This window comes from Danio aesculapii, chromosome 21 (genome assembly GCF_903798145.1).
Source record: "Danio aesculapii chromosome 21, fDanAes4.1, whole genome shotgun sequence".
In the NCBI taxonomy this organism is placed as follows: Eukaryota; Metazoa; Chordata; class Actinopteri; order Cypriniformes; family Danionidae; genus Danio; species Danio aesculapii.
The window spans coordinates 25,949,742-26,093,920 of NC_079455.1; the positions used below are offsets into that span (position 1 = coordinate 25,949,742).

General features: G+C 35.2%; 4 protein-coding genes and 1 long non-coding RNA gene across 6 annotated transcripts; 1 reads left to right on the top strand and 4 right to left on the bottom strand.

Annotated features, from left to right (window-relative positions):
• The first annotated feature begins 13,429 nt into the window (after positions 1-13,429).
• On the top strand, positions 13,430-14,897 carry rxfp3 (relaxin family peptide receptor 3). The gene has a single exon (XM_056446637.1). The coding sequence runs from the start codon at positions 13,635-13,637 to the stop codon at positions 14,859-14,861; it is 1,227 nt and encodes a 408-aa protein (XP_056302612.1). The 5' UTR covers positions 13,430-13,634; the 3' UTR covers positions 14,862-14,897.
• Positions 14,898-20,815: 5,918 nt separating this feature from the next.
• slc45a2 (solute carrier family 45 member 2) lies at positions 20,816-58,856 on the bottom strand. The gene is made up of 7 exons (XM_056447098.1): positions 58,163-58,856; positions 55,711-55,887; positions 38,083-38,429; positions 30,669-30,812; positions 26,441-26,564; positions 25,833-26,038; positions 20,816-21,073 (listed from the first exon to the last, which is right to left on the bottom strand). Exons 1-7 carry the CDS (start codon positions 58,611-58,613, stop codon positions 20,858-20,860), a joined length of 1,665 nt encoding a protein of 554 aa, XP_056303073.1. The 5' UTR covers positions 58,614-58,856; the 3' UTR covers positions 20,816-20,857.
• A 3,143-nt stretch (positions 58,857-61,999) lies between these two features.
• amacr (alpha-methylacyl-CoA racemase) lies at positions 62,000-88,235 on the bottom strand. The gene is made up of 6 exons (XM_056446728.1): positions 88,190-88,235; positions 87,613-87,867; positions 82,746-82,889; positions 79,592-79,752; positions 66,634-66,820; positions 62,000-62,983 (listed from the first exon to the last, which is right to left on the bottom strand). Exons 2-6 carry the CDS (start codon positions 87,857-87,859, stop codon positions 62,574-62,576), a joined length of 1,149 nt encoding a protein of 382 aa, XP_056302703.1. The 5' UTR covers positions 87,860-87,867; positions 88,190-88,235; the 3' UTR covers positions 62,000-62,573.
• Positions 88,236-109,182: 20,947 nt separating this feature from the next.
• On the bottom strand, positions 109,183-113,585 carry LOC130214208 (uncharacterized). The gene is made up of 3 exons (XR_008835610.1): positions 113,480-113,585; positions 110,359-110,499; positions 109,183-109,342 (listed from the first exon to the last, which is right to left on the bottom strand). It is a non-coding gene; the product is annotated as an uncharacterized LOC130214208 (long non-coding RNA).
• A 10,685-nt stretch (positions 113,586-124,270) lies between these two features.
• On the bottom strand, positions 124,271-139,609 carry btc (betacellulin, epidermal growth factor family member). Of its 2 annotated transcripts, none has more exons than XM_056446970.1 (6): positions 139,395-139,609; positions 138,627-138,731; positions 135,149-135,266; positions 134,919-135,065; positions 134,709-134,836; positions 124,271-124,322 (listed from the first exon to the last, which is right to left on the bottom strand). In XM_056446970.1, exons 1-5 carry the CDS (start codon positions 139,432-139,434, stop codon positions 134,710-134,712), a joined length of 537 nt encoding a protein of 178 aa, XP_056302945.1. In that variant the 5' UTR covers positions 139,435-139,609; the 3' UTR covers positions 124,271-124,322; position 134,709. The 2 variants fall into 2 exon arrangements, with proteins under 2 accessions (XP_056302945.1, XP_056302944.1); XM_056446969.1 differs by lacking the exon at positions 124,271-124,322 and adding an exon at positions 130,292-131,056.
• Between the last annotated feature and the right edge of the window lie 4,570 nt (positions 139,610-144,179).

A 144,179-nucleotide genomic window follows, 5' to 3' on the forward strand; every position in this document is an offset into this window, starting at 1 on the left:
TTAAAAAAGTAAGTAAAGCCATTTTAACTGGGGACTGTTGATTTAACTTATTCTTTATAATTATGCACATTTTTTAATAATTATGTACAAAAATTAAGGCAACCTGTTTATTCACTTTTTAATTAAAGCCAGTTAATCATTTTAAAAGCAACAGGTTTACTCAATTATATTAAGTAACGGTCAACTAATCAGTTTTTTTATAGGGTGTATATCTACTGTATTGTATGTCTGCAATAGGTTTAAGCAGATGATTTTGCATAAGTGTTAGCTAACAAGAAAGTTATTGTAGCTTAAAAACTTGTAATATTTAGTTAATACACATACAAACATATCATAATATGTGATTATAACATTCATTCATTTTCCTTCAGCTTAGTCCCTTTATTCATCAGGGGTTGCCACAGCGGAATGAACCGCCAACTAATCCAGCATGTGTTTTACACAGTAGATGCCCTTCCAGCTGCAACCCAGTACTGGGAAACATCCATAAACACTCATACACTACAGCCAATTAAGTTTATTCCTTTCACCTATACCGCATGACTTTGGACGCCAACACGAACATGCAAACTCCACATGACTCGAACCAGCAACCTTCTTGCTGTTGTATAGCACTTTTCTGGACACTCAAAGCACTTTACACATTTTTGTGAGGAATCTTCTCATCCACCACCAGTGTGCAGCATCCAACTGGATGACACAACGGCAGCAAGACCGCACACACACACACACACACACACCAGCTGATTGGTGCAGATGAGACAGTGTGATGAAGCCAATTATGATATGGGGATGGTTAGAAGGCCATGATGGAAAGAGGCCAGTGAGCAAATTTGCCGGTGTCATGAGAAATCGAGTCCCCGCTGACAACTGGGTGATCCTATTGGTTCACTGGAGCTGTAATAGGTATAGTTTGTAGTGCCTGATTAAAAAAAAAAATTATATATATATATATATATATATATATATATATATATATATATATATATATATATATATATATATATATATATACACACACACAGTTGAAGTCAGAATTATTAGCCCCCCTTTGATTTTTTTTTTCTTTTTTAAATGCCTCCCAAATAATTTAACAGAGCAAGGAAATTTTCACAGTATGTCTGATAATATTTTTTCTTCTGGAGAAAGTCTTATTTGTTTTATTTTGGCTAGAAAAAAGCTTTATTTTTTTTAAAAACATTTTAAGGTCAAAACTATTAGCCCCTTTAGTCTATATATTTTTTTCGATAGAAAAAAACATCATTATACAATAACTTGCCTAATTACACTAACCTGCCTAGTTAACCTAATTAACCTAGTTAAGCTTTTAAATGTAACTTTAAGCTGTTCAGAAGTGTCATGAAAAAAATATCTAGTCAAATATTATATATATATATATATATATATATAAACGAGAAATCGCTGCATATATATATATATATATATATATATATATATATATATATATATATATATATATATATATATATATATATATATATATATATATATATATATATATATATATATATATATATATATATATATATATATGTGACATAAAACATGGAGAATTTTTCTTTCGTGCTTTTACCACAACTATTCCAACATATGCTTTACACAGCGAATACCCTTCCAGCCGCAACCCAGTGCTGGAAACACGCAAACGCTCACACATTCACACACACATTCGTACACTATGGCCAGTTTAGTTTATTCAATTCACCTGTAGCACATATCTTTGGACTGTGAGGACAACCAGAGCACCTGGATGAAACCCACGCTAAAACACAGAAATGCCAACTGGCCCAGCTGGGACTCCAATCAGCGACCTTCTTGCTGTGAGGCATCAGTACTAACCACTGAGCCACCATGCAAATAATTACATCTGTAATTAATACCTGCAATTACATCTTTAATTACACTGTTGATCATCCCTTACACCTTAACCCACCCATACCTGTACCTCCAAACCTGTCTCTATTCTGACTTGTACCCCAGCTCAAATGTTCTGCAATACATTACGAACACAATAATTCCATTGCATTTATTTTTTTGATCCAAGCACATAATAGTTAAGGGCACATGATATAAGGTGAGACCTAATCTTTTGTAACATTATAAATGTCTTTTTCAGTCACTTTTGATGAATGTAATGTGTCCTTGATGAATAAAATGAAAGGAAAAGAAACTGAATGGTACTTTTGAATAACAGTGTATCACGATGTGTCCTAAAAATGTCTCAGCATAGACAATCAGACATTCTAAGAAGTCACAAAGCAATTCTTCAGAACGCGAAATCCATTGTTAGCATACTTCTAGTTTAGATGTACCTGATCGGCCACATGTCTACAGTTCACTTTAGCTCATCTATGGTGGCGGTTTGTGTTTTTTTATTCAGCTGATTAAACTGTGCTCACGCTTTGGCAGAGTAATTCTGAATAAATAGGCAGCTTCAAATAAATGCCCTTGATGCAAACCGTGTGGCGTCTTTTTCATCAAGGAATTCTTGTGCTCGAAGGCATAATTACAGAGCTCAAGCACCTTCAGCGTGTTTATTCATGGACATCTGAGAGATCTGAGAGGCTTTATCTAATTCACGCCTTTGGCATGCGAGTCATTACTAAAGGCAATTCCATGACATATTTTAGAACGCCCCGACAAATTTATTTATGTTTTTTTTATTTATTGATCCTAAAGTGATTTATTTAATGGAGGCTGTTGGAAAGGCCTTTGAGACATCCATTTTATATGACTCAGGAGACTTTTAGTTCACCCAAAAATTTGGGCGAAAAATAATAAAACCATTTACTCACCCTCATGTCCTTCCAAACCTCTTTGACTTTCTTTCTGTGAAACACATAGGAAAACATTTTAATGAATGGTTCATCTGCTGCTGTTTATACCAAGCAAGTCAAAGGCAGAGAGTTGTTTTTGTATAAGTATTTCAAATGTTTTATATAACAAACAACACATTTAAAAAGTATTTCTGTCTACAAATGATGTATATTGTCATTATCACAGCCAATCACATGGTAGCAACTTAATGCATTTAGGCATGGTCAAGACGATTTGTTGCAGTTCAAATTCTGCAGATCATCAGAATGGGGAAGAAAGGTGATTTAAGTGACTTTGAACATGCCATGGTTGTTGGTGCCAGACGGGCTGGTCTGAGTATTTCAAAAACTGCTGATCTACTGGGATTTTCACGCACAACCATCTCTAGGGTTTACAGAGAATGGTCTGAAAAAGAGAAAACATATCCAGTGAGGGTCAGTTCTGTGGGCGCAAATGCCTTGTTGATGCCAGAGGAGAATGGCCAGACTGGTGGTATAATGGTGTGGGGGATACTTTCTTGGCACAGTTTGGGCCCATTAGTAATAACTGAGCATCGTGTCAACACCACAACCGACCTGAGTATTGCCCATCTTCTGATGGCTACTTCCAGCAGGATAACACGCCACGTCATAAAGCGTAAATCATCTCAGATACCTAATAAAGTGGCCGGCGGTGAGTGTATACTGTATGAATGTGTGTGTTGCGGCCTGATCTCGAGGAAACATAACTATGTTACATTTTGTCAGTTTATTGGCTAATTCATATGAATTCATACCAGTTCAGTCATATGAAAATGTACAGTTTTAAAAAGGAGGCATGGCACACAACCCCGCCACTAAACCCAATCGTCGGGGGGAGCAAATCGTACTAAATTGTACGAATGAGATCGTACGAATTTCTATGAATTAGGCACTAAATCAAAAAGTTACGAATTGCCATGAGATTGTGATCACACCATAGATCCACAAACGTCTCCTATTTCCAGATAATTACACAAATGCAACAATCAATAACAAATACAGAAGAAAATGAGGCATATTTTGAGAGAGAACTCCAGTCTGATATTAAAAGCAGCAAAGTGATTAGCCTGTCATAAACACAGTCACCCAGTGGACAAAACTAGTTAGAAACATTATTACAAACCATCTGAATGACTCTTATGATTTAATAATAATGTTTTTTCTCTCTTTCGTTGTCGTTTTCATCCTCATATTAGTCTTTTTTCTTATTTGTCTGTACATTTATCAATATTATAATTCCAGTATTTTAAATTTTATATTTCTATATGAATATATGTGTTATATAATCACTTTTGTCATGCAATTAAAGCTCTTTTGAATTGTATTTCATTGAATTGAGAAAGAGAGAGAGAGAGCGGGAGAGAGAGAGAGAGAGAGAGAGAGAGAGAGAGAGAGAGAGAGAGAGAGAGAGAGAATAAATGAATGGAATGATGAATAGAATAGATGACTCAGTGACTCACTTATTAGATATGTACCTCCACCTACTGGAAGCTTTAAGTTTCTTATTAAGAGGCTTATTGAATTGGACAAAGTAATTTCATATTTGCATGTGCTTAAAATAGAATAAAACAAGACCATTGTGTCATTGCAAACGTGTGTGAATGAATTACTTTTGAAGAGCAAGATAAAAATTGTGAAGCAGTTTTGGCGACACAGTGGCTTAGTGGTTAGCACTGTCGCCTCACAGCAAGAATGTCACTGGTTCGAGTCCTGGATAGGTCAGTTGGCGTATCTGCTTGGAGTCGCATGTTCTCCCCATGTTCGCATGGGTTTCCTCCAGGTGCTTCGGTTCCAAAGACATGCGGTATAGGTGAATTGAATAAGCTAAATTGGCCGTAGTGTATGAGTATGAATGAGTGTGTGTGAGTGTTTCCTAGTACTGGGTTGCAGCTGGAAGGGCATCCACTGTGTAAAACATATGCTGGATAAGTTGGTGGTTCATTCCACTGTGGCAACCTCTGATGAATAAAGGGACTAAGCAGAAGGAAAATGAATGAATGAAAGAAGCAGTTATTGGAGCTTCAATAAATATCTAGAATATATACACTTATTTTTTTAGATCTTTCATTTAACAATTTATTTGCAATTTACAGCCTAACAGTTCGTGTGTACTGTAATACATTCTGTGAATCAAAGAATATCTTAAGCTACTTACGTATGATGTGCACTGTAGGTTATTTAATCAATAAATTGTGCAATTAATTACATTTAGAATAACTGAACTGTTCCCAGTACTGGGTAGCGGCTGGAAGGGCATCTGCTGCGTAAAACAGATGCTGGATAAGTTGGCGGTTCATTCCACTGTGGCGACCCCTGATTAATAATTAATAAAGGGACTAAGCTGAAAAGAAAATGAATGAATAAATGAATAACTAGATTGTTCCCAGTACAGGCTTGGGGCTGGAAGGGCATCCACCGCGTAAAACATATGCTGGATAAGTTGGCGATTCATTCCACTGTGGTGACCCCTGATTAATAAAGGGACTAAGCCGAAAAGAAAATTAATGAATACATGAATAACTAGATTGTTCCCAGTACAGGCTTGGGGTTGGAAGGGCATCCGTCGCGTAAAACATATGCCTGAATAGTTGGCGGTTCATTCCGCTGTAGTGACCCCTGATAAATAAGGGACTAAGCCGAAGGAAAATGAATGAATGAATGAATGAATAACTGAATGACTCAACACAGCTAGTTCAAATCAGTGAACATTTTAAATACAGAAAATGTGCAAAGAACAAGAGCCAATTAATAATTTTTGTACGAAAAAATGCAAGATAGAACTTCTAAGTATATACAGAATGTCGCAACAACTTAATTTCCACAGTTTTTATAACAGTATGTCATTACTGCTTACTAAAGTTCTGTCAATCATGTTTATATTCAACCAAAGTGATTCAGACACGTCCCAGTGAGCCTCACATCAGATTTGCTCATTTGCTGAACAAGTACAGTTGAGAGCAGGTGTTAATCTGTGACCTCCCAGTGTACTGTAGATCCAGCAAAACCTTTGCTTGCTTCACCTGGCATAAGAATTGGTTTCCCTGAGGAAATACAACGGCATGACAGTGTATCAATTGCCTAAATGAAAAAAAAATAGACACAGTGGAAGCAAGTACCTGTGACAAGTTTCTGACTCATCCATCAGTCAGCCTGCAGCAAACAACAAGGCCAATTATTCCTCACGACAACGCATGAAATCAAACCTAATTTCAACTAACAACTGCAAAGCTTTTTGTTTTGGGAATATTCGGATGACTGAACAATTGCATGTGACAAAAAGATCTAAGTATTGTCTAAAAGACTCAAGTTACAATGAAACTTACATGACCTTTTCACACTTTTAATTTTGTTTCCACTTTCTCTATTTCCATTTTTCCACTTTCATTTTGGTCTTGTCTTAACTTGACTTGAGAAAAACAAATCTGTGAATCTCTACTTAAAACTAAAATTAATTAATTATTGAATAATAATAAAACTAATAACAATAATGTTCACACTTTGCAATAAGGATTCATTCATTTATTTTCCAACGTGAACTAATAACAACCAGTACCTGTACAGCATTATTAATCATAGTTTAACATTTACAAATGCATTACTAAAATCTGTTCATGTTTTTTAACATTAGTTAATGCACCGTGAGATTTTATTTACACAAATATATTTCCATTAACAAACAAGAACAAATATGAATAAATACTGTAGTAAATGTATTGTTAATTGTTTTTTCCTATTAGTAATAACTAAAACAGATTTATTGTAAAGTGTTACCATAATAAAAAAAAGAAAATAAAAAAAGATTAATGAAGTTCTATGTTTAAAGTACAAAAAGTACTTCTGAAAAAACTGCCTGTGCAAAATTCAATATTGGGCCCAAACATTTCTTTCTAAAGCTACTTTTTGCTACGTCTATGCTTTTATGCTTAAATTTTTTTAGGGTAATTTATCAACCAAATTTAATATGCATGGTGCATAGATTAATTAATCGTTGTATCTCTATTTTAATTTTAATTTATTGAATTGCTTGACAATTCTGTGTGACAAAAATAGAGCATGCATATTTAGAAAATGTTGAAGATGCTCATGTTACACAAAACATGTAAGACGATTGAATTCTAGCACAAACTGTCAATATTAGAACTATTTTAACAAACTGTGCAATATTTATTTAAGTATTTATTTATTTCCTTCTGTGATTCTTTTTTAAATTGGGTTATATTTTATACATAACTATATTTTTATATATTTATAAAATTACAAAAGCTTATTATGTTAGGTTTTTAGAGTGTCTGATGTTTTTATGTTCCTGCTGGGTCTGATGTAACGTTATTATGTTCTGCATTACAATTTATTGTGATGTTTCGAATGACAAAAATAAAGGAAACTGAACTGAAACTGAACTGATTGAATAGGCATTATCAGTGGTTATCAGCTGATAGATATGGGCCAGTAGGGGCCTTCTGCGTATACAAGTAGGCTCTGAATGCTGCTATCATCCATTCACATGGTTAATCAGCTATACTTATAGTGAAGACTCCAGATTCAGATCTGTTTTTACATTACTGTGATGGTTGGGTTTAGGGTTGGGGTAGGGGTAGATGTTATTAAAATACAATTAATGGGAAATTAAATAATATAAATATTCTCTGGGCGTCATGGTGGCCTAGTGGGTAGCACGATCGCCTCACAGCAAGAAGGTCGCTGATTCGAGTCCCAGCTGGTTTAGCTGGCATTTATGTGTGGAGTTTGCATGTTCACGTGGATTTCTTCACTGCTCTAGTTTCCTCACAGTCCAAAGACATGTTCTATGGGTTAATTGAATAAGCTAAATTGGCCATAGTGTACCGGTGCTTCCCAGTGCTGGGTTGCAGCTGGATAAGTTGGTGGTTCATTCCGCGGTGGCTGGTATGACCTTATCATACATTTAAACATTTCATTTGGGTCTTGTCGTACCTTGACTTAAGTTCACAGAGGATTATGAAAACAAATCCATGAATCTCTTCAAAATAAATAAATAAATATTGTATTAAATATTGTATAAATTGACTACCTACAAAGCCCTGAACGGCTTAGCTCCCAAGTATTTGAGGGAGCTCCTGGTGTATTATAGCCCTTCACGTCCACCACACTCAATTAATTCTAGACAATTGATTATTCCCAGAATATCAAAATCAACCGTAGGCGGTAGAGCTTTCTCTCAGGGTTTTTTCCTTCACTTTCGTCAATTGGTAAAGTTTGTTCCTCGCTGCTGTCGCCACTGGCTTGCTTGGTTTGGGACTTGTGGAGCTGCGCATCGATGGATTTGCTCTTCAGTGTTTGAATTTCCAGCAATAAAAATTAAACCACACTGAACTGAACTGAACTGAACTTAAACTCTGAAAACTGGACTGACATAGTTTCAGTTCACTAGAATCTTCTATGTTAAGCTGCTTTGACATAATCTACATTGTAAAAGCGCTATAGAAATAAAGATTAATTGAATAAATAAATAAATAAATAAATAAATAAATAAATAAATAAAGGACATTTTACTCAAAAATCACCTACAAATTTCTCAAAATACCAATTTAGATGCAACTTTTGGGGAAAAAGTATAGCGGTTGTATCTTAAAATCTTGTTTGTCATAAATTCAATGCTGATCAATATATTTCTTTCTAAAGCTATATTTAGTAATGCTTTTTATACTTAAACTGTTAATAAGTTTACATTTAATTTATAATTTATCACAATTTATCAACCAAATTTAAAATGCATGGTGTGTAGATTAATTAACCATTAAGTAATTACTTGAATCACTTGACGAATCGATGTGACAAAAACATAACGTGAATATTTAGAAAACATAGAACTTCCTTGACCTTTTCATGCATTTAAATAATTAATTTTGCTTTCATCTTACCTTTCCTAGAGCCCAAAAGAGGATGTTAAACAAATGCATGGATCTTCATGGATCTTCCTTGAAACCAGCTGCTTTCACATATGGTCTCTGAAATCACATGCATAAATTAACCCAATTTATGCATTAAACAGCTATTTCACACATACAGTGTACTGTACATTCTGCACACATTTAAAAAGTAAACAAGATAATGCTTTCTTGAGCACAACAAAGGCTTATATTAATTCAGGATGCTCCGTTGTGCAGAATGACATTTGGGTTTCGTTCTCACTCCATTTGAGCTTGTCGTGTTTAATGAAATATTCAGCAGTCGATGTTCATTTTGGTTTTCTTGTATCGAGTGACGTCAAGACTGACACCTGAACTTCGTGACCTGTGTTTCAACTCCACGCAACAGAAACAATCTCGTGAGATGTGACAGTGTGAATGTACAGTAGTGTTAAAAAAGCGGGACAGAGGGAATGATCTGACGGAGCGAGGATGTTGTTCATGTCCCCCTGTCTGAATCCCGTAGGGAAATCTGTTGATGAATAATGCATATGAGCATGAAATACAAACAAACATAAAAAACAAGCTGCTGTGGAGACTTAATTAATGATTGATCGCCGGACGTGTTCATATGCACTCAGATTAATAGAAGTCTTGCCAAGAGCAATGTTTGAGAAGCGCTTGAGTCAATTACTTCAAAATAATGAGCATTTGTTCCAATTTTAAGTTGATTTAAGAACATCACAAGTAGATTGGTCAGGGTTTATTTCCAACGTCACTTAATGTGAATGAGGAATGCGTCCAGATTGAGGGTAGAAAAGAAAATGCTTACCTGATCTAATACAGTTATTGAATGGTAATTGCTCAAACAAACTAATTATGACGTTAAGCCTAATAATAGGTTACATTGGTTACAATAGCTTTTATTGGTTTGTCGGTTGACCTGTATCCAGATGGATGGATGGATGGATAGATGGACATTCATTCATTTTCCTTCGGCTTAATCTCTATTTTAGAGGTCGCCAGAACAAATTGAACCGCCAACTATTCCAGCATACATTTAAGCAGCAGATGGGTTTCCTCTGGGTGCTCTGGTTTCCCCCACAGTCCAAAGGCATGCTGTACAGATGAATTGAATAAACTAAATTGGTCGTAGTGTGTGTGTGTGTGTGTGTGTGTGAGAAAATGTGAGAGTGTATGGAAGTTTCCCAGTACTGGGTTGCAGCAGGAAGGGCATCCGCTGCGTAAAACATATGCTGGATAAGTTGGCGGTTCATTCCGCTGTGGTGACCCCTGATGAATTAAGGGACTAAGTCGAAGAAAAATGAACGAATAATATAATATAATATAATATAATATAATATAATATAATATAATATAATATAATATAATATAATATAATATAATATAATATAATATAATTGGCGCAGTGGGTAGCACGTTCACCTCACAGCAAGAAGGTCGCTGGTTCGAACCTTGGCTGGGTCAGTCGGCATTTCTGTGTGGAGTTTGCATGTTCTCCCCATGTTTGCGTGGGTTTCCTCCGGGTGCTCCGGTTTCCCCCACAAGGTCAAAGACATGCGGTATAGGTGAATTGGGTAAGCTAAATTGTCCATAGTGTATGTGTGTGAATGAGTGTGTATGGATGTTTCCCAGTGATGGGTTGCAGCTGGAAGGGCATCCGCTGTGTAAAACATATGCTGGATAAGTTGGTGGTTCATTCTGCTGTGGCGACCCCAGATTAATAAAGGGACTAAGCCGAAAAGAAAATAAATGAATAACAATATAATATAATCCAAAAATCATTTGATTATTAAGCAAACTTCATGTTTCACAAAGAAATTTTATACATTTCCTATCATCATTTAAATTATTCGCTTAATTTTTGATTATTAGTGTGCATTTATAAGCACTTTATTTACACTGTAAAACGTGATATGACAAGACAACAAATGTTTTATGTTACTTTAACTTATTTAAATTTAAATGATTTAAATTTAAGTTAATCAGGTTTTAACAAAATTGTTTTAGTTACATGAGGTTTAACTTTATTTATATATTTATATTTATTTATTTATTTATATATATTTTTTTTTACACAAAATAGTATTTTAAATTAAAATTTAAAATACTTAAATTATTGCAGTAATCACAATTTATATGTATATACAGTACATACATGATGTACAATTTTAATTGACTTATAGGTTAGCTGAAATTTGCTTTCTATAGATATTTTAAAATGTATTTATAGACATTTTTATGAAAAAATAACACCCAATAGTGTACATCATGTACAGTTGAAGTCAGAATTATTAGCTCCCCTGTTTATTTTTTTCCACGTTATTTGTTTAACGAAGAGAAGATTTTTTTTTAAACATTTCTAAACATAATTGAATAACTCATTTCTAATAACTGATTTATTTTATCTCTGCCATGATGACAGTAAATAATATTTTACTAGATATTTTTCAAGACACTTCTATACAGCTTTGACATTCAAAGGCATAACTAGGTTAATTAGGTTAACTAGGCCGGTTAGGGTAATTTGGCAAGTTATTGTATAATGATGATTTGTTCTGTAGACTATCAAAAATATATAGCTTAAAGGGGCTAATAATTTTGACCTTAAATTATTATTTTTTTAATTAAAAGCTTTTATTCTAGCTGAAATAAAACAAGACTTTCTCCAGAGGAAAAAATAATTATCAGACATACTGTGAAAATATTCTTGCTCTGTTAAACATCATTTGGGAAATATTTTAAAAAGAAAAGAAAATTCAAAGGGGGCTAATATTTCTGACTTCAACTGTTTATATGTTAACAAAATTATCTCAGTCTGATATTTTGAATCAGTTTGACTAATGTAAGTTGAGATGACTAGCAAATTTCATTTGATTCAACTAAACAACTTAAGGTAGTAAGATTATTTTTTACACTGTAGACAGCTTTATTGGAGACTTTCTCAATATTTTGATTTTTTGAACCCCTCAGAGTCAACATTTTCAAATAGTTGGATCTCTGCCAAATATTGTGCTATCATACATTACTGAAAAGAATGTTTATTCTGATTTCAGATGACGTATGAATCTCAATTTCATTTCATTTTATTATTGATTTTATGGTACAGGGTCACACACATATACAGTATAGGGTGGTATATTCCAATTCAATTTCTTTTATCCAATTTCTGGAGCTTACACTCCTCATTTCTCTCAGTTGAAGTTGAGATCTGCCAATGGCACAGAAGCCAGAAATTGAGCTCTTATATGTTATGAACAGTCTGATTTCAGCTGACCTTTGAAGTTGTGACAATACTTGACGTAACATGGTTGCCAAGAAACTGTTTTGCCAGGTGGGCTGCTGTTTGAAGCGCATTCCCATTACTTGAGGATGGACAAGAGCACGAGACAGAAACCATGCAGTGGAATGGCTCTGATCAGCATAAATTATCTAGATTATTGGTCTGTAATTTGGTTATTATTGTTATTAAAAAACAAAAACTAACTATTTACACCGTAATAACACAATTATAGCATATATTTCCCCCCACTTAACCAGAACCGAACGATTAATCCCACAGGCACCCCAGAGCTTCATTAAAGAGTTTCTGTGCACCATCACAGGCCGATGAGAAGGATTTGCAGAGGGGCAGAGATCACTTCATTAAATCTGACCCGATACTGCAGCTTATGCACTAATCAACCCTCAGTCACTTTCTAGAAGGCAACATGATCAAACTTTTAAAGGTGCATGCTGCTAATAAACTGTCAGCAACTTATGTTTAAGGAAATATAGTTTTGCTAGTGTGATCGTGCATCTGTCATACGTAAGATGCTATTAAGTAAAAACATATACTGTAGACATTCTGTTTAATCAAATAAATACTGAACTCGATGTGAGAATCATATATTTCAGCCTGTCAATCAAGACAAAAGAGATTTCACAAACAACCCAAAGCAAGATTTCACAAACAACCCACTTTATATGCTAATCTGTATCATCTTTTCTACCCTAGGGACACAGTTTTGAAACAAAAGTTAGCTTTTTTCCCTCCAATACATTTATCTGGGTTTCTAGTTTATTTTCTAATTTATTTTTGTCTGCTTCTGTATACTTAAAGTCTTAGCTTCCAAAACAAACTGTAAAAAAATTATTCATTTTCACTGTTGTACAGGGAAAAGAACTTACAGCTTGAACACACGTTGACTTTTTTTCAGAATGGGGACCTGCCATATTATAATATTTTAAATAAATTTATTAATATATAAAATACATTGTTTTTCTCTCAGATGTTTATACAGTGATTAAAGCAAAACCCTGCAGGCAAAAACTGTTTTTCTGAAGCTGTCAATGTTTAGATTTTGGTCTTTTTGACTATTTACATACAGTTTTTTCAGCTGTTTGTTAAAAGGAAAACATCCACATTAATTTATTAATATTTTTGCTTAAATATGTCCTAAAAACTACACCCATTAAACTTTCCTGAAAGCAATAACGCATGCACATCTGCACTCCACTCAAGCATTCAGAGCAGCACATCACAAGGAACGCCACTGTCTTGTGCTGCGTAAAAGCGCACGCCATCCAATCCATTGACACTTGGCTGTATAAAAAACGCAGCGAGCTGTCAGTGTGCGTGAAGTTATGGACGGACAACAGATTTGTCAGATAAATATCATTATAACGCAAGGTGAAAGTACCCTTGTTTAGATTTGAGATACATTTGGTGACTATCACGGCTGCAATGCGCGCGCAAAGAGCGACGATTTCATCCAAGGAGGACTATGATGACAGTGACATACAGTGAAGATGGGAGAAGTTGGAATATTGAGCCTCCTGAGTGATTAACTAAACCAGAATGGACAATCTACATTAAACAGCAGCAATGGAAAAGACTTCTGACATCGAGCGCGCCGAATACGCGTCTGGAAGTCTCCCGTTAACTGAATACAACGCAAGCTTCGCGGCGAACCGGACTAATCTTTCGTGGACTGACTTTCAGGATCTCGGGGATAAACCCGACTTCATAGGAGACGGATCTGCAGTGCTGAGAATAATCATCTCTATCATTTACTCGGTGGTGTGCGCGCTGGGTTTAATCGGAAACATCCTCGTCCTGTATCTCATGAAGTCCAAACAGGCATGGAAGAAGTCCTCCATCAACCTGTTTGTGACCAGTTTGGCGGTCACGGACTTTCAGTTTGTTTTGACGCTTCCCTTTTGGGCTGTGGAGAACGCTATGGATTTCACATGGCTGTTTGGAAAGGCGATGTGTAAGATAGTTTCTTATGTCACGGCCACGAACATGTATGCCAGCGTGTTTTTCCTCACGGCGATGAGCGTCGCGAGATACTGCTCCGTGGCTTCGGCGTTGAAAAGTAAGAGACGTCGGCTGCGTTTCTCTGCGCAGTGGATGACTGTCATCATCTGGATAGCCGCGGTCGGTGCCGCTCTGCCGAACGCGATTTTCTCAACCACAGCCACGGTTTCTAACGAGGAACTGTGTCTGGTGAAATTCCCCGACCGGAGCGGAGACGCGCAGTTCTGGTTGGGTTTATATCACGCGCAAAAAGTACTTCTGGGTTTCCTCATTCCGTTCGGAATAATCAGCATCTGCTACCTGCTACTCCTGCGCTTCATAACTAACAAAAACATCAACACCTCCAGCGCTAAAAGGCGCTCCAAAGTGACCAGGTCTGTGACAATCGTGGTTCTGTCTTTTTTCCTGTGCTGGCTGCCGAATCAGGCGTTAACAGCGTGGGGTATTTTGATAAAACTCAACGTGGTGCACTTCAGTTATGAGTATTATACCACACAGGTGTATATATTCCCTGTCACGGTGTGTTTGGCACATTCAAACAGTTGTCTCAATCCCATTCTGTACTGTTTGATGAGGAGAGAATTCAGAAAGGCGTTGAAAAAGCTGTTTTGGCAAATCACATCACCTTCTGTGACGAACATGAGACCTTTTACCGCCTCCACGAAGCCCGAGCAGGACGAGCAGGCGCCCGCGCTGATTCCTCTCAGTGCCGCGGAGCCCGCGCTCGTCTTTTATCCTCCAGGGGTTGTCATTTATAACGGAAGAAACGACCTTCTGCCTAACAGCACATAATGGGAGGTTAATGAGGAGGATTCAGACTCCCGACAAAACGGCTAACTTTGTTTCATTTCTAATTAACTAAAGTTGCTGTCAAAGAAATCGCCGTGCAGAGTAAAATCCGGTCTGGACAACCGTGTTGATATGGACAGGTGCTTCTGTCACTCGAAACACTCCTTAATTATGCAGAACTCTGTGGTTCATATGAGTAAGTTATGATCTGAACTATAGTGTGCAGTGCACCAAACAAGCAGACCTGAAAACTGAAGTTAAGCTGTGTTCAAACCACACCAAAGCTGGTTTGGAAGTGGAATAAAAACTAATGCAACTTGGACAAATGACATATAATGATGAACAATAACAAAAAATATTATATAAATGATATAATGTTAAAGCACACCTTTTTCATTATTCCAAATCCTCCATTACTGTTCAGTAAAGACTTTGGAAAATGCCATACCATTACACTGGATCTTTGTTTGTGTGTGCAATGAATATGCAATTGTGTATGCAATTTACTTATATTACGAAGTCTTGAGTTCTCAGCTGATATAAATATATAATTTGCACATACAAGTGCATCGGCACACATCAACATTTGGAATGTGTGTGGTACTGGTAGCTTAAACTAGTTTTCTAAATTTTACAGGGCATATTAGGTAAGGGTTTGATTTAAATGTTATTATTTTATTATAAACATTTTATTTATAAACATCCGCTAAAATTTCCTTCAAATTCCAAATAGAAATATAATCATGTTGAGCATTAAAAAAATGTATTTTCAGAAAGGACCAGTTTATCAAAGAAAAAAAATCAGGGTTACCAAATACTGATATTTTAAAGGGCACCTATGATGCAAATCAATGTTATGCGAGATCTGCTTCCTTCATGTCTGTCAATGTGCTGTTTATATGACGCAGCCAAGGTGGAGATTGAGGCACATTCTGACTGGCACGTGGAAAGCAGGAGAGAACTAGCATTTGAGGCACAGGCAACAGAAACAGCTTCATTGTGTTCAGAGCAGAAAATCCAATCTTCAGAAAGGTGTAATAAATAATCTGATGAGTGTTTTGAGCTGAAACTTAACAGACACTTTCTGGAGACACAAAAGTCTTATATTAAATCTTGAAAAATGGGTAAAATAGGCGCCCTTTAATCTGTTCAGAAGTAAAAACACTGGTATTGTGTTTTTAAACACTGATAGAAAAGTCTGACAACATGGCCCTTTTAGTCATTTATTTGATGCCAATATAGCTATAAATATCATTTTTTTATTTGACATTTTAGAAGAAAAAAAAACTTTTGCTTAATAACATAACTGCAAATCACAAATCCAGAGAAACTGAGAATGTTCTTGTACTCTACAATTATTATTTTTCTCCAAAGCTGTATTTGTTTTAAAGGTGCTGTGTGTAAGTTTTCGACTATTCTAATGCATATCAATACCATAACATGTTTACAGATATTTAAGAAACATGCTAAGTTAACATATCTGAAAAAACAATACTAAAATGTCAGTTACTCTACTCTAAAATGTGCGCTCCTTGCCGAAGTGTCTATTTTTGTTTTAGTCTGAATACCTTAACCTATTGCCAGTTTACCCAATTATATTTCAACACCCTGGGTTGCCTTGATGGAAAACACAGCCTATTTCATGGCTAAAAACGTGACCTCCAGAGGACAGTAGCAGACTCTGAAATGAGACGCAGTTTGTTACAAAAATCCAGTCAACTCTCAAACAATACAAATAATACAAATCTAAGCTTTAGCTGACCAGACACAATTATTCCTGTTGGTGTCATCAAGTCTGAAGCCTCATTCACACTACACAACAAGTATCCGTTCATTTCAACGGAGAGTGAGCGACTTCCGGCGACCTCCGTCTTTGTGAACGACATCGACCGTTGGCAACCAGGTGGGCATGTTGAGCGACACAACAAAGTTGAGAATCCTTCAATTTTATGCAAGTGAAGAGTTACTTTCTTGAGCGACAGCCAATAGGAGCACCAGTAGAGCTCATGTGATCCTCTCTCAGCTCGCCCAGAGGCTGGTTGTATTCTCTGTGATGTAGACCGACACACCCCTGCATTTGCAACAGGTCACCACCTAGAGCGACAAACAGCTACAATGTCGCTGATAGTGTGAATGAGGCATCAGAGTGTCTGTCTTTGTTTTGTTCTCTATAACTCACCCACTGCCAGTTTTCTCAATTGCATTTCTACACCCTGGGCTGCCTTGATGGAAAACACAGCCTATTTTATTTAAATCTAAAAGGTGCCCTCAACGTGTGCAAGCACGGCCAAAAATGTGACCTCTGGAGGACAGTAGCAGACTCCGAAATGAGACGCAGTTTAAGAGTTGTAACGATCCACATGATGTGGCTTTGAATTCACAAGCAATATAAGAATACAAACATGAAGATTAGCTGATTAGCTTACTGTGAAAGGTTCGATTTTCAGGTTGTCCTTCTGGTAACCTGCAAATGTCCAGTTTTAGGAGGAAAAAAATCCTGAAAACAAATTGAATTTGGACTGCAATACCTAGTTGAACCACTGTGTGTCAATCCTTCATACAGCACCTTTAAAAAGAACACTGTGAACAAATCAAGATAACCAATCTACAAGTGTGAACACACGTCAACTCAATCCACTCCAGGTTTTCTCACTACCCCTAGTGAGAGAAACCCTTTCCAATCAATCACCGAGCAAGAAGACAAAGATCAAAATCACACTCAAACGCATTATTTAACCTCCACTAGCATTTCTCACACACTCTAATCTGGAACTGTGAAACAATCAAATTACAAAGCGAGAGTGTTGTGTAGCGTTTCTGAGAGTAGCATCTGATCCACAATGCATGGATGCATATATTTTCTTAGTTGGTTTAAAAAAAAAATTAATTTGCAGTGGTTATAACCATGAATGTGTCAATAATCCTTGATTTAGGTTTACCTACTAATTCACAGTAAGGTCCAAATGTCTATTTTTGTATCACACAACAGATAAACATTTTATATCTGCCAGTGATGTGTTGCTGGGTAAGATTAAAAACATAAACAAATCCTCCAAAACCTGTCCAATTGTTACTCAGATAAGGTTGTATGTAACAAGTAGAAGTAAACCATCTTGGGCGGATTTAATGTCTTTTAAACAGGCTAAAGATCAAGTGCGCTTCCCACACTTTACCTGTGGTGGCCTTCCAAGTATATTAACAGCCGCTCAATTTAGTGGCATTTATTTATTTTTTGTTATTATTATCATCCTTTTCGCTATGGATTAACTAGTGGAAAATGTCCTCTCGCCCTACACGTTTCCTACTTACCTTTGTGTGCGCAAGAATTGTCAATCTCAAGTGCTCTGCAGAGACCCACAGAGACGCGCCATTTTGGGACTTAAAAATGCGTCCGTCCGAGGTTTCTCAATTCCAAGAACGCAGAGAATGGACTTGCGTTCTTGGGAAGACCGGTCTTGCCAGGTCACCTCGGAAGAACGAACGCGAGAGACCCGAGAACACAGAACGCGTCCTAGCTATGAGAAATATAATGCTGCTTTCTTCCTGATGGTCACATGACCTTCGTGCATTTTTAACCGAAAATTTACACATTACACTATTTATACAACGATTTATTGTTTTTCACAATATACACTAAGCATAAAGACTTTACAAATATACTTTGCACTATACAAATAAAACTGATTTTAATACAAATTTCATTAAATAAACACCCTTATTGAGTTTATGTCTTTATTAAGATATTCATGGTAATGTTTACTTTCACGGTCTCATTTAGGGAAAGTTCTAACTCGTAAATAAGTTATATTTCTGAACTTTAATACTTTTTTGCATTCTACATTGGACTGGAAAGAAAGCAATAGATAGAAAATAGAAAACATTTTGTGAGGAACTTGTAATTCTTCATGACCATATGTTCAAGTCAGATACTGGGCTAAATATGGACCAAGTCCGAAAGGGCAAAACAAAGACCACGTCGATATTTGGTCTATGTTTGGACCAAATCCGACAGACAAAACAAAGACCACGTCGATATTTGGTCTATGTTTGGACCAAATCTGACGGGCAAAACAACCACGTCGATATTTGGTCTATGTTTGGACCAAATCCGACAGACAAAACAAAGACCACGTTGATATTTGGTCTATGTTTGACCAAATCCGATGGACCCTATACAAACCAATTTTTGACGTCGATATTTGGGCTAAATGAAGTCCACGACGGGCCGACTTGATTTAGTCCAAAAAACAACGTCGAAATGACGTCTCGTGCTGGGTGGGAAATCTCAATAAAAATGCTGTGCTTCCCACCTCCTGTCGCAAAGACTCCTGCGACTTCTAAAGTCTGCATTGGTGTGTCCTGCCAATTCAAGAACACATTCGGCAACTTTCACGCGTCCTCCGATCTTGCAGTCTTGAGTTTTGGAACTGAACTTTGGCGGATCATGAGGACGTTACACGAGAACATGAGAACTCAAGATCGCTGAAGAACGCATATTGAGAAACAGCCTAAATCTCCTCAAATGTCCGGGATTCGGCTTTTGGTTTCGCTTTCTAAGCAGAGCTTAGCAGAGCAGAGCAAGAGAAACATTAAATAATTAATTCTTTGATCTAAACGACTTCTCTATTCACTCAGACAGGACAAATTAAACTGGCCACAAAATATATGTACACTGTTAGAAATGGTTAATTAACTCAGTTGCCCCATTTAAATAACCTATATTTTTCATTCTTGTATTTGTTATACTTTTTAATGATTTGTAATCCATAGATGTTTTTAGTTCTCATTTGCTGTATATATTTCTTTAATTTGATGATGTTGATAATACATATTTTATACATATCTAACATGCTTTGGCAAAACTGTACAAAATGTCAGCAGAAGATTTGACCTGTGCACAAATACAAAAAGTAATTTTTTTTGTCTTTAGAAAAAAAAGTAAAAAAAATAAATAAATAAATTCAAGCCATTGAAAAGAAACAGTGAATAATCAATAAAATTATTGTTAAAAATCACTTTTTGTCGCATGTAGGTAATCATGTGCCATGGATAAAAGGTGTGTTTCAATCTGGCTACCACTGGAAGTATATTTCAAACCTGTGGAAAGCACTGGAGTTGATCACAAAGATTGCGTGTCATCATTATAGCACACTAAAAAGGGATTAGTTACTTCCCTAAAAGGGAGTAAACCCATTGCAATCTGTTAATTAGACTCAACTTATTTAATCATTTTAAGGCAATGGGTTTACTTTGTTAATTTTTTAAGTAAAGTGAACTAATCACTTTTTTTTTTACCAGTACTGCTTTGCAGCTGGAAGCGTATCCGCTGTGTAAAACTTATGCTGGAAAAGTTGGCGGTTCATTACGCTGTGGCAACCTCTGATAAATAAGGGAGTAAGCTGAAGGAAAATGAATTAACTAATTACTTTTACAGTGTAATACTGAATTGTGACTATGTACATTTGTTAAATTACTATGCATTTGACTTATCTGTCCGACTTCATCGTCAGATTAAAAAATACTCAACACCACCTACATAAAGATGATTTGTCCTGAATATAAAAAAGGCATAAATAAAACAAGTATAAGCTAAAACACTTTTCATCCAAAGCCACAATTCATTGATATTACTAAAATAAAAGTACGAGAAGAATCTGAAATGCTTGTATTTCTTAATCCAGTCATTGTTTTGTTCAAAGTAAATATTTAAATAAAGGTTTGACAGTGCTATTCACTTAAAAAAGTAACAAAACTTCATAAACCATCCATGCAAACATTTCATTTCTAGTCAACTCTTCCTTGAATGCATGTAATCTTTCTTTCAACGTCACAGACTATTATTTATGAATGTGGCAGGCGAATAGCAGTACATTGAAAAAAAAAAAATTTATGGAATCAGCAAACGTTCAGGCTGATGCATCCCAAAATGTCTCAGTGAATAAAGGAGAGGAACCAAGTGAAATAGAGAAAGGGTATTTATTTGAGGCTTAATCTGTACATCACATGAAGATAGCAATAAAGAGGCAGCCGATTAGGGACACTGTTGAGGCAGAAAGCACTACTACAATCACGCTGCCCGCTAGATTGACCAGTGCTCCCAGTCCAGCTCCAACAATGACCTGAGCCAACTGAACCATACAGGTAAGAGCGGCGCAGTCCATCCCTGTCCCGCGACCCTCAGAAGCCACTCCATCTCCGCCTAATTTCCTTTGCTCCTGTGGCAGAAAGAGAGGCATTGCTTAAAATACAGCCTGCAATCTGATCAAATCTTGCACTCGCTTTTCTGAGATATCAGAAAGCGTCTATGCCGTGTTGCTAAAAGTTGTTTCTGAAGGTGTGGAGTGACTTTATAATGAGCCGAAAACTGTGGATCTACAGATCTGGAAGTTTTGCTGTAAAAAAAAAGTCAAACGCATGAAGTAACATTCCAAGTTGAACTCCAGCAGGCTTTAATGAATACATCAATTATAATTCAGCCTGAGTTGCGGTGAGGGATTTCGATTTGTAATTCGATTTTGTGGTGTGTAAATGTTTTAATGTCACTGGGATTTAAGATGGAAGCTAAACTAATCAATTTCTGAGATACTGTATCTTAAATTACCAAATGGTCTTGGGTAAACAGCTTGTTATTTTCTACAGTCAGTACAAAACTCTCAGTTTGTTATGTAGCAGTGGCGGATAAATTGTTATATTTATTCAACATTCCATTCATCTGTGCTAATCTGATATAAATTGAGTTGGACATTGTTTCTCACCATTCAATTAATTTCAAGTTTATTTGTATGGATCTTTACACTATGTTTATAGCTTTTGAGAAAATGGATGTTTCCACATTATAATTAAGAGTACTTTGATTAAAGGGGACCACTTAAAAATCTCATTATAATTGTTATTATACATTTTAAACAGTGTTAACCCTTTATCAGGCAGTATGGTAAATTCATTCACATTGACTACAATATCATTTTTAAGTCTTGTAACAAACCACAGCATTTTTCAATGAGTAGTTGTTGCTCAATTGTTTTCTATTAGGTCATCATTAGCAAGGTGTGGATTTACTTAGCATTACAACCAAAAGCAGAAATGCAAATAAACACACACCACAACATTTACATACTCACCAGTCACAAACAGCTAGCCTGATCTCACGAGGAAACGTAACTTTTTTACATTTTGTCAGTGGCTAATTCGTAATTCAGTCGTGCGAAAATATATGATTTTTAAAAAGGAGGCATAGCACCAAACACCGCAGCTAAGCCACACCGTCATTGGGGATGAGCAAATCATACTAATGGCCCGTTTCCACTGAGTGGTACGGTACGGTTCGGTTCGGTACGCTTTTATGGCCGTTTCCACTGTCAAAAAGCGTACCGAACCGAACCGTACCGTACCACTTTTTCGGCACCCTTCGAAAGGGTACCAAACACGAGAAAGGGTATCAAAAGGCGGAGCCACACGCGCAGCTGAACGCTATTGGTTTACAGAGATACGTCATTCGCTTACGCAACAAGCCAGAATGAAAACAAAAACCCCTCATGTTTGAAATACACAGCCAACGAGCCGAGAGATTACAGCGGAAATATAAATACATATAATAACAAGCCATGGTTGACCCGGGCTCAAACAAACCTTGTCGTCGTCTTGATAAACAGCCACAAAGCCAGTAAGAAAAGCAGATTTACCCTGTACCCCGTAGTTTCTTACGAGCCAGTCTGAGGCGAGAGCGGTTTCGCTTTCTTGCTTACGCTCGCGCGTGGCTAACATTATATCTGAAATAACAAACATCTTGAGATGATGATAATAACGTGCGCTTGATTATTGACATGCTTTTGAAACCCGATCCTGTCAGACACTGGCAAACGCGAGAGTGAAGCGTGAAGAAACAAAGGAGAAGCCGGAAAAAAAGGAGCACATTATTTTTCAGCAAACATGAACAAAATGCCATGATTAACTAACTTATTATCTTCACCTTTTGGACTATTATGAACTATTATAAATTGTAGAGGTGTTCAGTTTCGGGTTTTTTGGAGTAAGCTCCTAATTTTGGAGTTGGTGGAATCGACTCCGGAATCGACTCCATTTACATTCACTTAAAATACTGCAAGGATTAAACTGTATCATATCGCGCTTTACACAATGCTACTGCGTCAATTGCAGCCTTACATTGTGCAGTTCTCCTCTGGTCAGACAAAACCAGCAGTAAATCATCTGCAGTCAAAAAAATAGTTATAAGCCTACACTTTTTACAGCATTTTTTAATTGTCTAGTTTAGATAAGCCTAATTTAGAAAATTACATTGCAATCTTGGAGACAGAAAGTTAAAACATCAATTTATAATAGAAATGTTTAATGGAAAGACGTGTAACAGTTCATTAACAAACAGAAAAAAACACCTCAATTGGGCCCAGTTTAAAAAGTATATATAAAATAGTCCAAATAATATCTTCTTAATATAAATGTTTGATACTTGAATACTGTACTGAATAAATCTGCGGTTGTTCATTTCTTTCTCTTTTTTTCTTTTTTTTTTTTTGATGCTCCAACCGATCAAAAACAAAATAGCTGATTGATTTAATGACCAATTAAATATTGAACCTCGTACACAAAATATTTTACTTAAATAATTCATACATTAACAAACCTAAAATAAAAAAGTAGGTGACAAACTGTGCTTTAAAGCATATCATATTGCTCTCTTTCGTAAATGTGATTTTCTTTAAAGTGTACTTTTAAATACTTAATTACTTTACTTTAAATATGATTGTTTGTTTTGTGCAATTTGTTCATTATTGTAATTCAATAAAGGTGTGTTAACGGGACGGTATATGTCGGAAGAAAAGTAGTGAGTCAGACCTAGTTTTTGAACACGTAGCCTTGGCTATATTTTATTTAAAAATCCTCTTTTAAAACGAATTTTGTTTGGCATCATTTTTATGTATTTTTGTAGTTATTTACAAAATAAAGGAAAGAATGAATTAGAGGTGAAATTATGTGCGATCAGGGCCAAAACAAAACCACAACCACATGTATTGTCAGATTTTGTGACAATAAACAAACATATAATAAAAAACATATAATAAAATAAACAAATCTTGGCTACTTTTGTCATTATGATTAGTGTTTTATTTATTTATTTATTTATTCATGAAATAGGCATGAAAATATTTTAATTAAGCATATAGCAGCAGTGCTAATTTAAGACGTTGATCCAATTAAATTCACACACATATGCTATATTTAATTTATAACACAGTAAGCTTGATATTGCAGGCAGATCCAAACCACAATGCTTTAAAACCAAAATGCAAAAGGTGTAAGTGCTTTATAGGAATTTGAAAATGAAAGCAAACTTCATCCCGCAGCACTATTTAATAGTCTAGAATGCTCATGGTCACGAAATTCAAAAGCCAAAGCGTAAAACCTGTGAGCACGTATTCAAAGCGGGCGCATTCAGTGTTCATCGCGTTCGAGAATGAGCATTATAACTAGAATGTAACTGCTACATTCAGGAGGATTTATAAAAACAGACTCGACCCTGAGAGTCGATTCCTGTCCTGGTACTTGGTCCATTGAAATTCGAGGAATCGAGAATTCGGAATCGAGAAGTCAGGGAAATGAATTAGCCACTATAAGGTATGAATTGCCACAAGATTGTGTTCTAATCACTTCCTTACAGATACTGTTTACTGTGACAGTGCCAAATACTGGCCTGACATACAGCAGTTTTGGCTGTTTTTGCAGATGCGTAACACAGATGGTTTTGAAAACTTTGTCATGTAAATGTGAGATTTTTTTTAAAACAAAGGGAAAAACTTTTGCTTTCTTGGCTACATTGTTGTCATGTACACATAGCCCAAGAACAATGTTCAATTTCCAGCTGAATTTACACTCGCATGAACTGATAATAAAAGTTTGTCACTGACATACATAGCACAGCTTTGGATAGTAAGATCTGCCACATGCAGAAATGTAAATAAAAATACAAACACTTTCTGCTTGTTTGTTTTGTTTGTTCTTTCTGTGCATCTGCCTTCAACCATAAAATCAACAGTATCAACACAAACATCACTAAAGTCATATAAATTTTGTAACCCATTTCACAAAAAAAATAAGAGCACCAAGACTTTATATGCACATGCATGATTGATGTTAATGAAAAAATAAATAATCATACACTAGCTAGCCTTTCCAGCAAAAGTGTAATTTTTGTATTTTTAATTGTTTACAAATTATTAGTTATTTTTCTAAAAGTGAGTAAACCCATTGTAACTTGAATCTGTTCATTAGACTAGACATAAACTTAATTAATAAATTTAAGGCAATGGATCTACCCTGTTAAATTTTGAAGTAAAGTGAACTAACCGCTTTTTTTCCCAGTACTGGTTTGCAGGAAGGTTAAAACGAAGGTTAATTATTAGCATCTTATTATATTGTTGGCACTAGGAGTCGCTGTGAAAATATTGAGATAGAGAGTTTTGTAGGAAGTAAAGATGTGTATGATGGTGACAGTTGCACGTGGATTAAAAAGAGTTCATTTGAGTTATATCTGCCTCCTGTTAATTATTCAGTTAGTGGACATAACAAAAGTATGGTTCAATTAAAAAAGTTTTCATTTCACAAAAGGTTTTTCATACTGGAAGTTTCTTTAGATCAGGGGTGCCCAAACTCAGTCCAGGAGAGGGCCGGTGTCCTGCATAGTTTAACTCCAAATTTCTTCCACACACCTGCCTGGAGCTTTCTAGTATACCTAGAAATAGCTTGATTAGCTGGTTTAGCTGTGTTTAATTGGGGTTGTAACTAAAATATGCAGGAAACCAACCCTGCAGAACCGAGTTTGGGCACCCCTGCCTTAGATCATTAAAATGTTCCTCACAAGAGACTTTTCAGTGGGGAAAGTTCTTTAATGGTATCACTAAAAAGAGAGCATAATCTGTTTTAAATGACTTGATTTTTCCCATTGACTCGAAAACTGACCTCTTCTGCCTTGTGGTACTCCGAGATGAGGTTGAATGGGATGGTGTAGAGAGTGCTGGACATGACACCAAACACACAGCACAGCGTCAGCGTGGCCACAATGTTTGGAAACAAGCCAATCAGACCGGTTCCCAAACCAAACATGAAGTAGCCTAGGAAGTACAGTCCCTTCAGGCCAATATATGGCAGGAGCAGCCTTTGCACATCTGGAGGGACACATTTGGAAATCATTTAAGCAGGTTGTAACTATGGCCTTTAATGCAGAACAAAGGGATGAATAGCAACACAGATTAACTGATCATTGGCATTCATATCACTGATAAAACATCTGGACTCCCAAAGCTCTCTAAAATGGCTTTTATACTGACACACATCTTCCAGTCCTAATTAGAATGACGGTCCATAGAAATTGACTGTGATTTTCTCATCAAAACAAATTAATAACTCTGGGAAAAAAGTGTATTATCTAATTTCCACCCCAGACTGACTTGGACGGGCCATGGCAGTAATTGAACAGTCTTCTTTTGTCTGGATGCATTAGAGAGAGTGTGCAGATCTAATAAAGCCAGAAAGAATGAGTAGTTGAGTCATGGCTCAGTATTACTTACATGAATAGAGCGCAGAGGAAACGGCGTTGATGCATAGACCCCAACAGCCCACTTCAACCCCTCTCTCATAGGTGGTATATGCGGTGGAATTGTGTTCGGCATATGGATTCCCCTTATATACAATCTGCAAGAGTATACAGATATCCCATAAGATTAAACCATCACATTCTGAGGTGATTCATTGGGCAAACGGGATAAAAAAACACTTGAAAACCTCTCAACAGGCATCTCAGCCTCCATTATGCTACTTAATTGAACTTGCTGGAAAATCACATGACAAATAAAAGGAACTCAAAGAAAGCAACATCTATGCTCTGCTATAATCTCTGTGGGTTGTTTTGGAGGCCACTGAGAGTTTTATAAGTTTCACCTCAAACTAGCCTTTGATAAAGTTCATGTGCTCTTTCATTCAGGTGAGAAGGTTCAAAGTGTTCTTGCGATGACCGCTAGCTTTCGAGGAAAGGCATGTGCTTTTCTGTTAATGCAAAGAAACAGCAGGGATCTAATGATTGTCTCTTGAAGCCTGTTAGGAGTGTGTCTATTTTGGGCATCAGCTGTGAAATGGTCAGTTGTCGCACTGAATGTTTTTCTACTTTGTTGAGGTCAGCAGTACAACTTTCTTTACACTTTGGCCGCCCACAAGGAGACACACTCATTAATCTCAATTCAGTACAGCGAGGGGAAGGAAGATAAAGAAAACGCTACCTTTTAACCACAACTCAAAGCCTCTATTGATCTATTTTATAGTGCGAGGATTGAAATGCTATTCTTTCAGGAGCGCCAAATTGAAATCTATTGACATCATGAATAAATTAAAGCCATTGTTCACCTGAAAATGAAAATTTGCTGTTTATTTGCTCACTCTCAGAACATTCAAGGTGAGGCTGACTTTTTTCTTCAGCAGAACATGGAGGAAGGGGTCTTGCACCTTTTCCAAAATCAAATTTTAGAACTTTACAGGTGCATTTTTAAACTTTTTCAGCACAAATGTGGTAAATTACATAATAACATACATACATTTACATATCTATGTATATATACATAGTTGATTGTATTGATTATCAGCAATCTAGCAGCTGCAGATCGCTAACGAACTACAAATCTGCCTGTTTATGGACTACAGATCCAGTCATGCAACACACACAAAATCACCTGCTCCGAGTCACCACTGATTAGACACTCACAGCTGAAGCTGCTTTTGGACTGATTAGTGCACGATAAATACAGCACACTAACACACAGCTGTTGCTGAGTCTTGTTAAACGGTATAGTGAACATTACAATGCGTTTTCCTTGCCTTGCCTTCCGTGTTTTTGAACCTTGCTTTGTTTGTTTGTTTTATCCTGTCTGCTTCCTGCCTTTTGACCATCCGTTTATATTGACCACGACTCTGGATTGCCCGTGTACATCTGTTTGCTCCTGTGTTGACTGTTGCTTGCCTGACCATTCTGCTAATAAACCCTGTGTTTGGATCTTCAACTCCTGTTGTCACTTTACATTTCATTGCTAGTTCGAGTCTCCCCGTGTTTGCATGGGTTTCCCAGTACTGGGTTGCAGCAGGAAGGACATCCACTGTGTAAAACATATCCTGTATAAGTTGGCAGTTCATTACGATGGGGTGACCCCTGATGAATAAAGGGACTTAGCTAAAGGAAAATGAATAAATGAATATTTACATATTTCATCACATTATACAAGATGCTATTTCACTTAAAAAAAAATCAAATTAACCTTATGAGTTCAGTAACCTTATATTATGTTAAACTGACTTAAAACAGTTTGTGTAACTTATAAAATTAAGTTTAAAAATGATTAACTTAGTTTAATCAGTTACAATAAGCGAACCTAGGGCTGGACGATTTGGCGATCCCGATTAATTGAACATTTTAACTCAATTATGATTAATGAACGACTATTTTATTTATTTATTTAGTTTTTTTGCCCTCAAAGTTTACTGACAAGTTTTACATGCCGTCTAAAAGGCATCTCTGGTGCAGCTTCCGATCTTCGCCAATGCAGTGCAAAGTAAGGCTCAAGAATGAGTCCATCGTACTACTTGACCAGAGATCAGATGTGGCTGCACAGTGGCCACAGAAGTAGAAATGAGCCACAGCCTTTAACAGAGCAGGCTCACGTGACACGTAGGGAAAGTAATCGAAAAAATCATCCTGGAAAAATTTTTGCGATTATAGGTTCTGAATGTTGATTATGATTACTTTTTGATTAATCGCCCAACCCTTAAGCTAAAACATATGCTGCCATGACTAATTGATCATATAATTTCTAGGGGCCAATCACGAAGGTGTGTAGACACCTATTGTATCCATTCCGGTTCTTATTATTAATATTCTTCCAGCTTCTTCTTCGTCCTCTTTTTCTTCTTCTTCCACTCTGGGTGTCTATCAAACTTGATGTAATGCTACCAGATGACATTACAGGCTGAATCACTGTAATAGTTTGAAGTATTGAAACCAAACTTAATGTGTGTGATTTAGACCTGACATTGACCAAACTACACAGTTTGAGCCACCTTCTGAGTAAAATTGACAAACAATTAAACTATATCAATAGAAATCATACAAAACTGATCAAAAAACTTTTGAATAGTTTTGTATATTGTCATGAGACTGGTCTTGCAAATTTCTTGGATCATACAGAGGACATTTATATAATTTTTTCCCTAATTGACACAACTTCCTGTCCGCCATCTTGAATTAGTTTGAAAATCTGTTGTTTTGAACTCTGCATAGATCATTAGCCCAATTTCCACCAAATTTGGCTCAGACCATGCTGCCAAAAAGTCATAGAATTTTCCAGTTGCTCTGTAGCTTGTTGCCTTGCTGGTTTATATTGTGGCCGCTGGGCTGCTTGGCCCGAAAATGCTGCTTGCAGCTATATTTTAGTGTTGTTATAGTATTTTATAGTATATTATTCTAAGGATAATTTTTGATGGCATGATTAACCCTAGCCAAACATTGAATTACAGTCATTTACTCTCTCATGTTTAGTTTATTTTCAAATGTGTCTTTCATTTATTTTTTCCTCTTAAAATTATACTTATTTTGATTTCAAAGAGCACAGATAAAAAAAGACCATGCTACATAGACACGAGCAGACTCCAGAGGTTTTTTTATGCAAAAGCATAAGAACTTATTTAATGCAAATAGTTAATAACTATTTAGTAAGATTATTATGAAACCAAAAAAAAAAAAGTTGAGAGTGAGTTTTTTTTTTTTTTTTTGGTAAATTTTTCTGAACGGTGAAGAGTTTTAATCCTGCACAAAAAATATGTATGATCACGAAAAATCATACCAGTTGTTACGGTTTAACTTCCATGTGTGAGGACAGGTGCTTATTAAAATACACACTGTGAGTCTAATTTTACTTTACTTTTATGATAAATGTAGATGCAAATAGCTATTTTGCAAGAAAAGATTCTGTTGGACCATTAAGATGACTATTATTAGGCTAGATCTGCCAGTGTTCAGACTTGTACACAATGAAACGAACGATTATAGTGATACTGTTATGTTATCTGTCATTTTTATTACTCATATTATTATTTAATATACAGACCAGCATGAAATAGTATCCACTATATAAAGAACAGGCTTCCTAACACATCTTGTTTTGACATCCTTCAAGAGAGAGGTCAAACCCCACATAACAACTTTGTTATCTGATCTTGTCAGTAGATGAAGATTGCATTTTATGAATCATTTATGACCACGGTTTCAGCTGAAAATCTACTTTAATGCTCTACTGAAGAAATCAAGTTTTGTGAATGACCTTATGCATGTTCAAATGATCAGATGTACTCCATCTTAGGCATATTGAAATCAAGACTTAAAACACATCTGTTTAGCTGTGCTTTACTGATTGAGCACTGTGCTATGTCTGATAGATTGCACTATTTTGTCTTTCTCTCCTTTTTGATTTCTTTAAAACCTGTTTTAACCCATTGTAATCTGTATTTAATTATTCTATTTTTTTAGAATGTATAAATAAACTTGCCTTGCCTTGAATATCAAATCAAAACCAACATTTATGACTTTACATCCAAGGTGTATCAAGTGATGAAATCGACAAGTCATATAATAACTTTAGGAGAGTCAGTATGTGTATTTACAGATGGAAATGTGCAATCCAAGCACCACTGAAAGAGTTGAATTCATCCATTCATTAAATAAATAAAAATAAAGAAATCAAAAATACAGAATTTGCTCACCTGCCCCATGAAGTCAGTGAAGAAGAGCATGTTGCAGAGGAAGGCTGTCCAGCCCAACAGATGAGTCACACAGAGACAACGGTAATGGCTAGGCATGCTAACCATAGCTGACAGGAGAGATTTCAGGGTCATCCGCTTCTGTACCTGAAACACAGTTGCACACACAGGTTAATAATGCCTTCTGACAGGTTCACAAGCTCAAAACTCAAAAGCCTACATTCTCAAGTGCCACACTGAACAATCATCCACCTTGAATGGCCATAAGGGTCAAACTGGCCACATGCATTTGAGCATCGGCTACTTTTTACTGTGCCTTTGATTATGCGTGCATCTGTAGCCTAGTAACATTTTGTTAACAAAACCGCAAATTTCAGATAGCAAAACCTTTACTGTAGCTCAGGCAAGCCTTCCAAACATATAATAAAAACAAAATTGTTCTTTTGGCGAAAAAACATTGCTCTCCTGCTTGCTGAACAAAGCTAGTAACAAACATTCAAAGGGTGTCTAAAATCTCATACACAATTATAGGCTATATAACAATTGGGTTATTGGCATTTTGGGGGGATTTACTTCATAAAATGTGACAACAGACATTTAAAGGTTAATTCTAAAATCTTAATAAAAGCTTCTAATGTAAATAAATATGGCATAATAATTTTTTTATTTTGTAGTCATATATGAGGGTCAGAATGAAAGCTGCGGCTATTCTAGTAGTTAAAAAATTCAGTTCCATTATTAAGCAAGCGATGACATAAAACTAAACAGAGATAGCACAAAAAATTAAGTTAGCTTAAGAATGTTGGGACTACATGAATAATTTTGTTGGTATAACTAAATAGGTTATGTAGTTGTATTGAGAGCTAAAAGTGTTGACATGAAGTGTCATATTAAGTCAAGATGGAGACTTGTTCTTTTAATTGCCACTTATTTTGTAGATTTAGAAGTTTTTCAGTCCCCAAGAGGCACAGAACATCAACATGACGTCAGATTGACTTTGTACCCCAATGTCGTGGGTATGTTGCATTTTGTTTGGATATTAAAATAGGGTTTATGTCAGAACCCAACCTCAGGCCAATGTCAATGTCCAACATCCAACCAAAAATCAACCAAATATCAACGTCTATTGATGTTAAAGCTTGACGTTGTGTGGACGTTACCACTATAACATCTATCAGATGTTGCATTTTGGTTGCCATACCCGAGGAATAAATGTCAGTATTTTACATCAATATGACGTTGGTTTAAGATGTTGACTCGATGTTGGATTTTGGTCACTTTCCAACACAACCTAAAATCAACCAAATATCAACATCATTTGATGTCGTTATTAGACATCAAAATACCATTGTCCTTAGACGGTGGCTAGAAATAGATTTTTGGTCACCTGATGTCATGACCTAAATCTAACCTAATATTAACGTCTTATGACGTTGTTTGCCTGCTGGGTCAAGGTCTTGAGGTGATCAATGTGCTGAAGAGTAGCGTTCATGCTTTATTGAAAACAATGTTTGTTGCTTCAATGAGCAATATCTGCTAATACCAGTTCTGAGGTCAGTCCCTTTTTAATTGCCAAACACATGGTACATATGAAAATAGCTAATGTTATTAAATGAGTTGTTAGATATGCAGTTACATGATTGGTTGAATAAGAGTTGAATTGACAAGACTATTCAAATTAAAGTGATTTGATCTTGTTAGTTAAAAATTTTGCTCTTGTTCCATTAAAATAACAATTAAAATGTGTGTCTTAAATTATTATTATTATTTTGAGTGCACAAATCATTTGTAAACTGCACATTATCCTGGGGTGAGTGAACGGTAAGAGTACAGACACAGTTTGAAGCTAGTTATTTGATAATGGGAAAACTTTTGTGGTTGTGACAGGATTATTGATGCTAGACATTATGAAAAAAATATTAATGCTTGCCAGATCCACAAAGGGTTGTTCATTACTGTAATATCTTTAGTGATGACAATCTCCGATCTTGATTTCCTTCTGTTGCCAAAATTTAATCAGACATGGAAATAATATATTGGCTGGGCAGAGGTTTGAAATGACTGAATGCTTCCTCTTATGAACCGAGCTGTGATTTGTTAAAGGTCTTGTAATGAATATGGAGATTAAAAGCTTAAAATGAGCTAATATCAGCAATTTATCACTGAAACTTTTTTCCCTGAGGAACAAGAACATATTATGCATCTAACACTAATAATAATGTGAAAATATGCAAGACATGTAAATAGTGCCATTTTACTGAGATTCTGTGTACTAACGCTTTTATTAATTTGTATTTGTTTTAAATTAGTTTTACTTCTATATTTTAAACATTTTACATAAAAGATGTTAAGTCCTGTTTTGGTGCTCACATTACACAATTATATTTTAAAAAAGCATTTTTTATGAATAGAAAGCATTTAAAAAGCAAAAAAAGGGTTAACTGTAATGTTTTAAATATATTTTAAAATTTTAAATACATTTTTTTTTACTAATAATTAAAAAAATTATTAAAAAGAAATTTAAATTGTTATTCACTATAAATGATCACGTAAAAATGAAAAAACATACTTATTAACAAGTACTTATTAATATAAATGACAGAATAAGTTATCATTCAAATTTGAATTATATTTTAAATTATTAAATTTACATGATATATCTTGAGATGCACATTTTAAAAAATGCATTATAATCTCATTTAAAATCATTATAACCAAAACCCCAACCTCATTTTCCTTGTTTTGCATTTCCTTTAGCCTCTTGTCCTGATTTACCTTTAAAATGCATGAAATGAAGCTCATCCACAATTTGAATAAAATTATCCCTGAGGTATTTACATTACATTTGACTACATTCGAGACCTTTATCAGTCTAATTAAGCATGAGTTATTACTGTCAGCCCGTGAAACATTTCTAGCATTGCTCCTGTATGTTAACAAGAACTATATACACTCATCGGCCACTTTATTAGGTACACCTGTCCAACTGCGCGTTAACGCAAATTTCTAATCAGAAAATCACATGACAGCAACTCAAAGCATTTAGGCATGTAGACATGGTCAAGACGATCTGCTGCAGTTCAAATCGAGAATCAGAATGGGGAAGAAAGGTGATTTAAGTGACTTTGAATGTGTCAGCACCAAAGCCTACCTGAGTATTGGTGCTGACCATGTCCATCCCTTTATGACCACAGCGTACTAATCTTCTGATTGCTATTCCCGCAGGATAACGCACCATGTCATAAAGCGCGAATCCTCTCAGACTGGTTTCATGAACATGATAATGAGTTCACTATACTCAAATGGCCTCCACGGGCACCAGTTCTCAATGCAATAGAGCACCTTTGGGATGTGGTGGAATGGGAGATTTGCATCATGGATGTGCAGCTGACAAATCTGCAGCAACTGCGAGATGCTATAGCCCAGTGTGCTGACATTAAGCGCTGCAGTGCTTTCCCGATACAGTCCCCTGCTTTCTCTCTCCTACTTAATTTCCTGTTATTCTACTTTCCTATCAAATAAAGGCTAAAAATAAATCTTATGTTTAATGTTTGTGCTGGGGTCTGTTGCTTTAGCAAACCGCAAGATAAAATGTAGCCTAGATGCGACGCAAGTTACAACTTACGCACTAATAAATTGTTTTGTGTTGCATTACTGAACTTAGTTTAAACAATCCTACTAAATATTTACAGCAGCCTCTGCTCATAAATAATGGTATAAAAGTGTTTACAGCAAAACTGGATTACACTCCTGAGCTTGTGATAGATAATGAACAACCTCAAGTTCTCACTTCCTTCGCTTCCCTCTGTTTACAGCCCTTTGATTTTTTTTTTTTTTATGTCCTGCCAAATCTCACTTTTTTGGGCCAGTTTGTGACAGATGAGTTTACTTTTACATTTTTTTATGTTTAATTAGTCTCAGTAAATGTATAGAGTTTGTATCTTAATGGCAGTTTCAGAGGTTATGGCTGCATGAGCTTGACTTGTTTTGCTGTTTCTGTCAGAATAGCTTGTAAAAGACTTCATTTGCATTTAAAGAGGCATGCACAAAAAGGCTTGATTTTGCTTACAGTCAAATAGAGGTAAATTTGACAAGCTGTAATAAATGATCTGTGGGGTATTTTGAGCTGAAACTTCACAGATGGGGGAAATAATGTCATTTTTTTTTCCTGGGAATAATATTTCTAAAGAAGCTGTTGACAGATTTTAGTAAAAACTCAAACATAAAATAAAACAAATTTTTATGTGTGTTATATGACACAAGAATAACACAAGAAGAAAGTACTGAACTTTTTAATTTGTATTTTATATTGGATTCAAGTCAGGTGATTGGCTTGGCCATTCTACAGCTTGACTTTCTTTCTCTGAAACCATTTGGGAGTATCCTTAGCTGTGTTATGTAATGTAGATGTTGCACTGAAGCAGCTAATATACATTTACAATGATGAAGGGCAGAGGTTTGCTGAAGAACTACTGAGAGATTTCAGCTGTTGTCTGGGCTTTCACTGCCTTTCTACACCTTCCTTTCTTCATATGTTCAATACCTTTTTCCTGTATTATTTCATTGTATTACACATAACTTACTTTGTAAAATTGTTAGTTGTGTTTTCATTGCATATATGGATTTCTTTGGTTGTTACTGACATCCGGTCAACAGCACTATTAGAAATATTAGAAATATGTTTTCTGAGGAAAATGGTGACGTGTTTAATACTTATTTCCCCCATTGTATATTATGGGTACGGGTATATTATGGGTAATTTGAAAAAGTTACATTTTTACAAGTTATACTGAGAAACAATATTAGTAACTATAACATCTGCATACCTGGGTTAATTTATTTGTATTCTATACCTAATACATTATGAATACATAATCTACATATCAAACAATCTTATTTTGATGGAAGAAATAAATGTTTTCTGTCGATCTGTTGAAGTTTCCTGTTGAAGTTTCAGCACAAATAAAAGGTCTTGCTATGATTAAACAGGCTGCAGAGGAGTTCTGGTGCTTTAGTGTGTCTGGAAAATCATTTTACAGGTCTAGAAATGAGCATCTCTTGGTGTGATTCACTGGCATGACAGATTGCAGTCTGGGTTAAGGACCACAGCAGAGCATGGCCAATCCTTATGATTCAGAAGGAGCGTTTTAATGATGAAACAGGATTTGAGACACTCTAATGATGAGCCGACACATACTCTAGGGTCCAAATAAAAAATGCATGATGAAATCAAGTTTACAGATTTTGAGAAAAAAAAAACATATATTAAAGATATTTTACTATAGACGAGATGTTCCAATGAGTCACACAAGAAAATGCATCCCAAAGAACATGTTTTTTCTTCAATTAAAAAAACAAGGTGATTAATTGGATTGAAATGGTAATTCCTAAATTATTCTGGGAAATATGACCATCATTATAACTAATTGCAAGCTTGAGCACTGCTATCATTAAAACAAATATTAAGTACTCCAAAAAGTGAAACAGTATTATTATGTTTATATAAAATGTATTCATTTTATGAATTAAAAATATTATTAGTAATATGAATAACAACAATAGCAATAATTATTTTCAATCATATTATTATTATATTTAATAATATATTAAAAAATATTTTGATGTGGGCGCCAATAGCCTAGTGGTTAAGTGTGCCGACATATAGCACCATGGTGCTCACGGCGACCCGAGTTCGATTCCCAGCTTGAGGTCCTTTGCCGACCTTTCCCCTCTCTCTGCTCCCAACTTTTTCCAGTCAATTCTCTGCACTATTCTATCCATTAAAGGTTAAAAACCCCTAAAAAATATTTATTACAAATAAAAAGGTTATATATAAAACATTATTATTATTATTATTATTATTATTATTATTATTATTATTATTATTATTATTACTATTATTATTATTATTATTATAAATCATATACCAGCATATTAATTATACATCAAATTACTATGCTATATATAGAATAATAAAGTAATGTTCACTAAACATTAATAATATAATAATATTACATTTTATTTATTATTTTTATTATTATTATTATTATTATTATTATTATTATTATTATTGTTAAATAATTTGAATAATAATTTTAGCAACATTAATTTTATCAATAAAAATAATAATAATAATAATTACAACAACAACAAATCATATAACCAAAATCTGAATTATTAAATTATTAGAAATAGTATGCTATATATAAAATAATAAACTAATGTTCACTAAATAATAATAATCATATAATTATAATTAACATGTATTATTATTATTATTATTATTATTAAATCATTTGAATAATAATTTTGACAACATAGTTTATCAACAACAACAACAACAACTACAATAATAATAATAATAATAATAATCACAAAAACAACAACAAATTACATTACCAAAATATGAATTATTAAATTATTAAAATTATTATGCTATATGAATAATATTAAAGTAATGTTCACTAAATAATATTAATTATACAATAATCTAATTATAATTAATATTTTTATTATGATTATTATTTAAAAAATTAATTATTAAATAGTTTGAATAATAATGTTGGCAACATAGTTTTTTTAATCAATAATAATAATAATAATAATAATAATAAAAATAATAATAATAATAATAATAATAACAACAAATCATATTACAAAACTATGAATGATTAAATTATTAAAATTATTTTGCTATATATAGAATAATAAGGTAATTTTCACTAAATAATAATTACATAATTATAATTCATGTTTATTATTATTGTTGTTATTATTATTTTTATTATTATTATTATTATTATTAGTAGTAGTAGTAGTAGTAGTAGTAGTAGTAGTAGTAGTTGTTGTTGTAGTAGTATTTAATCATTTGATTAATAATATTACCAAAATATGAATTGTTAAATTAATAAAATTATTATGCTATTAGTAGAATAATAAAAGTAATGTTCACTATATTATAGTAATAATAATAAAACACCCACTGTATATTAAAATCCCCAGCTATAAATAGCAAATGCTAAACCTAATTCTGGTTTAACTTAATTAACTAGTAATACACAGTATGAACTTTGAAAACCATGTAGATTGTTTTGTTTACCCATGAGAATCTGTGACCTTCACAGTCCCCTCACAAACAATACGCCCATGATGAATAATTACACCATCAAACCATAAACAAAACTAGACGTTACGCTTTAATATTAATAAACCTCAAAAAACAACAACTCAGAACTCATTTTGATTCATCCAGCAAATGCGAGATTCAGAGAGAGGCATGATGAGCAACATCCAGCCTAATTAGAGCTCACAAAGCCTGCCGCTATACCAGGTCTGAAATGGGTCATTAAAATGTGCAGAACTGAAGCCAAGAATAAGAAACGCATGAAAAGGATTGCGAGTAACACAAATGACCGACCTCGCTGTTGGGCTGTTTGGCGCTGGGCGTAACAGCATTGGCTTCACTCAGGACAGAGAAGGTGCGCTCCCTCACGTCAGAAAGAGCCACTGGTTCTTTACACACGGAGCCGTAGCCATTATGAAGCGGGCCTTCCGGGAGCAGCGAGGTGGAGGGACAGGAATCTGAGCTGGGCTCTTTCATCAGTGGCTTCTCTGGGATGCTGAAAAGGTGCGTGGTGAGAAAAATGCCCCAGGTCAGAGATGAGAAGAAATAGATGACTTGGTACTCAGAGCCCAGAATGAAGCCAAGAGCGGAGTGACCCCAGTCCATGGCTCCAATCAGGTAACCACACGCTCCACCCAGACCTGAGGGAAAGCACAGAGGACTGCTTTCAAAATATATTCCATTTATTCATTACATTATACATCTATGATACCTGTAGGTCTGCCTATAAAGTATTGCAAGGTTAATGTTCATGTTTCAGCAGCAAGAGTTCTCACTACCAGGCATTCTGCTCACATTATTTCTCTACAATATGATCTTCACTATACACTTTGATGTAATACACATTTTAAATAATACTCCAAACGTTTACGCCATTCAATGGTCTTGTGTCTGCATATCTTTCTGACCTACTTAAAATTTCCTCCTTAACTAAGTCTCAACTCTTTCTCTCCCTCAGTTGCAGTCATTTACATTACTCAGAAATCCCTCAGAAAAGGGTTTGGCGGAAAAATGTTCAATGGTATGGCTGATGGATGATTTTGATTGTACCTGGTGTTTTAGCCAATCTCTTTTCTCCACTTTGAAGACACAAGCATCTATAGACAGGTACATGGATGATCATTTTAAAGTTTTGATTTAATATTGAGAAATAAACTCATGGAATTTAAAGGACACCTATTTTACCTCCTTTTCAAGGTTTAAGTTAAGTCTTTTGTGTGTCCAGAATGTGTGTGTAAAGATTCAGCTCAAAATACTCATCAGATTATTTATTAGACCTTTCAGAACATTGGATTTTCTGCTCTGAACACAATGTAGCTGTTTTTGTTGCCTGTGCCTTTAATGCTAGTTCTCCCCACCCATAGTATCCACGTTCCTGTCAAAGGCCCCGTTTACACTGTCGGGTCTTGATGCCCAATTTCGATTTGTTGCCTATATCTGATTTTTTGCTTATCTGTTTACACGTTCTTTTTATTGTGACCCATATACGATCCATGCGTTTACACTTGCCATACAATTTACGACGTCACACATGTGTAAAGACGGGTTCTAGCACCTGCGCCACACTATGCGAAATATGCGAAGTTCACCCAACTTTAAAATGATTTTGGGGCGGAGGGAAAGGGCCGTCATCGCAGCTTGCGGCTATGGTTAACATATGGTGTCTTCCACCATTCAGAGGAATTTGTGGGTACGAGAGAGATCTCAGTCTGGTCGAGGCAAATTGTGATGACTGACCACTTTCCTCCTCCATGTTTCCTCTGTTGTTGTTGTTGTTTACCGCATCGGCGTCTCCACACACGCTCTTCTTTCTACGTCATTAAACTGCGGAGAAGTACCACATTGTTAATGCAGCCTCAAAAAATCCAATCTGCCCTTTTACATGATAGTCACATTGTCACACATCCGATTTATATCTCATTTATTTCCACATATGAAGGAGGCCAGAAACCGATCTCTAAATATCCGAATGCACGCATTTTTTTTCTTCGTGTTTACACCATCCGATATGCGTCACATATAAGCAAGAAATCGGAATTGGGTCACATTTAACTGGCAGTGTAAACGGGGCCAGAGTGTGCCTCAATCTCCACTTCAGCTGCATCTGTCATGGATTGGTCAGGCTCTCACGACCCCCACTCACGAAGATCACCATCACCTGACTTCTAATGAGCACACAGCTGCATCACATTCACGAGCACCAGATAAAAGCACAGCACTCCAGTCGCTCATTGTCCGGGCTCGTCTCGACGAAAGCGGACAACTGAGCGACCACTCAGCGTAGTCATCCTCAGCTAAACAAACGATTTACTTACCTGTTCTCTTTGTATTCCTCCTAGTCTTCCTGGTCCTCCCGAATCGTCCTGTCTTCCAGTCCTTCCAAGTCTGTGTCATCCTCTGTCAGCTGTATCTGGTGTGTGCTGTCCATCCTCGTGTATTCCTGTTACCCAGCCACGGAGGAAAAGACCCCAACATCATTCCTGATCCTCCTGGCTATCCTTCATGTGCTCCTTGTTGTCATTCAATAAACACCCTAACGTTTCCTTACCTCTGTCTCCCGTCCGCTTCATAACAGAAGCCCGGACCTATAACGACGACAACATGAGCACCCTCGATCACTTTCAAGAGCTGGTGGACCAGTTGAAGAGGATTCTACAGCCACCAGCTCCACTTTCCAACGCACCACCAGCACCGAGCACTTCCGCCTCCACAGTTTCTTCTTCGGCCCTTCCTTCCAGTCCCATGGCCCGACCAGCGCCCTACTCAGGCGGAGCGGGGGAGTGCAATGGTTTTCTGTTACAATGTTCCCTCATATTCGAAATGCAACCTTCTCTATATCCCACAGATAAGTCAAAGATCGCCTACATCGTATCACTACTCTCTGGACCTGCACTTAAATGGGCTGAGACGATCTGGAACCAAGCCGGGCCGGTCATGAATTCCATCACTACCTTCACGGAGTATTTCAAAGAGGTGTTTGGACGTTCTGATGGGGAAGTAGCCGCTGGAGAGCAGCTGTATCATCTAAAGCAAGGTACTCTATCTACACAGGAATATGCTCTCCGGTTTCGCACTCTAGCAGCTGCAAGTGGATGGAATGAGAGATCGTTGTTGACCACGTACCGGCTCGGCTTGGAACCCACTCTCCGAATCCAGCTGGCCACATTAGATGATACAATGGGTCTGGAGAGATTCATCCAACATTCTCTCCGATGTTCCGATCGTCTCCGTTCCTATCAACAGGACACCATCACCCCCTCGTCTGCACTCCTCCAATCGCCTGAGTCAACAGCCTCTCCAGAACCAGAACCCATGATAATAGAGTCTGGAAGACTGACATCAGCGGAACGACAGAGGAGGCTGACCCGGGGTCTGTGTCGATACTGCGGTGTCAGTGGACACACCCGTATGGAGTGTCCCCTTCGTCCCATTCGGACTTCAGTGAGTGTATTCAGTACGAATATTGAACAATGTAAACCACTTACTACCACCGTACAAATAACTACTGCCTCTATTTCTCTCCTTGTCACAGCCCTCATCGACTCCGGGTCAGCAGGGAACTTCATCTCCCAATCCCTCTGTCGTCAACTCCACCTCCGTACTGAGGCGTCCTCGCATATATACCAGATACAACCGATAACCCAGTGCACTCGATCTTCGACCCGTATCCATCGACAATGCGAAGACATCCTTCTTCAAGTGGGGCTGTTACATCAAGAGAGGATTCAATTTCTGGTTCTGGAGGGTGCAAATATGGACATCATTCTAGGGCGCCCGTGGCTGGTGAAGCACGATCCCATCATCTCTTGGGGCACAGGAGAGATAAAGAAATGGGGATCTGGATGTACACCTACCTGTTTTCCAAATCTCCCTCTTCAAGGTCGGAACCCCATTTCTTTGTTTGCAACATCGGTCGAGAGCCCTCCTGAGAAGCAGTCTATCCACATTCCTAAGGAGTACAGCTCCTTTCATGATGTCTTCTGCCCCAAGAGAGCTTCCCAGCTACCGCCGCATCGGCCATGGGACTGCGCGATCGACCTAGTTCCAGATGCCCAGTTGCCAAGAGGTAGGATCTACCCGCTCTCGCTTCCAGAGAATCAGGCAATGGAAGATTACATAAGGGAGGCTCTGAGTCAGGGGTACATACGTCACTCAAAATCACCAGCCGCCTCAAGCTTCTTCTTTGTGGCCAAGAAGGACGGAGGGCTGCGTCCATGCATCGACTACAGGGTCCTAAATAACGGTACAGTAAAATACCGATATCCCCTTCCTCTGGTACCAGCCGCTTTGGAACAGCTCCGAGAAGCTAAAGTCTTCACTAAATTGGACCTCCGCAGCGCGTATAATCTGATAAGAATACGTGAGGGGGACCAATGGAAGACAGCATTCGTGACCCCTACTGGCCACTATGAATATGAGGTCATGCCTTACGGTCTGGTCAACGCCCCCTCCGTATTCCAAAACTTCATTCATGAAGTCCTCCGGGAGTTTCTTCACCACTTTGTAATAGTGTACATAGATGACATCCTCATTTACTCCCGGAGTGAGGCCGAACATCGCCAACACGTTGCGGAGGTCCTACACACATTGAGAGAACATCACCTCTACCTCAAAGCGGAGAAATGCTCATTCCACCAGAAGTCGATTCATTTCTTGGGATACATCATTGATCAAACCGGTATACGTATGGATGGGAAGAAAATTGAGGCTGTTCTATCCTGGTCAGAACCCACTTCCATTAAGGAGCTCCAGAGGTTTCTTGGGTTTGCTAACTTTTATAGACGGTTTATCAAGGACTACAGCAGGATTACATCACCTCTCACTAATCTCCTCAAGGGTAAACCCAAAGGACTGGAGTGGACCAAAGAAGCAGCCGCAGCCTTCCGCCTTCTTAAGAAGGAGTTCACAAGGGCCCCACTCCTGACTCATCCTGACCCAAATCTTCCTTTCGTGGTGGAAGTGGACGCATCCACCACCGGCGTCGGGGCAGTATTATCTCAACATCATGATACACCGCCCCGACTGCATCCCTGTGCCTATTTCTCTCGGAAGTTGAGCCCGGCGGAGCAGAATTACAGCATAGGAGACAGGGAGCTGCTAGCAATCAAGCTAGCCTTGGAGGAGTGGCGTCACTGGTTGGAGGGAGCCAAACATCCGTTCCAGGTGATCACAGATCACAAAAACCTCCAATATATCAAAGAGGCCAAGAGACTATGTCCACGTCAAGCCAGATGGTCACTTTTCTTCTCACGTTTTGATTTCTCCATTTCCTATCGTCCAGGACCCAAGAATCTAAGAGCAGACGCTCTCTCTCGTTTACACGAGCATCACGATCATGAAGAACTCCCAACGAAGATTCTTCCCGAACACATCTCCATTTGTCCGATCACCTGGAACGCTCCTCCAGTCGTTGCCACTCCGGAAGCCCCTGCTCCGCCGGGATGCCCTCCTCATCGGCAGTTCATACCACCTGAACACCGGGTAGATCTGATCCACTCCTTACATACCTCGCTAGGCACTGGACATCCAGGGATCAACAATACTCTCTCGCTAGTATCCCAACGATTCTGGTGGCCAAACATGGCAAGGGATGTGAGGCAATATGTTCAGGGCTGTAAGGACTGTGCCCAATCCAAGAGCCCACGTCATCTACCCGCTGGAAAGCTCCATCCCTTGCCGATTCCGAACCGTCCCTGGTCACACCTAGGAGTGGACTTTATCACTGATCTCCCTTCGTCAGAAGGTAATACCTGTATTCTAGTCATAGTAGATAGATTCTCAAAGTTTGTCAAACTAATCCCTCTGAAAGGTCTTCCCACAGCCTTTGAAACAGCCGACAATATCTTTAATCAAGTCTTCAGGTCATTTGGTATTCCAGAAGATATTGTGTCGGACAGAGGTCCACAGTTCATCTCACGTCTATGGAAAGCCTTCTTCAAGCTCCTAGGTGTGGCCGTCAGCCTCTCTTCTGGATATCATCCCCAAACCAACGGGCAGACAGAGAGGAAGATTCAGGAGGTGGGACGGTTCCTGAGGACCTTCTGCAGTGGTCACCAGAGCTCCTGGAGCCAGTATTTGGGCTGGGCAGAATATGCCCAAAATTCACTGCGGCAACCCTCCACCGGACTCACGCCATTCCAGTGCGTCCTGGGCTTCCAACCACCGCTCTTTCCCTGGGATGGCGAACCATCTGATGTCCCCGCAGTGGATCACTGGTTCCGGGAGAGCGAGAGAGTCTGGGACGAGGCTCATCAACATCTGCAGAGGGCAGTCCGTCGAAGCAAGGTAACCGCCGATAGAAGAAGGTCTGAAGAACCCAGATACACACCCGGACAAAAGGTGTGGCTATCCACCCGGGACATACGCATGCGACTGCCCTCTCGCAAGTTAAGTCCCCGATTTGTTGGTCCCTTCACCATCGTGGAACAGGTTAACCCCGTCACCTACAAACTACAATTACCCTCTCACTACCGTATTCACCCTACATTCCACGTATCACTCCTGAAACCCTATCACGATCCTGTTCTTCCCTCCACAGAGCCTGACCACGAAGAGGAACCCCCTCCTCCACTGCTCCTAGAAGAAGGAGCCGTCTACGCAGTGAAGGAGATCTTGCGTTCCCGACGTCGTGGTGGCCAGTTGGAGTACCTGGTGGACTGGGAAGGGTACGGCCCCGAAGAAAGGACATGGGTTCCCAGAGCTGATATTCTCGATCCTAGTCTCATGGTGGAGTTTCATGAGAGCCACCCTGAGTTCCCAGCGCCTAGAGGCAGAGGGAGACCACCACGGCGACGGAGGTGTCGGCCCTCAGGAGCGGGCCCTGGGGAGGGGGGTACTGTCATGGATTGGTCAGGCTCTCACGACCCCCACTCACGAAGATCACCATCACCTGACTTCTAATGAGCACACAGCTGCATCACATTCACGAGCACCAGATAAAAGCACAGCACTCCAGTCGCTCATTGTCCGGGCTCGTCTCGACGAAAGCGGACAACTGAGCGACCACTCAGCGTAGTCATCCTCAGCTAAACAAACGATTTACTTACCTGTTCTCTTTGTATTCCTCCTAGTCTTCCTGGTCCTCCCGAATCGTCCTGTCTTCCAGTCCTTCCAAGTCTGTGTCATCCTCTGTCAGCTGTATCTGGTGTGTGCTGTCCATCCTCGTGTATTCCTGTTACCCAGCCACGGAGGAAAAGACCCCAACATCATTCCTGATCCTCCTGGCTATCCTTCATGTGCTCCTTGTTGTCATTCAATAAACACCCTAACGTTTCCTTACCTCTGTCTCCCGTCCGCTTCATAACAGCATCAGATAAACAGCACAGTGACAGACATGAAGGAAGCAGATCTCACGTAACGTTTGTCAGAAATACTACAGTAAGAACTTTCCCAATGATTATTTGATGTATTTGTTGTGGAGTTAATGAATCACACACAATGTCATTACAAAGTTCACGCACACACACACAGTGGACACACACAAAGCGCGCATGTTTAACTTTGCACTGTTTTTGCATGCAAATGTGACGGTAATATCCACTGCTGTATGGATATTCGTTATGCTAATGTACAACATAAACCTGATTTAACGTCCACAAATCAGTATTGAAGCGTCTTCTTTTATAATTGTACTGACATGCGGCTGTGGTGATAAAAAAACAGTAAAATTGTTGTAATTCATTACAAATATGCACGGTTTTAAAAACATTTTAAACTCATTCTTGATCACATTTGATGATGATTGATGATCACAGAGCGCTGAACAGATCTTTTAACCCCAGTTGCTTTACGCACATTCTGTCTTGTTGATATGATTATATGCGTTACTACGGAGACATATTAATATGCGGCTGTCAATCAATTTGGGGGGCAGGGAAACCGCACTCCTACACCACGTTGTGGGGGTTCAAAATGGGAGGGATTTGGATCCTATTTTAACATCAGGAAATTAAAAAGGAGACTTATTATCTTTATATCACTCCAATATGACTGTGAACACAATATACCTACACACAGTTCTGTCCAAACAGCTACCAAAATATGTTTTTCATCATAGGTGCCCTTTAAATACTGTTTGAACATTAATGGAGACAATAGAAAATAGTGAAAAGCAGCTTTTGATTGATGCAACACTTCAAAAGCTGAAAGTTTTAGACAGCAATGTATTACGTAATTAGGAGGAGAGTAGGTGGTCTTTTGAAGCTTTTACCACATAAAAGCAAAACAGGTGATTGCGTTTTGACTATTTCGGGAAAATGTTTGAAAGATGACAAGCTTGAAACACTTCAAATCCTGTGTTGCCACTTGAAACTGGATCAACAAATGTACATCATAACACCAGGTAAAAACAGAGCCTAAAGGTAATGAAACATGAGGCAACTTTTATTTTTGGGTTCTTAACTTATTGAACATTTTAGATTTAGAACTATATACGACAAAAAAACAGAGATTCACAAAACAGAAAGTTCAATTATAATAAAACAGAAACAGTGCAATACAAAAACAGAATTGAAACATGACACAGTCTCTCTTATATTGACCAAAATCGTACAGTTTTCTTGCTTGCACCAGTTATTTTGGCTGTGGTATATTCCACATTAATGATGTCCAGTAAGTAGAGCTTCCAAGAAAGATCAACTGTAGATGGATCCAGCCATAGTTTCAGGATCATTTTCTTTCAGAACAACGGATAGAATCCTTCTTTGGCTGATGGATAAAGAGAGTGATGAATTGTTCAGCAGGAGAAAGAGTAATGGGTCAGTTTGGATCAGAGTTTTCATTAGATCCGATAGTTAGTCTTGTACCTTGGACCGGAACAATGCAATTTGAGGACATTCCCAGAACATATGCATATTGTGCAGAGTTGTTACATAAATGACAAAAAGGATCTACATAGGATACCTATTGAGCAATGTTGCTGGGCAATATTGGAGAGAGATGTTGCTTGGCTACTTTCCTACTGAGAAGTGGATACGGTTGCTTTAATTAGTTGCCCTGTGTCTCACTCGGTTGCCCATTGGTAACATCACTGTCCAAAGTTGCTCAGCAACATTGCTCTAAAAGTTGCCCTGTGTACGCATCACCTTCAGAGTGTTTTATGGAAGGTATTCTAATTCATAAGCCCCTGTTGCAGCATTTACCACACTGACCTTTTGAAACAGAATACTGTGTAGTGAGATAAATGTCTAAACATTTTATACATTCATTTAAAATATAAACTAAACAAATAGCTATAAATAAATCAGATAAAATATGGAACAAATGATGTTTGCTAGTAAATTTAAGGAAATGTAAAGATATACAGCCAGCCACAAATTAAATTATGACATTTTGAAGTAAAAAATCTGAAATTGTATTTTTTTCAAGTAAATTGATTTAGATTTATTTGCAAAAATAAATAAATAAATAAATAAATAAAGAGTACAGTGATTTGTTTTTTTAATGTTAAACCTTACATAAAGTTGACATTTCTAGCATTTACTTTACCACATTCACTAACACCACAAACTAATTTTCAGCTCAAGCTGTTGAATGAACAGGATATCTGACTGTGCTGCCAAAATTACCATTTGCACGTCTTGCAAGTGTGAAATAAGCAAAAGTGTTTTTCTAGAGGGGCTGCTCATTGCACCTGTGGGTGACTGAGCTGACAAAACAAGGCTTTTATTGAACTTAAAACTCGCCTTAGAAAACAATGCATTGCTCTTTTTTGTGTACATTTTAAATGTTTCTGATTATGCTGACAATAAATACACAGCTGTGAACATTATTAAGATATTTTTCAGAACAATTTAAAGTGTAATTTAATACAATGATGGCAAAAGGCTACATTTCCAGGAATCACTGAAGTCGATTCCTTTATAGCTGATATGCTGATTTGATGCACATATTTTTATCTTATGTTGACAACAGCCATTAATAAAAATCTTAGATGCGTTTTGACAAATAAAACTCTAAAAGCATTTATAGCAATTAAAATATATATTTCTATTTTTATACAACAGTTTAATAGATTTTTACACTATTATATAACAAATAAAAAATGTTTTTATTCAAATAAAAAAAAAATTTGCCTGCCTTTTCCCTAATGTATCTTATTTCCTCTTTCTAAGGGCGTACTCACACTATGCTATCCGAACCATGCCCAGGCACGTTTCCCAGTTTGACAAGTGTGAGTGCTCCGAAACTGAAGATGTGATGCCCTAAGGCTACCTCTCGTCTGACCTGTCTTCCCCTGAAATATGTGATGTTTGTGTGTGGTCTGAGGGGTCCAATTTCACTACATGTAAAAGTGTATGTGACAAATAAATTCTTCATCATCATCATCATGTACAGAAAAAAATATTTATAATACAAGTACATAAGTAAAAATACAATGTGAAAAATGCTGGGTTCCACACAATCAAACAACTTGTTCGGACAACTTGAAGATATTAAGTTAACTTAGTTTTTACCAATTTAAGTGGATTGAACAAAAAACAATTAAGTTGTTACAAAAAGAATCAAGACTTGTGTTTTAGCTCATTTTTAACAAGTTGTAAAGAAATTATTTGTACTGTTATAAAAGTTTTTTTACTATTATTAATAAATTTAAAATATTATATTGAATGAATTGTACTGTACTGTATGTGCTGTTCCATTCTTGTTTTCTTAAAAAAATTACTAAAACTTTCATTTATTCATTTTCTTTTCGGTTAAGTCCCTTTATTAATCAGGGGTCGCCACAGCGGAATGAACAACTTTGTTTTGCAAGCACATGTTTTACGCGGCGGATGCCCTTCCAGCTGCAACCCATCACTGGGAAACACTCATACACTCTTATTCACACACATACATCATGGAAAATTTATCTTACCCAATTCACCTATATCGCATGTCTTTGGACTCGCGGGGGAAACCGGAGCACCCGGAGAAAACCCACGCCAACATGGGGAGAACATGCAAACTCCACACAGAAATGCATCTGACCCAGCCAAAGCTCAAACCAGTGACCATCTTGTTGTGAGGCGACATCGATACCCACTGCGCAGCCCGTCACTAAAACTTGTTATACATAAAAGAACTAAATTAATCTATTACTAAAAACTGTCATAAATTAAGTTTGTCAAACTTAATTCATTTAATTGTGACAAGTCGAAGTAATTTGTTTAAGTTTTCACATTTTATAGTGTATAAAAGTATAACTATTTGTTTTATTTAATAGTTTGATAACATCTTGCAAATTTGAAATAAAAATATGGACATTTTCCAAAAGAATATATATAAATAAAATGTATTTATTTATTTTGTTTTTTTGTGTGTGTATGAGAGATTAAAAACAGGGTTATCAAAAACTCTTCCGAAGTTAAGAAATGTACTTTTAACAAAAAAAAAACAAATTCTTGCAAATTTTTATTTTGAAAATATCCCTAAATTACGTTTTCATTTTTTCAATTTGGAAGAATAATCATCAGTAATTTCCAGAATAAAACCAACAGTTTAAAGTTACATACTCAAACACATAACTGCAAAACAATAAACAGAGAATTCTTCATCTCTCTCACAGCAGTATTTTAGATCAGAATAAAGTATATGTGTAATACTTGGAATGGTGTTACAGCGAGTAATAAAGACAATTGTTATATAAGAATACAGAGAAAATAATAAAATTCTGCATTTAAAAAACATTTTAGAGACTAAATACAAAATGTAAATTTGCTGCGTTTTTATTACAGGTCCTATTTTGACTCTGTTTGTCAAATACATAACAACAAAACATACAAGAAAAGCACACATTTACACACATGTTGGTATTGGTGGTTTATGTGGACTCTTCATAACATATTTTATATCGTAAAGACTGCTAATTATATGGCCCTAACACTAAATCCAACCCTGACAGGCAAAATTTGAACATCAAAATACACTGTTAAGTATAATTTTGAAATATTTTGAATTACAAGGACCTTATAAACCACCGTAACTAAGTCATACCCCATGTCATTATACTGTCCCTGTAAACCACACAGACACACAGAAAACACAAAGTTATGCTCAATTGCACATATGCAGAACACACACACAGACACACACACACACGCAGCCCTGAGCCACAGCAGTGATCCAGTCATGTGCCTCTGAAGCTCTCAGCTCAACCCATGATCTTAGCACATGACTGGGCCTGTTTGGATTAGGATGCCCCGAGTGCACACAGAGCCCTTGGTGCCAAGAGCAGTGGGCTAAAACCAGACCTGCAACCACCAGTCAAGATTTACTACAGCCAACTAACCCTTCCCCATGATGTTCTTACAAACCCTGCTTCATTTTTGAGGGTGCAATTTTTGTGTGATGGTCAAATAAAAACTAATCAAATATCATATCTTGGCTTGTTTCATCAAAGAGGAACTTCTCTTTGAAACGAATCTCTTTGTTTACTCGCGTCTGTGTTATTATTCTTTTTTTAAAAACAAGTCCTGCTTACTTGTGTTATGTATTCCAACTGATCCGAGGGTATTTAATAGGGTTTGATGAAAAATAAACCTAAATTTGATGTATAATTTAACAAAGAATCCTGACCTTCAATGTTTCTGCAAATGTTCCAAACTATTACTTCTGCAGTTCACGCAAGCCAGACTAGAATCAAGCCAAGTTAACAGACATCACAATCAACCAAAATGTGACACAAAATGTAATCCATATCCTTTCATAAGTGTGAACTAAATATACCTGTTGCTTTCATCTGACAACCGAAGTCCTGGGGTCTTATAAATGAATTTGCAGAATAGCTATTAGACTGAACATATAACAGAAAGCCAAAAGAATGATTTAAGCACATAAAGACAACGATAAAATCTTGCGATTTTGGTTGTACGATTATAGTCTGAGAAATAATGACGGTTTTATGGTTATCACGATTATTATGCGTTCGATAATTTCGAAACACTACTAGTTTAGAAAATCAAATGAAAACTCCTTTTATTTTAAAGTGTTTTTCATTTCTGCTCAGTAACCAAACAATACACCACACAATAATAATAACAAAAAACAAACAATAATCCATTTCTCTTTGAACTTACAAATAAGCGAGAAAAAAAAGTTTGGCATTTAAACAAAAGTAATAATTTTACACTGAAAATAAATGACAGAACAATGAATGGATAAAAAATAAATCAATAAAAACAACAATAAATAAAAAAAGTGTGTGTCTAATGTAACTCTAAGCATCATATTATGAAGCTGAACGATCATTTTCGCATGCACGTCACTTCCAATATGCAGGCGAGAAAATAAATAACTTGCCCGCACAAAAGACGCGACATGTTAGTTAAGGCCCTTAGTTAATAGCCTCAGCGATAGCTGCTCCAGTATGCGTAGGTAACAGCCTCGGTGTACACATTTGACATAACTTTGTTTAGTTGCAGCAGTTTTGATTAAAGCGATTAATCAACCATGTTTAATTAAAATGCGGTTAATAGTTAATCGTTGCATCCCTACTGACAATGCGTGAAAAGTTTCACTTGCGACGTTTTACACGCTACACTGAAAAAATGCTAGATTATTGCAAACCCTTTATATGTGTTGAATTTAAACAAACAAATCAAATTTATTAATGTTCAACTTAATTTTTTTACATTCAGCCTAAATTAGTAAATCCAAGGAATCATCTTTGAATCACTTTTTTTCAGTGTAGTTAGTCAAACCACAACATAAATGGCGTTGCATATTAAAATGGATTGTTCTTTATGAACAACAATGGAGAGCGATGAAAAGAAACTGTAAAGAATTTATCTGAAAAGATAACAGTGTGAAATAGAGGAGAGAGAACGTACTTTGTAGCTGTGTCTACCAAAGTGTTATTATTAATAAAAAAAAGGTGTGCAGTGGAGGAGCCCACAGCACTGTATAAAGTAATATCGCAAAAGAAAAAAATATATATAAGAGGAAAAAAGGAGAAAGACAATGAAAAAAATAAGAGAGAAAAAAAAGATCAGCTTCCACAAGTAGAGCAAGTCTGTGACTGTTAATTCTACACTAGTCAAGTAGACATTAAAGTGAAGTATTGTCAAGACGACTAAAAATTTGTCCTCTGCATTTGAGTAATGAGTGAGGATACACATGAACACACACACAAGCACAGCAGATATTTAGGGGTTCAGGGCGCCACAATTATGGGAATCAACTCTATAAACCTTGGGTTTCAAGTCTAACTCCCTAACCATTAATCCATCCACATACATATATAACCATTAACTTGAATTGTTAGTTTTAACTTACCAAGAATACGATCATCAAACGAGGCACAACAAATAATTTAAAATGGGAAGTCAAAGTACTTCCAAGTACGAAGTACTAATTACATTCACATTTTTTTCAGTTATTTAAACTATTAAACTTTTCTTGGGGTTTCTGGGTATTGCATAATTCATTATTCTTGTTTTATCAAAATGATGCGCTTGTGTGTTTGTTGCATGCAACAGTCTCATTCTGAAAACATATCGCTATATACATTTCTGGAGATCGCCAAATACATCCCAGGAGCTACGTTTTTTTGCAGTTTTTGTTTTCGCAAATCCACTAGAGCTGTGTACGCTTTTTGAGACCTCAAATTTCTCTCGAATGGCGAGTGCCATTCGTGCCTGCTGTTCTTGCCTTAAACCACCAGACGCCACTGTTGACTGACTGACTGACTGAGTGACCAACTGACCAATAGTGTTTTCAAAAGAACCGATTGACCAGCCCACCCTCTTTCTTAAACTGCTTTAAAAAGAAATCCAGAAAAAGAAAATCCCTCGCCTGATTTTTACCACGTTTTCAGATTTTACCACATTCTCAACCTGTTATTTACTAGTTTATTTTATTTTTTGGCTTCTGTTTTTGTCTTTCCCGCTTTCTGGAACTGTTCTTCGCCGGACTCGAACCCCGTCATCATGGTCAACTCCTCTCACCATCGCAAGTCTGCCGACATACATGGCGAGCTACTGAGCAAACTGGTAACAGCAGTCCATACTAAGTTAAAGCGGTCAGCTGGTAAGCGCAAAAAGGAATGGCGTCATACCGCCTCATACCGTTCGTTTTAATAATGAAATGCAGCCATACGTACTTCACTACATAATTCACGATTTCCGGAAATGTATATAGGGCTATGTTTTCAGAATGAGCTTATGTTTTATTTCCTTGTGAACTGGAGTGAGTACTGGTGCTAAATGAATCATGAATGTAAAGTCATGAACAAAACAATTGGTCATTGTCAAGACTTTTGTTAAATAATAAATAGCATTTTAGCCTGTTTTTCACCAAACCCTATTGTATAACCCCAGAAGACATGGTATTGTTCAACATGTGCATTTTGTTACCATTCTTTAATACTTTTGTGTCATTTTAAAAGGCTAACACTAGTCATTATTCACTCTTGATAAAGGTTACCAGGGCATTTATTAAAATGTCTTTGCTTGTGGTTGGAAAATAAAAAGAAAGAAGGGCATAAGGATCTGAAACAAGCCTAGAGTGAGTAAATAATAAATGTATTATCAGTTTTTTGTGGACTAGCAAATCTATCAGCGTAAAGCATGTCTGAAGATCAGCGGGTGTAAAAAATACTTCACCAGAGACTGAAAGCACACGTGTCTCTAGCAGTCCTTTTCTACAACTTAGACACAAATCCTAAGATGGATTTATTTTTAGTTTTATGTTATTAAGACTTCAGAAACAAATCCTAGCAAAAATATCAAGATTTCAACAGCACAGTCTTTACTTAATCCATGAAAAGAGACATTTTCTGATGTCTTGCTAGTTCTCCCCTATAAGGCTTCCATGCAGACGAGACAGCGGGTGTTTAGTAACACATCAGTAACACTGTATCAATGAGCTCTTCAGACTATGTTACAGATGGTAAAAAAGGGAACAGGCTGTTGCCATAGTGCCAACCAATTTAACACAACCACCTATTATTTAACAGTAGATGCAGTCTAAAAACGATCCTACAGAAAATGTTTTGAAACAAATGCTGTCAATCTGCTTTACATTACATAACGATTCATGTGGCGGTAATTGCAGAGAAGCGTGGACATTTTAAACAATTGCACATCGAGAAAATGACATGTTTTTTTGGAAGAATTGACAGAATCAGAATGACACACAACAAAAAATATGCATCAGATTTGCATTTGATTGGTGGCAATGAGATTTAAAGGGATAGTTCACCTGAAAATGAAAATTACCTCATCATTTACTTTCCCTCATGTGCTTATTAAGAGTTTCTTTCTTCTGTTGACCACAAAGGAAGTCATTTCGAAGAATTCTGGTTGCCGAGACCCACTGACTTTCATAGTAGGAAAAATAAAATGCATATATAAGTCAGTGGTTGCCAGATATACCAGCATTTTTCCAAATATCTTCTTTTGTGCACAACAAAAAAAAAGAAAATCAAAAAGGTTTCAAACAAGGGAGTAAATATAGTGAATTTAATTTTCTTGATAAACTATCCCTGTAATTACCACAAAAAGCAATGCATGCTATCAATTATTAAAAAGTATATAGTTACAAACTTCTGATAAAGGAATTGTGGCACCAAGGAAAGACACCAGTGATAGAGGATCTATATATAATCACAATAGCCTTTTACAATAGCACTGTAGGTTTCATCAGGTCAAATTCAAGACTTTTAAAACCAAAAAGAATGAAATTTTAGACTTTTACAGGGTTAAGATTTTTTCGAATAGCCCAGTATTATCATGAGGAATCGTGTAATTGCTTTAAGTTTATTTTTTTCCTGATTAAGGAATTTAATTTGAGGATTTTGCTGTAAAAAATGTCTAACAGCTGTTGTGAATCTCTTTGCTATAAAAAAAACTTATAAAAATATAAAAAATACGTTTTTTTTTTTAGATGTGTTGTTGGTTATTAGATGTGTATTAGCCAAAAATGAATAAGTGTGCTTGGACAAAGAATAAGACCTGTTTAAAACAATTTAAGACCTACAACACATCATGTCAGTAAATTTAAGACTTTTTAAGGCCTAGAATTTAGGTTTTGAAATTGAAGACATTCTGAGACTTTTTAAGACCCAGCGGACACATCTTTTACTCTCCCTGATGTGCTTTTAAAGCGTTTCTTTCTTCCGTTAACAACAAAGGAAGTCATTTCAAAGAATGCTGGTTGCCGAAACCCATTGATTTTCATAGTAAGAAAAAAATTACTATAGAAGTCAATGATTGCCAGCTACGAGCATTTTTCAAAACATCGTATTTTGTGTTTACCAGAAAAAGAAATGATAAATGATGAAGTTAAATAATGGTGAAATCTTAATTTTTAAATGAACTATCTCTTTAATTACCGCAAAAAGGAAAGCATGCTATTAAATAGAGTAGATTGTTACTGAGGAAGGAATTGTGGTACAACGGAAAGACACAAGTGATAGAGGATCTAACACAACAGTCTTTCACAATAACGCTCTACGAGTTAAAAAAAATGCTATCCAGTATGTAAAGCTGCATAATGTGAAACACTTACAAACATATTCACAGCAACTGCAATATTCTGAAACTGTCAAGGTAACATTTAAGCTCTTTAAAGATAAATGCTTTTCATTAATTTATTCATTCATTCGTGTTCTTTGGCTTAGTCCCTTTATTCATTACAGCGGATTGAACCGCCAACTTTTCCAGTTTATGGTTTACACAGCAGATGCCCTTCCAGCTGCAACCCATCACTGGGAAACACCCATACGTTCTCACATTCACACACATACACTATGGCCAATTTAGTATATTTAATTCACCTGTACCACATGTCTTTGGACTGTGGGGGAAAACGAAGTACCACAAGGAAACCCACACCAACACTGTGAGAACATTCAAACTCCACACAGAAATGCCAAGTGGCCCAGGTAATTTGTACATTTCTGCTGTAAGAAAGCCAAGTTAAATGGATATTATTAGTTCTTACCTGTGAGTAAAGCATGGTAATGAAGACCCCGCTCTTTATCCCGATGAGAACACACATCAAACAAATAGGCTTTAATGGGTCCATCAATGAAGTCCGCGGCAAAGTCAAACAAAACCACTCCAAACATCACCACCACGATGGCCCATGTCCTTTTTAAATTTCTGTCTGATATTACGGCTGAGGGAGAAAAACACAACATCTTGCTTAGTTTTATCACATGCACTTAATATTAATAAATACTTTTGTATACAACTTTAAGAAACTTCAAGACTGAAAATTCCCTCTACTTGTACCTAACCTGTTAGATTTTTTTTTCCTCAAATGAACACAAAAGATTGTATTTTGAAGATTGTTGGAAAGTGGTTGTCATTGACTTCCATAGTATTTTTTTTATTACAACAAATACAATGATTACTGGATTACAACATTCTTCAAAATATCTTCTGTGCTTAACAGAAAAAAAAAACTCATAAGTTTAGATACATCAGGGTAAATAAACAGAGTAACTAACATTTTTGGATGAACTACACAGACAGCTAATGCTAATAAAAAGAGTTTTCAAAACTGAACCAAAAGCGTTCTGACTAATCGATTCAAATTCTAGAATTATACTATTAAATGGGAAATTTGATAGGAACAGAAAATCAACAGACTCGTCTAATGCGGTATAAAATTTCCAAGAAGAGTCCAGCTGTGTTATTTCCCTGCGTCGAATGCCATCAATAGATTTTAAAGCTTATTTTCTTTGGTCATTTCAAAAAGGTATTTGATATCATTTGAAACAGTTGAAGGAACAAACATCATTTTTTGTAATCATCTGCAGTTTTATATACATTTCTCTTTGTTCTGGTCATTTTCTTTAAAACAAACAGTCAAGTGAAAACACAGCTACACTGTAAAAAAATGCAGGGTTCCACACAATTCATTCATGTTGTCTCAACACAAATCGACTAAGTTAACTTAACACTTTTAACAAATTTATGTGGATTGAACATTTGATTTGTAGACATGTAGACATTATAGACATGTAGATTTCAATGTATTCCTTATTTTCTAGTCAAATACGTGAACATTCTTGAATCAAAATATTTACTTGAGAAGTTAATAAGATTCGATATATAAAGCCTTGTTTGTGTTATAATGAAGTGAACTAAAAGCCTAAAAAAGACTGAATAAATACATAAAAACTCATTTAAGGGAAATTTCATCATCTTCACCAATGGGCAGTTAGATTTTATTCTTTTAAGGAAAAATGCTTTTGCTACTTTTTAATATGATTTAATATCTTACATAATTTTGTTTCTCAAGTAATTGAGAAACTTTGAATATGATTTATGCTTATAAAAGAAGCAAGAACACTGCAACAAATCATTTAGTACTATTTTGTTCTTTTTTCATAACTAATATCTAAGTAATCTTAAACCAGATGTAAAAAGATAACAAGATAATTAGATAAGTCTTGTTTTCTAAAAACTGATTATGATTAAGATCTAATAAACTTTAAATGAAGGAAAATATGTGCCAGTAGGGGGAAAAAACGTAAAAAGATAAATTCAATTTAGTTTTCTAATCCTATTAGCAGATATTATTCAGTAGTTTAAGCACTAAGTCACTCAATTTTTATCAATTTTTCAGAAAACAAACGTAATTGATTTTGTTTAATAGGTAAATGTTTCATTAGGTAAATTCATAATTTAATCTTTGCATATTTGCACTGGAAACATTAAAATAACTTCAGGGTTTCAAGTCAAATATCAAGTTCCTAAATCCTATAATTTATATTATCCTGAAATGTCAGCCTTAAATAACCAGTTATTGCCAATTGACGAACATGAATGAATAAAATGTAGCTAAAGAATAGCCTAAGCATAACAAACAATGCCATAAAAATGATACCTTTTTTATATGAGGTGATCGAGCGTTTGCTGGTCCTAAACTCTGCAACACTCTACCAATTTACATTAGACTTTCCCCCTCCATTCCTGTGTTTAAGTCCGTTTTAAAGACCTATCTATTTTCTCTCACTTTTAATACTCTCTTACTACTACTGTTTTATTGCTTTTATTTGTTAAATGTTTCTTCTATATTCTGCTTTCTTTTGTCTTCAGTACATCTTTAGTACTCCAATGTACAGCAATTTGGTTGTGTTAAAATATGCTTAAGAAATAAATATTGTATTGTAAATATTGTATTGATACATGAAATTAGCATTTTGATAAATATAAACAAATACATAAAAATGACAAACAAAAATCCCTGATATTCCATGACTTAGACCAAAAATATTTTAAAAGTCTGACTTTCATTGTCTGGAATAGAGCTTTTAAAATTCTTGATATTCCAGAAATCCCATGACCTGTGGGAACCCTGAAACTTATCTACTTCCTTTGTATATTTAGTGCTCTGTCTTCAAAATAAAGTCAAATCCATCATTTACTTCACCTCCACCCACCTGTTGTGACCGCATCTCCGTTTAGAAATAAAGTCATGCCCACTAACATCAGAATCCCCAGTAAGAGTATGTACGGTCTCCTTCGGCCCCATGAGGACCTACAGTAGTCGCTCGCCGAACCGATGACGGGCTGTAGGATAAAACCCAAAACGGGGCTTATGAGCCACACCAGACTGTACAGACGTCTGGGAAGTCCAACGCTCAGCAACACTGGCGTGACAAATGCAGCCTCAACAGCGTAACAGAATTCCCTTCCAAACATGGCCGTCCCGTGCATAATCAACCTTCCCCTGGAGCGTCTCGGAGGCTCCACCGCTCCAAAAACAGATGCTTCCATGGTGTCCAAACAGTCCTCTTTGTGTTCCGAGTCCACCGGGTATTGCTCCATGGATGCAACCGGGCTATCCGGTGCAGAGAACCTGCAAGGTTGGTCTTCAGTAAGAAGAGTCATGGTTCTGGATGGTGAAACTCTTGATTCCTAGTGCATAGTTGAGCGGTGGATCTCAAGACTTGTGAGCTGAGAAGGAAAGGAGGTGGTGGTCTTGTTGGCCTCTGTTTTTGTAGCTTGGCTTGTAAGCACGTGACTGAGATTATGATCTGTAGATGCTCTTCTCTCTACTCCTGCTGGGAGTGAACAATAGGTTAAAAGTTAAGCACAAGACGTCAACAATTCATAGTTCACGTAATGGAAATGGTAGTGCGTTTGGGGGGAAATGGTAAGGATCTAACAAACATTCCTTTGTGGTCTTGCACACTGGGATTGGAAAATCAAGTGACGTACCATGTGATTGCTTTGCAGACGGCTTGAAAAGGGGCTGGAAAAAGAAGGCAACAAATTTATAGTAGAGTTAAAGCACACCGCCTCACGCAACGCTGCTTCTCCATTCACACGACTGCTTGGGTTTACTCAAATCTGTCATGAGACGTTCAGCGAGTCTCTGCGAGAATCATGTGAGCTCCTCAGTGAACATCATCTACTCTCTCTCTTGGACTTCATCTATAGACGCCAAGCTGTGGATCACAGGGAACCGGTCAGATGGTGCCACATGGATTAAAATGCAACATTCCACACATTTCTCCAAGTGAATGAGAATCATTTCAAGCTAGAGTAGTTAGGAAAAATGTTTATGTAACTCATTCCTAAGAGGATTTGTTCCAAGAACCGGACAGGATTAAAAATGCTATCAAGAGAATACAGCATTGTTTGAAGGCAGATACAGTAATAACAATTAATTACTGAATGACAGAGTCATTATGGTTTTATCACACTCTTCAAATGCAAGAAAATGATTCCTGATCTGTATTTGGTACAGTCTCTGTTCTCAATTTGGACGGTGATTTCACACAAGAATGAAATAAATGGATATTCTTTTGAACTTTTTCTTCACCAAAGAAGCATAATATGTATCACAGTTTCCACATTATTAAATACCATCTGGCAGAAAATATAATACATTTTTCTTGAGCAGCATATCAGAATGATTTCTGAAGGATCGTGCCACTAAACACTAGAGGAATTCACAAAAAACACCATGCTCCCAAATATAAACTGCAATTTTAGAATCACTTGTTTCCTCTTTATTAGATGCACCTATAACTTGTTAATTTAATCAGTCAATCACATGGACAGGGCAGGAACTCAATACATTTAGGCATGTAGAAGTAGTTCATATAATCTGCTGAAGCTCAAACCATGCAGGATGGGAAAGAAAGGTGATTTAAAGCGATAGTTGAGCCAAAACTGAAAATTCTGTCATAACTTACTCACTCGTGACTCTTATGTGTCTTATGTGACTTTTATTTTATTTTTTGCTGTTGTTGTTATTCTGTTAAGCACAAAACAGGATGTTTTAAAGAATGTTGGGACCCTGTAACCATTGACTTTCATAGTAAGAAAAAATGTTATAGAGTTCAACGGACACATGTTTCCACCACTCTTCAGAATATATTCTTTTTTTGCGTTAAACAAAAAATAAAAATAAAAAATAAAAATCTGTCTTGGAACAAGTAAAGGGGAAGTAAATGATAACAGAATTACTATTTTTCGAACCATTATTCTATTAATTTTTTAACCATCCCTTTAAGTGACTTTTAGCATGGCACAGTTGTTGGTGCAATACAGGTTGGTCAATGTTTCAAAATCTGCTGATTTAGTGGGATTTTTACACAAAATAACTTCTATGGTTTACAGAAAATCATCCAAAAAGGAGAAAATATCCAGTGAGAGGGATTTCAGTCCGGAAAATGCCTTGTTGAGGCAAAAGGTAAAGCACAAAATGAAAGGAAGACAAAATAACTTACTTAACCATTTGTCACCACCAAAAACTGCAAAAGACCATCTTTGAACACACAATACATTGAATTTTGAAGAAGAGAGCAAAAAAACTAAGGCTAACAGAAAATTGTAGAAAGCTTGCGTGGTCCGATGAGTCTCAATTTCTGTTGCGACATTTGAATGGTAGGGACAGTATGAGTATAAACAACATGAAAGTACTTTCTCATTCATTTATTTTCCTTTAGCTTAGTCTCTATTTCAGAGATCGCCAGAGCGAAATGAAATACCAACTATTTCAGCATATGGGTTACGCAGGGAATGCCCTTCCAGCTGCAACCCAGTATTGGGAAACACACACACACACACACACACACACACACACACACACGCACACACACACACACTATGGCCAATTTAGTTTATTCAATTCACCTATACTGCATTCCTTTGCACTGTGAGGGAAACCGGAGCACCCGGAGGAAACTTACGCAAACAATGGGAGAACAAACTCCACACCGAAATGCCAACTGGCCCAGCTGGGACTTGAACCACTGACCTTCTTTATGTGAGGCGACAATGCTAACCACTGAGCCACGGTATTGCTGGAAAGTATTTTCTAACTTACTTTAAAACTTCAGGATGAAGGTGGTGTACTTAATATTTTCTTGGCACAATTTGGATCCATTTGTACCAACTGAGCATCGTTTAAATACCACAGCCAACTTGAGTATTGAGGTTGACCATGTTCTTCTCATTTTGACCACAGTGCCTCCCATCTAGGCAAGGCAAGTTTATTTATATAGCATATTATATTTCATACACAGTGGCAATTCAAAGTGATTTACATAATCAGGAATAAAAAAAAAAGTATAAGAAAATAAAACAAATGATTAAAGGGATTAAAAACACGTAAGAACAGATTAAAATGTATTAGATTGAAAAAGAAAAGAAAGCCATAATAATGTGATCAGTTGGATGTAGCACAGTGCTCATTCAGTAAAGGCACAGCCTAACAGATTTGTTTCAAGTCTTGATGTGAATGTGCCTGATGTTGGAGCACATCTGATCATTTCTGGATATTGATTCCAACAGATGGGGGTGGGGGGTGGGGGTGGGGGGTAGTACCTGAAGGTGGATTCATCCTGTTTTGACTAAACCTTTGGAATTTCTAATTTACTTGATCATAATGATGTGAGGAATCTGTTAGGTTTGTATTCAGTGAGCATATCTGAAATGTATTGAGGTCCTAGGCAATTTAGTGATTTTTAGACAAGTAATAATACTTTAAAATCTATTCTGAATGTAACTAGCAGCCAATGTAAAGACCCGAGGACAGGTGTGATGTGCTCTGATTTTTAGTGATGGATACTTTAAGCAGAATAATGTGCATGTACAAGTCATCTCACAGTTGTTTACTGAACAAATGACCTCAATATTCACAAGATCTCAATCCAACAGAGCACCTTTGGGAGGAGCTGGAATGGGAGATTCTTATAATAGATGTGCAGCTGACAAATGTGTGCTTCCATGATCAAATAAAGACAAAACGGATAGCATCATAATAAAGGCCACGGCAGTTTTACTTTTTTACATAAACCGAGTCATTAATTGGATTATCCGAATAAGATTATCTTAGGTCATCAGTGCTGCAGAACATATTAGCACAAGAAGATTCAACAGTAAATATTTCGTTCAATTAATTAGTCTATGTACTTACATTCATGCTGAAGGCACTGTAAATTAACCAAGCATTTCAGCTCTTCAACAAAAGTTGTAAGCTTTGACAAACTACAAATACTTGAGTTATTAAATTCAAAACCATATTACAAAAATAAATCACTATTGAACATCCTTTACAATCGGGGCTACTGACAAAAATGTGGATGCTGAGGTTATTACACAGCATTTGAAATAGACTTTAATTAAATCCCACTTGATTTCCCCTGGAGCGGTTACAAATGAGAACTGAATTGTTGGACATTTGAACTTAAAAGCCCAAAATCATTAAGTCCACCTCGACTGAAGCAGCGATTCACAAGGGAGCCTGTCTGCTGTGAATTGTGAGACAGAAATGATGTCTGATTCCTGCTCTGCATCACTGCATACACAGTTAGCTCTCCACTCAAACTCCGTCACTTACAGTCGCGCTTTAGCTTCGTTACATTCTACAATCCCGGCAGACAGAAGCTGCTCGATTTGCGCTTGATCAAACCCGTATTCCTTCAGCACCAACCGAGTGTGTTCTCCAATGAAGGGGTCACGGGATCCACAGGGCTCTGCTGGGGAACGGGACAGCACTGGTGCAGGACGAGGGCTAATTTCCCCCTGAGAGTCTTTGAAGAATGACCCTCTCGCCTGGTTATGAGAATGAGAAAGTACCTCATCGAGAGACAGAACAGGAGTGACACAGGCATCTGTCCCGTCGAAGATCTGACCCCATTCTGCTTGTGTTTTGGTGGCAAACACCTGTGTGAAAGTCCGCCTGAGCTGCGGCCAATCGGATACGCTCATTTGTGAGGGCAGGTCAGTGTCGTCCAATCCCAAACCTGTGGTGAGAGAGAATAAGCTAGATAAAGAGGAGATTAAAAAGAAGAAGGGAATCAATAAAGGAGTTTAGAGGACAGGAAGGGCTGTGGATCCTGAAGCCTTTAGTACATAACACTGGCCCACAGTAGGTGACTTGTACAGAGACGTGCTGCTTTTGAAGGTCAAACATGAATTGCAATTGAGTCATTATGGTTTTATAGCAAGATCAAGTGGGCTCCGTTTGTACTTGGGTATAGGGTGAGTCCCTGGACACATATTAATAAAGCATCCTGTGGATTCTTCCTAATCTTTTATATTATATCATGACTTTGCAAAATCGCCAACAGATCAAGGTGACCATGAGAGACTTGTGGCTGAACATGTCAGCTATACTCGGATGTCCTTCTGGCAACAGGTTTATTTCCGGAGAATTAAAAAGGGCTGGATCAAATGTACACTGTGCACTTGTACTGCACAATTCCATAAGAGCGTACATCACTTAAGAACAAGACAAAAGGCAAGATATATAAATAAAGAATAAAAGGAACAAAAACTGAATTGAATAAATATAGATTGTGAATAAAAAGAAAATATAATCAAATGTTACAATTAAAGATGCTGTATGGAAGTTTTTGACTATTTTAAAGCATAAAAATACCATAATATGTTTGCAGATACAGTATTTAAAAAACATGCAAAGTGAACATTATTTTTAATCTGAAAAACAATGCTGAAGTCAGTTATTTTGCTTTGAAAATGTGAGTTACGTGCTGGAACGACTATCTTTGTTTTGTTTCTTTTAACCCGCCCAATGCCACTTAAGCCAATTATATATCAGCACCCCGGATTGCCTTCATGGGAAACAGCATTAATTCATTCAGATAGGAAGGTTCTCAAAGTATGTGCCCGTGACCGAAATGCGACCTCCGGTGCAGTTTTTATTTTGTTGCTGAAAAAATTGTGTCATAATTTTTGTGACAAACAAGTTTCTACAGACAAAAACTAAATAAAAATGAAGTGATGATGACGACAACTACAATAAAAATATACTGACATTTTCATTGATTAATAAAAACAAGACAAGATTGTGACTGAGGGACGTTTTTTGGAAAATATCCAATCGGAGTTAATATTGGTGTGTGCATGATGCACAATCACACACACATTTAAAAAGTAACTGATCCATTACTGATTATTTCTTACTGTAAGAATTTAATGATACAGTAGTGCAATCTCCGCTTATCAGGGAGTCGTATTCTAATGAAACTGCCTTGAAGTGAAGCACACTTTTATTTTTTTATGCACATTTTCGCTTTATAATTCCTATATGTGAGCTAACAGAGCCATGGAACCTAGTGCACATTTTACAAGATAACACATTATCATTTACCAGTCATATGCAATTATTTACTCAGTGTTATACAGCTGAGCACCATGTACTGTAACAGCAACTACAACAGTAAAGCTATACACTGCTATACACTATTGCTATAGACTGATATTGCAAAGTGGACTTAAACTATTTTAAGCCATTTTAAAGATTTAATTGCATGAAACTGTTCAACAGACTGGTTAAAAAGACTAGTAGGTTACCACGTTAAAATAAAAGTCCTACATTTTCAGTAGTCTACTATTCTTGCCGACACATTATTTTACATATTACTTATGATATAAATAAACAATGCATATCTAATTTCTGGTCTTTGATGGAAAAGCTATATTTCATATTTTAATTGGACTGTTTTGTTTTATTTTAAGTTAGAGTATTTTGTATAAATAAATGTATACAGTATTTAATTAAATTACACTTAAATTAAACCAAATATATTTTAGTCCACTAAATCTAAAGTAAATTTAGTCAATTAAAATCCTATGAAAATTAGTCGACTGAAACTAGACTAAAACTAAAATGATCCAGAAGACTAAAATATAACTAAAACTAAAATGGAATTTTAGTCAAAAGACTAAGACTAAAACTAAATCAAAATTTGCTTTCAAAATTAACACTGCTCCGGTGGACACTAGCAGACTCCAAAATGAGACGCAGATTGAGAGTTCCACAGAGGTGGTTAATTAGCAAATAATATAAGTATTACAAATATAAATATTAGGTGAGCAGGTTACACTGTAACCCTAGCAACACGCTACGTAACAAGATTTGAAGTGATAAGCAATTTGGCTGTTTGCACCAGACACAACAGAAATTTAAATACAGCCATTCAGAAGCAGAGAATAGTGCACTTACTGCACTCCAACGAAATAAGGTTTGTAATCTAATTAATACATATTAAACCTCTTTAACATTATTAAATGTAGATGCTGAATCACTGATATTTGTGGCTTGCACTGAGTCACAGTTCTAAAGTTCAATTTCAAGATCTGAGGTGAACTATCTGCTGCTGCTGCTTTCAGTAAGTATGGCAATAGATGTTACGTAAAATAGCAATCAAACTCATATTATTAGCATTTAACACTGAATAAAGCCATTTCTAAAATATCAATTTCAGGTGTTGGTTAGGACAAAAACTCCTTTTAGTAATAATATATAAATATTTCTTCTATGGCGTGCCGTTACTTTTAGTTACAAAACAGTTCAAATAAGCCTTAAATCGGCCGTTAGGCTCAATAGTCAGGCACACTCGCATCAATCTGGCAACCTGTGCTTGTGTGGACTTAACAGAGGAGGAGCCGAGTGAAAATGTGTTTTGATCCATGGGTGCAATACCTAGTTCAACCACTGGGTGTTAAACTTACATACAGCACCTTCAAAACGTAATGTAAAGAAAGTTTTTAAAAGAAGTAGAAGTAGAGTAGAAATAAACAAAAACTAAAACTGTAATGCTTTGATTATTTTATTACAATTTAATTTATTCTAAAGCAAAGCATTTTTTCAAGAATTTTAAAATTAGCATTATAAATGCAAAAATATGACTAAATTATAATGAGGGAAGAACATGAAAAATAAGAAAACAGAATAATGAATAATAAAACAACACAATTGTGAATATTAGAAATGTGTGAATAACAATACAAGCAATAAACAACAAAAAAAATAGAAATAAAAACATACAGTATTAAAAGATATTAAAATGTTAATTATATAAACAAAAAAATTTGTTAATAAGAAAAAAATAAAAGCAGTAAATAAAAACAATTATGAGAATATGAAAATAAATTATTAAAAAATAATGTATAGAATTAAATTGCCTGAGAAATAGGTCTTAACCAGATGTATTCACACTTCTTTTACAAATGCAATTTCCACATTAAGACACAAAAGTGAGCAGCTTCAGTGAGCATATTGCTGTGATGATTACGACAAAAAGAAGGTTTAAGCAGTTAATCAGTCACTGCAGTTGCCAGGTGCATATTTGGCACCATGAATTATACACCACATGGAATATTATACAGTTAACATGCCAAAAACCCTTCCTAAAATTGTCTACACATATGTCAGTTGCTTCTAAAACATCTATGATAACAAAATTATTTCAAATAGCAAGTTTAATTAATATTTATTAATTGTCCTGTAATTATATCCCCACCACAACTACACTATTCAGAACTATAACGCATGCATTCATAATGTCATTCAGAACATTTGAATATCTATTATACATAGTAAATGGCAGTATATGCCAATATTGAAGAAAAAACACAATAGACTAACCTTGAATAAGCTGTTGATAAAACTGAGGCTCAATAGCCCCGACAGCCACATATTTTCCATCAGAAGTGCGGTACGTATCATAGAAAGGAGCACCGCTATCCAGCAAGTTTTCTCCACGAGGACGATTCCACAGGCCAATGCTGCGGGACTTCCACATGAATGAGCCCACATATGCTGCACCTTCCACCTGCAAATAAAGACAGATGTTCATAGAAAAAAAAAAACACATTTGATGGCATAAATCAAAGAATCACTCATTTGATATATCATTTTCTTTGGTTCCGAGTTGCTGAGCAAAATAGCTTGGTATGAAATCAAAGTAATCCGTACGTAAGGTCATAATGTGATGAATATGCATGCTAAAATAGTGTGGAGTTATACATATTCATTGAGTCATTTAAAGCAATGTGTGTTTATTTATGTGCCGTAATTAAATACATGAATGCATTAAAGATTATTGAGTGGCATGATAGGAAGATTTAAGCAGCTTGATAGTACAGCACGGCATTCAGTTCTGCAGAGGATTGCAGTAGTTTGACTTCCATATGAGGGCACAGCAGGACTCTAAAGAGGCCAAATCATCAGTAATAAAACCGCCTTTAATCTTTTATGCATAATAAAGCTTGATGTCGTATGAAAACATAATGTGACCTTGAGGGATTGCTTGATCAGTCCAAAAAGAGAATATATTGCATCTAAACTGATTGTTAATCATAACTGGACCCACATGGAATCTGCGCCCTGAGAATTCTGCATCTTTTTTAGTCCGTTATTGAGTCTATTTATGTTAATGTGTGCAAACATATATTTATTAAGTTTTTATATTCATTTCAGCAATATTTTTTAATAATATGCAAATGTTTAGATGATTTATGTACAGTGTAATTAGTAATATTTTTTGTCTTTTAGAAGATATATTTTTTGAGAGACTTTGGTTCTAATTGGATTTGCATTCATTTACTCTTTTTCTTTTCAGCTTGGGGGGGGGGGGGGGGGTTGGGTCGCCACAGCGGAATGAACCTCCAACTTATCCAGCATACGTTTTACGCAGCGGATGCCCTTTCAGTTGCAACCCATCACTGGAAAAAAACCCATTCACACACATACACTACAGACAACTTAGCTTACCCAATTCACCTATACCACGTGTCTTTGAACTGTTGGATTTGCATTGTAAACTTTAAATAAAAGGTTTGTTTTTAATTTAATGTGTCATGATTTTAGGTATTATATTCTCAAAATCGTTCCACATAAATCTGCAGATACTTAAAAAAAATCTGTGCAGTAGCAAGAAATGTCTGCAAATTCTGGCTCTGATCATACCTGATAAAGAATTTTTAAGAGCACTGAAATTTTTTGGGCTTCTCTGGAATTTCTAAATATGTGCTTGTGTAAGCATAATTTTTGTTTTGCTCTTCAAACTACTGATGAGATTTGTTCTAAACCAAAAGTAACAGTGACTACATTTGCAGGGACATCGGTAATCAAATTATTTATCTTAATCTGAATAAGAAAATAAAATGACTAAGATGTTTACATGAGTTGCTTTTTAAATGTTCCATTCATGATCATGTTTTACATTTTATAGCACATAGATCCATTAACATCATTGCTTCACCATGCTATCCACGTTTCCTCCAGAGTTTTAATGTAATTTCGAGTGTTTCATTTTTAATGTGTCAACTTTAACTGCAGTTTGGCACTTTCACTTTCATTCAGGAACATTTCATGCATGTCCCTGTGACAAACAAGATATTGGATGCTTGAAGAGTGTAGTTTTAATAGAATTTGGTACCGCAAGGTGTATGGAGGAAAAACCTCCATATTTGGTGATGCAGGTGTCCTTTACTGACATGGTAAGTGCAGAGAATAGTGTCAAACAGCCGTGTGTGCAGACTATCCTGTCGCAAAATGCAAAAAAATAAATAAATAAAATTAGCTAAATCCTACATGACTGTAATAGTTTGATTGCTGTGGTTACATGCTGCACTTCAATAATGCAACTAAAATCGGCATATACTTCACGTCTTAATTCAGCTTCTGTTTAATTCGATTATGACCTTAGTCGGATTAAATGAATCAAAAATCAGTTTACATGGTAGACTGTTAATCAGAGTATTGTCTTAATCATATTAAAATCAGATTATTGCTGTCCATGTAAACGTACTCAATGTTGTCATTCAGAGCAAAAAATTTGAACTGGTCAAAATTTTTGCAAAAAAAAAGTTTATATACAATTGAAGACGCAACAATTAGCCTTCCTGTGAAATTGTAATTTTTTTCAAATATTCCTAAGCAATGTTTAACAGAGACATATTTTTGCAACACATTTTTAATATTAACTATTTTTTAATAATTATACTTATATATTTAAAAACTCGATTCCTTTGCCACAGCGACATTTTATACAGATTTTAGTACAAATCTCACAACATCCTAAGAAAATTTTTTTTTTTGAATTTTTCATTCTTTTGTAAAGAGTTTGTTGCACATTTAAGCACTTATTATGTGCACCAGTCACAATACAGTCTGAAAGATTGATATAAGGATGGGGCAATTGAGAGAAAGCAATGTGCTGTTAATTCCACATGCAATAGGGACTTTTCTCAAAGGGACAGCTTTAAGAAACAGGCTGTTTACTGTTGAGCAAGAGTGAAAAGGGCCAAGAAACTAGAATATGACACAAATAAACTAAATAGCATAAGTAAACTTATGTAAAATATGCATGATCTGACCCGTTTAAAGAAATACAGATCTCAGAACCTAAATTGAATCACGCCTGAATGAGAAAATTGGCATCAAGGCTAAGGTTAACGGAGTGTGTCAAATCTTCCAGTATCATTTTCACACATGAAAAATAACGTTTGTAGGTCAAATCCTCCAAAGTGATGCATAAAAATAAGTATACTTGCATTTCAAAGAGTGTGACCTTGCAAGATTGACTTGGATGTGGATATAATTTATATATTTTCCCACTGAAGCCATCCTTCAAAGAGATGTTGACAATCTGGGTTTCTATTTGAGCACATGATTGGCCTGACCACCAAAAAGTCACTCTCCCTGAAGATCCCTGCTGCTTGGCCTACTACTTAATGTGTTATTATGTGGTGCCTCAGAAATCTATTTCTACACTGACACCTTTCATACTGTTCAGAGAAGGACAGCAATGTGTCAGACAAGGCTATTTAAGTAAACTAAAACTAAATTTCTCACCTTTCTTGTTTGGTTCAATTGAATTTCGCCTTTTGGTGCGGATATTTTGGGCAGGTGTGAATACAGCAATCGCACTCCAAACAAATCACGGTACAGTTCGTTTAAGGTGTGAATGTGATCTGACATATTTGAAGAAAACCCTGTGCCTTATCAGGAACAAGTAGTTTGAGTTGTGCACCCGTGGCGTCTGCCATTGTTAAGCAACCATGAGCTGCACTCTGTAATGGAAAAAAAACCCAGTCTATGCACCATCTCCAGCTCTGATATAAGTTTCATTTAGGAATTAATTTAAGTTATTTGTCTGCTGAGTTAATAGCCTAACGTTATAACTGAAATGTGCATAAACCATATTTTTTTAAATGGAATAACTCTCTATTTGCATGAATCTACATTTAGGTGCCTTCACACTTTGCTTAATTGCCTGAACCGAACAGAAGTTCGATTGTCCCCCCTTGCCACCTTCTCGACTGGTTTGTGTTCACATCGTGTTTTTTCCTTCTGAATCTCGATACACTTGCGACATCAAGCTGCTGTTTTGTGTACAGCTGTTGCTAGGTGATGGCCACGAAAGCAAAGCGCCAAAATGGTGACGCCCGCATATCACGATCGTCCTGCCTTTACTGAATCTTTTGGTTTTGTTACCGAAACTGAAATACAGAGAGCCACTTGCATCTGTCTGCTGCAAAAAAACATTAAAAATGTTCAGAGCATCTTGCGATGTCTTCAGAAGTTGTTTTTGATAGAGACAAGCAGACATTATCACTGTTTGCGCTGGGTCAGTCCCACTTGTCACCAAGGTAGGTGATACACAGACATACACACATATAAATAAAATTTATGAAAAGTGAAGTTTCACAAACTAATTTCGAGAGGAGCATGTGATATGATTGATTGCAGCTGATCTCTCATCTGTAATCATTAGTAAGCCAATCGGATCCTTTCAAATTCGCTATAAATATCCCAACTAGCATTACTCCCTCATCTTCATTTTTTGAAGAATCCCCCCATCCACCGCAACAGGTTAGCACAGATATTCCATCGAAAATACTGGGGTAAAATAAACTCATATTTTAAAGACATGGCAGGGGAAAATGGAATTTAATGCAGTGCTTCTTGTCTGATCTGAGACCCACTTCAAATATCTAACAGGGAGTGAAGATTGCTGATTTTTAAAGAAATCAGATCTTAAACGTGACAATTTTGTAATGGAAAGACAGTTCACCGGAAGCCCTTGACCTGCCTGGCTGAAAATAAAAAGTCTGTGTGTGTATATAGCCCATTATCTCCGAGCTCAGGGTTCTCTCCTGGGACAGCATGCCAAGCCTGCTATTATTATCAAGTAATATCTAAGTGTAAACTAAAGTTTGTTGTACAGTTGATGGTTCACTTCTGTTATTGGGTATGAATGTGTTCATATCGCAAGTGAACCGTACCAGAGTTCGCACAAACCGTTCCACAGACCACCTCTTTTAGGCAGACTCGGGTACGGTTCACGGGTGCGCACCCAGAAGGCATGTTCACACTAGCTAAATGTACTGTACTTTGATGTCAAACGAACCGAGTGTGGACCAAAAGTGCTTGTGTGAAACCACCCTTAAAATAAAGAACTTGTGTGAGCAAAAGATGAAAAATGTCCCTCAGAGCTACAGCAAGAGTTGATGGTTGCACCACACTGACGGCAAACACCACACCATGGAAGCACAAGCTGTCCAACAAACAGCTGATTTTAGCACATGTGCGATGTTGTTTACACTTTCTTGTTCGCCTGCAAAAAAAACTTGTAAACCAATTCACCAAATTTAAAAAATAACACTGTGTTTGATCGCCGTGTTGTTTCCTGGCGTAAATACACCCTAAGATTAAAACTATTTGTCAAAAACTATTGTGTTAACTGAAATAAAATTCGATATACACAATTAAAAAACTAAAACAAAACCAATCAAATAATAATCACTGAAAAACAAACTGAAATAAAATATTCTCTCATATTAACAACAAACAAAGGCGTAATCTGATGACACCACGACATGACATGCCCCGTTTACACTAATACATTTTCATTTTAAAACGCAGAAGTTTTGCTAAGGTTACGCCATCCAACCACACTACGCCAGAGTTTTTGAGAACCGAAAACAGAGCTTTTTGAAAACGCTGGAGAGGCCGTGATATAAGATATATATGATATAAGGAGCTGCCTATTTTCATTTTGATATTAACACACCAAAAATGTTGAGGCATTGTTTAGCTGCATATTTACAGTATATGTGTGCCCGTAGTTGAAGAATTGCCCTTATATGAGCGTCATCTTCACTGTATGCATATTTATAACAAAACGGAGCCTTTAACATAACTGCCTCCTTTCATTTTCATTGAAAACACAAAACATACCCTCTCTTTTGCTGAATATCAGTTTTAATAATCAATAATGGCCATTATAAAAGTATAACGTACAATAAGTTTATACAATATAGGAAATAAATGCAAGCAACCAGTTAAATGTGCAGAATCAGTGTTCATGGTTACATTAAATAATATATTAACCTAAATTATCTTTGCACACAGCCAAAACACGTTACCGGAGAACAAGTAATAGATTCAAAAGACCAACATAGGGGAATATGTCGTCAGATATAGACAACAAGATGAATTAAATACCACGCTTAACAAATATAGTAAGATTAGATCCAGTGGTATATCCTTTGACGAACAGTCCGACATGCACAGCTCTCATATGAGTAGATGTGCGTTTTCAGAGGTGTAGGAGAGTTGTTCAGAAACGCTAGGTGAAATGCCAGTGTGGACGCGGATCGTTTTCATTATAAAACACCGTTTTAAAACTAAAACATATTAGTTTAAATGGGGCCTGACTGTGGAATCATGGGTGTTGTGCTGTTCGTTACATCCTATGAAACAAATCATGTTCATGGATGAACTAAAGTATTGAAAACATATTACAGTGGTAGCGGATGAGAATGCTAAAGTATTTGCTGTTAAGAGTCGAATGCAAGACAGAATCAAAGTAGTGAGACTCTCTGGTTCTTCACATCATAATCATGTGGGGAAGCATCTGTTTTTTTTATTATTAAAAAGAGGTTTGCACAGGAGTTAATGTAAGCCGTGTGACTCTGGATGTCTTCTATTAACTCTGCTAAACTCAAATAACTGAAACTAAAACTAAATATGTTTACAAAATAAACTAACTAAAAAAAATTATTAAAACAAATTAAAACTATTTTATTAAACTAAAATTGAACTATTTTTCTATTTAATTAATCATATTTTAATCTTCATCTTCTACTTCTCTTGATTATTTGACATTTGAATGATCTTGCATCGGAAAATAGAAAATCTCAGTGAGCTTTTACGCTCAGGGGTTGCCAGATGTCAACAGCTGTAATTCTCCAAATAAATTTACATATTTTCCACTCAGCATTTTACTTTATCTTGCCAAGCTGGCAACAGCATGAATTTGGTATTCAAAAAGCAGTGATGACTGCTGTAACCTACAAGCATTAAAAGCTTCAAAATGTAAGATTTATAACATATGTTAAGATACAAGCTGTGACTTTAATAATCTGTTGATTTCAGATTTATCTACTTTGAATTGAAGATGTTCTGAATAAACTGACATTAAAATATAGTAGCAAAAAGATCATTTTAAAACACTGGTTACAAGATAAATATAAATTAAATAAATAAATAAATAAATAAATAAATAAATTAAAGATACCTTCGACCCTGTAGCAGAACAATAAAATAAAATGTTATAAGAAATTACCTCATTTTAATACATTTTCGGAATCTAATACTAAAGATTTTACCAGCTTTCATAAAGAGCATGTTAATAATAACAAATATAATCTATTATTCAATAATAACAAGTCTATATTGTTATAAAAACTTAATACATATAATAAACTGCAAACTTCTGCACTCGAGTTAAAGTTCTCCTCATTCTGAAGAAATTTCTCAAATTAGAACAACTGTGTTAACAGCAGCAATTATCACTTCTGAGCAAAGTAAATCATCATCATCATCATGCAGCACAAGTTATAATATTACTTTTTCTCTGTTCATTTACCAAACACCAATCTGTTGACGGCAGTGGTCAAACACTCATACACAACAGCATACACACAATGCACCAAAACAAACATTGCATAACACATAAGTCTGAAATGCATAACATAACACCCATGTGGCATAAAATTTCTAATATGTATTTAAACGAAAGCCTAAAGTTTTGAGGGCATGATGTATCATACTGGAATGCAAGTGCCTTCTAAACATTATTTTCCTGACTTGCAGGTTAATAACACTGCCGTCGCCAAAAGCAGCTGTCAGTATCAAACAACAGGTTTTATCAAAGTGGCAATGTGACCCTCAAGAGAACGTGTTTCAGATTTCTTCACTGCCTCACAGGCAAACATCTAATCATCATTACCATAATCTCCGGCTAACACTGACATTAGCTTGTCCATATGCAGCCATCAAGTCTTCCTCTATACTTACACTGCAGCACAGCTTCAGGTGTGAATTGAAAAACTCCATGTAAATGTCAACCTTGCCTTAAAAATTTGTATTTTTCACCAAAATAGTGAAACCTTTTCTAGTGTAGGTTTTTTATGTAGGCTTGTATTTTACAGTCCTGTAAATATACTCAAAAATGTCTCTGTCAATGTTTTCAAACAATTATATTTGATTTACCAAAGTCACAAAAGTGGCAATTTCACATCTGTCACATCCATAACAAAGATTTTTCTTCATAAACGTAAAATAACCACGCTTCCACAAATCCTAATTACCAGTTTATTCATTCTCAAACTATTCACAGGGCATATTTAACTACACATATATATGACATATCATAGGTTTATCTCCACATCTGTATTGTAAGTTCTGTGAACCACAGTGTCCAGATACCTTTTTACATACAGTATGATGAGGGAATGTCCGGAGGTGCAAAAACTTTAGGATTCTGTGCTGGACATTTTGTTTAAATTTACAAAAATTTGTTTCCTCGAAGATCCTGTATTGCTATTATTAAATAATAACTCTTAATTTCCCTTAAATGCAAAGGTCTGTAAATTTTGGTTAGCTGCTTCAACTGCTACAAAGAAAATGTTGGTACAGAGGTGGAAACCCCCTCTTCATCTCTCTGTTAAGCACTGGTTACATTCACTGGTGGAAATACTGTATCTGGAACTGTCATCAGCATGGATCAACCATGCTAAACAGCAGGGGCGTAGCGGACATTTTAAAAGTGGAGGGAACAGCTGTATGAGATCATACATTCATATAATTATTAATCACCTGTTTCTAAATAGTCTGTCTCTAAAAGTGAGGGGGACATATCCCCCCGTGACACCCCCCCCCCCCCCCCCGGTTGCTATGCCCCTGCTAAACTGGATATTCTGACGGTGTGGAATATCTATATATGCAACGTCAAAGAAATCTTGGACATTTAACCCTCATCTGATACTACCAATGTCAAATTTAAATGCAATAGCTTGGCTTAACTACAGTTATTCTGTGTTTCCTGATGTGCATGTAATGGGGTGGGAGATGGGGGATAATATATACAGGGTAATAGCTGTTAAAAGTATTTTTTCTATCTGATTGTAAAAATTGTGTATTTTCATTTTTTAAATAAAAACAGCCAAATCTTATCCTTCTGATTAGCATTATTTCTTTTGGGTTGTCCAATTTAATTCACAGAATGTCTACAAAGTATGTTGTATACTACTGTGGAAATTAAATTTTATATAATCTAGTTCCAAATTAACAGTAATCTATATAACTGAAAAGTTATATTCTTTGGTTTTTAATTTGCTTATTTCATTCAAAACTCTAGCTAGGGTGTGACATTGAACCTTTTGCTTCCTGAGCACAAGCTGTGCCAAAGTGATGCAAATGCAATGGGCAAGGTCTTAACGACTGTGCCTTTGTCTTTGGGTGATAGTCCTGTAGGCTCTTGCAGACACGTGGACTTCTTGAAGACGCCGTATGACCGCATATTAACCAACATGTCTCAATAAAGAAATAGTCCTGCTTGTTCGATGAACCCGGATGGACTGGGTTCTCATCTCATGTCATAATTTATTTTTCCAGCACTATAAACTTGCGCACTTTTTTTTTTCACATCTATAATGCATGTTTATTTCCCTCATTAAATACATACAAAATTTTTACAGATTGACATTTCTCTGATCCTAGAACTCATTCTGTAAACAAATATTTCAATATAATGTTAACTTTCTCTATGAATTCACATTTTACATTTAATGTCACATCCATAATGCTGGATTGGGGTATATGCACACAGACTTTTAATTTTCAGCCAGCCAGGCTCAGGGTTTTAGGTGAACTGCCTTTCCATTATAAAATTGCCATGTTTAAGATCTGATTTCTTTAAAAATCAGTGTTCTTCAGAGCCTGATAGATATATGATATGAAGAAATTCTCAGATCAAGACAATAAGCACTGTATAATATTCCATTTCCCCTATCATGTCTTCAAAATATGACAGTTTATTTTACCCCAGTATTTTCAATGGAGTTTCAGCATTCGCCTGCTGATCCTGACGGCGCTAGTGGTTACATGGTATTTCATCTTATTTTACGCTTCAACAACTAAATGTATGCTTAAGTCTATTTAACTTATAGTATTTTAAATGCATTACAACATCAATGCTGTATAAGGAACCATATGAAATTGAAAATAGTAACATTAAGCTTTCACTGCAAGTTTATCATTGGCTGTGCATATATGCCATTGCTAATTTTCTAATGTGAGAGGACTGTCAGTGTTGGATTGTAAAATGGGAAACTTTATGTTTACCACTGTTTATTTCCTCAAGTGCTAAAAGTGGCAGACGGCATACTGTTACAGCAAATTGTGTCAAAATGATCAATTAGGGCTCCATTGTCTGGCTGAGGTTTCTAACGGAGGAGGAAAAACACTCTGGGTTAAGTGAAATGTCATATTTAACTAACAAACAGAACAACAATTACTAATCGCCATTCGTTTAGCAGAAAAAAAAGATGCAGTACAAACAAAACAAGGCAATTTAATGAACTGGCAGATGCGCCAGCAAAGCTTAAAATTGTTTTTTCTGCTCCAATAAACTGCAATAGAATACAACAAGTGTGAATCAGAGTTTCAAAAAGAAATTAGTACCTATTAAACAGTACTTAAGAGTAAAGAAATTATTAATAAGTAGATCAAATATTGCAGTTTTTAAGCATGCAGAATATTCATATTTCAGTCATTTAAATTGACTACAATGCAGTATATGTAGAAAATATAACAAAACTCTATTATTATATTTTTTACGATTGCGGTTTTTATTAGTATAAAAATTGTTTAATTATATTATTATTAAAGACTTTGCATAGATCAAAGAAGGTGCTGTAGCAACAATTCAATTCCCAGGGAAAACATTAAATGATAAAAAATAATAACAAATATATGTTAAATTAGCTTAATGTCAGTTAAGATAAATGCACATGCTAAAGTAAAATCAAAAGTGATACATATTGCAATACTTTTACACTTTTAGCACTTGAGGAAATAAACAGTGGTAATTGCAAACAATTAATCGTGATTGTATTTATATATATTGTGTGTGTGTGTGTGTGCGTGTACTCACTGCGTATAAACTGTGTAAATATAAATAAAACACATAAAATACAAAAACAAATTATTTACATATTTTAATTATATTAATATTTAAATTGTATTTGATAAAATTTATTTAAAAATCTAAATAAAATTTTTTCTTGAATATATTTATATATACACTGACCTGTCCAACTGCTCATTAACTCAAATTTCTAAACAGCCAATCGCATGGCAGCAACTCAATGCATTTAGGCATGTAGACATGGTCAAGACAATCTGCTGCAGTTGAAATCAGAATGGGGAAGAAAGGTGATTTAAGTGACTTTGAACGTGGCATGGTTGTTGGTGCCAGACGGGCTGGTCTGAGTATTTCAGAAACTGCTGATCTACTGGGATTTTCACACACAACCATCTCTAGGGTTTAGAGAGAATTGTCTGAAAAAGAGAAAATATCCAGTGAGCGGCAGTTCTGTGGGTGCAAATGCCTTGTTGATGCCAGAGGTCAGAGGAGAATGGTCAGACTGGTTCGAGCTGATAGAAAGCCAACAGTAACTCAAATAACCACTCGTTACAACTGAGGTATGCAGAAAAGCATCTCTGATGCACAACATGTCCAAACTAGAGGTGGATGGGCTACAGCAGCAGAAGACCAACTGGGTGCCACTCCTGACAGCTAAGAACAGGAAACTGAGGCTACAATTGGCACACGATTACCAAATCTTAACAATAGAAGATTGGAAAAACATTGGCCGGTCTAATGAGTCTCGATTTCTGCTGCGACATTTGGATTGTAGGGTCAGAATTGGTGGTGGTGGTGGTGTAATGGTGTGGGGGATATTTTCTTGGCACACTTTGGGCCCATTAGTACCAATTGAGTATCATGTCAACCCCACAGCCTACCTGAGTATTGAAGCTGACCATGTCCATCACTTTATGACCACAATGTACTCATCTTCTGATGGCTACATCCAGCAGGCTAACTCGCCATGTCATAAAGTGCGAATCATCTCAGACTGGTTTCTTTAACATGACAATGAGTTCACTGTACTCAATTGGCCTCCACAGTCACCAGATCTCAATCCAATAAAGCACCTTTGGGATGTGGTGGAACAGGAGATTCACATTATGGATGTGCAGCTGACAAATCTGCAGCAACTGCGTGATGCTATCATGTCAATATGGACCAAAATCTCTGAGGAATATTGCAGTACCTTGTTGAATCTATGCCATGAAGGATTAAGGCACTTCTGAAGGCAAAAGGGAGTCTAACCTGATACCTGATAAAGTGGCCGGTAAGTGTAAATATAAATAAATATGAACAGCACAGACACATGTATGTATGCCTGTATGAATGAATGCATGTATGTGAATATAAACTTTCTTTTAGTGACAGCACTATTTATTATGCTTACAAATTTGTTCTTAAGAAATGTTATTGAATAGACATGCAAAACTGTCAAATACACTTGACGCAAACAATTTTTCCAGTCACACATTTGCAGTAACATGAGAATTTCCTGCAAAATTGCACCCAGTGCATCATCTTATCCCATGAGATAAATGTCTCATCACACCCCTACAGTACACTGATTTGAAGTAACATCAAGGTTCCCTAGACCCAATGGAGAAGCAGCAAAATCACAATACTCCAATTTGGAAAAGAACTAATCTCACAGTATTCACACATAGCTGCGACAATGAAAACAGACAGCACCAATATAAGCAACTTGAAAAGAAAAAGCAAGCAATTATTGGAAAATCCAGATTGCAGAAAACTATTGACGGGCTGGTCAGAAAGCGGGGGATTGTGCTGAGATAAACAAGACTTGTAATTTCCACATTCCATGAAGAGATTGGTCAAAACCAGCAAAAAAAAGCAGTGAGGGGGCAACAATGTGATATAACTTGGTATGTGATAAAAGAAAGCATTTCTTCTTCTTTTTTCCAATTACTAGTTAGCTTACAAATAAATAGCACAAATCTTAGCTAAAAGACAATCTCATTGAAAAGAGTTTGTTTATAGGAAACAAGAAAATGATCAGCTTTTTGTTTTGTTTCTAAGAAAAGTTAATAACAATGTGTCGGTAGGAAGCCATTTTAAAATGAGGTGCAATAATCTCACCATGCTGGCATCAATGATCTGGCCCTGTCCTGAACTGCTCCTCTCCAGGAGCGCCAATACAACCCCAAAAGCACACATGAGACCTCCTCCAGCAAAATCGGCCACCAAATTCAGTGGAGCGTATGGTTTCTCTGAACTGCGGCCCAGCATGGAAAGCAACCCTATTACAGAAAGAGAAAGACAGACACACGCTGAGAACAAATGCACGGCGAAGTAATTACTGTAACAGTTGTTTGCACGGGTCAACTAAAAACATCCCCAATTAAGACACATGTACGTTTTCTTCCAGCCGCTCAGTTTCCAAATGTATTTGACATTTAAAAAACCAAAGCGAATGACTAAACATAAAAACAGGTATTACTACAATGAGATTTTACACCCATAATTTACCATTTTTTCGAGGAGGTTTCCAAGTAAAGCACTGCTGATAATAATTAGCTTACTAATGTGTGTTGTACTGTTGGCATAGATAAGGTCACAGCAAACAGACAGCCAGGAGCTCAGAAAATGTAATCAAACAGTGTCTTTGTGGTTCTAATCATACATCAGTTGAGTCAGATTTGACCTTCACAACCTACAACATGAAAAGAACCTGAATCAAAAGAACTTGGTTTGTATCATGAGAAAGTATGATAGTTGGTCTTAATGGGGAAAAATGTATAATATGTAATATATTTAACATGTCTGACAATGCTCACTTATGCACCTGTGGGTCAAGAGACCTTTTAAATAGGTGCTGTGTTGTTTTGCAAGACAATAGAAAAGCAACAATGAAAATCTCCTATCAGGGTTAGATTAAAAAAACATACGGCTTTAATTTAACATTTATGCGCATTTGGCAGATGTTTTTATTGGAAGCAACTTAAAGTGCATTCAAACCCATGACCTTGGTGTTGTTAGAACAATACTCCATGCATTTTAATGACTGTGCATGTCATTAAAAAGTAGTTTATTTGAAAGTAATAAAGGTAAAAAACTCACAAAACGTGCTAGTTAGGTTTTAAATGGCAAAATAACACATTACTGGGTGCCTTGAACTACCTAGTTATACATCTGTTAATTTATGTTGTCTTATTCTTTAGTGTACGTTACAACTAATACTGTAGTTAAAAGCTGAAGTGGAACAAAAGTTGTCAAAAAAGGTAATCAAAGTTGTCTTAAAAGCAAATCATTTCTTGAACAATAACAATATTTTTCTAATACAGTGCTTAGCATATATATAGGTGCATCTTTTAAATTCTTATTTTGAATAGGAAGCAATACAATACTATATCTGTGCATATACCTGTACATTAGATTAGTCAGTACTGAAGCCAAATCTGGAGCTTATCTAACAAAATAGCTTACGATAATGGTCCAAAAACAAGTACACCCAAATGTATGTTATAGAAAAATATTAAATACAAATTTAAAAAAAGAGGAAAAATCAAGAGAAGCAAAAAATTGTGTAGGTTGTAATTTTTGGCAATATTTTGCTTGATTTTATTTTTATTTTGCTTGATCTTTCAATTTATTAATATGTTTGGTGACTAAAATATTATTTTAATAAATATATCTGTTTAATAAATCTGTTTTGTTTAAATGGACCAATATATATTACCCATATTAACTGAGAAATTGATAAAAATATTCATTTTCAAAATGGGGAGTACTCAATTATGTTGAGCACTGTGTATACATACAATATTTTTCCAATGGAAATAATTATTAATTATTTATTTAATTATTCATTAGTTTTGCAATAGTAATCTTTTGGATCTATTTTTGTTGTTTGCTGTTTTACAAAAGTCCCTCTAAGGGCAATTATTTATGTTTGTTTTATGTGTGATTTTTAAAATCAAATGAAGAAAAGATAAAACAAACTACCGTAACACTTAAATACTGTAAATACAGCATCATTTAATGATGCTATCCTGCAATTCTAGTTCATTTTTTTGCCTAAATGTCAATGTCTGACCTGTACTAATGATTATACAGTGCTCAGTACAAATGACTACACCCCCTTTTCAAAATGAATATTTTTATCCATTTCTCAGTGCATCTATTCAATAATTTTTTATGCATTTAAACAAAACAGTTTTATTAAACAGTTATATTGATTAAAATAAGAGTTTGGTCATCTAACGCCTTTAGAAATAAAAAGATTATATTCAAGTTCAAACAAGTTATTGCAAAAAATATATAATTCACAAACATTCAAATAAACTTGATATATTTTTCATGTTTTCCTTGATTTTTCCTGTTTATGGATTTATTATTTCATATTTTAATTTGGGTGAACTAATTTTTAGACTGTGCTCTACAAAGATTTTTTTGTTCTATATTAGTTCCAGTTTTGGCAAAAATCTAAAGTATATGCACAAATATATCATTGTAAGGCATCCTATAGAAAATACTAACTTTAAAAAAGATATATGAGGAGTTTCCCAGTAATGGGGTGTAGCTGGAAGGGCATCTGCTACATAAAACATTTGCCGGAATAGTTGGCGGTTCATTCCGCTGTAGCGACGCCTGATAAATAAGGGACTAAATCAAAGGAAAATAAATGAGAATGTATGAGAAGTGAACTCATTTATGCGGAGCACTGTACATAAAAAATTTCATTTTAAAAGATTAAAACTTCATGCTGATAAACGACTAAACCCTATTGGTTTGAAGAATAGTGGCAAAGTATAAATACTTAAAATGACTATTAATTATTTTTTATGCTGCACTGTGATCCCCAAATAGATTACGTTAATATTTCATTGATTCAATTTATCATTTTGCTCTTAATATGTCTGACAAGATTTTGTGGAATAAAATATTCTCACACTAAAATACATTTTAATAGGTTCCTTCTTTAAATCAGGGTAAAAATATATAGTAGTTTTTTTGTTGCTCAGAACAAATGTAAAAAGGATGCAATGGATAAATTATAAAAAATTAAATATGTATTAGCAATTTAGTTCCTTTTTTGCCTTTTGACGCTTTTCAAACTTTTGGAAAACATGAAAGTTAAACTCTTTTTAAGAAAAGTCACCAAAGTCTTTCTAAACTTCACATATAGCTCAACCTCTCTAATTTACTCTGCTTTACAAGCACTGTGCCTAAGGGCATTGTGGGAAAGCGTATTAGCCGAGCTCCTCTGCACCTGTTTAACAGTCATCTTTACCTGACATGGCCAGGTAGTTGATATCATGCCCGGCAGCCTTGGCATAGGATCCGCTCTGACCGTAGCCAGTGAGACGTGCGTAGATCAGGCGCGGGTTCTCTTTTAGTAAGTCTTCAGGACCTAATCCCATCTTCTCCATAACACCTTAATTATACCAGAGAGACACAATAATGAAGCACGAACAGAGAAAACCTTCAAGGTAAATACATTTGAATTTAGAGGACAAATTATCCTTGTTTGGATTTAAAAGCAGGGGAAAAGGCAATCTCTCTTTTAAGTCAAGATTTTTCCCCCTTTTTCATTAAATCAACAATGCTTTAATTAAAACTGATGAAATTATGTAGACAAAGGGCACCATGTGGACAAAGGTTAATGGTTAAAACAATAATTGATTTGCAAACAAAAAGAACTAATTGTGATAATGGAGCATGTTTTATTAAAAAGACCATTGTTATTGTATTTATTGTTATGCTTTTAACCTTTATTAAGCTGATTTGTAATTACTGTTAATCAAAAGTCACATAATAAGAAAAATTTAAAAAGAGCAAAATTAAAGAGCTGCAGAAACAGAGGCATAATTATTTATTATTAAAACCAGATATTTGTTATTTTTATATTATAATATTTTATATATACAAACATATATTTGTATATTAATTATCCTTCTGATGTTGTTGACTTTGAATGTTGTTTAAAATGGCTGTTTATTTTTTATTACTAAATAGATGTAGAAGAATTTCATTCATTCATTTATTTTCTTTTCGACTTAGTCCCTTTATTAATTTTACGCAGCTGCAACCCATCACTGGGAAACATCCATACACACTCATTCACACACATGCACTACAGTCAATTTTAGCATACCCAATTCACCTATACCACATGTCTTTGGATTTGTGGGGGAAACCGGAGCACCCAGAGGAAACCCATGCCAACATGGAGAGAACATGCAAACTACACAGCAATGCCAACTAACCCGGCCAAGGCTCAAACCAGTGACCTTTTTGCTGTGAGGTGATTGAGCTACCCACTGCGCCACCGCATCGCCCCGCAGTAAAATTTATTCCAGTAATTACTTTTATTTAATATTTTATATTTTTACAAATTTGTCTGACACTAAATCATGTTTAGTTTTTATATTTATTAAGTATGATACATTTATAAAATAGCAGACATTTAACAAGATAAACTGTAAATTTGGACGTTTTGGAAATGTTTTTTTTTTTCAAAAACACGTTTTACTCTTAAAGGGGTGGTCCTGTACGATATCATATTTTAAACTGTAGTTGATGTGTATTGTAGCTGTGTGAACATAAACAACATCTCTTAATGAAATACACTCAAAGTTCAATGCAAAGGGACACATTGGCTTTTACAGTTTGGTACTACAAAAAAATACAACCGGGCAAGTGAGATCACAAACGCTTCAGGTTAAGCACATCCACCACACACATACACCCTGTGCAGCAAAGGGGCATGGCAGAGGCACTGTAATGTTACAGCAGAGAAAGGTAAAATGCTGTTCAAGTGCTACTATTTCCACAGAGCTCATTCTGTTTCTGTATTTGGGCTTCCAAAGAACACAACACAAAGATAGAAGTGCTTACAATTTAATTTTAAATATGTTCCAGAGAATTATAAAAAAAATATATAGCTAGCATTTGACAATGGTAAGCTTCCAGAATCTCTCTCAGTTCAGTGCTGGATCTATTACATGCACAGTTTCTAGAGATAATGGTATTTTGTAGCTAGGATATAAACAAGGATATTAACAATGGGAAATGCTGTTTGGCACTGTTAACAATTTAGCTACAAATTCATATTTATCGGTCAAACTGCTGAAAACACCCACAATCTTCAGCAGCGCGTAAAGTGTCTCTCTATGCAGACGCTTTCAGTGTCTCGCCATTCTACATTTCAAATAACAACTCACAAGAGATTTGTGAACGTTTCATATTACTTACACATGCTTATTCCAAATATATGTGAAAGACACTTGTCAGATTTTATTTTAGAGTGCAGACATGAGGTTCAGCTGTGTGCTCTTCATTTTTCTGTTTATTTCAGGCAGCTAACGCTGCTAACAGCTGGTCTGACTGGATTGTTTACACAGGGGCATGATGTTGAACCGATTCCCAAATCACAGCACATTTTGTTAGCTGACCAATCAGAGTCTTTTGTGGGCGGACCTTTCAGAGGAACTAGGAAATATGTTTTTCATGTTAGCTGACTAGCTGTATATAATCAAAGTAAGATTTATGAAAAAATAACGTGGTTTTCTACAAGTGAAGCATGAGCACACATTGCTTTGCATCTTAAGGCCCGTTTTCACTGAGTGGTACGGTACGGTTCAGTTTGGTTTGGTACGCTTTTATAGCCGTTTCCACTGTCAAAAAACGTACCGAACCGTACCGCACCACTTTTTCGGCACCCTTTCGAAAGGGTACCAAACACGAGAAAGGGTACCAAAAGGCGGAGCCACACGTGCAGCTGAACTCTATTGGTTTACAGAGATACGTCATTCGCTTACGCAACAAGCCGGAATGAAAACAAAAAATCCGCCATGTTTGAAATACACAGCCGATGAGCCGAGACATTACAACGGAATGATTTATACATATAATAACGAGCCATGGTCGACCCGGGCTCAAACAAACCTTGTCGTCATCTTGACAAACAGCCACAAAACCAAGAAGAAGAGCAGATTTACCCTGTGCCGCGTAGTTTTTTATGAGCCAGTCTGAGGCGCGAGCGGTTTCGCTTTCTTGCTAGCGCGCGCGCGCGTCTAACATTATATCTGAAATAACAAACTTCTTGAGCTGATGATAATAACCTGCGCTTGATTATTGATGTGCTTTTAAAACCCGATCCTGTCAGACACTGACAAACGCGAGAGTGAAGCGTGAAGAAACAAAATGCCATGTATAACTAACTTATTATCTTCACATTTTGGACTAATATGAACTCAGAATGACGGAATTACTGTCTAACCGAGGCTACATGTGCTGCTGAGGATTACAGACACAGATGAGAGGTTTTCACTGGGCTATATTTTGTATTGTTTTGAACCTAAATATGGACGAAAATGTCTGCTGTGTGTAGTTCTTCTGTAGTTGGTAACATATTGGAGACTGTAAGGGGCTGTATGTGTTTATATATGTTCATTTATTTAGTTATTTAATATAATTACAGACGTTACAGTAGGCTGTTTCGCACTGTCATTGATCTGCAGTTATAATCAACTCATGTTCATTGAAAAGTTAGTAATAAACATTTATACACAAGTATTTACGTGTGTAAAGCATCTGTTTTGTGAGAAGTGCTTCTCATATGATATGTAAGTGACCCGTACAGTTTTATTGTAGACATTTCCTCGAGCGAGAATGACGTCGACTGAAACTTTCTGTCATACACCACGCCCACCAAAAGGGTACCCTTGTTAGTGGAAACGCAAGCCTGATAAAGGTGACCCATACCAAACCGAACCGTACCGTACCGTACCAGTCAGTGGAAACGAGCCATTATAAACACAACCAAGCCTTAACAATGCACTGTGGACCACCCCTTTAAACTGAACAATTAACAAAATATTTCACAATTACACTCATCAACCCTTGTGCTTCAAAATTTAAACAAAATCCACCAGTGGACAAAAGTCCACCGGAAAAGCATCCCATAATATACTTTTTAAACTTTAACTGATGCAGATTTCCTTACCAGCATCAATCCTAATAACAACCTAATAAATCTTTCATTTTAAGCATTTAAAACTCTCATTACAGTTTGTTTACATATAGTCACTTTTTTCTATGAATGATTAAATCTAATCTATGTTATTAATTAATAATAATTATTATTTTGCACTATTCCATAAAATCTAAGCATATTTTGTTTTCAATTATTACAGTCTTGGATAACAAAAACCCATACCACTCACACACATGCAAAACTATGTAATTACATATAGTTTGTTTACTGATTTGGCCTACAGTGCTCAAAAAAAGAAAACAGGAAATAAGGCATTATTTACTCAAAATGCCAAATGTTAAAATGTTAAAATATGCCGAAACATTACATACTTTATAAATTAATAAATAAAATAAAAAAACGCTTAAATGTAATGCAAAATTTTAGTTTTAATGAGTTAAAAAGGGGACATTTTTGTCCTGAAGGTTTTGAGAAGTATTGTTGATACCTAGTGTAATTTAGTGCACAATTTCAATAATAACACACTTGCCAAAATTTATGCTGTGTGCATTACAACAAGCAAAATGACCGTGAGTGACATGCTGCAAAAATGCAAACATATGAATAAGAAAACATTGATGAACCATATTTTAAGTAGGACACTTTACATCAGTGATGCCCAAACTAGGGCCCGAGGGCCAAAGTTATCCCATGGTAACCATGGTAATGGTGAGAAGAAAGGAAGAATGATGGAGCTGTTTCGCTGTTACTGTTAAAGCTAACTGAAATTAAATGTTTCAATTAAATGGCGTAAATTAATCAGACTTGGTTTAAATGTACATGCTGTCACACGACAATGGATGATGAATGAGTTTGATGAAAAATGATAGGGATGTTTTTAGTGTAGTCAGCATTGAATTCCACTGCGTTATAAATGTGATTATGTTTTTATTGCATTAAGTTATCGTTTAAAAAGTTATACTGCATTAGGTAATATGGTTTAAGGTAATGTTTTCTATTTATTTCGAAATATTATTAAATAAGCTTTAATTTAATATAGTCTGGTATGTTTACCCTCAGCCCATGGCTCCCAATGATATTTGGTTTCATACGGAAAAGTTAATTCAAAAAAGTTTGTGCACCCCTGTTTTTCATCTTTTTAGTAAGATAAGACACTGACCTTTCCGATAAGGCTCCAGAACCACATCTGACTGGACACAGAGTCTTTTTAAAACAGCGACACCTTTAGGACTCTTCAGATTAAGGGCCACGGACTGTTTGCCTCTCGCTTGAGTGTCAACAGTCATCGCCACCTTCGTCCGATCAACCCGGATCACCCTTGCGCCGAAATCCGACAGAATCATCCCGCAGAATGGCGCAGGTGCCAGTCCTGCCAGCTCAATAACACGCACTCCTGCCAGAGCCATAATGGAGCCTGTTTAAGACGAAAAACTTTCTTAACACACAAAAAAAGTGACATTTCAGATAGTAAAACACCGTAACATATATATTTAAATATATATTTAAAATATGAAACACCTCATGACATGCTTGAAAAATCATCAACTCATTTAAGTGACAGTTGTTATTTGGGTCACAGTTCACTCCAGTTGTCCCTTTCACAAACTATCATTAAACCGCGAAAGTGTCAGTGGTGCTAAAAAACAACAGTTCGCTTTCCATAGTTTGTCTAAACATCTTTGCGTAAAAAATACAATATAAAACACTGGCAGTAATGAACTGGATACAAAACATACCTTTTAATATCTTGCACTTCAAACCACAAGCAGCTCGACGCGTGATTATGACGTATAAACACAGGATTGTGGGTGTTGTAGTTTTAATGAGTTATCTTTTTCGAAGTGAAATAACCTCTATTCCTCATGTCATATTTCACTGGAATAATTTATTTCATGATATTCCTTGGAAGACTGTGTTCTTTACCCAACAAATTTTTAATCACAAGCAAGGTTAACCAAGAGGTTTCCTTTAAATTGCTACATCGAGTTTATCTGGTGAATGTTTATATTAAAAATGTTTTCTGAGAAGGGTTCGTTTTGTGGAATAATATGAATCTGTCGATCATCTTTTTTGGAAATGTGCCTATGTTAAGATTTTTTGGAAAGAATTCTGTGTGAACCTTACTCTTTTCTATAATACCCAGCTGACTGTATTCTATATGACCAATATGATCACTGTGATCATGCTTTGACATAGATTTAAAATGTTCTATTGTAATTTGTATTACTCCTGGAATTATTATCATTCATTTTCTTTTCGGCTTAGTCCCTTTATTAATCCGGGGTCGGCACAGTGGAATGAACCGCCAACTTATCCAGCACAATTTTACACAGCGGATGCCCTTTCAGGCACAACCCATCTCTGGAAAACATCCACACACACCCATTCACACACATACACTACGGACAATTTAGCCTACCCAATTCACCTGTACTGCATGTCTTTGGACAGTGGGGGAAACCGGAGCACCCGGAGGAAACCCACGTGAACGCAGGGAGAACATGCAAACTCCACACAGAAACGCCAACTGACCCAGCCGAGGCTCGAACCTGTGACCTTCTTGCTGTGAGGCGACAGCACTACCTACTGCGCCACTGGAATTATTATTTGTTTTTCATTATTTGTTTCTTTCATTATCTGTTTCTTTCTTTTCTGTATATATTCGTGCTTTTGTTTAATGTTCCAATTAAAAAAAAAGTTCAGTTTTAATTATCTCGCTCGATCTCAAAATACAAATTGTTTAACTGACAAATGAGCAAAATGGCGGTGTTTAAACATGTTAAAAAGTTGATAAATGTTAAACGACTTAAAAAATACCTTTGTGACTTTTTCATAGTCTGGTTGGGTTGGGTTATCCTATTATGAAGCTACTTATATCCACTTTTGCTTCTAATTAACTGATTAAAACGTGTTTACATTTCTTGTTACCCATGGTGTCAAATAACACATTACAAATACTCAAGCTACTGTAATTGAGCAGTTTTTCTCAGAAATTGTAATTCACTGAGTAGTTTTAAAAATGTGTACTTTTACTTTTCCTTGAGTACATTTTAGTGCTGTGTCTGTACAAGTATACTTTTTCAATGCAGGAAAACGAGACCAATTCAATATGGTTGCCTTTTCCTTTTCCAACCGAAGCATAAATGTGGCTTTTTGTAATAATAATGAATTATGAACCATATATTTCACGCCACAATAATATTCTGTCACAAGGCAATGAAGTCTCTATACATGATTTAATGGGGGATGTGCCTTTTTATTTCATCATTTATTTGACTTTGCAAGTATTTGGCTCTGAAAATGATGGATTGATCCCTCAAAACTATGTTACGCATGAGTTTAGATTGAACTCTCAAATATTCTAGTACAGTCAAAGATGAATAATTCAAAATGTGCTAAATAAGTGTCAAACAGAATCAGATTTAAGATGATGCTTGGAAATTGTCACATTCAATAATCCATAAATACATGATATATACATATATACATATATATAATACAGATTTGAACTGACAGAAAACTGTTTAAGCTGGCTTTTCAAATTCATTTCTCGACACTGTGCTAGATTCATTATTCAAGAAATCAAACCAACAATTTAGTATGAATAGAAAAATGTTTATGATACTGAATGTAATGGTCACGTCTCAGGGATTATTTTAAATAGAGTTTGAGCATATTATGTGGGTCAACACTGAACTTGCCTCAAGGAAAAACACTTTCAGCAGCACATTTTTTAACATTTATTTTGATAACCTTGAGATATATTTAAACCCCACTGACACAGTTTAGAATAACATTAATTTTATGTTCCCTTGTTACATCAATTAGAGAGTGTTTACAGCAGAGCCAGTTAGAAGTCTCAAGCTGAGTCTGAAAACCCTCCCTTGCTCACTAATCCTGCTATAAGGCACTGTGTCAGAAAAAAAGTAAATGAAAGAAAAAGTCAATTCAAATGCTGATGTAAATGCAAAAGGCAAACAGTAAAATGACGAGTTTTGCCACAAACATTATACCAACCCATCTGTAATATGTGATATATAAAGTTTGATAATACAACACTGTCCTGAAATCTATTCATGTTTCCAATGCTTAAACAATAATGTTCAGCCCAGCTAATTGGAAATACATGAGAAGCATTAAATGCATTGCTCCGGGTACATTTCGTTGTACATTTCAGATGACAAATCCACTAAAGAGCACTGTGTATATTTTTGTGAATCTGAAATATGTTATATATCTTAATGTATATCTTAATGTATGATCATACAGATCACCTAGTGAACCACTTACCTAAAACCAAACTAATAGTGTTTTCAAAAGCATACGTAAATGAAAATGCACTGTGGCCAGGGGTGGATTTAACCAATAAGCAAGGTAAGCGGACTGCTTAGGGTCCCAGGGGCCCCCCAAAAATATCTAGAAGTATAAATTATACTTATAAACTATATATTCTACCATATTTTGTATGGTGAGAGTTACAAATACAATTTGAACGTAATTAAATATTCTTTCATTTACATTCATTCATTCATTCATTCTCTTTTCGGCTTAGTCCTTTTATTAATCTGGGGTCGCCACAGCAGAATGAACCGCCAACATATCCAGCGTATGTTTTTTCCCAGTTAGTGAAGCATGTAAAGAACATTTTCTTCTTCTACAATGAAAAATTTCTCCATTCAATCAAGCATCAATGCCTGTAAGGAACTTTAATTTTAAAGAGCGTGATTCACTACTGTAAGGTTTTATGTTATTAATCAATAAGCCTACAGCTCTACCTGCATGATTAATTCATGCTGCAGTGCATGCTGGGAGCTCAAATCAGCCCTATTCTATAAAGCATCTTGTTTAGGCTGCTAGTTCTCTTTGACTAATTGGGGAAAGCTGTTAAAATCATTTACATGTATAATTAATCTATTATGCTTCCAAATACGGTATTGATATTTTTTGCATTCAGTGTTTTACAATGCAAATTCAAAATTAAGATGTTGAATGAATCATCTTCCCCCAGACGTGCTTCTGCATTTTAATTGTTTGAAAGCTTTGTTAACATATCCAGATGTACAGACATAAAGCTTCAATTCAACACAGCGAAGTGACATGACAGTAACTTTGCAGAGTCATTCTGAATTCATTGTCTGACTTCCAGCAGTGTCGGGGCTATTAAAATCAACCTTATTCTCACTCAGAAGGCCTGGATTTGCTTATAATTTATTGTCAGCTCTTGAAAGAAATCTGATTGAGCTTCAGATGAAAGTTGACATGACATGCCGCTGCCTAATGAAGTGATGAAAGTGATGCTGAGGACAGAAGAGATTACTGCAGTCGCTTTACTGATGAAAGTCTTACTTGAGTTGATAAATTCAGTACTTCAGCTCGGCACACTGTTCATTCACTGTAAAAGAAAATAGCCATGACCACAACTGTAAAAAAAAAACTGTAAAAATGCTACAGTAAAAATCTTTAACCTGATTAACAGTAAGTTTTCTTAATGAATTACTGTCACTGGTTCAAATCTACATTTACAAAATATTCATTTGTTAAATTTACACATTCCCCTATTTAAAATCCAAATTCCAATTTAGAATCAATAGAACTATTGGTTAAGTATTAGACCATAATTAAATCCTTTTATCCTTTTTTTGTGTGTGTGTGTGAATTAATCCTAGGTTTTTCACTCAACCTTAACAAAACCAACGTTGTACTAATCTTTGGACTGCCTAGATACATTTTTAATATATATATATATATATATATATATATATATATATATATATATATATATATATATATATATATATATATATATATATATATATATATATATATATATATAATAGTTTTAATAACTCATTTCTAATAACTAATTTATTTTATCTTTGTCATGATGACAGTAAATAACATTTTACTAAATAATATTTTTCAAGACACTTCTATACAGCTTAAAGTGACATTTAAAGGCTTAACTAGGTTAATTAGGTTAACTAGGCAGGTTAGGGTAATTAGACAAGTTATTGTATAATGATGGCTTATTCGGTAGACTATCAAAAAAAGCTAATAATTTTGATCTTAAAATGTTTTGAAAAATATAAAAACTGCTTTTATTCTAGCTGAAATAAAACAAATAAGACTTTCTCCAGAAAAAAATATTATCAGACATACTGTGAAAATTTCTATATTAAACATAATTTGGAAAATAATTAAAAAAGAAAAAGAATTCAAAGGGGGGCAAATAATTCTGACTTCAATTGTATATGTATGTATGCATGTATGTATGTGTGTGTTTATTTAGCGTGTACTTCACGATGTATAAACCATTATTAACAAATACAATTTTTGCTTTAAGCAATGTATTGGTAAATGTAGAAATTAACATTTCCTAAAAAAATTTACATGTTATGTTCATTGTCATTTCATGTTAACTAATGCTATATTAACCCTTTCTATAAAGTTTTATCATCTAAACTAGTTTCATTAAATGACACTAGGCTTTGAGCAATTGATTGCATACACATTACACTATGATATTAGCAGGGGCGGACTTAGTGATTTTGGGGCTTTAAGCAATTCCAGGTAGGGGCCCTAATGTAAATTATGTACAGCAGAGGAGTCCAAACTCGGTCCTGGAGGGCTGTTGTCCTGCAGATTTTAGCTCCAACTTGTCTCCTGCACTGATGTTTCTAGAAAGCCTAGTAAAAGCTTGATTAGCCAGCCCAGGTGTGTCTGATTGGGGCTCTCTAAAAATCTCCAGTAACACCTAAAACATTTGCTAGTCCCTTTATTTGAAAATTTGCCGCTAAGGGTGTCTGAAAAGTCATTAAATTAGCAACACTGGCTGGCAGAGGTGTCTTTGATTGAAGCACTGCGCTCACATCACACGCATGTGCAGTACGGATGGAACGTTCCATTATTCATGGGGGCCCCCGATTTTGAAAAGAACTAATAACATTAAAATCTTAAGTTATAGACAGATTTTACAACATATGGTAGTAAATGTATAAAAGAGCTACAGTTCAAGTGAAAATTATTAGCCCCCCTGTTTATTTTTTTCCCCAATTTCTGTTTAAATAAGACTTTTTCCAAAAGAAAAAATATTAGCAGACATACTGTGAAAATCTCCTTGCTCTGTTAAACATCATTTAGAACTATTTATAAAAGAAAAAAAATCAAAGGGGGGCTGTTTATTCTGACTTCAACTGTATATGATTAATATAGGCTACTTGGCATTGGATGGGGGCCCCTAAATCCACGGGGCCATGAGCGGCTGCTTAACTTGCTGATTGGTTAAGTCTGCCCCTGGATATTAGCTGTTTTCAAAGCTATTTAAAATGAACTGAAACAACAATTGTTGTGGTTTTTTGGGGACAACTTAATTGTTTTTTGCTCAATCCACTTTAATTTGTCAAAATTAATAATTTAACTAAAATCCATCATGTTGTCCCAACACTAATCGATTGTGTAGAACCCAGAATTTTGGTAGACCAAGCAGTGAAAAAACAAACAAAAAAAAAAAAAACATTAAAAGGAGTTCTTCTCCACAATAAAGAATGACATTTTTGAAGAAATCCTCATAGATTCCCAAAATACTGCATTGTGATCTCCGGTTTATGAAGTCTGACATTTAAATCTATAGGGGTGTTTGTTTTCTCTGAAGCCAAGGGGGAAAAAATAAAGACCATTTAAAGTAATGTGTGGTGAGACTATCTCCAAAATATTGTGAAATCAGTGGTCAAACAAGTGTCAGATGCATTAATGATGGATATTAATGTTTCAAATAACTGGAGGTGCAGGGCTTAGAATTTACCAATACATCCCTAAATAAACATAAAACTAGTTAGAAATAAAATGATTCTTCCTGGCATGTTCAAATATGTGCTGGCTCTGTTATATTAAAATGACATTGAATTTCTTAAAATAACCAGGGAATTTTAGTTCCAAAAGTGCAGTCTATTAGAGATCTACCAATGTAACAACATCAAGAAGCCATTTTAAAATCAATTAAAACCTGTTATGTAATAAAATCAAAGTGTGGTGAGGTTTCTGTTAAATTTTCATATTGAAACCTTATTTCCTTTCATAAATGTATTTTATGCTAGATAGATACAACAAAAAGAGTGACAGACTAAAGAATATAAATATCTATTCTGAAATAAAATCATGGTACCCATTGTACCCATTATGTAAGGTTATATGTTATGTTGGAGTCATTTTGTCGGTTTTAGGCTTTGATTTTTACACTTAGATTGCCCTGTTTCGTTCCTTTGCTCACTGCAAGCCAACTAAATTAAAATGTATTTTGATGGCTGTCAGAACAGTTTTACAATAAATACAATTAACAGTAAAGGTGATGTGTTTTCTGTTCACAGGGGTTTAGTGTGAAAAAACTATACTCACTTTAAAATTCTAAAAGGGATTTAATTACATTTTCTACCAATAGCAATTTTGCTGACTGTCAAACTAAAATTGTATATTATAATATTAAAATTTAGACAAATATATTTTACATTTTATTTACTGATTTTTATAGATTTTATTTATTTTATGATCTGTCCAGATTATTATATACTTTTATTTTGTATTATTTAAAGTAAATAAACAATTGTTTGTTTGATTGCTGTTTTATTTTATTTTATTTTCATTCATTTTCTTTTCGGCTTAGTGCCTATATTAATCCGGGGTCGCCACAGCGGAATGAACCGCCAACTTATCCAGCATATGTTTTACGCAGCGGATGCCCTTCCGGGAAACATCCATACACACTCACTCATATACATACACTACGGACAATTTAGCCTTCCCAATTTACCTGTACCGCATGTTTTTGAACTGTGGGGGAAACCGGAGCACCCGGAGGAAACCCACGCGAACGTAGTGAGAACATGCAAACTCCACACAGAAACGCCAACTGACCTAGCCAAGGCTCGAATCAGTGACCTTTTTGCTGTGAGGCGACAGCACTACCTACTGCGCCACTGCGTCACCTTTATTTTATTTTATTCTATTTTATTTTATTTTATTTTATTTTATTTTATTTTATTTTATTTTATTTTATTTTATTTTATTTTATTTTATTTTATTTTATTTTATTTTATTTTATTTTTATCATGGCTGTGCACACATATGAAAATTTAAATATTCAAGTACATTTGCAGGGAAAAGTTTAACTTCCCAGAGTCCCTGATATGATTAATTCTGCATATAATATAAAGATTTCACAGTGACCCAATTCTGTAGCCTACCATGTGAAGAATATAAAAAATACAAAATATAGTTTAAAAAATAACTAGCTATCAAATACAGGCTTATTAACAATGTAAAGAAATGTAACAAGATATTAATTTACCCTTGTGAGACACTGATCTGCTCAGCTGTCTAACTACAGTTCACTGCACTTAGGAGCTATACAGTTTGACTGACAGCTTGAGCAGATCAAAAAATATTCAAACACAATCTCTTTCCAGTACCTTTCAGTGCTTAAATGTATTTGTAAAAGTTGACCAATAGCATTGATCTATTTTTAAAAAATGGCACGTAGTTACCGTGGGTTAACATAACCTATGATAACTACAAATTAACTGGTTTTGAAAATCTAATCATAGTTTAGCATGGTCTATCATAGTTTAGCATGCTCTACTCCCTTTTTACCATCTACTGTAGGCCTGTGAACAGATCCAACACCTTTATCAAATTTGCAGATGACACCACAGTGATTGGCCTAATCAGCAATAATGATGAGACTGCCTACAGGGAGGAGATACAGCATCTGGCCACTTGGTGCACCGACAATAATCTGCTCCTTAACACCAACAAGACCAAGGAGCTCATTGTGGACTTCAGGAAGGGACGAACAGGCTCACATGATCCCATCCACATCAATGGGATGGCCGTTGAGCTTGTCTCATCCTTCAAGTTCCTGGGGGCCCACATCTCAAAGGACCTTTCCTGGACCACCAACACCTTCAGCCTGGTCAAGACGGCTCACCCACACCTATTTTTCTTAAGGCAACTTAAGAAGAATCAGCTTTCATCAGCTGTCTTGGTGAACTTTTGCCGCTGCACAATAGAAAGCATCCTGACCAAATGCATCACAGTCTGGTATGGAAGCTGCTCTGTTGCTGAGCGTAAGGCACTGCAGTGGGTGGTGAAAACTGCATCACAGGGACTACACTGCCAGCTATTGAAGACATCCAGAAGAAACACTGTCTGCGCAGAGCACGCAGTAGTCTTAAGGACTCCTCTTACCCTGCTCACAGACTGTTTTCTCTCCTGCCTTCTGGCAGATGCTTCAGGCACCCCGGACAAAATCCAGCAGACTGAGGAACAGCTTTTTCCCCAGAGCTGTCTTCCTTTTGAACTCTGCCCCTCCCAGACTCTTTTGCCCCCTAATACACCCCCCACTCTCCTCTAACTTATACTCCTCACAATCACTGCGCTATTTGCACATTTAAAATTTGCACCTATTCATTGCACTGATTCACTTATTTGAACTGTACATACCCACTGCACATGGACATTTGTGATTATGTACACACTCACTGTGCATATACATTTGTAATTATATTTATCTAGCTGCACACTCACTTCTGATTATTAATAGCTACCTGTACATATATTCATTTACTGTAAATCTCTGTTCATAGTTAATACAACCTGTATATAATGTTCATAGTACATCCATCTGTAAATATCACCATAGTTTTTCTATAACTGCACTTTATAACTTATACCTGTATCCTGCACTTGCTGCTATTGCACTGCTGGTTAGACCGAAACTGCATTCCATTGCCTTGTACTTGTACATGTGCAATGACAATAAAGTTGAATCTAATCTAATCTAAAATTGTAGTAAAACTGTGGTTATACAAATGGAAGTAAATGCAGCAAAAAAAAAAAAAAAAAACATAGTTAGTAAACTTTTACTATAAAAAAACATGGCTAATTTTTGAAAGCATCAGCACAGCTTGAGCCTTAAACCTCTGTACGTACCTGCTAGGACACTTAAAAAATGAATCAAGTTTATCCTTAACTGCTTGTAACATTTTGATTTTATTTCATTTATCAATGAGATTTAATCAGTTAAAAGAAATGGATAGAGACGGATATAAACAGGTCGGAGCCAGCTCCAAGTGGATGGGCCTTCAAGCTCCAAGTGGGCTGTACAAACCTGGAGCTTTTATTTATTTAATGTCTTATACATAACATAGGCTCCAAAATAGTGTTTTATGAATGTCTACAACACCCCAACCCTAAATCCAGTAACCTGTGGTGTTTTAATAATGTCCACTCAACCTACATTACCTAAACCCAGCATACTTGTGGTGCAAGTCCCTCCGACTCGAAGAGTCACCCAACCTACTTGCGGTGTAATCCCTCCCATTTGGAGGTCTCCAGACTGCAGCAATACCTATTTGAATGGATGTGCATAAGTGTATAGCTTTGGTTTACTATAAATTGGTTTACTTTAAATTCAGGGGCAAAATTGACGCCACTTCATACTCCACACAAAAGAACAATTAATAAGAAGCATTGAAAATACATTCAATCTATTGATATTACAACATAAATCTAGTTCTTATTTATTTATTTATTTATTTATGTTTAACGAACAAACATCAATCATATAAAGATTATTAGTTCAAGTATGTTAAGAGTATGTAATCCAAATGGATGGAAATTTGATATGCAATCAGAATACAGAAGTCTTATTTGTTAGGCCTAAATATTCTTTTGAGTGACCAAAAACTCTCTTCACCTCATTTCCACTTTCTCTACTCTTATTTTCTAAAACTTTCTTCATTATAACAACTTAATAAAAGCATATTCAAAAGAATCATCAAATGAAACACTAAAAAGTTCAGTAAAAACATCAGAACAGTGAATTTGCCCACCTCTGATCACCATGTAACGACTAATTAACTGTAACAATAAGAGAAGAGTTCTTGGAGAATATTAAACAGCCTTGAATATTCATGAGCACTGGACAGCTTAAACCATCACGAATGTCAAACTCATTTGAACATTTGCTTTTCATTTAGCTCAAAGTCATGTGCAAATGACTAGGACAGAAGCTCTGTGCATGTTTAGGAGATTTATTTACTTATAATATTAATATGATGCTCAAAAGAACTTATGTGCATAACTATTCTCATTCTTTATAGTCAACACACAAGTATGCATGCAATTCTCCCATATTTTCTATAGTGTTTTGAGCATTGCTCTTTGAAAGCAGCTTTAGATGATGTATTTTTTCATGTGCAATTGAACTGAATTAATCATAATTTCATTTTTTATTAATTTAATTTTAAATAATTATATTAAAACTCTATTATTTTATATTCATTTTTATTTGTATTAATTTATTTTATACCCATAACCATAGCCTTTCAGATACAGATTAAACTATAATGGGAGCTCTTCATTGCAATCCATATATTTGTTAATATATTATAATGTTCAAATATACTGCATGTGCATTTAAAATTAATTGAGTTCATTTGCAAAACCAGATAAATCTGGGGTTTTCGTAAATCACATTTCGGAAATAGCATGATTTATGAAAATGAATGCAAATGGTGTTATATTGACAAAAACAAATAAATCAGTTTGACATTAATATATTTTTTTATCTAATTAATATTACAGAAATATACAGTATATTTATATTTAGTTACCCACACAGATGCATATATATTATATGTTTACTCTCGCTCTTTGTTGTTGTCGTTTTTTAACATCACCTGCATATTATCCCACTGTTCAGCTACAGGTATGTGCCAAAAAATTTGAATATCGAGGAACAGTTTTTCAATAACTTATATTAGTTCACTACACACAAAGTGAAATATTTCAAGCATTCATTTGTTTCAATTTTATTGATTATGGATTAAAGATGAAAAAAACTCAAATCCAGTATTTCACAAAATTAAAATATCATGACAGAGTTCAACATTGTAGGCTCCCTGTGTCTCAATCTAGTCTGGTAAGGCCTTGAAATTGTCTCAGTCTGGCTTAGTAGGTTTCAGAATCCTGGGGAAGACTGTTGACTTGACGATTGTGCAGAAGACCATCATTGGAACCCTCAAAATGGATGAAAAGTCTCAAAAGGCAATTACAAAAGAAACTGGATGCTCACAGAGTTCAGTATCTATTAATAGCGCATTAGGATGAAAGGAACATGTGGCTGGAAAAGGTACACAAGTATGACCGCAGCCTTGAGAGGATTGTTAAGCAAGGGTGACTGAGGCTGGTGTCAAAGCATCAAGAACCACCACATACAAACGTCTGCATGACATGGGTTATAGCTGTAGAATTCTATGCATTAAGCCACTCTTGAACTAAAAACAACGTTAGAAGTGTGTGTGCTGAGCTAAAAAGAGAGAAAAAGTGCTGGTCTGTTGCACAGTGGTCCCAAGTCTTCCTTTCAGATGAAAGCAAATTTTGTATTTCATTTGGAAATCAAGATCCCAGAGTCTGGAGGAGGAGCGGAGAAACACAAAAGTCAAGCTGCTTAATGTCCAGTGTGAAGTTTCCAGATTCAGTGATGGTTTGGGGAGCCATGTCATATGCTGGTGGGGGTCCGTTGTCTTTTATCAAGTCCACAGTCAACGCAGTCAACACAGTTCAAGCTTCCTGCTGCAGACAAGCTTTATGGAGATGATTATTTTATTTTCCAGCAGGATTTGGGACCTACACACATGCCAAAGCTACAAGTACCTGGTTTAAGGGTCATGGTATCCCTGTTCGTAACTGGCCAGCAATCTCACCTGATCATGACCCCATTGAAAATCTACGGGCAATTGTCAAGAGGAAGATGAGGGAGCAGAGACCCTGAAATGCAGACGAGCTGAAGGCCGATATCAAAGCAACTTGGGCGACCATAACAACTCATCTGTGTCAAAGGCTGATCGCCTCCATGCCACACTGCCTTGATGCTGTAATTAGCGCAAAAGAAGGCTCAACAAAGTACTGAGGACCAGTGGTGTAGTTCTAAAAAAAAAGGTGGTATACTATTACACCCAAACTAAATTTTAAGTGAAAGTACACAAAGAAACGACGAAAGTCAATGTTTCTTCGATTCATTAGTTATATTATATATATATATATATATATATATATATATATATATATATATATATATATATATATATATATATATATATATATATATATATATATATATATATATATATATATATATATATAAGCTAGCCTTGGCAATTGGCTGTATGTATACAGTATGGAGCTTATATAATCATTTTAATACTGAAAAAAGAGTCAATCAAGATAGTTACAACAATTTAGTTAACTTTTATTTAAGTTAACTCAATAGGGCCTGTGCATACATGGAAAGACAGCTTTTTAACTTACTTACTTTACTGGCTTATTACTTAACATTTAATAGGTTCCTTTGAACATCAATCAGCCATTATTTTTAATTGTCACATTCGTGCATGCTTGTTTTAAACCAAACTATTAGGGGTCTGTCTTCTGTTGTCGCTATTATATACTAGTTACCCTTTTAAATTGCATATTGTTACGCAATTTATTAGTCTTTGCCTCATAAAAAATTATTTTAGTGTTATAGATATATATAGTGTCGTTCCCTGTAGCGGTAGGCACGATTAAGACAATTGTGAAATACTGTTGTACAGAGGCGATTTTAGGATTTTCATTTTAAAGCGGATTAGGAACAGACCATTTTGGGGTAAACAAAGAAAAATGTATATACATTTATACACACATATACATGTTTAAGTAAGAATTTAAAATAATACACAAAAAATTAGGGAAGTATAATCAGAAGTGAGTATACCGAGGGTACAGTGTATGCAATTATTGATCCTCAGAAGTGGTAATACCCAAACAGCTCGTGGAAAAAAGTTAGCATACTGAGTATACGTGGGTATAGCAAGGACTACACCACTGCTGAGGACATAATACAGAACATTAACACACTTTTCAGAGGACCAACATGTTTAATTTCCTTTTTATATTGGTCACATTAAATATTCTAATTTTGTGAAATAATGGATTTATAATCATTCAAATTGAAACAAATAAAGACTTGAAATATTCCACTTTGTGTGTAGTGAACTAATATAACACACATTTAACTTTTTGAAACAAATTATTCAAATCAATGGACTTTTCGTTGATATTCTAATTTTTGGGCACATACCTGTAGTTACGAAATGTTAGGAAGTGGCTCATTGTCTCAATATGTAACAGTACAGTAAAGACAGAAGTGTCACATCAAATATTAACTGCATTGAGTGAATGATTTCATCAAAGCCTATATTTCATATTATGTGACATTTCCTCTTAAGCCTCTTATGAAGTTGAGGTGCACGAAAAGGTTTTTCATAAATGTAAGATGTCTTCTGAGACTTTTATATCATTTGAAGGAGCTGTGTTTGTGCATTTTTGGAAAAAGTATAAATGAGAAAAGCTGATGGCGTTTATATAATAGAGCTGATACAGAATCTGTGTTTGTCAAGTAAATTCTGCTGCTGCTGCGAGGAGAATGTTGTATTATGCAGCATATTTGCTGCTACAGCTCTCCAAGATACATGTGGGCAAGTTTTTGGTGAGATAAAACTATTAAAATGCCTCGGGCCTCAAAATTTCTATTGAGCAAATTAAACGGATCGATACAAATGTCCCGATAGCTTATCTGGCAGGGTTTACAGCTCGTGAAAGCCCTCTCAGGTCCACTGCTGTGACTGCTTTACTGCTTCCGCATCAGTTCAAGACTAAATTTATAAATGTCAGCGGAATTACAGGACTGGCAGATGCCCATCAGATGATTGCAGATTTCTCATTTACTGCCTTTGTGGAGACATGCCGATGCAGGCCTCTAAAACTGCTGAAAAACCCCAGAAATGTTGGTATTAAATTAAAGGACACCTATGATGAAAATCAACTTCTGTACGCTGTTTGGACTGAACTATGTGTAAGTATAGTGTGTCCACAGTCAAACTGGAGTAATATAAACACAAGTCTCTTTTTTTTTTTATTTCCTGACGTTAATCCAAATCCCACTGATTTTGAGGCCCACTGCAGTCTGACAAAGGAGTCTGGTTTTCCCCCACCACCGAATTGATTGACAGGCGCATATTAACTCTTATAAACATGTCCACTGAACAGGATTTGCAAAGAAACTGGAATTAAAAGATCTGTTTCAACTCTCTGTGATCAGCTGCAGCTCAAGAATGAGTTTTAGATGTTTAATATGCTTTTAAAACAGTGAATGTTTGTAATAAAGACAGTGAAATCAATATCTAATTCATAACCACTAGAATCACCACCACCGCATAGTGTCATTATGCACAATATGGAGCAACAATATATACAAAAGCAAAAGCAGTGCAAAGTTAAACATTTGTGTGTGTGTGGGGGGGGGGGGGGGTGCTGCAAATGTTGTAACTGTATTTGTGTGTGACTCATCATTTCAGAAAGGCTTGAATAATCTTAACCACAAATACATCAAATAAACTTACTTGGTATTTTTGACTAATGAGCTGGATTTCTCTGTCACTGACTGCTGTCTATCTGTAACGCAGGAAAAGCAGACGCACATGGGAACGGTGGGTGGGAAGAACCAGCTCATTTGCTTTTAAAGACACAGGCTGCAAGAACAGCTACACTATGTTCAGAGCCCAAATTGGGCTTATTCTGCATTGTATAATAAATAATCTGATGGGTATTTTGAGCTGTAAAGTTTCAGACACATTCTGGAGACACCAAAGACTTATCTTACATCTTTTAAAAGGGATCAAATAAAAGCCCTTTAACATTGAGTTACCAAGGCAGTTTTAAATTCATAGAATAAAACCTATACAAGTATTGTACCCTGACTTTTCCCAAATGTGTGTGTATTTCATTCTAACATATTTTTTTTATTAAAATAACTAAAAGTATTTATACGTTTAAACTTGGCCATAACTAATAAATTTCAGCAATCACTACTTTGACTATGAATCTGTTGTCTTTAGCAACTTTCTGCAAAATAAAAACATAATTTTCTGACAGCAAAAACATAGTAGCACCAATATTTTAGTACTGTAGGGAAAAAAATAATTGTTCTTAATTTGTTTACCAAACGCATCTTCAGTGGTTTAAATCCTAGGCTACATAATTATAGGTTATACTACAAAAATGATGACATTTTTAGGGTAATGACTTTATAAAATATGATGACAAGATTCAAAGCTTAATTCTACAATCTCAATAGAAGTTTGCAGTGTATATGACGTGTCGAAAATTCAATTCGGTTCAGTCTTATGGTCCATTCCACCAAATGGGTGACATTGGTTGCCCAGGATTTTGTATACAAACATGCATGAAAATAACCTCTAAAATCTCTACATTTTATTATGAAACAAATTGTCCTGCATGTTAATCTAACTGAAAATTAAAAAAATAATAATAATAAATCCCTGAAATTATTAAAATGATTATAAAAACATGTAAAACATAAAAAAATTAAATAAAATTCCAACATGAAATATAATGACTGTAGATTTACTTTAACAACAATCTTTGTCTCAACATTAATCATCTATCTTCAGGATGTTAAATTCCAGTCTGTTTACATAACACCGCTTTTGAAAAACACACAAATCTGTAATATATTATTATAGTATAGTAATTGCTAAGCACAGTATAATTCTTATTTTATATAATTTTTTATTGTTATTTTTTATCATTAATCACACAGCTACATATTTTTTAAGTACATGAAATTTAGTAACCCAGATAATTATGTTTACAGAATTATTCAGGTTGCCCTTTAAATGCCACTTGATCACTTGAAATTATTGTCACATTTCTGCAACATATATATTTTATTTCTCACCAATAATTACCTCCATGCACTTGTGTGTTTAATATTCAGCTCACATTACCTCTGTCTCAACAAACACATTTATACTTTAGTGATTGATGTCACATACTGTTCTTTGTGTTTCCATCTGGGTGTTGATGGGGGTCACACAAAAGACACATCAAATTAAACAATCATTTAAAAGCAACAGGGAAAATGCAGTGCAGTACTAAATGAAAACTGATCATTTCGGGCATTTCCTGGAACTGGGTTTAATTCTGATGAGCGCTCTCAGAGAAGAACAAATATTAGTAAACGCTTATCTAAAATTAAAGTTTCGTCATCTCAATCCCTTTCAGTCTGAAGGCGATTCTAGTAATGTTGTTTCTCTCTGTTGTTATTTGCCATGCTATTTACAACATCTCTAACACTTTAACATTTAACCTTTAAACTCATATCTATTGTCATTCTATGAGTGCTTTTTTTATTAGATTATAGTATTTTTTTATTAATGAAGAGTGCTTATTCATAGTTTACTATAGTACATTTTTTAAAAAGCCATTTATTTGATAAGTATTTTAAAGGTAATTATAATAGTTATTAATTTAATATTTGCAGTTTGATACTAGAACTTATTCATGAAATACTAGCACTTATTCATTAGATGCTAGCAGTTACTATAAATAAAAAATATGTACCAGGTAGAACTAGTATACATATAAATATAGAAAAATATTTAATATTGGACTTGGTCTAACCTACTAAAAAATATTGTAGCCCATTTATTTAGAACATTAATGTAGGATAAATCTGATGACTTCCATATCAAAAGAAATTGGGTATTAGAGTTAAACACTATAATAGAGGATGAGATGTGGGGAAAGATTTGCACCCAGCTGTCAAGGTAAAGTCTAATATGGAAAGAGTTTGACTGGAAGATTAAGATGAGGTTCTTCAGAGTTCTATTAGTGGTCACCAAATTTGAAGTTTTTTATTATCACAATGCTGGCGAGAGTGTGGAGAGGTGGGGGATTATGTTAATATATCTTGGGAATTTTCTTAAATACAAATTTATTGGCAGGAGGTTAAAAGGGGGATTGGTAAAGTTTTAGGATATGACATACCAATGCACCCAGTATTTTTTGCTTGACGGTTCCCCCCTGATTAGTTCTGTAAGTCTCACCTATTTGTATGTATGTTGTTAATAAGAGCTAGGAAGCTAATTACAGTGAACTCAATGAAGACCTGCTGACCTACTTTGATAGAATGGACACAGAGACTGAATCAGATATATATATAAATGTATATATATATATATATATATATATATATATATATATATATATATATATATATATATATATATATATATATATATATATATATATATATATATATATATATATATAAATGACCGCAGATTTGCAGTTGAAATCAGGTATTTTCCAACAGACTTGGTCAGTAATCAAAACATATTTACTTGATCTTTGAATTGTTGTTAGTGGCTTTGTGAACTTAGACTTTGAGTTTTATTTATTTATTTATCTCCTTGTTTTAAATGTATTTTTTAAAGATATCATTATTATTTTTTATTATTATATTTTTTATTTGTTTATTTTTTGTGAATGTAAACATTTTAAGTAAATGTTATGTTTACTTTGTTTATAAAAAAACATAGTTCAAACCGAGAATCAGAATGGGGAAGAAAGGTGATTTAGGTGACTTTGAACGTGACATGGTTGTTGGTGCCAGATGGGCTGGTCTGAGTATTTCAGAAACTGCTGATCTACTGGAATTTTCACACACAACCATCTCTAGGGTTTACAGAGAATGGTCTGAAAAAGAGAAAATATCCAGTGAGCGGCAGATCTGTGGGTGCAAATGCCTTGTTGATGGCAGAGGTCAGAGGAGAATGGCCAGATAGACAGATAGAACGGCAACAGTAACTCAAATAACTTTTTAGGACAACCGAGGCATGCTGAAGAGCATCTCTGAACGCACAACACATTAAACCTTGAGGCAGATGGGCTACAGCAGCAAAAGACCACACCGGGTGCCACTCCTGTCAGCTAAGAACAGGAAACTGAGGCTATAACTCACACAGGCTCACCAAATTGGACAATAGAAGATTGGAAAAACGTTGCCTGGTCTGATGAGTCTCGATTACTGCTGCGACATTTGGATGGTAGAGTCAGAATTTGGCATCAACAACATGAAGGCATTGATCCATTCTGCCTTGGTAGTGGTGGTGTATTGGTGTGGGGGATATTTTCTTGCCACACTTTGGGCCCATTAGTACCAATTGAGCATCGTGTAAACGCCACAGCCAACCTGAGTATTGTTGCTAACCACTTCTATTCATTTATGACCACAGTGTACCCATCTTCTCATGGCTACTTCCAGCAGGATAACGAGCCATGTCATAAAGCATGAATCATCTCAAACTGGTTTCTTAAACATGACAATGAGTTCACTGTACTCATATGGCCTTCACAGTCACCAGACTCAATCCATTAGAGCACCTTTGGGATGTGCTCTAATGGATTGTGCTCTAACATGAGATTTGTATCATGGCTGTGTAGCCGACACATCTACAGCAACTGCATGATGCTATCATGTCAATATGGACAAAAATCTCTAAGGAATATTTCCAGTACCTTGTTGAATCTATGCCATGAAGGATTAAAACAGTTCTAAAGGCAAAAATGGGTCCAACCTGTTACTAGTAACTAGTAAGGTAATAAAGTGGTTGGTGAGTGTATTTCATGCAGATATGAACTGATATGATCTGAAATGATGAATTACGATTTGTTGGAGAGCGTTCTCTGTGGCTCATGCGGGTCTGTCGTGCGACAACATGCCTCCGGAGAGCAGCATTTCTTCATACCCCAAGTCTCTCCCGAAGCAGACATGGTAATGACAGTGACCCAGTCAGTGAAATTCTAGCTAGAGTAATTTTTTTTTTTTTTTTGCAATTTACTGTATTCTACATGAAATAAAGAACAGTCTGTGAAAATAATAAAAATATATGTATTTAATATTAACTGAGTGAAACCATGTCAACAACTGAAATCCCAGCGAAATGAATGGCTACAATCAAACTTTATCTCAAAATAGATTTGGCCTGGTTTTCACACACTGGGTCACAAATTCTGTAAATACAATGAAAGAGAATCACATTCTAATGCAATATTATGATTTGTTTGTTAAGGTTAAGTCAGGCCAATAAGCTTTCATTTATTACATGAAACATTACATTTAATGCATTAATAAACAACATAATGCCCATGTAAAGAAAATAAACTAGTAAATTGCAACTTTCCATATTTAAAATTAGAAATAGGCTATTGAAAACTTTGCTAGCTAATGTTTGTAGCTAGTTTATGTAGGCCTGTGTGCTGTTTCCATGTTTGGATCGGTGTTACTGCAAATAATGACAAATATTTTAGCCAAGATCTGTTATCAATTCCACCCTTTAAAATTAGGTTAATTAGTATTTTCTCCTCTACTCAACGTTACACTAGCTGAGTTAACATAGGTGTACCACACTATTAAACATAACATCAGCTATATCAATGCAGCAGAGTTGTAAAAAGAGAAAGACTGACTACCTCTGTTTACACAGATTTCAATATTTTAAGTTGTGATTTACCACCACTGACAGGCCCGGATTAAGAATTCAGAGGCCCCTGGGGACAATGTCTTGTAGGCCCCCTACCTAGCCGCACCCCTATAGTTGAATTAAAAAATAAGATTAATATAATATTGTTAAATTAAATTAATCTATAATGTATTGCCCCGCATTTTTACAATAAATAATATACAGTACATATATTTCTAGTTTACAAAGATTTAAATTATTTGAAAGCATACTTTGAAAAAATACAAATACAACTAGTGAAAATTAAATAGATTTTAACATAGTTTAAGTTCACAGAATCACTACTAAAAATTTATATTTAAGGGTATTTTTTAATGTATAACTTCTACAAACTTATGAGGCACATGGTTTGGATAGAACACCTCTCCAATCCAGTTCTATGAATCCTCCATAATACACATACTTATTAAAGATTCCTACTTGTCTTCCTTGTGATAAAGAGTAGGCAAAATCTGATATGTAGTGGGAGAAAAATGACGAACGTGTTCATCAGACGCTGGATTCGAACCGGGTTCACGATCGATCGCGTCAAAAGATGTTGCCATGCACCTTACGAGATACACCACTCACACTGCTGTCTGATGCGCTGTTTAGCTATTTTGTCTCTGTCAGTCAAACGGTGATGGGCGTGAATTACTTAACTAGTTTATTCCAACGAGGTGCGCTATTTGCACAGCTTAAATAGACACTCCAAAATTGGCATCCTTTATTTTTTTGTGTAAAAGTGGTAACCCTGGATAAACTTTCAAAAATTATATGATCAAATAGTCATGACAGCATACGTTTTAGCTCATTGTAACTTAGTTAATCATGTTCTAACTTAATTTGATAAGTTACACAAGCTGTTTTAAGTCAGTTTAATTTAATATAAGTTCAATGGACTCATAAGGTTAATTTGATTCAGCTTAAAAATTTAAGGCAACCAGGGTTTTTTTACAGTGTAGTGTGTAATGAACAATTTTAAGTGTAATTAAATGTACTGAGATCTAAGAAAAACTAAGATCTACTGTCTAATGAATGAGTTTATTTAATCAAATTTAAAGTACAAATAAATAAGAGCCAGTGTCTAATGAATAAGTATAGTACTATCTAAATAAGAACTATAGTAGCAAATAAATTAGTATTTCAGAGAAAACATACTGGTATATAGAAAATAAGTACTAGGATCATGAACACAGAGATGAGAAATGGCTTTTAGTATAATAAAAACATGGCTCATTTACATAAGCGCATCAGAAACAAGTTGATTCACAGATAAAGTCAAAGAAACAGAGTTTACTTGCATGGGTTATTGGTTTTGTGTGTACTGTAAACCTGCTCTTCTCTGTGGAGTGAACAGGGCAGCTCAGATATTTACATCCAGCATCTTCACCCCTGCTGAACCTTCAGGAGATTACATCACAGATTCTGGAAGATTCGGAGAGAAAGAAAATATATGTGCAGGAGACTGGAATAACGAAAAGAGACAAATTCCTGACTCTGAGACACACAATGTAACACCCACGCATGTCTATAATGGAGGAAAGAGAGAAGCTGAATTGACAGATCTTCCTTTTTGCTTTTCCTCCATCAAGTTAATATGTGCACCTATAGAGCTCAGATCAAAGCAGGTGTGAGGATGATGGAGAGGATGTTCAGATGCTGCTCACACTTTTTATTTTCTGCTTTACAATGATATATGTTACGATAGCGGTATTATTGGGTCGGTGAGTGCTGCTTAATGGCCACACCACATGGCTTTTTCTATTTGCTCCATTTTTCCATCTTTGGACAAAGTATCTCTGAGTAAGTTTACAGTGTTTCTAGTTTTCTCTCTCTTCTTCATTGTCACACACAGTATATGGTATGGCATTGCAGGCCAGTAGCTAGCCTGGTGAAAAGGGTGGTTCTTTTTTCTCATAAAGTGGACCTTTTGCTGTTATTCGCCTCGTTTTCTATTTATTGTGAGATTTAATTCTGCATTTTAGTGACATTTCAAGCACTATTTTTAGCTGGATTAGCATATCAGCTGGTCATCCTAATCACACTTATTTTTAAAAACAAACTTATTACATCATATATCATTAAAAAATTGCAATCTGTTAAAGTTTATATTAAAAACTGTATTCTCTTGTCATTTATTGAGCTAGTAACAAACTGGCCAGCATATTCAACTTTCCCAGTCAGAATTTGGCCTTTTAAATAATAATAAAAACTGTAAACAAAATAATAATGTAGATCTTCATGATTTTTCTAGCCTCTCTTGGAAAAAGTACATTTGAAAATTTATGTATACCAACAATAGCCAACATAGGCTCATTCTGAAAAACGTAGCCCTATATACATTTCTGGAGATCGCAAATTATGTAGCCAGAAGTACGTATGGTTTCGTTTTTTAAATGAACACTATGGGGCGGTATGATGCTGTTCCTTTTTGCGCTTACCAGCTGCTCATTTCTCTCCGTATGGACGGCTTTCTGGCTGTGACCAGTTTGTCCTGTTAGCTCGTCATGTACGTCTGTGGACTTGAGACGCAGAGAGGAGATGACCACAAAGATAGGGTTCGAGTCCAATGAAGAACGGTTCTAGAAAGCAGATAAGACAAAAAGAGAAGCCAAAAAATGAAAATAAAAAAAAAACAATTAAATAACAGGGTGAGAATGTGGTAAATCTGAAAACGTGGTAAAAATTAGACAAGGGCTTTTCTTTTTCTAGATTGCTTTTGAAAATTGTTGGTTGGGTTTAGGGAAGTAGATGGGTGGGTCAATCAGTACAATTGCTTGGGTTTAGGGAAGGAGGATGGTGGGTCAGTCAATCGTTCAGTCAGTCAGTCAGTCATTCAGTCAGTCAAACAGTCCGTCAACAGTGGCCTCTGGTGGATTTACATGAGAACATCAGGCACGAATGAATATTTAATATCGGCCCCTTTTGGTGCTTCACATCTTTTTATTGGTCATTTTAGTTTCAAAAATAAGGTCCAAGAATAAAAAAATTGTAAAATGTTTTCTCCATTTAAAAACAATACAGTAGCGAAAGAGAACTTCTCTTATGTCAGATTGTATGCTTTCTTGCACAGCTGGATGTTGGAAAGTGGAAAGTAATTTTTAGCATTGGCCAAAACTGATTAACTGAAGTCACACCAAAGGGACAGAAAACAGGATTCCGCTTGGTCTTAAAGACTTTTTCCATGGGTTATTTTCACTATTTATGATGGCATATCAGTCAAAATAGGACAAATGAGCACATGTATGGGACAAATTCTGGACCTTTCTCAGCAAGCAGTGGATCTTCTGGACCACCCAAAGACCTCCTGGCTACATTGGTAGTTTATGAGGACTCTAGACTCTAAACTACCACAGAGAAAAAGTATAATGTTTACTTTTTACAATTTAACTCAAACCTTTTAAAAGTAATTTATTTTACTCTAATTCTATTTCATTCAAATTTTTACTGTTTACAAGTTTCAGAATTTAACCAGTAATATTTATGGAGGTCAACTGTATGCATGTATTCCAGTTGTAATTGGTACATATTTTGATATAATAGTTATAATTAAGTAGGTACTAATACTTTTATTGACATATAATGAATTAACTATTTAATGACCTAATGTATTTTATACAGCAAAAACCATTTATAATATGGCCCTAACCCAGCCCTAACCCTAAACCTAACTCTCACAGGAAACCTGTGGCATATTTGAATGTCAAAAGAGCATGTTAAGTATGTTTTGAGTTACAAGGACATAAGACATGTCCTCATGAACCTCCATGTAGTCCTACCTAGGTCATACATGTAATTATACAAAAGTCTGTCCTTGTAAACCACCAAACCCACCAGTACACACTGACACTTCTGTGAATTGTGGGGACATTCCATAGGTTTCCACTGTTTTCATGCTGTTCAAACTGTATTTCTATTGCTCTACCACAACCTGACGCCAAACCCAAACAGAAAACTAGATGCAGTTCTGTATGATTTATAAACCTTTGAAAAATGGGAACATCAGCATGTCCTCATAACTCACCATCTACTTGTAATACCTGTATTATATACCCACACTGTAAAAAATGCTGGGTTCCACACAATCTATTTGTGTTGAGGCAACATTAAAGGCTTAAATTAACTTATGAATGTAAGTGGATTGAACATAAAACAATTGTCACAGTAAATACACAAGAATTGTGTTGTTTCAGCTCATTTTAAATAAGTGATTTGAACAAAAAGCCAGTGTCATTCCTTTCTAAGGACTTTTTTATTGACAAATGTATCTTTATGTAGAGCCTACAAGTGACCCTGTCTTTGTTGGTTTAACAATTCATTCAATTTTTAAATTAGTGATTTATCTGAAAACAAAATAAGTTACCACTGTCACTGTCGGAGTGATTCATTAAATCACTCATTCAAATATTTCTTTAAAAAACAATTAACAAAGTGTCTGTACACAGTGTTTTGTGACCCTCAAAGTGCTGGTAGCCAGTGACAACCACCAAAAATGACCTTTAATGATCTACTGAAGGAACAACTTCATCTGAATAGCCGGAGGATGATTACATTGATTGTTGATTTCTGGCTGAGATATTCCATTATCGAGTGAATTATTGAATCATTCATTTAATGATTTGTTCAAATCGCTGATTCACTCATGAAGAAGGTAAGCACAGTGTCTCAGTGGTTAGCACTGTCGCCTCACAGCAAGAAGGTCGCTGGTTCGAGTCCCGGATGGGTCAGTTGTCATTTCTGTATAGAGTTTGCATGTTCTCCCCATGTTAGCAATGGTTTCCTCCCTTTGCTCCGGTTTCCCCCACAAGTCCAAAGACATACCCTATATGTGAATTGAATAAACTAAATTGGCCCTAGTGTATGTGTGTGAATGAGTGTGTATGGATGTTTCCCAGTGTAGGGCATCCGCTGTGTAAAACATATGCTGGATAGTTGCCGGTTCATTCCGCTGTGGTGACCCCTGAGGAATAAGGGGCCCATCACACAGAACGCACTTTTTCAATACCCAGCTGATTCAGTCATTGCCTAGTGACATAAAAAGCACACCGTGCTTCTTTTTTTCTTGTCAACAAAAAAGGCAATGTAGTGAGTCTCAGTGTTCAGTGTGATCGCCCACTAAAGGGACTAAGCCAAAGGTAAATGAATGAATGAATAATTCAAGAAGAAAACAAGTTACCACTGTTTTCATGAGTGCAAAATTAAAGCATTCAAAAGTGAGTACATTTTTTAACTGATTTGTTCAACTTGGTGATTTATTCACAAATTACCTGTCCTTCATTTAATGGAGGACACAACCTGTCGATCCTTCATTGCCTCGAACATCCCAAAACTCATTATGCTCTCTTTTTAAATCCAGATTACAGTTTTAGAACTATTAATTAGGTTTCAATTAGATTAGGCTAACTAAACACATGTTAAAAACAAAAAGACTATGGAATTTCTTACAAATTTTGTTTTATGTTCATGTAAGGACCAACGAGAATATCTTGATACAGTTTGGGAACTTTGTTTTACAAGTTTTAAAAATCGCTTTTTAAAAAAAAAAAAACAGACAGTACAAACTTTACTGCTGCTTATTGACGACAGCTGTCACTGTTGCTAGGTGACAAGTTCAGTCCTCTGTACGCTGGACCGCCTCATTTCACAATGCTCGGTTCGTCCTGTGAATTTCTCTGAAATGAGACACAAACATATTTTTTTTTTTTTGTTGAAATGTCAGAGCCAGATATTTAATCAAATGTGACAGGTATGTTATCCAATGATTATGTACTAGTATTAAATGTTTCCACTGAAACATTGAAATTGAGTCTCCGCGAAATTGAAATGTTTCGACTGGCTGTATTTTCAATGCAAGCAGTTTGAAGGGTCATGGAAAAGCAGCTAGTGATTTCAATTATAGGGTATATTGATATTATACGCTTTTATATTGCAGGTAATTGTTCATTTCCTTGAACTGCTGGAGGATTGCGGTTTCCTCAAAGTCACAGTTGGTTCGCTAATGCTAATTTAAACTCCAGCAGTCACTCCGACACTACAGATCTGTGCCTCAAGCTAAACCACCATGTGATCGGATGTATTTCAGCCCACACACACACACACACCCAGAACAACTGACCTTTAACCTTACGGGGGTGAATAAATATGCACATCTAGCTACAGGCCAACAGCGACGCATAGGACACCTCACTCAGATGCCAATTTGATTTCTTCTCCACACACTGCGTCAGCGTTATTTCTGGGCCAATTAAGAATAATGAGCAACACCTATCTCACACAGCACCGTATGACACCTGCATTAACACCAAACGACAAATCAAGTCAGTATTAATGCAAGAAAACGTCTTTGTTTTGGCACAGCAGAGGCTTGTTTGAGACACTGTCCAATGTTTTAATTTGATGTCACTTATTGCTCCACACAGATCTGTGCTTTGTCCATTTTTTGTCAGATTTCCCAACCCGCCACTCAAAAAGTAGGTAGCACATTTTGATAATGATCTATGCTACCTATCGGGTGTGCTACCAGCGGACAGACACTGTAAAAAATATCTGTAAATTAGCAGTTTTCCTTATTTTGTGATTCATGTTTTTATTTTTCCCCATTTATTTATGCTCTTGAATAGCATTATAAGACCTTGATCTTTTTTTTTAACATCTTCTAAGTTCAAAAAAGTAACTTTTATTAACATTTTTAATAGTTTAACGTGATATATCATCTGGGCTGGTGTTGTAAAGTACATTTTATGTTATTTTACAGACTTAATTATATATATTTTTTGCTTATACATTAAATTATTATTTCAAACCACTAAAATGCCAATAAAAGTTACTTTGTTAAGCTGTAGAATTAAATTTTCCGCATCAAAAGTCAACACTATATTGTAATTTACAACCGTGAATAAATGGAAAGCACTGAATCCCCAAACAGGGTAACTGTTATATAACAGGTTTTTTTTTACAGTGTAGGGGAGAGTGGGGACAGTTGCAACACTTTTTGCATTTCTTTCAGTTTCTCGGAGACAATTTTATGTGGAAACTCAATATACTAATATAATAAACCCACATCTATTGGACACCCACCCACATTGCTATAATATGTGTACTTACGATAATATATGGAGAACATTGAACAGACCAAAGTCAAATGACTTAAAAATCAACTGACAGGCTGTCAGGGGGACGGTTGCATCAACCCACAGGGACAGTTGAAACATTCATTAAAATGTAATTATAATAAAACAAATGTAAAACATCAGGTTGAATTTTAATTTTTTTGGTAAACAGACTAAATTTAAATTGGTTAAATTGTTAAATGTGTTAAACTGGCGATATAAATACAGACTATTAAAAGATCAAGCAACAACCAATTATCACACCTAAAAAATGAACAAAAATATATTTTTACTGAAAATCTAAACTAAACCTTTACTAAAATACTTCTTAGAACTTTATAATAATTAATTAATCAAAGAATTAGTATTTTCAATTTAAATTACATTGAAACTGAAATAAAAATAAAAATTGTACATTGTTAATATGACAAGCTTTTAAATGAATTGTGTAATTGGGACCTACTCGGTATAGTTTTATTATACAACATATTATTAATTTGGTTTAGATTAAAGTTTATGCCTTCTGAGTAAAAGAACTTTCTTGGATGTATATTTCTGTAATAAAAAATAACTTAATGTTTCATAATATTTATTTATCAAAATAATATTTATCAATATATATTTTATAATACTGAAAAAAGCTCCTGTTTTATAAATTGGATACTGATTACAGTTTAACATTACTTATTGCATGGCTAGATACTATGAATCCTCTTCACAGTGAATATACATTAAAGGGCTCCTATTTTACCCCTTTTCCAAGATTTAAGAGAGGTCTTTGGTGTCTCCAGAACATGTCTGTAAAGTTTCAGCTCAAAAACAAATCATTATTTAATAAATAATAAGGAATCTGCCCATTTTGGCCTCAGAGCAAAGTGTAGCAGTTTTTGTGGCCTGTGCCTTTAAATGCAAATGAGCTGGTTCTCCACCCTCATCATCAGTGACAGAAATAGTCACGGATGAAGCAGAAAACACAACACAATCTCACGGCAATTCGTAACTTTTTGATTTAGTGGCTAATTCGTATGAACTCGTCCGATCTAATTCGTACATTTTAGTACGATTTGCTCATCCCCCAATGACGGTTGGGTTTAGGGGTGGGGTTAGGTGCCACTCCTCCTTTTTAAAATCGTACGATTTCGTACGACTGAACTCGTACGAATATGTACGAATTAGCCACTAAACTGACAAAATGTAAAATACTTACGTTTTCTCGTGAGATCAGGCTGGAAAACCAGCTCAAATACAGTCAACAATACCAAGTAAGTTTATTTGATGTATTTGTTGTGGTTTATTCAAGTATTTCTGAAATGATGAGTTACACACAAATGCTGTTACAAAGTTTGCAGTACACACACACACACACACACATTTAATGACTCTAAGCGGCTGTGAACTAGATATTGATTTTACCGTCTTTAATTTATTACAAACATTCACTATTTTAAATATATTTTAAACTTGTAAAACTCATTTTCGAGGTGCAGATGATCACAGAGAGTTGGAACAGATCTTTTATTGCCAGTTTCTTTGCAAATCCTGTTCTGTGGACATGTTTATATGCGTTACACAGACATATTAATACGCACCTGTAAATCAATCCGGTGGCCAGCGAGACCCACACTTCTACGTTACATCGCGGTGGGCCTCAAAATCACAGGGATTTAGAGCCTATTTTAACAACAGGAAATAAAAAACGATACTTATTGTGTTTAGATCACTCCAATATGACTGTGGACACACTATACTTACATACAGTTCTGTTCAAACAGCTTCAAAAAGTTGATTTTGCTTCATAGGTGTCATTTAATATACCTCCATATTTTATGCTTATCTTCTACGCCGCTTTTCTTGACTTTTTGCCACCATCTTGTAAGTAAATAATAATAGGGTTGGTGAAGGCTGGATCAGTTTTACATTAAATTAAAGAGCTACTAAATTATAACAGCTCAGATCAATGTTTTGTTTCTAATTGTTTAGTTGTGTGGCAAGTATCAGTGTAATAATCAGTGTATTATACATATGGAGGTTGTAAATATTAGTATAATGTAAACGCAGCTACAGCAAACAAAATTGATTATGTGTGTTTTAGATTTATGGTGTGCAAATAATCAAGCATTATTGATCATTTCTCATAGTGATACTGAATAAAATTTAGGGTGCCCTGAAGGCTTGGACTGGCCCTGGCTCCATATGTTCTGTTCACTCTCTGTTTTTACCATTCGCCAACACAAACATGAATCAGCAACAGAGTTTGCTACTGTTATAAACAACAGGGATCAGTTATATAAGCTATAAAATGTCTAGGTGAGTTTTAGACAACAGGGAGGTGACAGGGGAACATTCTGTCTCAGCTTGGGCTTTCAGCAAATAAAATCATCATGTCAAAGTGACAACAAATCTTACATGGCTGAAATAAGTACAGCTTGATGTGAAGGGTGAATACATGCAGGTTTGCAAAGTGTCGCCCTGCCTTAAATGAGCAATTTCTGTGTGAATATGATGGCTATAAAGGCTTTTATGAGAAACAAACTAAACGCGTCCCCAGCTGCTCTGCGGATCACATCCTCATAATTAAGTGATAGTGTGACGGATGTGTTTAAAAATGCTTTCTGATAGCTCGCTACACAAAACATATGCCGCTTGTTGCGTTTGCTTAGTAATTTTCAGGATAAATGACTACCCCGCTTGTGATTGCTGTTCTTTGGCGAGTTCAACAACAACAGATCTATACGGTGACCAAATAAAAATCTAAATTGTTTTTTTTGACAATTGCTTGAAAGTGGCAATTTACTTCTGATTTTTCATGCACATCTTTTTTTTCTTAAATAATAGACTATTATTGTTCAAGCACCCACATTCCTTTTTTATTCAGCAAAGTTGTTCAAAGCCAATGGCAAACTTTCAGTCTATTAATCTCTTGTCATATAAAATAGGAGTAAAAGAAAATAACTGTTTACTATGTAGCGCAATCTAAAGTTACAAAATCTGCAGGTTTTAATTAAAAACTGGGTTAATGAATTTTTTTATTTTGGCATAATTCAATAAACAATCCAATAGATATTATAATATGCCATGATACCATTTTAGTTATATTAAAAAAATAATAAGCGAAGAAAATAAAAGATAAAGCACACACACAAACTGAGCAAATAGGTCCAGCAAATATATGCAACAAAACAAAACAAAACAACCCCTTGTCTACATCATGCCACACTAATAGTACTGTCAACACTGAATGATTAATCAGGCTGCAGTATCAAGATATAGGAGAAGAGGAGACCAAATCTTATCAAAGTTATTCAATTTATTTACCAGCAGGAATCAAATTTGTTCCAGGAGTATTATTTTAATCATCTCCTCCAACCAAAGTTAAGCTGGTGGGGTTTCTGTCAAAAACCTTAAGATGAGTTTCCTTAAGATGACGTACTCTAGTTTTCTTAAAAATTCCAAGTATTACAAGATGACTCTCAGGCTCTAATTCACTGCAACGAATATCTGACAATGTTTTGAAGGTTTCAGTCTAGAATGAGATTAATTTAGGAAAAAGAAGGAAACTACCCAGCAGGCACAGGACATCAACATGACGTCAGATTGACTTTGTACCCCAATGTTGTGGGGATGTTGCATTTGGTTTGGAAAGAAAATTGTGTTGACTTCAGAACCTAACATCAGGCTGATTTCAGTGTCCAATGTCCAACCTAAAATCAACCAAATATCAATGCCTATTGGTGTTACAGCTTGACATTGTCTGGACGTTACCACTAAGAAGTCTATCAGACGTTGGATTTTGGTTGCCATACCTGACGAATAAATGTCAGTATTTGACATCAATAGGATATTGGTTTAAGATGCTGGCTCGATTTTGGTTGCTTTCCAACACAACCTAAAATCAACCAAATATCAACATTATTGGATGTCAAAATAATGTTGTTCTTAGATGCTGGCAAGACATTGAATTTTGGTCAACTGATGTCACCACTTAAATCTAACCTAATATTAATAACGTTTGGCTATGTATATAAGGGAGTAGCAACATCAGTCTGACATTTATCACAATATGGGAAGAAAAATATGGGTTATTTTAGATGCTTCACATTTCATATGTCTCATAACTAGGGGTATTCATAACCATGGTATTCATGAATGTCAGTAAATAAATGTTATTTACTGACATTGTTTCATACAAAAACATTAACATCTAGTGAAACCTTTACATTCCACAAAGGGTTCTTGAGTGGAAAAGAGGTTTTTGATTGTTCTTCACTATACACTGAGAAAAAAAGCTGGTTTTGTTTTAACCCAATGTTACAACATGGACAAATCCCAAAATTGGGTTAAATAAAAAATTATTTACACTTTTTTTTTAACTTAGTTTATGTTTATCCATATTTGAACATTTTTTAGATTTTACATTTTTTTATTGTGTTTTTTCAAGAAATGATTACTGAAAGGTTCTTTAGGAATTCCAAAACATTGATTAAATCAAATAATAATAATAATAAATAAATAAACTAATAATAATAATAATAATAATATTATTAATAATAATAATAATAATAATAATAATAATAATAATAATAATAACAACAACAATAATAATAACAATAACAATAATATTATACTTTAAACGTCATTTATTTATGCAAGCCCTTTTTAATTTTTAGATTTTTTTGTTTATAGATATATAAATAAATAAATGTGTGCATGTGTATATACCATGATGAATAAGTACACCCCTCACATATCTCTCTTTTAAATTTATATTTTCTATAGAACACTTAACAATAATATATTTGTGCATTTACTGTATTAGATCAGTCAGTGCCAAAGCCAAAACTAGAAATAATCTAACAAAATCTAGCAAATATTTTTTGCAATAACTTGTTGAATTTAAATGGATTTTTTATTTATTTTCCTAAAGATATTGGGTGACCAAACTCTTATTTCAGTGGATATAACTGATTAATATATACAAATAAGTGTGAGTAAATGCTGGTAAAATTTTCATTAAGGATGAATTATCCCTTTAAATCATGCTGAAACACTCTCCATATCTATCCATTTAATGTCATTCATAGCCCAGAAATAACATCTATTTTAATGTACCCCTCCATTACTGTATTGATGATTTGCCATTGTAGAAAGGAACTGCTCATGCATGTCTGTCTTTGTCCTTACATAATGTGTGTGTTAAGTCATGCTGACAGTTTCATGTATACTTTTACACTCCAGAAGCATGAGGAAAAAATAAAAAATATCATTCAGCTTTAAGACAATGTCATGATCAGTTCAAAAGTCCTAGAAAGTAATATAAAGAACCAGCTTTAAATCACACAATTTGGAGTCTGCCAAATGGAGCGGATCTCTATCTGCTGGGTCAAAGCATGGTCAATTACTCAAAGCCACTGGCCACAAGATTGATGCGACGTTCTGCTCAAGCTCTCCAAACCTGCCTGACTAAAAGCAGATGGACATCCATCTGTCCCATGATTGCCAACGTGTTAATGAGGTGTGCAAAGTCACATTGTTGTACCAGTTTCTGTAGAAATAGACAAGAGCAACAAATAAGAATGCATGACTGCTATTTTTTTACCCTTGTGGCAAGCCATTTTAACATTTAATATATAAAACATACTGTTGGTGATCATTAAATACTTTTATCTAATAATATTTAAATAAGTATTAGTGCCTAATGAATAACTAGCATATAAACAATGCTATTCAACAGTCAAACTGGATAGCTGGTATCTCAACTATAAAAGTTTTTACACTCTCAGAACAAATGGTACAATGTTGTACCAAAGAAGGTACAAATATTGTCACGGCAGTACCTTTTTATGGAACAGAATTGTACTTTAAGTGATTTGTGCCATGGGAAACCAAAATGAACCTTTAATTTTTAAAACCTGCAGATACAATATTGTACCTTCATCAAAGGTACAAATCTTATCCATGAAGGTACCACTACAGTGACAAGACACTTTGTACCTTAACAGTGTCAAATGTGTTTCTTCCAGAACTATTTAAAGACATTTTGCTATATCCAAAATGTGTCATATAAAACATATAAAACATCAAATACATTTTTAAACTATGTTTTAGTTTACAAAAAATACTTTAACATAAATCAAAAGATCTACTTTTTTCTAAACATTTCACAACACTTTTCACGAAAATGTTACAGCAATACTTTCTCCCATGTACAATATAACGTTTTTTCTCCAATTTTCACACAATACCTCTGTAAGCACTTAAATAGAATTATGCAAAAGTATTGTAACAAGATATTCATGCATGAACACTTTGCGGGACTTTTGCCAGCTCACATGTATAGTGGAAAGCAAATTAATAGTGGACATCAATAATAAAAATGTATCTATCAAAAAATGCTTACCAAACGTTTATTAAAAATGCCTTAAATGTTTAGTTTACAATACCTATAATTTTTTGACCAGTTGTTTTGTATGAGAACTATGAGTTTCTTTAAAGATTTGCTTTTAAATGATGATTCTTGTTTTAATATGGACATTATTCATAAAATCACTTTGCCTTTTTTCCAGTAGTATTTGTTTTTTATAGATATTGTAATAAAAAAGGAGTTGTCCAGCACTTACAGTTTAAGTCAGAATTATTAAACCCCCTTTCAATTTTTTTTTCTTTTTTAAATGTTTGCCAAATGATATTTAACAGAGCAAGAACATTTTCACAGTATGTCTGATAATATTTTTTCTTCTGGAGAAAGTCTTATTTGTTTTATTTTGCCAAGTATAAAAGCAGTTTTAGTTTTTTAAAAACCATTTTAAGGTCAATATTATTAGCCCCTTTAAGCTAAATTTTTTTTCCGATAGCCTACAGAACAAACCACTGTTATACAATAACCTGGCAAATTACCCTAACCGGCCTAGTTAAGCTAATTAACCTAGTTAAGCCATTAAATGTCCCTTTAAGCTGTATTGAAGTGTCTTGAAAAATATATAGTAAAATATTATTTACTGTCATCATGGCAAAGATAAAATAAATCAGTTATTAGAAATTAGTTATTAAAACTATTATGTTTACAAATGTGTTGAACAAATCTTCTCTCCGTTAAACAGAAATTGGGGGAAAAATTAAACAGGGGGGCAAATAATTCTGACTTCAACTGTATGTACCTATTGAATGAGAACAATTGTGTACCTTCATTTCAATTGTACCATAAAAGGTAGACAACAGTATCAATAGAGGTCTTTTCGTTACATATAAGGTAACTTTTTTTTTTACAAAGGTACAAAACTGTTTCTTAAGGAACATTTTTTGTACCACTGTGTACCTTTTTTCTGAGAGTGTAGAAGTCAATGTCAAAAATCTAAATTTGCTGCATATAACAATAGATTAGTTACTATTTGTTACTGAAATAGGGGCTGGCATCAAATAAATGCTATTATTTAATTAATATCAAATTTATTTAATAATAGCTACTAATAACTAAATAAGTATTAGTGCCCAAGGAAAAAGCATATAAACATTACTATTCAACTGGCAAAACTGGATAGCATCTCAATTATAAAAGTCCCTATAGAAGTCAATGTCAAAAATCAAAATGTGTTACATGTACTCTAACAATAGATCAGTTACTATTTGCTACAAAAACAGGATCTGGCCTCAAATAAATGCTAGTATTTAATTAATCTCAAATTTATCTAATAGGGTATATGCAGAGCTAGTACCTCTTCCCGTACTGGTAAACTTCCGATGAATGGTTAATGACTTTTTTCCATTTTATACGGTTCCTTTTACAGCATCGATGTTGTAACTTAATTAAAATACAATAAGTTAAATAGACTTTGGCATTCATTTAGTTGTTCAAGCATAAAACGAGATGAAAAGCCGGTTACTTGCATGTGCCAGTCAGGATTAGCAGGCTAGCGCAGAAGCTCTATTGAATATACTAGGGTAAAATAAATGTTCATAATTTAAAGACATGGCGGGGAAAATTTTAATGCAGTGCTTCTTGTACATTCCGAGACCCATTTTATATCCGATATCACTCAGCCAGTGGAGATCGCTGATTTTTAAAGAAAACAGGGCTTAAACGCGCCGATTTTGGAACGGCATACAGTTCACCGGAAGCGATTGACACAGGTTACTGACAAATTAAAAGTTCTTCTGCATACTTCTGTATATACCCTATAATAGCTACTAATATATAAATAAGTTTTAGTGCCCAAGAAATAACTAGCAAATAAACAATACTGCTCAACTGGCAAAACTGCATGGTTGGCATCTCAATTATAAATGTCCTGAGAAGTCAATGTCAAAAATCGAAATTTGTTACATGTAACAATAGATTAGTTACTATTTGCTAATGAAATAGAAACTGGCATGAAAAAAAGCTAGTTTTTAATTAATATCAAACATATCTAATATTAGCTACTAATATCTAAATAGGTATTAGTGTCTAATTAATAACTAGCATATAAACGATTCTATTCAACAGTCAAAACTGGACAGGTGACATCTCAATTATAAAAGTCCCTATATACAGTAGACGGCGATGTCAAAAATTGAAATTTGTTACATGTAACAATAGATTAGTAAGTATTTGCTACTGAAATAGGAACTGGTATCAAATAATGCTAGTATTTAAGTAATATCAAATGAATAATTATTAGTGTCTATTAGTTGTTATTATTATTCATATCTATTTAATGGATTACAACAAATAAATACCAGCATCTTATAATAAGAACTATCTATAATACGAACTAGTATAATTTAAAAGGGAACTTGTATCTGAAGGTTAAACAGTAGTTGATCAATAATGAATGCGTACTAGTACTACTAGTAACACTAGAATAGCTATTAGTGAAATAAGTATCAAATGAAAAGGCAGCAGTGTCCAATGAATAATTACTAGTGTCTATTAGAAGCCTCTGTAATAATAACTAGGATCGTATGCCCTCCTGGATGGTTGCTTAACTAATGATGATAATCTTTAAAAAAAGAAGTACCTAAAGAATATAAGCATAGAACATTAAAGAAGTATTGAAGTAAGTTTTATAGATTAAATATTAAATGACTTGCCACAGAAACCAAGTGGCTAGTGATGCATGTCTGTAGAGGTCATGTTTCGTATTTGGAAATGGACAAGGAGTTCTGACTGATGATTCTAGTCTCTTTCACACCTCTCCATCCCTGAATGACTTTATTTCTTCTGTACAAAAAAAGAAACACAAAAGGTACCTTTCTTGAAGTCTTTTCAACAGCAGCTAATATACAATGATGGTGGAATTTGTCACCGGAGCTCCAGTTCCCTATAGACAAAAACCTGCAATTTAGATTTACAAAGACACTAACATTATAATGGAACTGGTCCTGCAAACTTTACTGTTTTCTGCAAAACAGGTTACACCATTTTGTGCTTTGATAAATGCTTGGACTAGCTTCAACCTAGCTAAAAAAGATGTACAACACCAATTGAACATAGCAACAATCTCTGTTTCAGCCTTATGCTTACACTCTCAGAAAAAAAGGTACATAATCTGTAACTGAGGCTGTCCTTTTCTAAAGGAACCTTTTTGTTCTTAACAGGTGTTTAAAGATACATATAACACTGTAAAATGCTGGGTACTACACAATTCCATCATTTTGTCAACAATATTTCCTACATTAATTTTCCACCAACAGTCAGACTATGTGTACACCTATTCATTAAATTCTACATATTACTGTTCACGTTGCTAATTGTACACTGTTTTGTTTTTTGGGAGTATGCTGTTGTATTTTGCTCTGTCTGGAGCCAGCTCTTAAGCTTTTCACTCATCATAGTACACATGCTGCTGATGATGTGACAATAAAAGTGATTTGATTTTGTCCCAACACAAATTAAGTTAACTTAATAATTTTTACAAAGCGGATTGAACATAAAATAATTAAGTTGCCCCCCAAAAACTTAAGAAATATGCTGCTTCAACTCATTTTAAATAAGTAGTTTGAACAGGAGCACATCATTTTGAGTGTAATAACTAAAAAAAGTACAAATCTGTACCTCATAGTACCTTAAAAGGTACAAATTCTACCCAAAAGGTACTAATGTGCAACTGAAAGCCCCAAAGTGTACCTTTTGAAAAAGTAACGTCCCAGTGACAGCTTATTTCTGAGAGTGTACATTACAGTCAGCATACATTTTAAAAGTTATGTGGCCATGTATGGTGACCCACATTCTGAACCTATCTAAGTGCACACACGCATTATAAAACTATAAACACACATCTGGACAGTGAGCAGCCTTGGGAACAAAGGTCTCACCTCAGTTGGGGTATTGAGAATATTTTCTCCCCCCGACCTACAATCCCTGTTGGAGTCGAACCTGCAACCTTTGGATCACAAATATAGCTTTCTATTGGGCCACAATATCCTTACAACATTGGGAATGTTCCCTTTAGAATCTTTTCAAATGAGTTGCTTTCCAGAACATTGTAGGTAGGTTTTTAAATACTTCATAAAAAAATAAAAACAATAATAATACTACTATTACTACTAATAATAATAATGTGTGTTTCAAGAACATTTTTCTAGATGGGAACATTCCATTTAGTAAAGAAAAACTTTCATGGCTAGACACAAGAAAATGTTCCAAACCAGACCATGAATATAAATAAAAGTCATTTTGTTCAAATTTTTAACATCAAAAGTTATCTGAGCAACGCTATTAGCACAATTCAAAATTGTATTTAAAGAGAAAACACCCATGAATCACAAAATATGGCAAACTGTTTAATTTATATATATATATATATATATATATATATATATATATATATATATATATATATATATGTTGAAGTCAGAATTATTAGCCCCTCTTTTAAATTTTTTTATTTTTTTTTAAAAATATTTCCCAAATGATGATTAACAGAGCAAGGACATTTTCACAGTGTGTCTGTTTCGGCTAGAATAAAAGCAGTTTTAAATTTTTTTAAAACAGTGTCAAAGTCAAAATTATTAGCCTCTTTAAGCTATATATTTTGTCTCGATAGTCTACAGCAGTGTTTCCCAACCCTGTTCCTGAAGGCACATCAACAGTCCACATTTTCAACCTCTCCCTAATCAAACACACCTGAATCATCTTCTCATAACATCAGAAGAGACTTCAAAACATGAAGTTAATGGGTCAGATAACTGAGACATCCAAAATATGTTACTGTTGGTGTGCCTCCAGGAACAGGGTTGGGAAACACTGGTCTACAGAACAAACCATCATTATACAATAACTTGCCAAATTACCCTAACCCTCCTAGTTAAACTAATTAACCAAGTTAAGCCTTTAAATGTCACTTTAAGCTTTATAGAAGTGTCTTATAAAATATTATGTACCGTCATCATGACAAAGATAAAATAAATCAGTAATAAGAAATCAGATATTAAAACTATTATGTTTAGAAATGAAAAAAAAAAAAAAATAAACAGGGGGGCTAAGAATTCAGGGGGGCTTATTATTCTGACTTCAACTGTATATATATATATATATATATATATATATATATATATATATATATATATATATATATATATATATATATATATATATATAGTGTAGAACATTTTATATGAAACTGAACAAGAATATGGACTATCAAGCTCCAAAATGACAAAGAGCGTCATACAATAATTATAAAGCCGCATAAGTCCACATAATATGAACATCATTCCAAGTCTTCTGAAGCAAATCACCTTCATTTACATCATTATTCCCTGAAAATCTAAAGTCAAGCTCAAAGCCAAATCCCTCTTTTGGGTCAGTCTTGGTCAATAAGAGGAACTATTAAATCCACAAAAAAACAGACAAATTCCTGACTTTACTCTCTGGTGACGTTATCATATGGCACTTCAGAAGAACTGGAGTAAAAAAAATATGGAGAGATCAGAGTGACACTTTTATCTCCTGCTGAAAGCGTGTTGTATCAGTTAACCATTTCAATCTCCTTCAGACACACCTTGTACTTTCATTTCCTGCTGTTTTAGTTCAAGGAAACTCTGTTCAACAAGACATTCGCCACAAGACATATTTTTTTCATAGACATACTTGTTGGAACAGAAGTTTAAAAGGGCCTCAGATCCTTATAAGATCTTTCCAAATCTCTAAAGCTTTTAAAAATATGAAGAGCTCAGAAAAAAAGACAAGCTTGATACAGTAAGTGATGTTCTGATGAAACATTTGACACCGCTCTGATAAATATCATAGGAAAAACATCTGCTTCACAAGATCCCACCAACTGAGGCACAGGATTCCTGTCGTTCTCCGGTCTCTCCAAACCGAGCTATTTATGGCTGCGCTGAAATATGAGGCCAGTTTCTGTTGGCATCAGTGCAGACTAAGACCAAACCTGGGAGTAATAAAAGGCAAGGCGGTTCTTCAAAGCTTTATCTATAACCATAAAGGTTAAATAATCCCATAGAATGGATGTTTGGGGCTGTGGTAACCAGAACACAACACAAACAGTAAAGGAGATTGAACATTTCTTGGAAGCAAGTTTATTCCCGCTAAGTGCCATTGCACACAACATAGACATTTTCCAAGTTGGTGTGAAGAAATGATGGGTTTGCGTGTCACATTCACTTTGTTTACTGAATAAAACATAGTAGAATAAATATATTACCTTATCAAGCAATATTACTTAGATTTTTCTTCATGTGTTGTTGATGAAAGTTTTAATTCCCTCCATCTTGAACATGTGCTGATGACACTATTCATTTTCATAGAAACCACCTAAACAATCTTTCACACAACCTTTTTAAAGCGACATTACAGTGTTGTGGAGGAAATGACACTGATACTGTGTGATAGCTATATTGTGTATAAAATTAATATTGATATTAGTCTCACATCAATAACTATAAATATTGAACCTATTTTACTAGTGCTTAATTAAGATACATTAATAGTTACCAGATAAATATTATTCTAAAATGTTAATTTCATTGTTGAAGTTTAAACTCTGGGTATGCGACAAGGCGAAAACTGTGATTTTGACACCTAAAAAGGAGGTTGAATAATATGAAAAATTACAATAAAAAGGTAGTACATTTTTTAAAAGTAAGTTTTATTATTATTTTGAGAAAGAAAGAGAAATTTGAACAAAATTATATATATTTTGGATATATGATCATAGAACATAAAAGGGCCCGTAGTTAAAGAATTACCCACAAACATCAGAACCACCAACACAAACCCCTTCTCCAAGTGATGGCCTGTGACACCAGGGATGGATACAACACTACAATTATTGTTATTTATTTATTTATTTATTTATTTAACTTTACAGTAACAAGTCTATTTGTTTACATTCTTTAAATGTATTTGTTTTGTCTGTCACTGCTTATTTTTAAGTGAAATACAATGAAAATACTATGTTTACTGTTTAGTCTAGTTATACCAGAGATTTACCATTTGAGAATGCACTCAACCGATTTCTGGGTCTTGTGTGAGCACTTTTAGCTTAGCTTATGCACAGATAATAAATTCGATTAGACAATTAGCATCTCGCTCAAAATGACTTTGCTAAGTTCCTAGCCATATCAACTTGAAAAATAACAACTTTTCAGTTTCCGTCAGTCTTAGTACATGATGTAACGACAGAAGAATGAAGCTCTAAACAGAAAATTTATCAAAAGACTTTCTGAATTTTTTAGCGAGATGCTAATCTAATCCGATTCGAAAGGTGCATCTCAAATGGCATACTTATGCACTATTCTACACCATTATGTAGTATAAATAGTGCAAGTAGAGCATTCACACTGAAACTCTAAAAACAAGTGCACTTATTCAATCGTTAAAATGAAGAGTGGAATGTTGGACACTTCGTGCACTCAACAGTCGCAGCTTTGCTCAGGTAGCAGAAGGGCCGGAGCTTTCAGCTCATGTTGGATTACTTTATTTTGAATTGTGAAAGCAAATTCTCCCACAAGAGTGATTACACCACCTCCCGATGGTGAATGCGGTTATACTCATGGCAGCTATTATTTGGTAGTTTGGTCATTTACTTTACTACTTTGGCAATCATCGAACGTCATCAGGGAAACTGAATATCCCCTTAGTAAAAAAAACCCAAGAGTGTTCCATTTGGGACAACGCTACATTCATATATGCTGTTGACTTGTGTAAGTGCATTAGTGCATAGTGCACCATTTGGGACACAGCTAATGAGTTATGCTAAGCTAAAAGTACGATGGCCAAGAGAGTTTAACTTGCTGCAAATTAAGAAAACACGTGCAATTACAAAAAACACCAGCAAATTGAGAAAAGATCTTCATCCATCCTCACAATGTTAACACATTTTTAAAAAACACAAACAATTATTAAAACACAATGCATTTTCTCACAACGCAAACATTCTACAAAACCGCTCCGCATTTTCTCACAACACAACAGAAATGTTTTAAAGAGACCCTAAAACGTGACGAACCAGGCTATTTAGGTTATGGTTATTAAGGCTAATAAACACTAAAAACACTGGAATCAGGATATTAAAATAAACAAACAAAAAACTCACTTTTCAAAGATCACCTACAACTTCACTGAGTAATAATCATGGCACAGCAGCGTCCGCCACATTTTGGATTCCCTTGAAACATTTCCATTGTGTTCTGTTCTTTTTGTGTTGTGAGAAAATGCAGCACGCTTTCGTAAAATGTTAGCATTGTGAGAAAATGCAGCGTGTATTATTACCATTACATGTTTGTGTTGTGTGAAAATGCAGCGCGTTTTTTAATGTCTGTGCGTTGTGATGATTTGTAGCATGTGTGCTGTCAAAGGGATGAAGATCTCTTCTTAATTTGCTGGCATTTTTTGTAATTGCATGTGTTTTCTTAAACTGCAGCATGTTAAGCTCTCTCGGCCTCCATATAAAAGTGCTCATGCTAGACCTAGTGAATGGCTGAATGGATTTTAAAAATGCTAAAACTCAACTGTTTATCTCTAGGGGAATTGTAAAATGCCTATTGTCAAAAAAATTGGAGGGTTAGTTAAAAAATGTATTTAGTTACTATGTAAAAATACTGACATAGACATATTACTTTAAAAGATGTGTTTGCTTTTGCAAGATGTGTGTGATGCTTTGCATGTTGTTGCTGTGTTTCATTGTTGTGAAGAGAGATTTCTTAGTTTTGAAAACAGTAAGAATTTTGATTTACAAAGTAGAAATACTGCATTTAATAATAAACATATACATTTATTAAGATGTTTTTTATAGTATAAAGTAAATACAGCTTTGTATTTGAAAAATTTAGATTTAACAATGAATGGTGAGTGCAACTCTACATCAACAAATACAATATTTCCAAACAGTGCTTAACAAAACGCAAATAACAACGCTTTCCCTTTATTTATGAAACTAATTTTTTTTGATGCCGAGTTATAAATATTAATGACCAAATATAGGACTGAAAAACTAGCTAATACTTCTCGCTCTATAAAAACTCTTCATGAATCAAAAAATATGTATATATTAACAGACTTCGGTTTTTTCTTTAAATATAGTTCAACACAAAAACAAATCATTTCTTTATACATGCTAATAAATAAATCAAACTTAAGAGAACATTTTGGTCCAATAATGTCGGAAGAACTATTTTCAAAAACTGTTAAAACTGGAAATATGACTAATTATTCAACCTCACCAAATTGAACGTACTGTAACTTTGTTTCATAAGCACTACAAACATATATCAACCATCCAAGACAGGCTTTGTTTCCATTCAGCATGTCGTACACCACCTCCTCACATTTTTAAATTATGATACGCTTTCACATTTACAGCCACCGTGAAGCTGTGAGATCCTTTTCTACTGGAAAGCATGAATAAAGTGGCATGAAGAATGAGGTAAACAGTAGCAGAGGGAATGGCAAAGGTTGCCTGACACACCATATCACGCGAGTTCATTGAAAGTCCACTCAGGATTACAGTAAATCTCTGCTTTCATCACCCTCCAGAAGAAGTCCTCATTTCCAGGCCATTACCAAGCCAGGCAGGATCACTTCACTGTATCACTGAAACAAAAAGACAATTAGAGGCATCTATTTGAGCTAACAGTTGATCTGACTGCCTGGCAACCAAGGTCTGAACAGCATCACAACAGCCGCACATGTCAAACAGACGCTTTGCTTATTGTTTCCATACTTCTCTTTATAGAGCTCGCTGTGTACTTCGAAAAGGCTTTTACCGTCAACTCAGAAAGGATGTTAATGTCCTTGTAAGGGTGTGGAAAAGCTCTTGTTTTATAGAGCTTGAGCGCGGATCATTTCCTGAAGGAAGCAAGTATTTCATTTGATAATGAATAAGCTTTTAAGAACCAAAAGACAAGTGTTTCTAAAGGTGGGTGAGGAAAACTGAAATAAAAACAGAGGAAACTGATGTTAACTGCCCATTCACATAAAGGACAATCGTTACATCTTTATAAATTTTAAGAAATAGGAGAATCCACACTATATGAAAATAGTGAAATGGAGTAAACTATGTTGTTTAATTCATTTTTAGAATTCTCCATCTGAAGATTGTTGAAAACATTGACAGCCAAGAACAGGCAAGGTCATCCTGCAGAGTTCAGCTCCAACCCTAATCAAGCACATTAGTGATCTTGAGGACTGCAGCTGTGTCCAAAACTGTTCACTTATTCACTAATCCCTATTTAGTGTATGACAGCTGAGTGTACTGATATATATATAGACAGACAGGAAAGTATTGGGAGCAGAGAGAGGGGAAGGGTCGACATAGAACCTCGAGCCAGGAATCAAACTCAGGTCGCTGTGAGCACCATGGTGCTATATGTCGGCGCACTTCACCACTAGGCTATTGGCACAGACTCACAGTGTATTATTTGAGAAATATGTTGTATAACACTCGTCATCTTTTTTTATTTTATTTTCAATCCCATTTTTTTTCTCTCAATGCTGAGTTAATACTGATTGTTGAGTTGGCCGTGTGTTCGATATATTATTTTAGTATTGTTAAGATATTCTAATGAGTCTTGAGACCAAAGTGTTCAGAAGAAACTCCAGACGCCCCTGATCTCTGTTACACTGATGAAGGCTTTGATCAAGTTTGCTGAAACGTGTCGGTGTAGTTTTAATGAATATCCATGTCAATAAAGGCTTTTTCAGATTTTTCCAGTGCCTTAAACTTATTTTTGCTGTTTATTGTAATGAATGCCTTACACAAAAAGCACCAACACATTAATTAATCTACCCCTGAGCACTTTTTGTTTGATTTTGGCCACTTTGGCAACATTTATTTGTCAACAAAGTATGTAGATATTCAATATAGTACATTAATATATTAAAACATTATAAGATATAAGCGACAATGAGAACCTGTACATGTGTTATTATTTTCGCTGAATGAATTATGAATGAAATTTGCCGCCTTGTGTGTTCATGTCAGCCGTGTTTCTTCTTCTTTACCTCTTTCACTCTTTGTGGTGGATTCTGGGAAATTCTGCTTCAACAAGTGTACATCAAATGCATGCTCAAAATCAGTGTGGATTTTGGGTTAAAAGTAGTGAGCCAAAGTTGGAATGAAATTGTTCACTCAGAATTTAAACAAACTACAAAATGGTGGACACCTGACAGAGTGTGTATAGTGTATAGGGAATTGTTTTGGACACAGCTAGTGATCAGCTTGTTCAAATGTTTTTGATTAGATTAAGTACAGAACTCTGCAGGACAGTAGACCTCCAGGACTGAAATGCCCATCCCTGAACTAGAACATTTAAAAAAAGCCCCAGACAACATATCATTATATTTAACTTTATAACTGTTCTTGGAGTGAATGGACCTGAACACTTGCGTTTTAATAAGTCATTAAAATGAAATGTTCATAACATCATGCAGTTTAAAGGGAGAGTAAATGGGCCACAAAATGTTTCTGTGTGCGTTTTTGTTTTAAATATGCATAAGGGAAAGCTAGTTAAAAATAACACCACAAGAGTGCTGTTCCCAAATAGCAGCACATTATAAAATGGCATTTATGTCATTGAACAGGAAGTTAGAATTAGGTTACTGGTCATTTGTAGTTAAGACTCGGATAACTCAGATTCACTCATATTGTCAGGTTTGGCTCCATTTTACCTATGAAACTAATCAAATGTAGGGCCACTGCATGTCTCAGAGCAACACAGTGATTGTAAATCAGTACTTGTGCTTATGTACATTTTGAAGCATCACATGAAATGCCAAATTTTGTATTTTATTTATTTAATTCACAATTTCAATGAAGAAAAATTCACTTTCTATGAAGCTCATGCTTATAATTAAATAAAACTTTATTAGTTTGTATTAAGTATATAGTTCATATTTGAGTTATAATTAATTAGAAGCATGAGCTTCATAGAAAATTTTACCAATTCGTTTCTTTTTTTATACTTGCTTGGGGTCGTTTTGGACCTTTTCTTTGCTTTCTGCACCCGTGTGGGGTTTTCTCATTCACAACCGGGAAACTAGAACTTCCACAGCGTAAACAAAGCAGCGTTTAGTACCATTAACTCACCACAGAGGGATTCGCTCCTGCAAATATGTCCGATAACCTAAATTGTTTGCAAATTACAAAATTACAAACTGCTATGCCACTCACTACTTCACACCCATGCTCTGATTCGTTACTGAATAATCTCTTCAGCTGATGATGATTCGACATGCTGAATTAGGCCAATGAGCTCTGACATTAATCTGACATGAAGCGACTTGTGGAACACATCAAACCAACTAGCTGGACCGTCACTGACCGACAAAGCCCAACAGCAGACTGTCAGCTGGGTGTGTCCTGGCCTTTAGAATAATTCGTTCAAACTCTGCTAGCTGCATTGTATGTTGTAATCATAATAATTTATTTGTTAATAATAATAATAATAATAATAATAATAGGCGACACAGTGGCACAGTAGGTAGTGCTGTCGCCTCACAGCAAGAAGGTCACTGGTTCGAGCCTCGACTGGGTCAGCTGGCGTTACTGTGTGGAGTTTCCATGTTCTCCCTGCGTTCGCGTGGGTTTCCTCCGGGTGCTCCGGTTTCCCCCACAGTCCAAAGACATGCGGTACAGGTGAATTGGGTAGGCTAAATTGTCCGTAGTGTATGAGTGTGAATGAGTGTGTATGGATGTTTCCCAGAGATGGGTTGCGGCTGGAAGGGCATGCGTAAAACATGTGCTGGATAAATTGGCGGTTCATTCCGCTGTGGCGACCCCAGATTAATAGAGGGACTAAGCCAAAAAGAAAATGAATGAATAATAATTTATATGTTGTTATAATAATTAAAAGGTAACAATTCATCAAACTCTGCTAGCTGCGTTGTATGTTGTAGCAATAATAATTTGTATGTTAATAATAATAATATTAATAAATAAATAATAATAATAATAATTAGTATGTTGTATTAATAATAAAAAGCAATAATTTGCATTGTATGTTGTTTCAAAAATAAATATGATCTCAAGACATTTAGAAACCAATAATTAATCTCTGAATTGATTCAAAGTGTATTATGCTTTATTTTTTGTATGATTTTGTCTAGGTATTACGTTGCAAGCTAATATCGGATGTAAAATCCTGTAAGCATTTGAGAACCACTTGTATACCTGATCTGAACAGTAATTGGCCTTAATGCACTGCGCGGTTCATGTAAATTGAATGAAGCAGGAGAAGAAACTCACTTCATACAGCATTGGTGTTGGATGTGTCAGCTGGAGCACCTTCATGTGTGTTTAGCGGAGTGTGCTTCTCATCTTCATCAATTGTTTGCTTCTTTCTCTTCTTTTTTCTACATGGTCTATATCGTTTACTGTTATACAAAACACAAAGAACATTCAAACTTTAAAAGACTTTAACAAATAGACAGAAAATGTGATATTGTATCTACTCACTGTGTACAGACGCATATGAAAACGATGAGCAGAATCAGAAACACCAGTCCTGCGACCACACACGCAATGACTATTTTCCTCCGGTCTCCGACATGGAAATCAATATCAAGATATTCACACCTTGCTCCAATATATCCTTTTTCGCATCTGTGCAAATGTAAACACAGTACAATTATTCAGCATTATCTTGAGCTGTGATTGGTCGGCTGCTGGACAGGTCAAAGTCTCACCTGCATGACGGCGTGTTCTGCTCCTCCACGAAACGGCAAGCACCATGAATGCAGAAATACTTGTATTCTTTAGGACAGGCAGAGAAATGTCCACTCCATTTCTGCTCATCTTTTGAATCTGTATAAGGGTCAAAGACAAAAAAGAAATTAATTAATGCAACTTATAAATTAATATTCATTCATTCATTCATATTGTTTTAGGCTTGGTCCCTTTATTAATCTGGGGTCGCCACAGCGGAATGAACCGCCAACTCATCCAACATATGTTTTACGCAGCGGATGCCCTTCCAGCTGCAAAATAAATAAATTAAATTAATAAAATAAACATTTCTTTTTTGTATGCAAAACATTTGCAGAGTAATTTTATTTTGAGCATTTTTTGTTGTTAAAATTAACAGTGGAGCTCTGATTATTCATCTTAATTAAGCGTAATTAAAATTTACACTTCCACAATCTTTCAAACTACTAGTTTTTGGTAATTTGTGGATTTTTAATAATTAAAAACATTATAAAGCTTATGATCATCTATTCTTTTATATATATTTTATAAGTGCAGGTCAAAAGTGAAAAATAAATCATCCATATTTTAAAATTTTGCTTTTACAAAAGTCATTTAAAATACATTAAAGTAGATACTTGCATTTAAAATGTGAATATAATATAAGTTATGAATTCTATTTGTTTTGGATCCCAAAATAGGTCTCGTCTTAGACCCATTGCTGGTATTAATGTGATTATTTAAATGTCTTGACCTTATTTTGGCATTTAAATAAAAGAAAACATTGGCTAAAGCTTATATTAAAGTTATTATTGTGACGTTTTATATATTTTCTTTCTTAAACAGGCAAGAGTGAAAAATGATGAGCAAAAAAAATAATAATTTCATGTAATTATTTTATATAATCTGAACGCAAGTAAAACATATCCAACGGTTTATATTGATTTAATAAGGATTTTATGAGTTATGGGACATTCTACCAGAAACGTACATTATCTGTCCCTAAAATAAAAACATAAATACAGTGAATAAAAAGTATTTAATCTGAAAAAAATTCTAAAATGGACTGATGGTTGAATTCTGTGAGTTGTTCTGTAAATGAATATGCCATTCATTTGGTTCTCAGACTGTTTTTCTATTAAAAATCTTTACAAATTATTTTATATTATATATACTCTCTTTAAAAACTCTGTCATTGTCTTTGTCCTCTAACCAATTCAATCTACAGCTTTAGTTTAACTATAGCTTTATATAGTTTTGTTACGCAAAAAACTAATTTAGAAAAAAAAAACTTCAGAAATTGCAAGTTTAAGTTATTATCATGCCCATCAATTGATTAAAAACTTGAAATTATAAATAAATTCTACAAATAAACACTATTTTACAATTGTCCCCATGTTTCCCTGTGTCAGTCCTGTCACATTTGCATTAAATGTAACATAAAACGCGCGCAATACACCATTACGGCTATGACATCATTTGACGGAGGTGAAGCTGACAGTGATCAAGGATGCGTTCTATCATTGAATTGTATGATTTTACGCTTGTTTTTGTATGATTTGTTTTGAGGAAAACAAGCTTAAAGGTCAGGCCCAGTCACATTTTCTATAAGTAAAAAACGTCTGTTTGTGGTAGAATGTCCTTTATATCTCCTAGGATAAATTGCCTTTTAGCATATTGACCCTATTCTTCAGAGCAGAAGTGTATTTGTTTTTGCAATTGTTTTAGAACTTCCGATTCAGCTGCCTGTGGGAGAACTGACTAGGAATAATAAACGGCAGAAAACAGTCAAACTACTTGCTCTCCAAACAAGTGTTTGCATGAGTATACAGAAAAAGCAGAATAATATAATAAAAAAACGTCAGTTCGCAACATCAAGCAGCGCAACAAGCTGTTTGTAACGTCTAAAAATGAATGGAAGTGAACCGGAAGTCTCGAGCCAAAAAAATTCAAATGGATGCGCCCACTTATACCAGAAGAATAAGGTCAATAAAAAAGGACCAAGACATTACAATTAATTTTAAATTGTGATTCTGGCTTTCCCTCTTAGTTTAAAACTTGCCAAGTCATTATAATTTTTGTTCATGATTGTTATAAATAAAAAATAAATGTTATTTTTAAATATTAACTCTTAATGAGGACTAAATGACTGCAAAATGTCAAACTAGCAGAAGTGAGCATACAAAATCAATATTCAAAGTCACCCAACTGACAAACTGAAATGTTACTAAATCAGCTAACATTATACTGCAGGTATTGAGCAACTCTAAAACCCATAGCAATGTAACCACAGTAAAACTGCAATGGTATAACAGAGTATATACAGGAATCAGAGTCTCTTTCCATACATTTTAAGACCTAATAACCACTTTAGGTTTCAACCAGAAACACTGGCGAGATTTTTATGTACAGTATATTTACTAAATATTAATATAAAAACTAATCCAAATCTAAAACATTATTCATATACTGAATAAAAATCTATTAAATCTAGCTAATTCAGTACGTTTGTGCCAATAGAACTGCAGAAATAATGGTGTTGCCTTGGTTTCTACAGTAAACAAAGCAGCATGATGTCAAATCTAGTAGGATTTTATTGATTTTATAAACTACACAGCATCCTGATATTCGCAGATTGAATTCAGGCAAACCTTAGCATACATTGCATAATCAAAAATGCTATAAATTGAATACATTGCAAAACAGCATTTAAGACTTTTTAAGGACCTTAAATTTCTCTATGTTGATTAATCAACTTTGAATACTTTTTAAGACCCTGTGGACACCCTGTATAACCTCATTCACAATATTATGTCACTAAAAAAAGCTCATTGTAAAGGCCAAGCGCAGTTCAAAGAATTGTGTCAGAATGTTGTACAAATACTGAAACCTGAGCTGTGACTTCACGAATGAACTAAAAGTTGAATGGGAAAGCATCTAATTACCACCTCTGGCCACACGCAACAGGATCTGACTTAGTCATAGAGGATTTACCTGCTATACAGACATACTAAACCTGAACTTGGAAGCGAATAAAATTAAACACAATTTTTTAAAAAGGGTTTGGAAGCTACCAAGAAGCTAAATTATTACCATCAGAGTCCACTTTTTCTTTGTGAATAGATTACAACGCCCTGCATGCTAAGCAATTGAATTTGACAGATTTTTTCCCCTAGTGATCAAATAACTCCAGCAAAACTTCATGCTTTCAAAAGAATTTTTTTATTTTAATATCCTATTTATCTCTTCAGCAGGTGGTCACGCTATCAAACCTTTCATGTCATGCCCAGGGGAAACCCATTTTTTACAACACAACAGGGGGAAAACCGTGTTACATCTCACGTCTTCAAAGTCAGTGGTAGTCAGACTCACCGCAGCTTCAGAAAATATGCTTTTTGCATCTTTGAAAAAGCAGAAAAACATTGCAGGCATGATTAACTATTTTTGAGAAGCACATGTAGGGACGCCTTTGACATTTACCTGTGCAGTTGCTGCTGTTTGCATGGTGTTCACAGGACACAGTCCCATTCGCTGGGGCTTTTGTGGCATTCCATTCAGCCTGGGAGTGTTTGCATAGGACAACAGCTGAGGATAGACAACAAACAAATCACAGGTGGCACCATGCATGCATGGATGTGGTATTAGACTGCCTTGCAGGATTCCAGGCAAATGCTATACTGAATCATGAAGGCCTTTTGATTGTGGTTACACTTTAAAAACCCTCCCTCTGTGATTAACCAATAGAATGTCCTCCATTGGATAAACTGAATTCCAGTGCTAAAAATAGAAGACCTCCATAATAGTAGCTAAGACCGTAAATACTGGTATTTTTCAAACACTTTAAGTAGAAAGCATTCTGAAATCAATGTACTAGTAGTATGCATGGAAGTGTACTATTTCAATAGGCTACTTGACCAACCTGGCCTAGTTTTTAGCAATAAGTATAGTTATTTAGTTAAAAGTTTAATTTTAAGAGTACTTCTGAAAGAAACTGAACACACACATGGTGGACAATAACATACATCAATATCCCAGAGCTAAAAATAGCAGTAAAACAGCGCCCACTCTTTATGTCACGAGCGTATTCACAAATACAAGCAAATTAATAGAGAGCTGTTGAAAGACTGAAAACATGGCAAACTGGTACTGCTGCTGTCTAAGGTGTTGTAAATGCACTCTGTCTGTTTCGCAGACGAACAAAACACAGGAAAAGGCGTTGAATACAAAACAACAATGGTTGAATCTTACCTGAGATTATTGCAAAAATGAACCTGCGCGTCCTGTCCATTTGTAACTACGCGTGCACGTCAACGCGAAAACGTCAACCTCCGTGCTGCTTTAGATTTAGATATCATGTCGATTATTATATTAGACGACTACTGTAACTTTTTAGCAGCGTTATCAAAGTTTAGCTTCTGTTTTACTCAAGTTTAGAGGACACTGACTGGTTGTCTAGCGACTAGTACTGAAATGTTCGTGGGAGGTGCTTGAGAGTTTACTCCGCCTTTTTTGCTGTGAACTTCCATTTAGTCTTAGGTAAGTTAAGTATATTTGAACATACTGCACACTACAATAATGTAATAGTAGATCAAAAGCGTACTTTTTCAGAGATTTATGGGACTAAATTGGCATAATAAATGTAAACAAAGAGTACACTGCAGCTGGTTTAGCCTACATGTTTCATTTGTACCTCAGTTATACTACAAATGAACATTAACTCTGGTTTAATCACTCCTTGTAGCATTTCCCCCCTCAATTTACCAAATTGTTAATTTAAACAAGGACACATTTGACCTGTTTTCACACAAACTGTTAAAAGATTAAAGGGATAGTTCACCCAAAAATTGCAATTCTGTCGCCATTTACTCATCTTTAACTTGTTCTATACCAGTTTGAGTTTTTATTTCATTAAGAAAAAGTATCTAGTGCTGGGTTGCAGCTGGAAGGGCATCCGCTGCGTAAAACATACACTGGATAAATTGGCGGTTCTTTCCGCTGTGGCGACCCCAGATTAATAAAGGGACTAAGCTGAAAAGAAAATGAATAAGACATTTTTTTTGATTGTGAGTTTGCAGTTTGTCCAGTAATTTGTGTGTGGTTGAGTTCTGAGGGAATCAAGAATGTCTACTGGAAAAGAAACTGTACAAAACTATCTGATACATTTTGCATAAAACTGTGTGCCCAATAATGATTGCAATATTAATGTTTTTATTGACATTTTACCCACACTGTAAAACTGTTAATCAATTTCAACCACAAATGCACATTTTACTTAATTAAAATGTAGGAGAGACAATGAATATTTAGTTGACCTTCAGGTTAACATAATATTGTACATTTATTAAGCATTTTATTTTCCTCACAAAAATATTTTGAAATCAAATAATTACTGTCAGCCTTACACTGTAGTAAACCAACTGGAAACCCCTGGACTCCAAACAGTACAGCCGTAGGCAAGGAATTGCAGAAAGATTTAAAGAGAGAAAGAGAGGCTAAACTCATGTTCAGTAAAAGAAGAATTTCTTATTGAGTGCTAAAAAAAATCAATGACACAGCATCACACACAATCTCAAAGTGGAGGAGAACTCAACTCTGACAACTTGTTGAAAAAACAAACAAATACAATCTCAGAAGAAAAATGAAAAAGAAAAAACAAAACCTGAAAGTTTTCAAGTTGTTATTGAATCACAAAGGGATGGTCAAAATATTTCAGAGAGAGAAAAAGAAAATATTTAGTGCTGTCGAATACATTTGTTCACATGTTTACTGAGAGAATACTTAAAGCATATTGAAAATCTGCTACAAGGAACCATTAACTAAATTATCAGTATAAATTAACTGCAGAAAAGGGTGACACAGTGGCTCACTGGTTAGCACTGGTAGCTGATTCGAGTCCTGGCTGGGTCAGTTGGCATCTCTGTGTGAAGTGTGCATGTTCTCCCCGTGTTCGCATGAGTTTCCTCCGGGTGCTCCGCTTTCCTTCACAGTCCAAAGACATGCGCTTTAGGTGAATTGAATAAACTAAATTGGCCGTAGTATATGTGTGTGTGTGTGTAGAATGTGTAGAATAGAATGTGAGTGTGTATGGGTGTTTCCCAGTGATGGGTTGCAGCTGGAAGGGCATCCGCTGTGTGGCGGTTCATTCCACTGTGGCATCCCCTGATAAATAAAGGGATTAAGCTAAGGGAAAACGAATGAATAGCTGCAGAAAAAAATGTAGCTGTAAACTAAAAGTGTACTCAATGTTTACTAGTCCATACTACCAGCACATTGTTGTTAGAATACTTACAACAATAAGTATAATTAAATCGTAAATTAAGAGCTTGTGTGCAAGCTTCAGTGCCAAAAATGGAGTTTATTACTTCATATATTAAACTAGCATGCATTTTTTTGTCTTTTCAATGTCTCATTTGTCTACAATATTTGCGATTAATCACAATTATTGAAAATTACTTCTTCAGTGTTCAGCAGAAGTTAAAACTAACCAATTAACACAACTATGCTACATTTAACTTGTAAACCGTATAAGTAAACTTTTAGTACACTAGCAGAACACAGTAATAATGTAATAAAAAATGTATTACTGTTACTAAAACTCAATTGTACACTTTCATCAACTAAAAAGTGTACTAGTTTAGTCCCAATGTGTACTAAAATAACACAAACTCTTGCATACTAGTTCACTAATTTTAGTACACTTACTACTCAAAGTATACTTGAGCTTTTATTCTTTATCTTTTAGTTGTGAGCTGAATATTATTGTTTACAGTGTGCAAGTTTAGATATTAAACTAAGCACAAAACTGTATAATTTTGTGTAATTTATCAGTATGCTTAAAGATACATTATTACTCACAAATCTTATTTCCCTTAACAGCGAGTATATAATAATATTACTGGAAGAATACAAATTGTGGGATATTGTTATTAAACATTCATTTATTCATTTTCCTTCGGAACAGCGGAATGAACTGCTTATTTTACGCAGTGGATGCCCCTCCAGCTGCAACCCAGTATTAGGAAACACTCATTCCCTCATACACTGCGGACAATTTAGTTTATTCAATTCACCTATATAAACTCCACAGAGAAATGCCAACTGGCCCAGCCGGGGCTGGAACCAGTGACCTTCTTGCTGTTAGGCGATCGTGCTACCACTGTGCCACCATGCCACCCACTGTCATTAAACAAATACATGAAAAAAATAAACACATCATCATATTTATAACAGTAACATATCTCCATTAAGAGATTCAGATGAGTACGATGAGCCAGAGGGGAAGCCAAAATCTCATGTTCAGAGACAGTGGCTGTAATGAAGCTGCTGGAGTGCTGGATTGTGGGATTTCTCCTGAGAGATGGAGATGTTGTGTGCTTGGCAGGGGTTGCTAGATTCTGCTCTCCTCATCACACAAGCTGTATATTATGAAGTGCCACTGTAAACAGCGAGCCCTTGAGCATCTGCCACGACAGGACTAACTGCTCTCGGCCATCACTGTCCAGATAAACTGAGCTTTCTGGAAAATGTGCTCATGGTACTGACTGACTGCATTATTCTTGTTTATTTTTAGAATTGCACAACTAATATAATTAAGAATAACAGTGATAAATAACAAATATATATTTCGTTAAACACAGGGTTTCTGTAGGTTTCATCAAGTGAAATTTAAGACTTTTAAAGACCCTTTTAAGACGATAAAGAATGAAATTTTAGACTTTTCCAGGGTTACGATTTTTTTTGAACAGCCCAGTATTCTCATGAGGAATCGTGTAATTGCTTTAAGTTTATTTTTCCCTGATTAGCGAATTTAATTTGAGGAATTTGCTGTAAAAATGTCTCACAGCTGTTGTGAATTGTATCTCTTTGCTATAAAAAACTTGTATAAATATAAAAAATAAGGTTTTATTGAGATGTGTTGTTGGTCATTAGATGGTTATCAGCCTAAATTGAGTAGCTTTACTTGGCCAAAGCAAAAGTAAGACCAATTTTAAACAATTTGAGACCTACAACACATTATGTCAGTAAATTTAAGACTTTTCAAGGACTAAAATTTAGGCTTTGAAATTTAAGACATTTTAAGACCCAGCAGACACCCTGTCAACAAGAAGATGAAAATTCTTGATTTTGACAGCCTGTTAGTTTACACAAATTAAAAGTATATCCGAAGTGTTACATGCTTTGGTAAATCATATATAGTAGGCAACATCTGAAGTGTTTTAAAAAAAGATTTTCAGAATTGTTAAAAATTTGAAAAAATGGGTGTTGTTTAATACTTTTAGGACAACTTTGATCAAAGGTTGTGATCCAATTCAAATGTTTACAACTTTATATAAAAAGTCTGGTCATCTCGACTAACATCAGTCAAATTAAATACAAATAACTGCCTGCATTTAAAGAATGACTGTTTCAAATAATGGTTTACACACACAGCATTGTCTTAATTAGATTAAGGTAAATAATTCAATAACTGATGTCCATGTAAACGTAGTCAGTGTTGGTTTACAAAACAATCAAACAAACATCCTGTTGCACTACTGCACTTGATTTTGGTTTTATTGTTAAAAAAATAAATAAATAAATAAAAAAAAGAAGAAAACATGTTAAATGAATCTGGAATATTTGTATGGCATGCTTCAAAAAATAAAGATGATTTAGTATTTATGTTATATTTTGCTTTGTTTTTAAATAAATTGGTCTTATACTTCTTTTTTTTTCATAATATATGTATTAATTCTGGTACTTTTACCATAAACTGACATATCAACCATTTGGTAGAGGTTGATATTTTAGAAATCATGGGATGTGTTGGAAAAAAAATGCATTGATTATGTTAACTAGTGACATTAGGAGTTAAGAAATGCAATCCCAATTTTTTTTTCTTGGTGGAGCAGTTGAAGGGATTAATTTAAATTTAAAGTAACATGAAACATTTGTTGTCATGACTTTTACAGTACTTTTACAGTTTTTACAGAGCTTGATAAAAGATTAAATTAAATTATTCATTCATTTTCTTTTCGGCTTAGTCAAAATGAA

Bases quoted from the DNA above. Each gene is read 5' to 3' on its own strand.
- btc (XM_056446970.1), bottom strand. From the start codon at position 139,434: ATGGACAGGACGCGCAGGTTCATTTTTGCAATAATCTCAG. The intron at 135,066-135,148 runs GTGAGACTTTGA...ACATTTGCACAG, and splicing joins CAGAACACGCCGTCATGCAG to ATGCGAAAAAGGATATATTG. The intron at 134,837-134,918 runs GTGAGTAGATAC...TTTGTATAACAG, and splicing joins TTCATATGCGTCTGTACACA to TAAACGATATAGACCATGTA.
- amacr (XM_056446728.1), bottom strand. From the start codon at position 87,859: ATGGCTCTGGCAGGAGTGCGTGTTATTGAGCTGGCAGGACTGGCACCT. The intron at 82,890-87,612 runs GTCAGTGTCTTA...GGTATAATTAAG, and splicing joins TCTGGAGCCTTATCGGAAAG to GTGTTATGGAGAAGATGGGA. The intron at 62,984-66,633 runs GTTAGTCTATTG...CTCTCACCACAG, and splicing joins TTATCAACAGCTTATTCAAG to GTTTGGGATTGGACGACACT.
- slc45a2 (XM_056447098.1), bottom strand. From the start codon at position 58,613: ATGACTCTTCTTACTGAAGACCAACCTTGCAGGTTCTCTGCACCGGAT. The intron at 26,565-30,668 runs GTGAGCAAATTC...ATACTCTTGCAG, and splicing joins TCACTGACTTCATGGGGCAG to ATTGTATATAAGGGGAATCC. The intron at 26,039-26,440 runs GTAAGTAATACT...GTGTCCCTCCAG, and splicing joins TTCCTCTGCGCTCTATTCAT to ATGTGCAAAGGCTGCTCCTG.
- rxfp3 (XM_056446637.1), top strand. From the start codon at position 13,635: ATGGAAAAGACTTCTGACATCGAGCGCGCCGAATACGCGTCTGGAAGT.